The sequence below is a fragment of the Alligator mississippiensis genome, chromosome 2, assembly GCF_030867095.1.
Source record: "Alligator mississippiensis isolate rAllMis1 chromosome 2, rAllMis1, whole genome shotgun sequence".
Lineage (NCBI taxonomy): Eukaryota > Metazoa > Chordata > Crocodylia > Alligatoridae > Alligator > Alligator mississippiensis.
In genome coordinates, this window is record NC_081825.1 from 40,076,933 (window position 1) to 40,198,828 (window position 121,896).

The 121,896-nt window shown below is 44.2% G+C and overlaps 1 protein-coding gene across 2 annotated transcripts; it reads left to right on the forward strand.

Annotated features, from left to right (window-relative positions):
- Positions 1–6,336: 6,336 nt before the first annotated feature.
- TBC1D19 (TBC1 domain family member 19) lies at positions 6,337–114,201 on the forward strand. 2 transcript variants are annotated; one of them, XM_006260437.4, is made up of 21 exons: positions 6,337–6,526; positions 27,329–27,401; positions 30,693–30,738; positions 33,151–33,226; positions 44,308–44,382; positions 45,561–45,624; positions 46,768–46,814; positions 53,086–53,196; positions 55,850–55,922; positions 61,321–61,359; positions 64,885–64,997; positions 86,322–86,396; positions 86,927–86,989; positions 92,780–92,864; positions 96,069–96,113; positions 99,046–99,078; positions 100,855–100,964; positions 102,595–102,686; positions 104,239–104,354; positions 112,680–112,750; positions 113,792–114,201. In XM_006260437.4, exons 1-21 carry the CDS (start codon positions 6,425–6,427, stop codon positions 113,864–113,866), a joined length of 1,584 nt encoding a protein of 527 aa, XP_006260499.1. In that variant the 5' UTR covers positions 6,337–6,424; the 3' UTR covers positions 113,867–114,201. The 2 variants fall into 2 exon arrangements, with proteins under 2 accessions (XP_006260499.1, XP_059577601.1); XM_059721618.1 differs by lacking the exon at positions 6,337–6,526 and adding an exon at positions 23,497–23,574.
- The last annotated feature ends 7,695 nt before the right edge of the window (positions 114,202–121,896 follow it).

Genomic DNA, 121,896 nt, shown 5'->3' on the forward strand with positions numbered 1-121,896 from the left:
GGTAGCCCCCTCTGAGGGCATAAAGCATGCCAAGTTTCAAGAAGATAGGTGCAGGGGGTTCAGAGAAACTGTACCCCACAATTTTGAGAGCCAAACTCATGTCATGTGTACGTGTTAAGCCACAGCAGGGTCAAAACTAAAGTCATGCTAGCCCCTGCTGAGGCCACAAAGCCTACCAAGTCTCAAGGAGATAAATACAGGGCTTTGGGGGAAACTGCACCTCAAGCTGTGGACAAGCAAAACTCGTGACATGGGTGACAATGTGCGTGTTAAGGCACAGCAGGTGAAGGCTGCAGGGATGGTAGCCCCTGCTGCAGCCATAAAGCCTGCCAGCTGTCAACAAGATGGGTACAGGGGTTCTGGGGCCTTGCACCTCTGGCTGCTGACAGGCAAAACTCATGTCATGGGTGCTTGTGCAACTGTGTCTGTGTTGGGGCACAGGGGAGGGGAAACTGAAGTCACCACCTCCACTTCTTTAAAGTGACATTGTTGGAAAATCCTGCTGTGCCAAAATGCTGCCCTACAGGGCAGCGGAGTCCAGCAAGCTGATATTCTAGCACCTAGACATGTAAAACAAAGCCCTGTTCCCTGCAAGATGCCATGAAGTCATACACCACTATTTCCTAGAGGCCAGCAAAATGGAGATGGTCAGCCAGGACTGTTGAGCTACATAGACAAGTGATGGAATGAAACAGAACAGCCGTTTCAACTCAAAACAGAAGTCTAAATGAAACACTGTTCTGTCAAAATGCTGGTTCAAATGAAATGCTTCTGTTTCACACAGCCCTAGGTTCTAGGTATTATACTCAGTGTGAACTAATAGAGGCTGTTGGGATGGGGAAAGGAAATTGAGTAATTGAGAAAGGGGTAACTGAGGATGAAGAAGGGTGAGCAATGGGAGGGGTGGTGAGGTAAGTGGAGAACTTTTGGCAAGAAAAGGAAGAGAAGAGATGAGCAGGATCAGAAGAGGGAAGAAGTATAGAAATCACTTGTCTATGTAGCTCAACATAGAGGGAGAGTATCACCTCTCTGGACAGGCTTGAGATGCACCTTTGGATGCATGAAAAGGTATGGCTGGCCTTGCTGGCTGAGGTCTGGCATTGGCGACTCCTGTTCATCAATAATGACTGCAAGATCCCTTTCCGCCTCTGTGCTTTCAAGAAGGAAACTCCCCAGCCTGTATGTATGCTGTGGATTCCTTCTCCTAAGGTGCAGCACCCTGCATTTATCTACGTTGAACCCCATTCTATTCTCGTCTGCCCACTTTTGTAGTCTGTCTAAATCTAGTTGCAGCCTCTCTCTCCCTTCAAGTGTGTCCACCTTGCCCCACATCTTAGTGTCATCAGCAAACTTGGACAGCGTGCTTTCCACCCCCTCGTCCAAGTAGCTGATGAAGATGTTAAACAGTGCAGGCCCGAGGACCGAGCCCTGGAGTTCCCCACTGCTCACATCTCGCCAGGTTGAGTACAACCCGTCCACCACTACACTTTGGGTGCACCCCATCAGCCAATTTTTTACCCATCCAACTGTGCAGGCATCAATACCACAGTCACTTAATTTATTGATGAGGATGGGGTGAGAGACAGTGTCAAAGGCCTTCTTAAAGTCTAGAAAGACTATGTCCACAGTGACACCATCATCCAAGGATTTAGTTACTTGGTCGTAAAAGGCAATCAGGTTGGTCAGGCAGGACCTGTCTTTGGTGAAGCCATGCTGATTGCCCCTGAGCATGATCTCCCCAGCAGGCCCCCCATAGATATGCTCCTTGATGATCCTCTCCAAGAGCTTCCTGAGCATGGAGGTGAGGCTTACAGGCCTATAATTACTTGGGTCCTCCTTCCTCCCCTTCTTAAAAATAGGGACCACATTAGCCAGTTTCCAATCCCCTGGCACCTGGCCAGATGATCACGAATGCTCATACAGCTGGGTCAAGGGCTCTGCGATGACCCCTGCCAGCTCCCTCAACACCCTTGGGTGGAGGGCATCTGGACCTGTCTAGCCCTTCCAGAAGATCCCTAACTACATCTGCACTAACTGAAGGCTTGATAGAACTATCCCCAAGATTGTCCCTACCTCTGGTAGGTGGGATATCCCGATCCATGTTCAGGAAAACAGAGGCAAAGAAACTTAAAAATATCAGCTTTCTTGTCTGGCGTGGCCACCAGATTACCGTTTTTGTCTTGCAGGGGCCCTACATTGCCTGGTGCCCTCTTCTTGCTCCCAATGTACTTGAAAAAGTACATTCAGTTAGTCAGATGTTTCATTTACTCCCCAATGCACATTATTAAATGTCTTTCCTTCTCTATTTATGTACACAACTGCCATATATGTTTATCTGATGCATAGTTGACTCTTATTAAGAGCAATTTGACATTAAGTGTTCTATTAAATCCCCTATTGGCGCCCTTCACATCCAGCCATTACTGTGAGTTATTTTACTGTTTCAGAAGTTATTAACATATAAACTTGGAGCTGAAGCCATAACCCAGATAAAATATTTAATCCCAGTCACTTGTTTCTGGTATTAGGTTCCTCCATGAAGGTACATAGTTATGTTCTAAATGGACATAAACTTGGTGTAAAGCAAAAGAGGTACTTGGCATCATCAGGCTATTAAAAAAACAACTTTCTGCTTGTGGCTTCGCTTTTGGATCTTTCTCACCTACCCTGACACAGAAATGGGACAAAAACCTCATAAAATGTTTGTATCATTGCTGCCTGACAAGTTTCTTACTTTTTATAAGGGTACCTCTCTTAAATTTTGACAAATCATTGTCTAATTATGTAGTGTCCCCTGAGTATTCTTTTTCTCACATGCTGCTTGAATGATAGTTTTTGTTAATTTTTTCAGAATAACTAAATGAATGTTGAAGGGGTAGAATTTTATGTCAGTTTAGGATGCAGGGATCTAGGTGTCCTTTCTAAATTAAATTAGTATCGTCTGGTGGCTAAGCACTTCTGCAAGGAGTCGCACATTCTAGCGTAGTGGTCTCCAACCATTTTATGGTGAAGATCACATTTTGGAAGTAAAGGGTATTCCAGGATCTATCCCACCCCTGCCCCCTGCTGCATGCATCCCTGGACTGCGGAGTGCTCCAGACCCAGCTGGGCTGGGCTGGGCCAGGGCCCTATCCCACTTCTGTGCTGCAGCTGTACTGAGTTGTGCCTGCCTGGCGGCCAGACTAACATGGCATCGTGCCCTGGTCTGGCCAGGTCTGGGACTCTCCGTGATCCAGGTGCGCATGGGGAGTGTGGGGGTGGGCTCCTGCTGCTGGGAACAGCCTGGAGGAGGTCCCAGGGACCCATGCCCCCCGACCTGTGCTTGGGACAAGATGGCTGCTGCTGGGGGCAGCCTGCTCTGCCCCGAGCACGGATGGGGGGCACAGGCCTCTGCCAGGCTGCACTTAGCAGCAGGAGCCCCCTCATTTACCCCTGGATGATCAGATCTTCCCAGACCCACCTGGGCAGGGGCCGTCCTCACATGAGTTCCCACTGCTGAGCTGAGCTGCGCCCATATGTGGCCAGCTGCAGCTGCCTCTGCCCCTGCAGAGATGGGGAGGGAGCGCCCTCTCCTCCCCATGCCCGTGGAGAAGCCTCTGGGCTCCAATCCTTCCACCACCCAGCCGGGCTGTGGCCCTACTTACCTTCCCCTCCTTCTGGCTGTGCCGTAGGCCAGTCACTCACTGTGGGAGCCTTGATCTGGCCCCCTCCCCTTCCCACTCCCATAGATTGACCTGCTGGGGCTGGGGGAGGCGGGTGGGTGCATGTGCATGTGTCCAGCTGTCCCCCTAGTCCAGGATCTACCAAAAAAGACTCTGGGATCTACCTATCAATTGGGATTCCTGGGTTGGTGACTATTGTTCTAGCATTTTATCTTCTCTGTTTATTCAGCTATCCACTACAATTCTTAGGTAATTGCTATATCCTACCCCTTCCAGTTCAGACAACACACAATATCTCTCTGAAGTTTCAGTGCATCTGGGCAGGAAATGCTTGGACCTGATCCTTCTCTGTTGATCTCCTCCCTTCAGCTTCACTCACCCTGTCTGAAATTCCCTTTAATGGAAGGGGGACAGTCAGCTGAATAATGACTGTTGATTTCTACTGTCTGCATCTACTTTTTCTAGCAGGGCCTCATAAACACAGTGATCTGGTTGGTTGTTGGTTGTTTGGTTTTCCTTGTCTTTTGGCTACTTGCAGAAGCTTCAGCAGCCGGACAGTTGCCCACTGCTATTTAACACATGATAAGGCATAGGTATTCCTTTGGTTGAGGAGAAATCAGCCCTGAATCGTGAGTACTGAGTGGAAGTGGGTATTAGTGGATGGTTGTTTTTGCCTTAGGCTACTTCTTCAGGATTGTGGTTATTGCTGCTTCTTGGTTTCCAAAGCCAAATTAATCCCTATGTTCCCGATTCCTTCTCTGGTGGGCCCATTGGTCAGTTTGAGGCTGGAGCCTGTGTCACAGAAAGGTTAAGTGTCTTAGCCAAGCACTAGGGTTGCCAGTTCTGTTTGAATCTATTCCGGGACGGTTCACCACCTGACGTAATGACATTAATCACTTGACATCAGGAAGGCAAATGCACATTACTATTACATTTAAAAAACCCACTGGACAATGGTATAAATCAGATTCAACATTCAATATTTATTTTAATGAATGCCCTATCATTTATCTCCCAGGTGACTCTCAGCAGTCTCCTGGAAATTTCTCTCTAACTAGCCAATTGCCTGTCAAGAATAATGGGTGGGTGGGGGAGCGGGCAGGGACGGAGCCCTGGCCCCCGCCCCCCATCCCGGCCTGCTCCCCCTTCCCTCCTGGTGTTTGGGGTCTGGCCCTGCTCCCTGCCTCCCTGCTGCAGTGGTGGGGGGATGGGAGGAGTGGGCTTGGGGCCAATGCGGGGGAGCACCGGGGGGGAGGGGAGGAGTGGGAGTCAGAGTGGGCCCAGGCCTGATGGGGGGAGGAGGCTGGCTCCTTCCCTTCCCCCTGCAGCTGCTGTGTTGGGCTGGGCCGGGCCCGCTGTCTCCACCCCCTGCTGCAGCTGGACGGCTTTTCCCCTGGCTCGGACTTGCTCCCCCAGCCCCACATCAGGCCTGGGCCCACCCCTGGTCCCACCATCACCACCGACACCGCAGCACGCCCGTTCCTCCCCGCCCATGTCAGGCCTGCTTGGGGTTGATGCTGGGGAGGGGGTGGTGGAGGAGTGGGCCCAGGCCCAAGGCAGCCAGCTCCTTCCCTCCCCCAGCTGCTGCTGCTGCGGCCATGTTGGCCCAGGCCAGCTGTTCTCTCCTCCCCCTCCACGGTTGGCCGGCTTTTCCCCCCTCAGGTCCGCTCCCCCCTCCATGCATTGGGCCCGGACATGCTCCCCTTCCACCCGCGTTGGGCCTAGACCCACTCCATGTTACCCGCAGAGAGCAGGGCAGGGGCGCGAGGCTAGCTGTGCTCACCTCTGCCCCGCTCTGTCCCGTGTCCCCACCATTGTGGTAGTGGGCTGCTTTCTGTCAGAATGTTTCTTCGCATGCTGAGCGACTGTTTAGCAGCCAATCAGAGCGTGAATAAAGAGTTATGGACGGACAGACAGACGGACAGATTTAGGCTTTAATATTAGACTAGCCAATTGCCCCTCAGGAATGATGTAGGGGAGCGGCCTGGGATGGTGAGCTGCCGCCGCACCCTCCTGTTCTGCCTCTTGTAGGGGCCCGGCGTGGGGGCTCCAGGCGGCCTCAGCTCCCGGCCCTCCGTTCAGCTTTGGAATCACGGTGCACTCCCTCATGCTTGGAGCACTCTGGCTGACGGAAACAACCACTCAGAGTGTAAATAACGCATTAGGGACAGCCAGCCAGCCAGCCCTTGGCTTTTATAATATAAGAATACTCCTGGAGACGCCGGGGCCATCCCAGAGGGTTGGCAACCTTACCAAGGATGTGGGTGGCTCTGGGAAAGCCAGGAGTAGAGCCTAGGGCTCCTGATTTGCACATGCTTGCTTCAGTCACTGGCATTAAGCTAAAGTGCGTCTGCCATATGAAGACGGCGCTGTGCCAGCCTAGGATGCCGGAGTGCTGCCCCAGGGACGTGTGACAGGACGGATAGGAATGGCGCCTAAGGCCCTGTGACAGCGCAGCGCCTGGGGGCTGGCTGGGGTGAGGCCTCGGGCCCTGGCTGGGGCCCTACTGCTCGGAGCAGCGGCAGGGAGGCAGAGCAGGCCCGCGGGCGAGACCCCGGCCTCGGGCCACAGCCGCTCTCCCGGCTCAGCAGGGCCGGGGGGCGGAGCCTGGCGCGCGGGCGGGGCAGACGCGCCGGAACTCTTCGGCGGGGAGGCGGGATCCGGCCGGAGCCGCCCGCGCCCGGACCTGCGCCCGCGGTCGCTAGGAGACGAGGGAGCGAGCGGTGCCCCCGTGAAAGCGGCCCGGGCGGCCGCGCGCGGCGATGATGCTGGACCAGGACAGCGGGCTCTCCCTCGCCATCGCGCACATCGTGCAGAGGCTCAAGGGCTCCAGTCTCCACTCCCAGCTGGAGCGACAGGCGCGGGTGAGCCCCCGCCCGATGCAGGCGGGGCTCGGGGGGACCCCGGTCGCGTCCTGGTGCAGGGGCCGCCGCGGCTGGGCCCGTCTCGCTCGGGGCAGCCTCGGCAGGCGCGTGACGCGAGGCCTCCGCTGCCTGCTGCGGGGTCAGGGTCCAGCGCCCCTGCTGGTCCCCGGGGTCTGGGGTGGGGGTGAGATCCTATAGTATCTGCCCCGTTGTTAATAACCGATTGTTCTGCTTCCCAATGGCTGCTTTCTCGCCTCTTCGCCATCAGTTTTCTTTAAACACGGCCTCATTTTTGAGTAGGGCGTTGGACTAGGCCTGTCCAGGGTCCCTTCCCACCTTCAACTGGTTGGGTACTTGCCTAAAGGGCAGGGGCAGGAAAAAAAAGGGAGCTACATGTGAATTCTTGCTGCCCATCCTGCTCCTGTTCGGTTTCTACGCAGTGTTTTCACTCGTGGGTTTTGCTGAAGGGGCTAGCACTAAGGCCCTGTGTAAGAGGTGGACACTAGGGCACGTCTGGTTGGGTCTTGGAGTCGCTGGGTTCTGAGCTCAGTTTATTTTCAATTTGGATTTGCTTCTGTTTTAAATTCAGTTTTGGATTTAATTGAATTGTATTTGGGATATGTAGGCTATTGGCATTATGCCCTTTCTGACTTGAATATAGGAGTACAGGTTGTAGCCATGTTGGTATAAGGACATAAGCAGACAAGGTTGTTTGGGTAAATCTTATATATTTTATTAGACCAACTCAAATAGTTGGAAAACATTTTCTTAGCAAGCTTTTAGGTTTAAAAACCCTTCATCAGGCTGAGGAAGCATCTGCAGTTGGTGTGTGTGCTCTTCCTGGATGGAAGGAATGGTAAAGGAGCCAGAGGCTTGTATGCAGGCAAGATGGGCAGTGAATGAAGATGGGTTTAAATCTGCAGTTGGTGCATGGGTGACTGGTGCCTCCTAATACTGGGGGGGCACCAGTGGATGATCGCTGACCGGGAGATGGGGGATCCCCCAGCGGCTGATCGCAGATAGGGGAGCTGGGGGCAGAGGGGGAAAAAAAAATCTTTGTGCAGGGCAAGGGAGGCCTGCAGCTGTGAGACAAGCTGGGCTCTGCCTGCTCTGTGCTTCCATGCCTCACTGCAGCCTTTGAAAGTGGTGCAGCACAGCGCCTTGTGCCTTGCTTCCCAGCCCATACAGCAGCGGGACACACATGGTGCCATGCTGCTTTCAAAGGCTGCAGCAAGGTGCAGGAGCCACTAGGCTCCAATTGCCCCACGACCCAGCCTCGCCAGGACCCCGTTCATGGTGAAAGGGGTCCTGGCTGGGCCGGGTTGTAAGACAGTCCCCGCAGTGCAGCAGGGAGCAGGGCAGGGGCAGGGGCAAATTATTCATCCCTGTCCCTATCTTTATCCCGCTCCCTCCTATACTGTGGGGGTCTTGATTTCCACCTCCCCTGCTTCCAAAGAAAAAACCTTACCTACTTGCCTGTGCTTGCTGTGCTGGGCTGGCTGCAAGGCCAGCTGCAAGCCCGGCGTGCCCCTCCCCCTGCTTTAGAAGCCTGTGTCCGGGTTGCCTGGCATCAAACCCGGAAGTGCTGCTGGCATTTTTCTCAGGCGGGGCATAGCCAGTCTTGGGGTGCATTTGCACCTGTGTATACTCACTATGCGCCACCAGTGAGTTGGTGCATGCTTTTCCTGCGTGGAGTGAATAGGGAAAAAGCCAGAGGCTGGGCTGGTATATTTGCAAGACAGTCAGTGAAGATGTAAGTTGAGGAGTCAGTGGGTGAGAGACAGGCTGGGGATTAGGGGGGAATTAATGTAGCTGGTAAATAGCAGAGAGGTACTGGGGAGTCAGATGTTAGGCATGTTATAATGTTTCATAAATCCAGTGTTTATATTTAGTCCATGATTTTTTATATCCAGTAGGTTGATGAAGTGAAGTTCATAGGCTTGTCTGTGAAAAGTGTTTTGTAAATTGTAAATGAGGATTAGAGCTGAGAGCTTGGAGAGGAGAGTGGTTTTCTTGTGAGAAATGTGCCCCCTCGCAGGTAGTTGGGTATTCTTGTCTTTGATAATGAATGGACACCGGAAATCTATCATAAACAAGACTACCCAACTACCTGTGAGGGGTATTAGACCAGTTCTAAAGTTATTATACATTTTCTAGCTCTGACTTCATAGCTGGGTGGACATTTTTACAGCATGATAGATACTTTGCAGGTGTAGCTGGTCTAAATTAATTGTACAGTTAACTCATTAATTGTGTAATACATGTGATGTGTTGAAAGGGCTTTAGTTCTTGGTTTTAGATGTAGCACAGTAATGTGGGGTTTTTTTCCCCTTAAGTTTTCTCTTTTGAAACACTTGATAACATTATGGAGATGTTGCTTTTGGCCTTGGTTTTCACAGAATTTGAATTGTGAACCAAATGAAATGTGGTCCAGTACACATGATCTTCTAGAGCAGCATTTCTTAACTGGTGAGTTGTAACCCAAAAGTGGTCGCAAGAATATTTTAAAGGGTTGCGAGCAGGTTCCCAGAAAAACCCATGAAAGTACAGGTTTTCTCTTGCGGGCTGGCAGCATTCCAGCCTGCAAGCTGCTGCTTGGGGTAATCGGAGGCAGCGGGCGCATGTGCATCTGTGCGGGGAGTTGCACATGGCCAGCATAGAGCAAGGCCTGGTCATGGGAACAGCCCCAGCTGCTGGACACAGGTAAGTATGGGGAGTGAGGGGGTGGACATCCAGAGGACTCTGTGGAGTCGGGGGGGACACGTGTGTGTGTGTGTGTGTGTGTGTGTGTGTGTGTGTGTGTGTGGATGGTGGCCTGGCACAGGGCTGCGCCAGGGTAGGGGGAGTGGCGGGAGAAGATGCTTGGCCCTTCAAGGGGGGAAGGAGGTGGGGATGGTCCTTTGCAGTGGGGAGCTGCTTGCCTGGGCCAGCAGCATGGGGCCAGAAGGCATACAAGCAGGGGCCTCAACTCACTGCTTGCACTCTGGCCCAAACAGGATGGGAGCAGGTGGGGGCTCCCTCTGGCAGGGCTGGGGGGGAAGGGACTATGGATCGGGAGTGAGGTACACCAACATGGCCCTGGGGGCCAGGGAATTGTGGCTTGGGGGTGAGGGGCACCAATAGGGTTGGGGGGGCCAGCAAGGCCAGGGGGCTGTGGCTTGGGGTTGAGGGGCACCAACAGGGTCCCGGGGGGCGGGGGAGAGGACTGTGGGTCGGGCACCGGCAGTGCCAGCATGGTGTGAGTTGGGACAAGCCATTGATCTTGGCAAATGGGTCCTGGTATGAGAAAAGTTGAGAATCCCTGTTCTAGAGGATAGAACAAATGGTTTGGTAATTTGCCTTACTGTTGTAAGCCGTATGTTGGATAACAGGACTGGCAGTTAGGTATGCAAGTCTCTTTGTGAGTATAGTTCAGGGGTGGGCAGTTATTTTGGCCGGAGGGCCACTTAGGGAGTTTTAGAGAGCTGTCACAGGCCAGGTCAACACTCCCCACACCCACCATGCTGGGTCAGCACCCCTTCACCCTCAACAGCTCACTAAAACTTCCTAAGCGGCCCCATGCTTGGCTGGGCGGATGGGATGGGGCTGTGGGCAGGGAATGGTATCTGGGAGCAGGATGGGTAGGCGGGACCAGAGCTGGGATTGGGATCATGGGGCTGGAGCTGGAGCCTGGGGCAGAGTCATGATCCAGTCTCTATGTTTCTGCGGTGGGCACTGTTTCTGTGGGCAGGGGCTTGTGGGGAGCAGACCACAACTCTGTGCCGGGCCCCAGTCCCCCGCTGTCACTACCCTGTAATCCCAGCCCCACCCCACCTGTCCTGATCCTGGATTCTGCTCCCTGCCTGCCTGTGCCCCATCCCATCTGCTTAGTCACATACCCTGCCCATGAGGGTCCCAGATGGTCTCCATGGAGACCCTGCCCACCTCCTCTGTTCAGCGCCTCTGGTGGTGGGTGCTGGGGGGACAGGCTGGAATGCCCAGGCAGCAGGACCAGGTCCAGCAGCCAGAAGGAGCCGCTGCTGCAGGGGCTGCTGGGAAATGGAGTCTGGTCTGTCTGCCACACCATCCCAGCCCCATGCGCCATGACCTGAGCTGCCCCTTACACCTGGTCTGGGTGGGGCTAAGGATCCCATCTCAGGCCCCCCCAAATGCCTTGTCAGGTTGGACCTGGCCCGTGCCTTATTTTGCCCACCCCTGATTGGGAAAGGTTTTAAAATGTAAAAGTACAAGTATAAAGCAGTCATAATAACTGAATGTAATGCAGTGTCACAGCCCGGTCAGTCTTGAAAGCATCATGGAGTATGTGAATTTGAGAAGTTTCTTGAAGCTTGTAAGTCTATTTATATGGAGTAGTATGGGCAGAGATGACAAAATAGGGGGAATAAGAAGGGATCTTTGTCAGAGGGTGGCCTTGGAGGGTTTGGATTAGCCTGGAGTTGTGCAAAGCTTCAGGTACAGAGAGCAAGAGTATTTTGAAATGTGAAGTGATATTTCTTGGTTCTAATGCTCTGGTTCCATCATTTGCTATTGCTTTTAAAAGGTTATGTTTGGATCCTGTTTCTTTTTTCAGGGATCTGTGCATTCTCTTTGGTCATGAGTTTATACACTTCAGGCGAGAGGCAAGGATTTCTTAGGGTGATATCTTTTATTGGACCAACTGTGTATGCACTTCACATACATTACCCTCTTCTTACAAACAACAGATCTGTCTTGTTTTACTTTTAATACTTCTGATTTTTTAACCTTTCTTCCTGCCAGAACTCTGGCTCCTATTGGGTCATCCCGGTGCTGGCCAATTGTAGCAGTACTTTGAGGAGTTGCTGCTTTCTCTCCTGTTTGCTTTATGACCTATATTGTGCAAAATGAAGCTTGAATTTTGTTGTTGTTTGTCTCAAATTGCTGCTTAATTCAGGCCTTTATGTTGGCTAGCTTTGAAGTTGCAAATTGTATACAAAATCTTGCTATTGTTATGCAAGTCAACTCCGCTCCGGTTTATCTGTAGAACACAGTCTGTTTTCTGTCTGTTACGTTCAGTTTCTGACCTGAGTCTTATGGTATAATCTGTGTCACTTGCAGTATGGAGCATCTCTACACCTGACCTTATTTTGGTCAATTCTCAGTTATTTTGAAGTCTGTGGCTGAGGTTTTTAGTGCTTAAAGCTTAAATTTTTAGCTCGTCCTTGTTTTTACTGTGTATATTGCTCTACAATGCATAATCTTGAAAGAATTTTGTCAGTTATATAGGTGAATGTCAGGTTTCTCCAAATCCACTCTTGAAAAATGTGTGTTTACATGACATCTGTTGAATTCACGTAGGTCAGGAGTCGTGTGTGCACACAATGCCCCCTTACAATTACTGGTGTAATGGTTGCCACGCAGTTGGTGATTAAAGCCGATTCATGTATTACAGCAAGAAGTTTATTAATTCCCTAATTAATATATTTTACTTTTGTTTAAATGCTGGCGGGCAAAGCTTAGAAGGAACAGGTTCCCTTGTTGGTTAGTTTACAGAACTTTGAGGGGAGAAACTGGATTTCTTAAGAGTATTAATGAACGTTGATGAAAAACTCTGGCTAGGCTTAGGTGTATGAGGGAAATGAGATTTGTAAAGAAGAGATAGGAGATTTCCCTTTAGTATTATTTTCATATGCATTATATTGCTCTTAGTATCATTTTTAATAATCAGCTTCTCAAGCACAGAGAGGAAAGAGCAATACCTTTCCAAGACCTCAAGGCCCCTCTGCTTCAGCTCAGTGGTACTTCGTAGAACTCAGCAAAGAGACTCTGTTCTGTCACTCTTGTCACAGACCAAATGGGTTGTCTTAGCTCCTGTCCAGTAGTATAAAAGGTTTGAGTGCATCACTGAGACGCATTGTATTAGGGGCTGAGTTCTGAGGCTATGCCAATAGGAGTTTCAGGTTAACATTAAAGGTTAACCGAATGAAGTGTCAGTATGCCTTAGTTTTAAAATTTTAAAGTAACCCATATCTGTTACCAAGGACCAGATATTAGACTGTGGTGTTCCATGAAAAACTATGTGCGCTAAAAAAAAAATAGTGAGGCCGGTTTTATGGATTATAGAACTGAAAATGGACATCTGGTTTTACTGTCTAGTTCAGCTATAGGTGTGTGGTTGGATAGTTTGCTAATATATATCCTTTCTTTGCTCCACATTTTGAGCTTCTTTCCCTCTGTTATGTTGTAATGATAAAAAATAGGGTTAGATGGGAGACCTACAGTGGAACCTTTGTCATTCAGAACATGCATTGCCATGAAATCGCAGTGCTTAGTGCAAATTGTGTTGATCTTGTGAAAATATTTTGGAGAAAAATAGACAGTTCTGACAAGGTTAAATTAGATTGTCTTATTTTGACATTTTTTTGAAAGAATGTTTTGAAATTTATTTTCTGTTTCATAAACAACCAAAAGGGTAAATGAAACACTTGAGTTAATCCAAAGCCTTTTTAAACAGAATCTTTGTAGAGACTTTAAAAATTTTTAGAATTCATTCATTCTGTTTTAAAATGAACCAATATTTCAGAATACTTAACCTTTCACAAAATGTAATTTCTATCCTCTGCATAGCTCTAATAAAAAATCTGCTAATAATGGTGGGTCACTTGAATCCTATGGTGACAAGAATAGTGTTAATCCTCATCGATATGAAATAGATGAAGCAAAAAATAAACAGAATTGGCCCTAATGATTATGGGTAAAGCTATTAAAGCTGCTGCTTCTGGCTTAACATAAGGGCAAGGGAAAAAGAAAGAGAAAAAATAAAGCAGGTGGGTTTTTTTTTTTAAAGACCTAAATAAACAAGAGAGGACATTGGTGGTAGCAGTCCATGCCAAGCCATTTTCATGTTGCAGTTTAATATAGACATCTTTGTAGAGGTGGGTGTTGAGGAAAGATTTGAAGGAAAACAAAGATTTGAAGGCTGTACAGACAGGTTTGGAAATCCCTTTCCAAACCTTCAACATTGGACCTTACTTAGAAGTCCAACACTGACAAACATACACATGTGCTATAGAAAAATAGACTGGTAGGCGATAGAGCCCAGTAAGAGTGGGGTACGCAGAGTGTGGTTTGATCGCTAGACAAGATCTTGAGGGAACTTAAAGGTTAGGACATGAGGTTTATTTAATGGAAAAGAGGGACCTGCTTGAGGGAATCTAAAAGGGAGAAGTAGCATGATTAGAGTGCCTGCCTAGGAGTTGGAGTCAGTCATTGGAGTTGACCTGAGATGGAGATTGGTAAAGTCTGAGGAGAATCTTCCATTTGCTATTTACCATTGACAGAATGGCCTGGATGAGAGTTTTGAAGATGTGGGTAGAGAGTGAAGTCTGTTTTTTGAAGATGCTATGAACTAGCAACTGACAAGATTTGGGTGTGTGATCCTGAAGAGAAGCAGTGAGGCATTGTATAATAGCTAGATAGGGTAGACAGATTGCAAGGTAACTGAGGAAGTCATTGGATTACATTTTTCTTTGATATTAAAGAATTACTGATGCTGAACCTTACTGGTATCAAAGATCAAATACAGACATGGATCACCTCTCTGAAATGCAACATTTGTATAACAAAACCTGTCAAATAATGGTAGATTCAAGATTCATCATAATAATTATTAAATTCCTTTTCATGAATCATATTTAACGAACATCTTACTGAGACTTTCTAATATAAATAGAGCTTGTAATCTTGTGTAAATGGTTCAGCAGTAACATTTGCAATACGAGGAGTCTTCAATTGAACACAGTTATGAATATGTTAAGGAGATTAAGGAGTTCAGAAGAAACAGGATTGCACAAAATCTTTATCAGTAGTATGGATTATATATGAATTACTCTGCAATCCTGTTAAAACACATTCTTAACCATTTCTTTTTCTGACAAAGTAAATATGAAGTCCAAACAAATGTGCACTCTTAAGATTTTTTTATCATATAAATTACTTGTGCAAATAACCCTGCCTGGCTCCTCCTGGATCTGCAGCCAGGGGGAGCTAGAGCCTGGGGCCAGCACCTGTGCTGGGGCCAGCAATGTAAAAACCTGCCCTGGCGAGCAGCTCAGGGCTACTTGCCCTCAGGAACTTCTGAGGCCCAGGCACTTGGTATCTGGGGACACTAGCCCCTGGTGTCAGCCAGACTGCTGAAGCAACATCCCAAATTCACTTTTTAAAATACCCAAAATCAACATTCTTTCACAATTAGAACAAAAGGGGGGGATTGATCAGATGGTTGATGTTTTATTGTTATATTTACAATGTTAAAGAAATTTGGAAGCCTACCACTGTCTCTAGCATCACAATAAAATAAATCCTAAATAACTATATGTTTTAATGTTTGCTTTTGGTTTTCTTATCACATGGTGGGTGCGTGATGGGGGGATGTGGGGTTTGCAGAAGAGGTGGGAAGGGGGCTGGGGGGATGTGGGTGGCGGGGATGCAAGTCAGTGCGTGGGTAGGTGTGGGAGAACTGTGGGTGTGCATGCTGCTTAGGAAGTATGGGTCCCCTGTATGAATCCCATGTGGCCCCGGTGGCTGGGGGGGTCATGGCAGTGTTGGTGGTGGTGGGAGTATGGCGGCAGCAGTAAGCGGGGAGCTCTTGCAGATGCTGCCAGCACTTTTGACGGTGGGGGGAGGGGTGGTGAGCACTGACCAGGGGTTGGCAACCATCCGCAGACGCCCCTGGCAGTGACAGCAGTGGCCAGTGGCAATCGCTGACTGCCCGCAGATGACAACACCGGCGGGGGGGGCGCCAAGTGGCAACTACCCACAGGTGCTGCTATCAGTGTTGATGGCGCCTTTTCTGAAGGGGTGTGCCACTACACTCGGGGGGTGCATGTGCACCCATGTGCACCCTCTACACACCGCTAATGGTCCCCTGCCTCCCACAGGGCAGAACGCCCCCACACAGCAGACTACCCTGCCTACAGGGTCCCAGCTCCCCCCCAGGCCCCTTGTTGGTCTCCAGCCCCCTGCTCATTCCCCTGCTCCTCTCCAGCCTCCAGAGCCTAGAGAGGAGCAGGAGAACAAGCAGGAGGCTGGAGAGAATAGGAGAATGAGCAGGAGGCTCATTCCCCCTCATCCCCACCCCCATTCATTCCCCCTGCTCCCTGTTTGTCCCCCCAGCTCCCTGCTTGCTCTCCCAGGCTCCCCACACTCACCAGTGGCAGCAGAGAAGGAGCAGGAGGTTGGAGAGAGCAGGGGAATGTCTCCAACTCATTTCCAGGGGCTTATCTCCAGCCTCCTGGTCTCTCCAGCCCCCTGCTTGTTCTCCTGCTTGTCTCCAGTCTTGGGAGGCTGGAGAGAACAGGGGAATGAGCAGGAGCCTGGATACAACAGGGGAATGTCTCCAGCTTGTCTCCAGGGGCTCCTCTCTACCCTCCTGCTCATTCTCCTGCTCATCTCCAGCCTCCTGAGGTTGGAGACAAGCAGGAGAATGAACAGGGGCTGGAGACCAGCAGGAGGCTGGAGACAAGCCCCTGGAAATGAGCTGGAGACATTCCCTTGCTCTCTCCAGCCTCCTGCTCCTTCTCTGATGCTGCTGGTGAGTGCGGGGGCTGGGAGAGCAGGTGGGGGAGCAAAAGGGGAGTTAGGGAAAGAACCGGGTGGGGCCTCCCCCTAGGTCCCCTACCCCTCCTCCAGCACCCCCCCCCCCTCTACTTACCTGGCAGAAGCTGGTTCCAGGTCTGTGCAGCTTGTACCACTGCCTGCCCTGCACATGCAGGCAGCATGCTTCAGGACTGGGGAAAGGGCCAACCACAGAGATGCTCTCATAGGCTACCAGAGCTTCTTTGTGGAGGACCGAGCCTCTGGTTGCCTCAGGGCATGTTCCGGGACTGTGCCCTGGCCCGGTTTTTCCCCCCAGGGTATAGTTTGACCATATCCAGGGGTTTAACTTTGCTCCCCCCCTGCAAATTTGCAGCATGGGGAACGTTTTTTTGTTCCCACACATGCCTCTTGCAGTGTCTCAAAGGATTTTGAGACTCTGTAAGAGGCACGTGCGGGCTCATCTGGACGGTACCCTGTGACTGCAGTGTACCATAGACATAGCTAAGTTAACGTTAAACAAACTTGGGCACAGGTAACAGTCCAATTGTAGCAGCACAAAGCTCAATGTAGGCTGCAAAGCATCAGGGTAAGCATTTGGGCAATTAGCCCTCATGGAGATCTATGAAAGTTCATTCTGGAGCATGATTGTTTAGTTTGACCTACATAGTTTCCATGAGGGTTGGTGCCATGGATGAGGTATATCCCATTCTGTGATAGGCTTGGGTAGCTTCCATGGATTCCGATGGTTTTATTGTTTTTGCTGCGTCTGTGATGCAATTCCAGGGCACTCTCTCAAAAAAATTTATAAAGGACAGAAATACAGTCACGGGTGAGAATGCATTTTTTCCACAGAAGAGCTATTTCATCTCTGATCTCACAATCCTTGTCCTCAAGTGAAAACTTCACAGTACCTCAAAAGACAGGCCTGGGAACAAACATTCATAATTTTACTGGGCATTAAATCAATGGATGTAATTCAGACAATAGTATTATGGCTTGTTTTAATTTAGCTGTTCCTCCTTCTTACTTCTCTGCACCTCACTGATTTATAACAATTCTTTCATTTTGAAGATAAGGTCTTATTCTTTTACATCATTAACCCTATTTCAGTTTCCTTTAACTAATTCTGTAGCTACCTTTGATCACTTCTCTTTGTTCCACTGATCTACCAACCTCTCTCACTTCTTTAAGTGGGGTTAGACAGCAGAAATTGTTCTTCCTCTTGTTTAACTTAGACTGCATCTGCTTCCTTCCCAGATCAGAAGCAGACCATTTTCCCCCTATCTTTTTAGTAAAAGATACCACCAAACAAATCTTGTTTCTAATACTTTTTCATGGAAGTTTGAGAATCTGTCACAATTAGGGGAATAACAGCAACTAGAACTTAACAATTTTGGTGCATGTGTAAAACTAATTAAATCTAATACATTAATATGCTAATAATAGTGTGAAACTAATATTCAAGTCCTGGCACTTATCTAAGAAGAAAAGTTTTTGAATAGAAACAATGGTAGACTTGTTTTCAAAGATACTTAGTGGTTGACATTTTATGGACTTGTCCATAGAGGCCATTTACATTGGTGAAAACCTGGTTACATTATGTGAAAAGAGCAGTGTCCATATCATGCATTTTCTTCCACTGATGTATCTATCAAGCTCTTCCAGAATTACAATGCCTAATAGAATTGTGAGTGATTTCATGTTGAGTAGGTTCATTGCATTAGTTTCTGTATGGATAGGTGTGCTCATCCTCCAGCCTTTTCACAGCACAGTGTCTTTTTTAAACTGTTCAACTGTTTACCCCCTATGACATCTACTGCATTGGGGTCACAGTGACTGGATATCACCTAGTTGAAATCTGGCATCTTGCTGGGTACTGTTATTGTACGCTTGCTCTAGAAATCAGTGTGCCTGACAAAGTCACCTAGCTATCTTCTCTAGATAGCCATGTGTCACTGTTTTTTTTTTTTTTTTCCATTTTAAATGTATGCAGGCTAAAGTTTTCAGTCGCCTTGTCCTGTTGGAGGGGTTGCCAAAGGATGGCATGTAGTGCTGTATCAAAAGTAAGGCTTTGAAGCTGTATCCAAAAGGGTTCAAGGCAAAAATGGGACCTCTGGTAGTGTTCCAGTCACCTATTCACAATACCAAGTGTTAGGCAGGATTTTGAAATGGGATGTCAATATAGACCTGCACTTTTTCTTGTATATGGCCAGCGAGTGAGGATATCAAGGAGTGCAGAAGCCACTTCCACAAAGATGCACCTGAAAACAAGCAACTCTTTGATACACAGGACCTGAACCAAGACGCCACCTTCTAGTCACTCAAGTTCTAACTCTCTGTTTCCTGGTACCCTCTCCTATCCTCCTGGTAGAGTCAGTTGTCTCCCGCTCCCCACCCCAGTTCTTGCTGTGTTCTCAACACAGAAATCTCACTATACGGCAACTCCACCACTGTTGATTTCTCAGCCGGCTGCTCCTCCTGACCAGCTCTCGGTACACTGCCTTCCTTTCCACCATGATGTGCACTCACTTGCCAGATACGACAGATTCAGAACAGAACACCTTCTCATGAAAATGCCTTTTATTGAGAACTGTGTTCTACGGCTTGATTATAAAGTACATGCTGCTTTTTGATCGTACAGGAAATTAATTCAGTTCATCAGCGCATATCTGCTACCAGCACAAATCTCATTAAGCTTTTTTTCTCCTTAGGAGAACATCCATCAGGGAGGCTTTTTTCATTAGCATAAATCTTAGAAATACTTTTCTGTATCAGTAATATCTTTAACGTGTGTTTTCCAATCTGCTGAAACATAGCAATATGTAAACAACATGCAGGTAACATCCTCACAAAGTGCAGTTTACAATGCCCCAACAATGTTTCCAGAATGCCAAATACTCATTGCATAACAGCATTAGTAGTGCAGCAAACTTTAACCATGTCCCCAGGCAATATCAAATAGAATTTTACATAAAAAAGTCTTGTCCTTTTTTGCTAGGGAATATTGCTTCCTTCTGGTTTCTGAAGATGGGTTATGTCCTTCCAATCTGCTAAATCAGGCTTGTCCAACATGTGGCCCACTGAGGCATTTTCTGCGGCCCGCAGTTCTGCTTTCGTTCCCACCCCTTCCTAATGGCTGCTGAAGGGCTGGGGAAGGGACAAGGTTCTCACACGCGCCACATCAGCTTGATGTTGCTGACGCAGTGCATATGGGAAGAGGAGTAGCCCTGTGCCTCTTGGGACAGGATGATCTTGGCCGGAGCAGCAGGGCTCAGCTGCACTTTCCCCCTACCTGCACTGGTCAGTCCCGAGCGGCACACAGCTCCGCCACTGCCTCTGCTGGCTGGTGCTGACCCGGGCAGGTCTGTCCCATCCGGAGCAGCATGCAGCTGGGGACAGGAGTAGGCCAGCCAGGTCGGCACCAGCCAGCAGAAGTGGTGGCGGAGCCATGTGCCACCCGGGACTGACCGGTGCAGGCAGGGGGAAAATGCAGCTGAGACCCTGCCGCTCTGGCTGGGCTCATCCTGTCCCAAGCAGCACACGGCTCCACTGCTTCTGCTGACTGGTGCAGACCTGGCCGGGCTCCTCCTGTCCCCAGTAGCTCGTGGGAAGCTGGTTTCAGCTGCATGCTGCTCCAGATGGGACGGACCCAGCCGGGTCAGCACTGGCCAGGAAAAGCGGCATGCAGCTGAAACTGGCTTCCCACATGCTGCTGGGGACGGGAGGAGCCCGGCTGGGTCTGCACTGGCCAGCAGAAGCGGCGGTGGAGTCGTGCGCCACTTGGGACAGGACGAGCCCGGCCGGAACGGCAGGGGATCAGCTGCATTTTCCCCCTGCCTGCACCGGTCAGTCCCGAGTGGCACACGGCTCTGCTGCCGCTTCTGCTGGCTGTTGCCGACCTGGCTGGCCTCCTCCCGTCCCCAGCAGCACGTGGGAAGCTGGCTTCAGCTGCATGCTGCTTTTCCTGGCTGGTGCTGACCTGGCTGGGCAGGGCAGCATGTGGCTGAAGCTGGCTTCCCACGTGCTGCTGGGGATGCCTGGCTGGGTCGGCACTGGCCAGCAGAAGCGGTGGTGAAGCCTCCTGCCTTTTGGGACCACCTGGCAAGGGTAAGGGGAAAGTGCAGCAGCACGTGGGGAAGCCACTGCTTGATAGGGGAGGGATGGGCTGGCCGGGCTGCACCAGGGAGGGAAAGCTGTGGCTGAGCCCCCTGCAGCTGTGCTGTTTGCTCCTTTGAGACTGAACAATATGCTCAAGAATAGACCATGAATGATCTGGGCTCCAAGGTAAATTTGGAGCAGGTAAAAATCTTTGTAAAAATACTGTCCAGTGTTTGGATTGTGTTTGCTTCTGTTTCTCTTTGTGCGGGATTGGGGGTTCAACTTGTTACTAGTTGCTAAAGATGTGTCACTAACAAGTTGTTAATTCAATAAAAGTAAATCTTCTTGAAGATTATTCTCAAAAATGCTCATATTTTGTTGCTTTGATTAGTTTCTACTCTGGCTGATATCTTTTCCACATTTGATCTGTTGACTTGCATTACGCTTCTTTCATTCATTGAGAAGTGAGCAGAAGCAAAAGTGTTTATTTTAGCCAAGTGTTTGGTATTATTTCATTCTTGCTTTTATATTGTTTTTATTTTGGATTTTAAACCCCATTTCCAGACCCATTTTATTGTCGCTTCCTGCAACTTCGTTGGTGTCAAAGGTCATGTGACATCACTTCCTGATGCTAAACCACTTCCTGTGAGGTCTTTGAATATGGCTTGCCGGCTCACTGGGTGATGAAAAGTTCATGATCTGGCCCCACATTCAAAAAGGTTGGACACCCCTGTGCTAAATAGTTGCAAATGTGTATCTTCCTGTGTTCCACCTTAGCCTTCAGTAATATGCATCTTCTTTGCTGTTTTATTGCGTAAATTTGGAGGGTCTGTTATGTTAGTGACTGCCTTACTCTTCTGCAAGCACTCCTAGGTCAAGCTCAGCAGGATCACTATATTACTGCCTTCCTTACAATATTTGAATCGTGCTGCTATTTTAAACCTTGTCTCATCAGCACTTCCCTGTTTAGCCTCCCTTGTTAACGAGAGTAGCAATCAGCCAGATGCCCTTTGGTAATAATCTCTCTCTGGCTCACTGAGGTTCTATAAAGTCTGCTTCCAAAGCATATGGGAGGGAAGGTAGAAAAAAGGACTTAGCCTCCTGAGTCTCCTAATACTGATCAGAAAGTGGCATCACACAATTATTAAGTAAAAAAACCCCAACCTTTGCCAACATGGAAAGTGAACAGTATCTGCTTGTTCTGCTTGATATCTTTCTCACTTTACAGGTTTAGTGCCTCTGACCTCCAAACCTTCAAGGAGCTGGCCAATATCTATCAAATTTGAGAGTTAATAGGGGGTGGGAATGAAGGAGCTTATTCATTTTTATTTAATATGAATTTTTTGTGTTAATTTTTGCCCAGCAGCCAAAGTCTTCTAATTCATAAAATTCATACACATCTAAAAAGATTACAAGATATATGCAGCAAGCCACACAAATAGTCAGTGAACCTTCAGCTAGATGTATAGGTCCAGGCACCCAAAATAGCCATACATGTAAAACACAAGTTGAATGATATTTAAAATAACACAACAACAACAACAAAACAACCACCCAAAGTACAAACTCTTTATAGAAGTAACTAACCGGCTTAGGCTGATGCATTCACATTGGACATTCACTTAAAGCAAAAGGTTCACGATGTTCAAAATTGAAAGCAGACAAAACATGAACAAGACTTCCTGCAAGCAGCACCCCAGTTGATTGGCATACATCATTCTATTTAAAACCACAACAGCATGCAGGGGATGCAAAACCACTGTCTTATAGGAGAAACATTCCTGATGCAGCCCATTGGTGCCACCAGGAATGCATGTCCAAGCCATTCCCTTTCCTCAGAATTAGGTGTGAAGGGCATCCCTGATAAGGTGATGTTTGCTATTTGGTGGCATCTTGTAGGCAGCTTAAAGCATCCTGAAAGTCTGAATCTCCAGCTCCCAGGCCTCAGGTAGGCTGTCTCATGCTCTCACAGCTGTTGTATAGAACAATGCTTCTCAAAGTGGTGGTCTGCAGACTGGTGCCAGTCTGCGAGCCACTGGTCACCGGTCTGCAGCGAGTTGCCAGGAAAGAAAGAAATATATTTTCAGAAGCATAACACTGATATGTCATAGCGCCACAGTTCATATGTTCCAACACTCCCGGTGACGTCACGTCGTGCGAGGTGAGGAAAGAGAAAGAAACAGCTGGTCGTGCATTTGTGTAGCGCTGTTGCACACAGTTGCTGCCACCGGCTGAACCAGGCACCGGTTCCTGGCCCACTGGAAAAAAAAATTGCCGGTCCACCACATCAGATAGTTTGAGAAGCACTGGTGTAGAACACAGCATGCAACTATATTTTAAAGCAGCTGTTTCTTGGTTGCCTGAAGCCATTCTGTTAATGCCAGCCATCTACTTTTCAGTCTTTCAACATACTCCATTGTCATTGTGAAGCTGTTCCAAGGAGTTCTTTTCTGTAATGCAAATGTCCAGTATAAGGCTTCATCAGCCATGGTAGAAGAATGTATCAGAGGCTCCAAGAATGAGAGAGATTTCTGACAAATCATCTTTTTATCATTAAGGAAAATGGGTAAGAGTTCCTGATAATTCTTGCATTGTCAATTTTCTTGTATCCACCTTTACTGATGTTAGTGAATCCGCTGCAGTGACTGACCATCACTTAAAACACAACAGATAATATCATTACTGAGGAATTTAGAAGCTGGAGTGTGTGCTGGATGGAAAACTGAGGTCTGATAAGTCTTTCAGTATGCATTAGCAGGGTCACAAGGCCTTCTGTGGGGCACCCCTAGGCCCCACATTTCTCCCCATTGTCCCACTGCTCATTTCAAGGAGCAGACAAAGATTTGTCTGGGGACAGCTCCTTGTCCCTGCAAGCTCTATTCCACTTCCTTTTCACCAGGCCTTACAGCTACCCCACAGCTGTAGCAGAGAAATCTTTGTCAGTTCCAGGTTGTCTTTTTGGGTTGTGGAAAGATTTTGGGTCTGTTCCCCTGCATAGAAGGTGCTTGCCTAGAAACCATTCTCTCTGAGACCACACTTTATCATAGGCAATCAGTAAGGCAACAGAACAGCAAAAGTATTTATATAGAAGAAAAGAATTGTATGTTGTGGCAGGGCACTAAGGTACCTGCTTCTTTAAGGGCAGAAACTGCCTTGAGAGAGGGCCCTAGCAGCCAAGCAGAAACCCCACTGGTGCAGGTTACTGTGGCAGCAGGCTAATGAGGGAATTAGCCTGCACCTGTACCTGGTCAGCTGACCAGAAAAAGGCAGGGCCCTGGGCATATATAAACCCCAGGGCTGGGACTAGTGGGTTAGTTCTCTGGCAGCAACCAAGGGGGAAGAAGCTTTCGTAGAGGGAGCTACTTGGAGATGCTTGACGGCTGATTCTGATTATGGTAGGATTAAGTGGGTATAGGAGCTCACAAGTGCTGGTGGGGAGGAGGCCCATTAAATTGAGAGAGAAGCTTGCCGCCTTAAAAGGGATACAGCGTGGACCCTATGTTATTCCTGTGTTGTAGCCCAGGGTCTTGTGCTTTCTGTTGTTATCTAAACTGGTGGACCAGACTGAGATGATTGGGGAGGAGGAGGCCTCATTGGGGCACACTACAGTGTGGAGACCCCAGCACCAGGGGGTGCAGTGACGTGGGGGCGAGCGGACCCCAGCACCAGGGGGTACAGTGATGTGGGGAGGGGGGGTGAGCAGACCCCAGTGCTAGGGGGCACAGTGACTGAGGCCAGATTAAACTGGGGCCTCAACACAAGAAGACAACATCTACATACCATCTGCAAGGCATGGGGCATGATAAAGGGACGGTTTTGGAGTCATGCATCTAGCTCATAAGGCTTGGGCGTGTCATAAGCCACCTCCTGACTATGGGACCGAATAAAGGGGTCCAGCAACCCACAGGGTTTAGAGGAGTCTGTCAGGACTGTGACTAAGCAGCAACTTGAGGACAGCCTCCCAATTCATCATTTATACCAGCAAGCTGTGGCGGGAAAGATTAGCAGGTGCCCATAGGGCAGAGCCGGCATGCTCATGGTGCCCTAGGGATATCTTGGACATCCCTGGGGAGGCCAAATTGTGACATATGAAAAGTTGACCAGATAGTTTGAGGAAAGAGTATGGAAAAAAACAAACAGATAACATTTCTCATCCTCATTCCTGACTACAGCAGAGTCCTTCAGAGAGTCCTGTCAGAATTCCCAGACTTCAGCCTTCCTGGTAGGTCTGTCAGCCTTGACCCCTGAGGACTAGGAGTCCTCCAAAGCATGGGAAAATCCCAAGACCACCACTACCTGACAGATAGCTCTTAAATACCTTAAAGTCAACACTCCCTGTCCCAGCATTGTTCTATTTCCTGATGAGTCTACAAATCTTACAGAAAGTTGGTTCCTGCCCAAGGAATCTAGCATTTTCCTCGTTAATTATCCGTGTCCCTGAAATGTACTTGTTATTTTGTGGATGATGTTTCTTATTACAGGCAGATGATACCCACAATATTTTGTGTGCCCATCCCAACCATAGCTCTTTCTGCCATGTGTTTCAGAGTGGCTATTATTTTTGTCCTTATAAAACAATTAGCCAGTGATATGATGTTGACAATAGAGATGACCAAGACAGTGATGATGGTTATAATGCTGAGTGAAAGGACTGGGAAATCAGGAAGGGGAGTTGGGAAGGAGGTAGTGGGAGGGGGGATGGAAGGTGATGCGGAGGCAGCCCTTTGCATGATTGCGATGGCTAAAAGTGGTAACAGGCATATGGACACGTGGGCATGTGAGAGCATGGTATGGTCATTGTAACAGGGATGAGGATGATGTAACAGTAAAGGTGAGTGTTGGACTGTCAAGTTAATCATAGTGGTCACAAGGCAGGTCTGTAGAAATATAGGTAAGGGTGTATGTGTGTGTGTGAATTTATGACAAACATTTTTCAGGAAAAAAAAACTTGTACTCCCTAAGTAGGTACTTAAAAGTGCAGCAGGGAGACAGGAGTACGAGGAGCAGTAAGACAGGAGGAGGGAAGGGGCTGCACTCTGACATCGCTGGGGGGCAAGGTACCCACAAAGAGGATGCCAAAACCCTACAACACCTACCAGTGACAGGGGGGCAGAGGGGTTATCTGATCCCCCAGATTTATTTTCCCAAGATAAAACCTCCAATAATTAGATTCTATATCTGGAAACTTGTATCAAATTTATGAGTTTTTCATATATAGTATCTAATTACTGAGGGATATCTTGTATTTAGGATTGTCTTATATTTGAGTAAATATGGTAATTTGGATTACAGTAATTTGGTGATTTGAATATGGTAATTTGGAACTTTTTAAATTCAAAATGATATGAGCTAGGCTTAGTTTGAGACCTATTTCATCCTGTGACAGGAGGCTTGGTGTTCCTGCCACTTTGAGAGCAGACAGGCTATGGCTGCAGCAGCCTGCAGGTATGGTCTGAGCTGATTGAGACAACTGTCCCAGGAGGAGGGCTGAGCTTATGAAGGATATAAGCCCAGGGAAGCCCTGGAGCAGCCTCCTTTAAATAATAACAATTGTCATCAAGCATGGCAGGCAACAGAAGTAAGGGCTGCAGGGAGTCCAAGGGCTTCATGGCTGCCCCTGGAGGTGGTACCTGTTAGGGCTGTGTGAAATTTCGGCAGCCATTTCATTTTGGAGGTGTTTTGGGCCGTTTTGGGACCTTAGACACCGAATCCAAATCAAAATGGAAGGTTCTGAAACAGCTCCGAAACAAATCAGAAGGCTCCGAAACATTCCAGAAATGTTTTGGAGAATTTCAGCGTTTTGAAGATTGGGTTGCAAGGAAATAAAAACTAAGAAGGATGGGGGCAGAGAGGAAGGACTGCTCTGATATTGACATCTAGCTCCTGGTTCAATTCCCCAGCTCTTTGATTGCTTCCTCCAGCTCTGTGATCATTTTCTCAGCTCTTCCTGGGGGGTACGGGCCCCTGATCTGCGCACGGGGTTTCAGCAGGCTGCTGCTGCAGGCAGGGGTCAGTAGCAGCCACTCGGTGCAGCCTGTGCCAGGAAGACTGCAGTGATGCTGCTGGCCCCAGCCTGCAGTGGCAGCCTGCTGAAACCCGGCCTGTGCCTCCCCGGGAAGAGCTGGGGGAATTGAACTGGTGGCTGAGGAATCAAATCAGGTGCTGGGCTCCGCAGGGAGCAGAAATCCTCACTGGGGTCTCCTCGCCACTGCCCGCCCTGTGCAGCCCTGGATCTGTGCTCACTGCAGAGCCAGGTCACATGGCAGGGACCAGCACTGCTTTGCCATGTGACCTGGCTCCACAGGGAGCAGATATCTGTGCCGGGATCTCCTTCTTGCCACTGCGTGCCCCGTGCAGCCCGTATCTCTGCTCCCTGTGGAGCCGAGTCACACGGCAGGGATTAGAAGGCTTGCTTCCTGCTCTGCGGTGCTTCTCTGACCTGCGACCCAGCATGACAGTGATTAGAGATCCGCGCAGGGGTCTTTTCACCTGCCCAGAGTACAGCGGCCTTCCTTCTCCTGCTCCCCGCTGGGGCCCTGCAAACTAATCACTGTCCTCCGAAACAGCCAAATGTGAAACCGAATCAAAATGCACCCATATCACGCAGCCCTAGTACTTGTTACACATCCTTGAGACTGGTGGGTTGTACTGTAATTTATGGTGCCTGGAGTAAAACTGATAAGGTCAGACAAGCCCTGGTAGAAGGCTGCACTTGCTCCTAACAGTCTGTTTAGCCTGGGCAAGGGCCTGTTCTAACTTCTTTTTTTTCTGTTTGGAAGTTCTATTTTCATGAAATTGCCATTGAAGATATTATACATTAAGCTGTTCCATTTCCAGGTTAAATCTGTTTTTCTCCCTCATATTTTCAGTGCTTGTGAGTCTCCTTATTCCTTTTTTCCTTTTTATTGTAACCGAGTTAACAATTAACGTGTTAAATGTCTGTAAAACAAGGTCTCTTATTACCATTTAAATTCAGAGATATGGCTGAGATTTTATTTCCCTTAAATCTATAAAATATATGGAAAGGATTCCTGAAACAGTTACAATTGGCTTCTGTTGTGGATCTGTCTCTGTGTGTATACTAAGCATGTTTTGCACTAACAATTATAATTGCTTATTTCCCTCTTTGCTTTTGTTCTGCTTTGTTAGGTTAGTCTACACAAGCCAGAAATTAAACTTGAATCACTAAAAGAAGATATTAAGGAATTTCTGAAAGAATCAGGTTTGTAATAATTGTTTTTTAATTGAAAAATAAAAAATAGAGATGCAATATTCTGTAATTCCAGAAAATGACAATTCAGTGCTTGAAAATCTTAGATTGGTCTTCTTTCTATTAAGTTATTTTAATTAAATGCACAAAAACAAAACGAGACATTTTTTTAAATTTTAAGTTCAGCTGTTTCATTAATTCAATCAGAAGGTGGCCAAGAGTGAAGTCATGCATACGTAAACTTAAATCATCATCCCCTAAGTATTAAATGCAGTATAAATCGCAGATTGCAGTGCCTTTTTCTAATAATTTGTGTATGTGAGGAGGGAGGAGCATACATCACACACCTAACTACTCATATTATTGTTGATCTGTAACTTCTGTTACATTACCTTCCACTTACTATTTAGATGGCACGATGCAGTGCTATGGAGAGATACCCAGGGAGAAACATTTAGCTGTGCTAGCATGGTGCTGCTTCTCAGCAGATTATGGTTGAAAGAAGTGTTTAATGATATTTTAAAGGCCATACAATTTAATAATTAGAGAAAGTTAGTAGCTATAGTTCAGGGCAGTTTAAGGATTGTCACAAAGAAAATAATATAACAATTTAAGGCATGGGTGGGCAAATATTTGGGCTGTAGGGCCACTTAGGGAGATTTGGTGACATGTTGTGGGCTGATGTGGGAGCAAGGGAGTGCTGACCTGGCGGGGTGGAAGGGTAGTTGATCATATCAGGCCTCGGGCCTGTCTCCCCCATGCCTGCTCCTGGGGGCACTGGACAGAGTGGGTAGGCATGTGCGGTCTCTGTGGAGACCAGCCCAGGACCCCTGTGGGCAGGGTGCACTCAGCTGGGCAGATGGGAAGGGGCTGCAGGTGGTTGAGGGGTGGTGCCTAGGAGTGGAACAGACCGACAGGGGCCAAAATCATGGGGTGGGTGACAGCTCGGGACTGGGGCAGAACTGCAATCTGCTCCCTAATTGTGCGGGGGCTGTGTCCTGTGCCCTAGGCCTGTGTTGTCATCATCTTGCGATCCTGGCCCCCGCCCCACTGTCCCACTGCCAGGCCCTGCTGCCTCACGGCCCCATCCCATCCTGCTGGCTGAAGGTGACCTGCCTGCAAAGGTCTCGGGCTGATCTCCATGGAGACCCTTCTCACCCACTCCATCCAATGCCTCTGGCGGGCAGTGAGGGGTGGATGGGCCAGGGTGCCTGGGCAACAAGGCTGGGTCCTGCAGTCGCAGAGATGCTGGCAATGGTAGGCAGTAGGGGTGCACTGACAAAGATTTTTTTTTTTTTTTTTTTTTTTGACTGATACCGATGGCCAATTATTAACCAGCCGTATCAGCCAATACCGAGCTGATAGGCGATATGCAGCCCAGCAGCTTGGAGAGCAGTGTCTGGCTGGTAAATTTGTTGGGGGTTAAGGAGCATAGGGCAGCAGATAGACATCCCCACAGCGAGGGAAGTAATGAGGCTGGGGCAGGGGAGGAGCTGCCCAGCTGGGGCAAGATGGGGTGTGGGATGGAGCCACGGGCAGGTCATCCACAGGATGTGGGGGAGTGAGAAGGGGGAGTGGCTCCCTGCTGCTATGCGCACCATTGGAGGAGGCATGGGGGGCATGTGGCCCCCCCGGTTTTGTGTGTGGGGCGAGGGCAGGCTGCCCTGCAGGCTCAGACCCAGGGACTGAGCCAGCTTCTTCTCAGTGGGGGTGCTGAGCCAGGGCTGCTCTCAGGGCAGGGTGGACAGCAGTGGCACTGGGAGCGGGGCTATGGGGGTAAGCTACAGCAACCCCAAAATTCTCCATAGTCCCCCATAGCCACCCCTCCCAGTGCTACTGCCCATCCTGTCCCCACCCACCTTGAGCACAGCCCCAGCCTAGCCCTCCCACTGGGAAGGGGCCAGTGCAGCCTCTGGCTCCAATCCCACAGCAGGCAGCCTGCCCTCGCCCCATGCACAAATCGGGGGGCATGTGGCCCCCATGTCTTCTCCAGGGGGGTTGCGCAGCAGTGGGGAGTCACCCCGCCCTGCCCTGACTGGGCAATGCCTGCTCTGGCCTCAGCCCCACTCCCTCCCTCATCATGAGGGCCTCGATCTGCCCCACCCATGCTCCTTCTTTCCCACACAGACTTACCAACCAAACGCTGCTTTCCAAGCTGCTGGGCTGCATTCCTAGCCACGTGCATGCTGTGACTGCGTGCGTGTATGCGGCATTTTTTGGTGACGTTATTGGCTACATCAGCCAAAAGAAGCTGATTGCTGATAATGTCAATTTTCATTTTATCGATGCTGATCCAATATAGACTGATATATTGGTGCACCTTTAGTAGCCAGGCAGAGTGAGCTGCCCTCACCTCACTGCATACATAGGTGTGCATATGTGCGTATATGTATATGTGTATGTGTATAAAGAGAGAGAAAGAGAGACCCTTGCATTTCCTCAAAAAATAGATGATTTGTTTCTCAGCATGGCTAGTTAGCCTGGGCAGAATTCTGCACTAAATAAATTGCTGTTGTTACCTCAGCTGTCTTCAAAGCTATCTTAGATATGTCTCTATGACATTGCAGTATCTCATCTAGATGCACCGTATTTGTACACAGTTGTCCAGCCCTTGCCCAGTCTTGTCATTCATGCTAGATAGTGCAAAGAGGTTATCAGAGCCACAAAGTGTAAGAATGTGGTCTGGTGCCTGGGCAGCTGCTGTATACAAGGGTAACAGCAAAAGCTGTTTTTTGTTTTTGTCCCCTGTCCCTGTTGGCATCCAGGACGGTTACCTTTTTCACCCCATCTTAATTATGCCACTGCAAACCAAATCCCAGTGGCGTAATTAAGACTCCCAGGAGATGTAAAGATCCAACTTTTGAGGCATTATTAGGTCCGTGTTCCCAAATTCATGCAAAGTACCTTAGCATGTGCTGAACTGGAAATAGACCTAATCCTATGCCTGTCAGCATTGGTTCCAATGATGTATAGTCAAGATACAACAGTATCTTGTAATATTTAAGGTTAAGATAAAAAGAGTGTGTAGTGTTGTTTGGGAGCATATGATTTTTGTGGGCGCAACCTTTAACTTTGGTCTTTACTCTTTCAGCAGTCTCCAAATGTAGTTTTTCTTTCACTTATGACTTTGGCATAGCTTGAAAAAGATGGAGAAAACTTAAGTAGATGTTAATTTGAAAGAAGCACGACAAACTTAAGTGGTTTTTAAAACACCCCCTTCATTCATGTTTTATGTAACAAGGTCAAAATTTTGTTTCAGGAGTGAACACTAACATGATTTTATAATTATTATTATTTTAACAGGATGGGAAAAGAAGCTTCAGAATGCTGTTTACAGTGAACTCAATGTGTGAGTTTTCTATTCATTATTTTTATAATAAAGGTTTTATGCGTAAAGTTTCATTTTGAATCATGTGTTCTTATCTGAGTGTAGTATGTTGGTGTTATCCATTAATGTGCCTGTCATGTGAGGAGTGTCTAATGTGTTTCTGATCCACAGTTTCTTTTTCAGTTCATTTAAAAAAAAAAAAAAGAGCCAAGAACAGCAAATAAACATTTTAAAACATCTCATGAAATAAACTTAAAAAAATTAGTTATTTATTAACATTTTCAATCTGTTTTATTGGTTCATAGCCTGGGGCTTAAGGCAGTTTTCCGGGAAGTGGAATTATGGGTTCAAATCCTGGTGGGGGTGGGAAGTGTTTTTAATCCAGGCCTCCCATTTCCCAGGCAAATGCCCTATTTAATAAAGTCCTGGGCAAAAGGAGAATGGGGTCTTCTCTTCTTTCCTAAGATGGTGTTTTACAAAAGTAGGTTCGGTGACTGTGAAATAAGGTAATGCTTGGAGACCTAGTCATTTAGAAGTCATCTCAGTGCCACTTCGGGTATGAACACACATAACACTTAGACTAGCTTCAGTGCAGTTTAAATCTGAAATGGCCATGCATAGAAGCCTGTTTAACTGGTTTAAAGCTGCCTGGAATGATTAAAAAAAAATACCTGGAAAACCAGGTACTCTTTTGAACTGGTTCACAGAGTTTGTGCTACCTGTTGACACCAAGCTTACCATGTTGTAGGTCTGGTTGTTTCTCCAAGCATCCCACACTGTATTGTTCCACAGCCAGAATTCTGCTGCCACCTTGTTTTACGTTTTGTTGGCACTTTTTATCAATGAGCTCCCTTTCTACTGCTTCTTCTTTAAAAGCTGTCTTTCTAACCACCAGCTGTGTCCTCATGCACCTCACTCACTCACCTACTTCATCTCACCCTTTCAAACATGGGTGCAAGCACTCCCCACCATCACTCACTCCAAGGTATGCTGGACTGGGTCCTTATCCCTGCTCCCTGGTGCCAGAGCCACAGCACTTCAAGACCTAAAAGGTGACTGTTCTACCTGGTATGCGTGGACAGTGGACATCTCTTATCCTCAGCAGTTGTGAATTCGTTCCCAACCAATGTCATTCTGTAGCATCTTGAAACCCTGTCTTGTTTCAGCTGTCAAGGCACTATGGTAATACAGATAAGGGACACAGAAGTAGAAACATGACTTGAGTCCTAGAACTTCAATGTTCTTGCCTCCATTGAAGTCATGATAAAAGCTATAGTACATTTGTAGGTATTTCTCTATGGGGACAACACTAGTTTCTTATTCAATGTTTTTTGCTTGCATTTCATTAGAATATACCTTGCATTCTGTTCAGCTGATTTAGTATTATCACTTGAATTTTTCCCAGTTTTATTGAGTTATTTTTTGGGCTATTTTTCTCATCTTTTAGATAGCATTTCATAGAATTGTCTAGAAGTAGGGCTGTAACGGGCCTCCAGAGGTCATCTAGTCCAGCCTCCTGCCTATGGCAGGATCATCCCTATCCAAACCCAAATTCTTTAATGCCTTTACATTTTAACTTTTTATTACTTTAGTAATGCATTTGCAGGATTTGATTGTTTATCGTATTTCTTCAGTATGTTCCTTGGTATTTGTAACTTATATTTTGTATTCTTTATTCCAACCAGATGCTCTTCTTTCAGCTTTTGTGTTTTACTGTTATGCATTTCATAGCTGAAGATTCCAGATCAGTTAGATAAATGCCCTGAAGCTTTACTGGCTACTTGTATATATGTTCAATAATGATTTGAAGTGTAAACTTATTAATTTAATGAATGACTTTATTGAAGAAATATTATTTCCTGAAAGGGAAAAAATTCCAAATGGCTATAAAGATTAATTCTAAAGTGATTTTAATGATAAAGTTGTTTGATTTGTTTTAAATACTTGAAATGTGGCAACTTCTTTTAAACTTTCAATTTTATATTCACATTCTTGGCTAAAGCTTTGAATATTTATTTTGCATTTTTATTATACATCTGCAGTACTTCAGAGGATGAGAAGAATATGTTTTTTATGTGATGCTTTCCCGTTCTTCAAGTTTGTATTACTATACACAACATTATTATTCATGGTCCTCTCTGAAAAACAAAAAGTAGGCATATTTCAGCCATGTCTGAGATCTATAATGCTGTTAAGTGTTTTTTTTTCTGAATTAAGAGTATGCAGATAAATTATGAGCGTTTGCTAATCGATAACATTTTTTTAAGTTTAAAGTCTGATCAGGGGTTTAAAATGACTGCTGTATATGTTGTTGTACTGTTTCTAAACATGATTAAAAATGAGGAGAAAAATAATGTTTAGACTTCCCTGAAGAGCAAGAGACATTTAATGAATTCAAATAATAATTTGAACATTTAAAACTTTTCTTTCAAGGTTCCCTTCTCCCTGTCATCCAGCAGCTCCCCCTGAGCAAATGAAGGAACCGTTAGCTTATATGAGGAAGGCACAGGTTGGTTGTTATCAATTTGACTGTTTTTTCATAAGAGTGTCCTAAGTTTATTAGGGAGATTTCTGTGGGACAATTTCATTATTTAGATTTGTATACACTCTAAAAAATAACTTAAAATTTTAGTTACTTACAGTCTAATACAAATACATATGTATGGTATTTCATAATGGCAGCATTTGCAGATATTGTTGAACCAGGGTGGGATACAGTACAGTGGCTATTAGAAGTTGCAAAATAGAGACTTATGGGAAACAGAATGTCTCACTGAGTAAGATTTGTTGTATCCTGAGAAGAAGTTTAGGAATATATATTGCTAATGAGGTGGGGGTTTGAAGAGAGGCATTGAGATCGTCACAGATAGTGGGGTCTAGAAAAGAAGGACAAATTATCTGGTATTGAGAAATGAAAAAAGGAGTTTGACAGGTGTGAGTAGAAGTCTAGAATTGGAGGAGCTAAGGAAGCATGTAGGGGAGAGAGAATTGGTCGTAGACAGATAAATCTTGACTATTGAGAGAAGGAGAGAGAATATGTGACTTCAGTTGTTTATTGGGCTGTCACCAGTAAATTCAATTGGAAAAATAGTCCACTCTAAAGAATATGCAAAGGCATCACTCTCCTCCCAAATCACTCTCCTGTTGAGCTAAGAATACTAGTGTACTTGACTCAGGCCTGCCTTAGAGTGTATTATGACCAGGTTTGTCATAGACCTTGCCTTAGAGTGTATTAGGACCTTGGCCTGGTTTTTTCTGATAAAAAAATCCAAAATTATCTGATTAAAACCCCTCCAAAATCCACATTGTTCTGCGGTTAAAATGCAGGACCACTATATAGGTATCAGTTGAACACAATGTTTTATTGATATATTTACAATTTTAAAGCAAATTGAAAGCCTACCAGTGCCTCAGTCATTACTAATAAACTAAATTCTAAATACCTATACGTTTTGACATTTGATTTTGGGTTTATCATGGAAAATCAGAGCTCCCCCTGCCCCCCTTGCTCATCAGGATGCAGGTCCAGCTGCATCTGTCCCTTTCTCTGCTTTGTGGTGCTGAGCAGCCCTGTTATGCCAGTGCCACTGCCCCTGCCCCTGACATTGCCCTTTACTCCCAAGCCACAGCATCCAGTCCTGTCGGTGCCCCTCACTCCTGACCCTGTCCGTCCCCCCAGTCATTCCAATGTCCCTCACTTCTGGCCTGCAGCTCCCTGGCCCTGCTGGTGCCCCTCACTCCCAACCCACAGCCCCTTGTCCCACCCAGCCCAGCTGGAGGAGGCCCCCAGCTGCCTCCAGGCCCCCAGTGTGTGGGGAAGTATAGGTATGTCTGTGAGGCAGGGGATATGTGGGCATAGGTCATACCATTGGTAACACATCATGGGGATTTTTGGGGGGGCTGTGTACCCCCAGATATCTCTGCTGACAGTGGGGCATGGGGCTGCAGCCCAGTGGGCAAGACCCAACTCAGAAGCAGGGGAGTGGGAAGACTCAGTACTGCCACCACCAGGAGCCCCATGCCAGCCAAGTTGCCATGACTGGCATGGTGAAGAGCCTTCTGTCTGCCGCTGTTGCAGCCCTAATGCTGCCCCCACAATCCCTGCTGTGCCACTGCCCTCCAGGAATGCCCTGGGGCTGCACTCATCATGCGAGGGGCTGGCAGCAACCCCTCAGACCCAGCGCTGCCCATTCCAGCTGCTCTGGTGCTTCCTCAGGCTCAGCTAACCACATGCTGAGCCTTGTCTTAGGGCTGAGCCAGGCCCGGAGTGCCCCAGTGCCATGTGTGAGAGGGGTAAGGACGCAGCATACTGGGAGGAGGTTGCCTTGCTAGAACCAGATCCCTTTCTCCCAGGATGAGCTGGGGAAGGCCTGGCCCAGCAGCAGGGAGGAGCCAGCCAGGTTCAGGCTGCAGTGGCAGAAAAGTGGTGGGAAGCTCAGGGAGCCAGTCACCCTGCCTGAACTGCTGCAGTGGGGTCAGGCAGATCCACTGCATGGATGGGAGTCGTGGTGCTGTGACTAGAAGGACTTGCCTGATTGCTCAGGGGGCCTGGCACCTCCTCCCCTTCCTCCCTTCCTATGGGATCAGGATCTGGGCACAAGAGAGAGCCCCAGACTCAGCCCCAGCCCCTGTTGGTGGAGGCAAAGGGAAGCCACAGCTCCATAGCTGGGCAGTGCCCCACAGTGTCTTGGCCATGCCTTCCTGCTGCCCCCTGCCCATGGCTTGCTTCTTACCAGCAGTTTCCCACTTTAAAGGGGAAAATCCAGGTTTTTCTTCACCAAACAGAAAACCCAGATTCCTGACTATAACTTTATTTCAGAAGTTATTAAGGAACTTGTTCTATCTATTTTGTCAAATTCTTGCTTATTCCAGTGCTGGTTCTTGCTTATCTTACTTTACTGCCCTTTGTTTTAGGTTGATAGTACAATGGAGCAGCTATTCTTAATGCTTTTGTCTCATACAACACCAAACCAGCATTTAAGAAAAATAATGTTTGGTCAGCCCATTTACTAATAGTGAAATTAATATTGTTTTTCTGATATCTGCTGAATACTATGTATATAGACTTAAATTGATGTGTACTGATTTCATACTTTTGAAAGTGTGTATAAGAAGTCTTGCAAAACTCTAGAACTCTTGGTTCATTGGTGAACAACAAGAAAGATGTCTACACCGCCCTGCCTTTCTGCTATCTGACACCACCAGGGAAGGAATACCGCCTGATCTGCACAGCAAAGAGCAACTCACAAAGACACTCTCGTGGACCCAGAGAGACAGATATCCATCTTCAGCTTCCTATGTGCAAAAATGAAGTTTATTTCCTACCTATGCAGACTTTTTACCATCTTTAATTTTCCCTGAGCCTGATGAAGGGTGTGTGAGCCCAAAAGCTTGCAGAAAAAGAATTTTTTTGTGTGATTTCTTAGTTGGTCTAATAAAAGGTATCATCTCTGAACCAAGAGTTCTAGAGTTTTGCATTTCTTTTTGTCTCAGGCCAACACCAGCTACCAAATGCATCCCTATAAGAAATTTTAATATTTTTGTCAGGGCTGAAGGGCTGTGGCCAGCAGCCTGGGCATGTGGGCCGGGGAAAGTCGGCTCGGCGAACTAGAATTAGGCACTGACGCGTAGAGGTTGATTAAAGATTATTTTACTTACACCGTAGATGGTCGCGGTGCAGGCAGGAAAACTTGCTTGCGTTGCAGTCACAGACAAACACAAGTGGAGTTTGCTAGGCTCCACCGAAGACGCACGAGCGGAGTTTGCTAGGCTCCGCAAAACAAACACGATGAGAGCTCTCTGAACCGATACAAGAGTCTGAGCTGTGACTCTCAACAAGCACACAGGGCAGGGGTACGTCAAGGATCGTCCGGTGATGGGGAGAGATTCTTGATGGGTGATCAAACCACCATTCGGTCCGAGATATACGTAGAAATCCACGAGGTAATCGTGGACTCCTTGCCGGAATTCTCTTGGATTTCTCCTGGAATTCTTGGAATCGGGGTTCTCAGGATCCTCCTGAGATTCTCGGAGATCTCGGACTTGGGCGGAAACTGCTCAAGCCTCTTATATGGCTAGCAAGCCAATCGCTAGCCGCCACGTGGGAATAATTTAGAAACAGCCAATAATGGGGAACAAATTTACATGCGAGTGGCGGGAACTCCTTTGCACCGGGGTTTTCTCTCTGCAGCTGAGAATTGCACCGTGCAAAGAAAGGTCCATGTGGCGGGAAATAATTCTTCAGTGCCGAAGCGCACACACAATCATTGGGTAATGACAATTTTATGTTTTTTAGCTCTGCTTAAAAAATGTGATAGCTACTTGACTGCAGTGAGCATTGATGAGAAGCTTATACCAGTTTTGAAAAGACTGAAAAAACCTGAGGAAAGATTCAGTTAAATGCATTATTTAAGAATTTTTCCTGATACTAAACATTTACTAGTTCAAATAGTTTCTGTCCCCAACACTGTTTCATTCTCTGGTTATTATGCAGTAAGCTGTAGTTTCCATAGTGTATTGGAAAAGGAAAACTACTTCTCAGGAATGGAAAGCAGGCTTAAGGGAAGGGAAGTGTGTGATGTGAATAATTTCTGAGACTCTTTTTACCAGTTTGTTTCTCAGCTGGAGAATAATAGTTGCTTCCCAGTGTCACAACCCAAAGTTGTGATTTTTTGTTTGTGTGTGCTTCGGCACTGCTAAATTATTTTCCCGCTAAATTGCAGCTTCTTTGCACGGTGGAGTTTTCTGCTGCAGAAGAGAACCCCGGTGCAACAGAGAATTTCCCGCCAATTTGAAGCTTTCTTTGCATAGTGCATTTCTTTTGCATTTAAGAAATGCATGGTGCAAAGGAGTTCCTGCCATTTGTATGAGGATTCGTGCCACGTTACTGGCCGATTCTAATATATGCACACGTGACGGCTAGCGATTGGCTTGCTAGCCGTATGAAGAGCTTGAGTGGTTTCCGCCCAAGTTGGAGGACTCCATGAACACCAGGAGAGAGAGAGAGAAAACCTTCGCCTCGCGTGAAGATCTCTAAGCGCTGCAGATCCTTACGGACCCAACGCATTTCATAAAAGGCAATGGAGGCCTGAACAGCCTCTAGCCTCTCCCCGTCGCCGTTAAATTCCTAGACGTATCCCTTCCTGTACGAGAAACTACCAAACCCGCGGAGCTTCAACAACTCCGGGGAAAAGAACGAATTTGTCGTAGTCCTCTAACGAGGATTTAAGCGGAGCTGAATCTGGAAATTGTCCAGACTACACCATGACAATCTTTGGTGTAAGTAAACAATCTTTAAATCAACCACTACGCGTCCATGACTAATTCTAGCTCGCCCCCAGCCTTCTCCGACTCCGCGTGCCCGGGCTGCTGGCCACAGCCCGCGTGCGCAAAGACAGGCCCGGATCGCTCCTGGCCCGCACACCCAGTGTGTGTGTCTGTATCTGGTAAATAAGACTTTTTCCTGTCAGTGACTTGAGGTATATTGTTGAGCAAGTTATTCAGCTGCAAAATACTTCCTGTCTGAGCAAGTTGTATTCATTACCATAAATTCAGAATTCACACCTGCTTTCGAATGGCTGGTGTAGATACAGAACAGCAACTATAATTTTAGACGCTGATGGTTGAGCCAGACAGTTGCATCAAGAGCAACAGAGTGTATTGCTGTGATACCTCCTTCATATTTGTGGCTCTGGCATTGAGTCACTATATGTTCCATGATCTGGCCTGTTCACTGAAAGACAGCAGGTAATACGTGTGAAATATGAGTTAAAATGAATTTCTGTATCCTAAGCTATAGCACATTTCCGTTTGCTTTTATCAGGTGAAGAACACTTCTCTTCTGGCAATTGACCAAGTCTTCTGATCTACTTAAACTCTAGAATTATAACTTACATTTGTGACTCCGGAGTTAACGGTGAAGAGTTTGTTTCTAGATTTATTTAACAGTGACAACTGATTTTTTTCCTAATTTGCTCCTTTCTTTTTGGTACCTGCCTGTCAGAGCCTCCTTCGTAATAAAACATTCCAAATCTTAACTTTGGGTATTTATCTGTATCTTTCAATGATGCCCAAGAATTTGTACAATCCTTATCAGTTAATTCTTTGCCTCAGACTTCAGAGGTACACAGGGGCAGGCAGGGAGGGAGGGGTGTGCGCAAGTATCAGCATTCTGGTGGATTCAGGTACTTTATTAATTTTTAAAATGCTTTTTCTTATCTATTAATTACCAATTTCATTGCTTTATTCCTGTGAAAAATAATATAAGCAATTTTGCTGCCATCTGGGGAGTTGAATAAATACATTAATTATCACGGAGTCAGGCATGCTCGTGAAGAGTTCTAGGGCTTCCTGAAGTAATTGGTTCTTGTAAGCCCAATTTTGCTATTTCTGTTGAAGTGGCTTAATAGCTTCTTTTGGGGACTCTTCTTTCACACTGATCCATTTTCTATGTTGGGAAATTAATGTTCACTGAATTAGCCTCCTGAGCAGCCCTTTTCAGGATCTGAGTCCTAAAGGAATAATTTTTCCTGCCTACAGAAATCTTTGATGCAGGTGCTGGTGTCCTGTGTTGGTCTCAGTCTGTCCCTGTTACTGCTTGGGATCCTTCCTGGTTAGCAGTTAAGAGCAGGTGTGATGCATACGGGGTGCACGTGGGTGTATGTGCACCCCCTGAGCGTGGCACAGAGCACCCCCTACAAAAAGGCAGTCGCCGCTCACCACCCTGTCTCCGACACCGCCAGTGGCATCTGCGGGCGGTCCACAATCCCTGCTGGATGCTGCCAATGCTGCTGGCGGCATCTGTGGGTGGTTGCCGATCCCTGGTTGACATTTGTCACCCCTCCACCCCCCGCCGCCAACCGCGCTGGCAGTATCTGCGGGAGCTCCCCCACTTACCACTGCCGGGCCCCCACCACTGCTGCCACACTCCTGCTGCCACCGTGCCCCCTCTAGCTCCCCGGGCACACATCGTTCATGGTTAAAAGCACCTTGCTATCTAAGAGCACCTTGTGTTCATGGTTAAGAGCACCCAGCTTTCTAAAATTTTTTTTTTTTGTACTGTTGTGCCTTTCCTAGAATTATTTTTGAATTTGCTTTCAATAACGGCACTTTTTCATCTAAAGGAAAGGAATGTTTAACTGCAGTTTGTCTTGTGGGCCATCTTATTCCTTTTAGTTTATAGCTGCATAGGTCCTTCTTTGTTCTTCTCATGTCTTTCACTTCACACTTTTTCTTATTCTCATGTGTCTCAATTTTAAATCAGTCAATACTTAAACACCAGATTTGATTGGAAAAATGGATTAGATTTTTACTAATTACCCTGTCTCCTTGCTGATTAATCTGAATTCAGACCAGGTTCCCAATATACTAGGTCAGGGGTTGTCAACTGGGGGTACACATATCCCCAGGGGTGTTTAGAAAGGTCTTCAGGGGTATGCGCAGGCGGGTGGAGATGGAGCACACCCTGAGGCGAGGCGGCATTTCCCCTGGCACTTCGCCTGTTACCCGGGGGAGGTGCGTGCTGGGTCCTGCCAGCCCCACACGGCACATTATGGCACTTCCCTGCCCCCCACTCCAGCTCACTCTCCTGATTGGCTGCTGGGCTGCTGCCCTCAGCCAATAGCCGGTGGCAGTGCCAGCTGCCATGTGCAAGGTCTCCCTCAGTTTGGCCCCCCTTCCCAGTGCTGCTGCTATGCGCACACCTGGGAGGGCATGATGGCACATGCGCCCAGATCTGCACGTAGGGTGAGCTGGGGCTGCACTGGGCTGTTCCCAGAGGGTGGGGCTGGGCCATGCTGTGCTCAGGGCAAGTGGCAGCAGTACTGGAAGGGTGGTAGGGGGGCTACAGCGAATTCTGGATGGGTTGCAACTATCCTGTAACTCTCTCCCAGTGCCATCGCTGGGGCTTGGCCCAGTCCCTGCTGGGAAGAGCCCAGCACCGGCCCAGCCCCAGCCCACCCCGCACGCAGATATGGGTGTGTGCGCCTCCCTGGGTGCGTGTGGCTTGGTCCCAGAATAGCCTTTTTGTTTACCCCTCCCTCCTGCCTCTGCACCCACTTGTCAACTCTCCTTTCCCATTTCTCCCCCTTTCCCTGCAGCTGCTGCTCCTACCTCTTACTCTCCAGCTCTGGCTCTGGTAGGACTCCAAAATGGTAGTGCCAGTGCCAGCAGCAAAGTTGCAGGCTTTGGCCTGAGTTGCTGTGACTGCAACAGCTGTTACTGGACTGGAGTCACCACATGCTCTGTGCCCTAGGCTGGAGCTGGAGGGTAAATGACTGGGGAGGGAGAGGGTCTGGTGGGGCAGGCAGATGAGGGTGCAGCCACATGGCCCTCTGCCAGCTTGTATTCAAATCGAAGATAAGGGGATTTTCTCCCCATGGTATATGGATTGGCTTTATTCAAGTAAATATGGTATAATGCAGACTATAAACTAGAGATTTTACTCCTAAAATTGTCCAGAGCCATCTGTATTCTTCATATTCCTCCTCAGCTTTAGGGGATGACTTTCATTCTCCTCTACAATAGCACAGAAGGAAACAGAAGCTCTTATGTACAAATGCAAGAGCTGTATTTTATGGGTTCGCTCTTCTGATTTGGGGGCCATCGTTACAAATGACATAATGTTATGTGCTTTATTAATAATTCAGAAAGGTTACTTTTTTAGAGTTTTATGAAACTATTATCCTTAAAGGACTTTGTTTTTAAGCTTTTTTAAAATTACCTGAAGTAGTCAAAACCTTAAGGAACTTGTTTCAAATCAGAGTCCTTGCACTGCATGATTTGGCCCCCATTTCATTGTTCCAGTTGTAGGAAGCCCTGTTGGTCAGTCCTGTATATGTTGCCTTTGTGCCTGATCTATGAAGGATATAAACTAGTGTTAGTCTCTGAGGGTTTCTAACTGAGCTCAAGCTGTAGTTTCAGCAGTAGCTTCAGAGGTCATTGGTTCAGTCAGTAATGTTGGCTAACATAATGTCTGCCACAATAAACTTAGCGCATTCTGTGCTTCTGGCATGTGACACTTCCTGTGTGGAAGGAGATCTTCTCTGCAAAAAATCTCTTGAAAGGCTGTAGGGAAAGGCTTTTCTTCTAGTACAAATGTAACACCTGTCCACGGCCTCTATTGGTTTGGTCTATTCAAGTGAAGATGAAGAGGTAACCGGATTGTAGTCTGTAAGTCCCTGTGGTGAAGAGATTTCTAAGAGTGGATTTGTAATCTAGCAAAAAAAGTCATAAAGAGAACTGATAGTTGGAAAGAAGTTTGTCAAATTCAAATCTGGAAATAAGGTACACATTTTATCATTGAGGGTCATAACCATTGAACAAAACATTTCCAAGGCATGTGGTTGTTTATCTAAACTTGATGTTTTAAAATCAAGACTAGGTGTCTTTCTAAATGAGATCAATAGCTCAGACAGAAGTTATAGGCTTGATACAGAAACTGCTGAAGGTTTATGACCTTCACTAGATGGGAAGTCAGACTTGATGATTATAATTAACCTTTATGGCTATGAGTCTATGAATTTGTGACTTGACTTATGAGAGAGGTATCTTATTCTTTATGAATGTGTTTTTTCCAGTGCTTGGAGTAGTTTGTTACTGTATAAGGGAATCAATTATATAACAGCATATGCCTACAAGAAACTAGCTAATGAATGCAAGCTGGACTGTAGATTTAAAACAAAAACAAAGTTGATTATATCAGTGTTATTTAGTTCTCCCACCCTTTATCCATTGTTCAGCAGCTTAAACTGCAGTAGTTTTCATCAGAAACTTTTCTTTGTTTTTAAGATCATGGACAACAGCTAGCTCACAGTGGAGGTTAGAGCATACAAATAATAAAAATATGAACTGTATTCAAAATTGAAGTAAGGGGCTTCAGCTAAAGCCTAAGGAAGTCTGTAGGAATCTTTTCATTCATTGGATGGGGTTTGAATAGACTTCCAAGACAATGTAGAGAACATTAAAACTATTGGTGAAGTTTCTCCCATAAAATTATCAAGACTATGGGTGCTTACAAGCATTGCAATTCTGTTGATATAATCGTAGTTTCTTTGGTAGAAACCCGAGGTGTAGGAACATTTACACAGCTTCTACTGTACCAACAATAGTGCACATAGTAGAAAAATCTGCTACCTACGGTAAGGTAGAAGCATCCCACTGTAGTGTTTTTACTGGGGAAACAAATGCTTGTACACTGAATCTACTGATAGGAGCAGCTGTGTCACCGTCTGGCTTCCCAGCATGCATTGCTTAACCGTCTCCTTTTCCCCCTTCCCCTCCCCTTCCCTTCCTCCATGGAGACAGTGTATGGCTCAGGGTGCACTCCACCGCTCCAGATGAGGACCTGGCAAACCCCTCCCCCTGACTGCTTTGGGACTAAGTCAGGGGCCCAGTCCTTTTCTCCAGTCCCATGCTGTGCTCCAGAGCTGCAGGGAGGTGCAGTGGAGTAGAAGCAGCTGTATTCCCTTCACATGACCCAGAACTGCAAACCTAAAGACTAACTCTCAAAGATACTTAGACCCCCCCAAGACTCATACCCATATCCAAAGACTCCCCTGTACCATTACTGATGTGACCAGGTCTAAGCAAAGCTCTGCTCTTGCTTCAACTGGTTGCAGTGTTTTGTGTTGGGGGAGGAGGATGACAGACTGGTTCAGACCTGGGGCAGTTCAGGGCTTGCGTGGATGTGTCCAGGCCAGTTTGGGCTGGCAGGAAGGTGACCTGAGGCAATTAGGACTTGGATGGGTATGGCCAGCCTAGTTTGGGCAGACAGGGAGGTGACCCAGGTAAGTTTGTATGGACCCCAAATGACTAACAGTGCATAAAAAATATAACAAGAAAGAGAAATGAGAGAAAATAAGTTTCCATAGGATTGTAGGCTAGAGTCCCAGATGATGTATATTGGCACAACTTCATTGACTTTAGCTGGACCAGATCCACGGTTGGGAAATAATTTATCATAAAAAATTGAAAGTCTCTTATATTTGTTACAGAAATTTGATTGCTCTTCTTGTTCTCTTCTTTATTGAGGGTACTGTCTACTTTTATTTTTATCTCTCATATAAAAACTTTTCTGAGCAGTACTTTAGATCCAATACTGCCAAATCCCTAGAGCTGCTTAGTCTTTAAGAATTGGAGTTTCCTGAAATATTGTTAGAGAAGGGAGATTTTCTTGCAGTCTGTATGTATCACAAAGGCTGAATTGAGACATTTATTTATACAGTTCACTTCCCTGAGAGAAAGCAGTATTTCTGAAAAAAGTAATGAGGTATCAGTAGGAAAAAGGCTGCATAGAAGTATCTGTGAAGTACTTTTTGGAGGACTTATGATAAACAACCTAATTTTTTGGTACATTGTTACTTTACTGTGTAGAGAAGTTTCACATTGTATAATGGAAAGAACTACTGTGTTCACAAACCATGTAAATAATTGTGCAAACCTGCAGAACTTTTGGCAGATATAAAGTATTTTAGTCATATTTATACAAGTGCCTTAATAAAGTGTTTGATTAGGCTGTTATAGGTTTAAAATAGAAATTGGTTAGGGGGAAGGAGCTGTTTTGTGTTTGATTTAAGTGGTCATCTCTTTCAGGGAAGCTGGGAGAAGCGAATTCTGAAGAGCCTGAATAGCATGTGCACAGAACTCAGTATCCCATTAGCACGGAAGGTACTGTGTCTTGAACTTCTTTTTTAATGTGAATTTACTATTTGTGAAAAGTTTCATCTTGTTATATTTGGAAACATAGTTTCCTGATTATGCCAGTATTTTTCATACGCTTACCTTTGCACATCTAACTATGTCCCATGGATACGTTTACCTTTGCACATCTAACTATGTCCCATGAATAACGGGATTTGCAAGATGGATCATAGTATCTTCTAGGGGAAAGCAGATTGCACAGGTAGAGTTGAGATTTGTCTTCATCCATATGTTTCAGCTATGCTCTGAAGGTGCCAGCACCAACATAAAGTTCTAGGTTCATCTTTCTCCTTTGGTATTTGACCTGCATTCATTATAGTTAGCTGTACAAAGCAGGGACTATCAACGGTAAGTCTTCAACAGATTGATAAAAAGTACAAATTAAGGTTAGTAAACCAAATCTTGTTTTTCATGATGTACAAAGATTGTGACTCATTTGGCATAGATCATTGAGAACTGGTAGATAACCATGGCATCCTGTCATGGCCAATGAGGGCCAGAGTTAGTTGGGCAACCCAGGAGCAAAAGGCTAGATATACATTTATTTATGGTATCCCTTTGTTATTTATGTTTCATTGTTTTGTTTTTTTGTATGCATTTACAGAGATTTTATATCTAAATACACTAAAATAAGTGCATATGTGTTATGGGGCAAATAATCTCTTCCTTTCTCCCCTGGAAGTCCTTATGAGTAGCAGAACTGCTGTGGTTCATTGTACAAGACAATAGAGAAGGTTGTGGGGAGGAATAGGTATATTTCTGCATTATTCTGTATGTGCAAACTGAGCTAACACTTCAGATTCTTTCTACGTGCTGCCAGAACTCTGGTATTTGGGCGGAGAAGTTCAAAGGAGTGGTCAGTAAATCCTCAACACAAGGAACTGACAGCCAAACAACCCTAAGATACTGCATAGCTGCAGAGTGCCTGCACATAGAATTACTCCATGTCCATTGTTGGGGATTTCATCTATGCCTTGGTTGTAGTTGTGGCAGTAGAGAGAATAGATCCTCAGGCCAGTGTGAACTTACAAACTGAGAAATAAAAAGGTCTCTAATGCATGTTTGTTTTTCATTCAGGTTTGACCTGGCATATTTCAGATTTTTGGTTAATTCATATTGCCATTTTATGTTCTTATGACTTACAGCGACCCATAAGTGAGCAAAAAGAACTTCTTAATAAATGGAATGAAATGGGAACTGATGAGCCAGGTACATTATATTAACTTTATGTGCATTTTTGCATGTTAACAAAACAATTACATATCTATCTCCATAATTAACAGTCAGAGATTATAGTAATGTCTATTTTAAAGGAAATTAATACTTGTCTTTTTCTAACCTTCAATTTCAGTAATTCACAAATATGTATTCACTGCATTATTGGTTTATTTGAAGAATTATTGAGCTTTTTTATATGAATATACATCTCCAGCCTATGATTTTTTGTTTGACACTAGTATTTGAGAGGTTTATGCTGATAGTTAAATTAATAATGGGAGTTGGGCACTTATTGAGTGTTGTTTCAATTTCAAGTTGAAAGTTATTCCAAGTTATATTACTTTTGTGTGCATGTTAAACAATTCTTTTCTCATAATGTATTTTCCTAACTGCAAAAAGGGACAGCTAATTACTAAATAAAAATGACAATTTCATGGTTTGCTAGTAAGTGATTCTTTTAGGACCAAACAGGACTTGAAGCAAACAACAAATCCTAAATATATGTGCTCTCCATTTTTTGTATAAGATGAATAGTGACTTTAAAGCATTTTTATGATCTGAACTGCCATTTCCTGGCACAGTAACTTACTGCGCTACTCAGAAAGTAAAGGGATGGTTAATCTTTACTTTACAATCACTGGGAATCTGTTTTACAGTGCTATACTTTAAGTATGTTAAAAGTAAGGTATGTTAAATCTGTTAAAAGTATAGTACAATGTTATCCAAACTCTTAAAATAAAATATCAGTGTCGATGACTGTACCAGTTTGTCTTTTAATAATTGTTTGATAAGAAGATAGCATTTTTATCAAATAATTTAGAAATCTGATTGCTATGCATGACATCGGGTAATAATTCTGTTATATTGATGTGAATTTTTAAAATATAACTGCCAATAAATATGTCATTGTCATGTACATTGAGGGCTGCATGACAGGCAGCCAGGGGCAGATAAATATTAATTTTCTAAATTTTTTAGGGGCCCCATGGGTCAGATATAATGGCTTGGCAGGCTGCATCTGGCCCGCGGGCCACATTTTGCCCACCCCTGCATTACATCATAATTGGAAAAAAGTAATATGTATAGTCAAACTTTAAACAATTTTAATTTAAATTGTCATCTTGTTAATTTCAGATCTAAGTCTTTTCCGACCAGTATACGCACCTAAAGATTTTCTTGAGGTAAGCGCTCATGCAACAATTAACCGACTATTCATTGTATTCATTATCGCCAGTTATGTGAAGTAGGAAGTATGAATGGCAAGTCTTCAACTGATTGAAACACTGTAACAGGGAGCTAGAGGCTTCTGTTACTTTAGGAGAGAAACTTGCTCCCCAGAACTATCTGCGTGGCCTGCAGGTGCAAATAATTGCCTGTCCAGGTGGTTGAAGGCAGCTGAACTTTGGATAGCTGCAGGAGAAGCCAGGGGTAAGCCAGGTGTGGGCAATTATTTGGACCCATGGACCGCATAGGCAGTTCTGAGGAGCTGTCACAGGCCGGTCAGTACCCCCTTCCTCCTGCAATAGCCCGGAGCCCATGCACCCTGCAGCTTCTCCCCACCACCACCAACAAACAGCGCAGTGCCCCAGCCCTGACCGTGGCGCACACCCACTTCAGACTTACCTCGACCGGAGAGGACCAGCCGGAACTTGTGCACATATCTCCAGTCTGGCTTGTCCTGCGCCTGCTCCAGACCACCTGCCTACACTGAGCAGTGGCAGTAGCCAGGCAGAAGCTGCTGCTGGGCATGGGGGAAAAGTGGCCCCTCCTCCCTTACCACAGCCAGGCTGTTCTTGCTACAGCTGCCCAGAGCCTGTGCCTGGCCTTCCCTGCAGCTCCTCTCCACTGCCATTACCACCACCTCCGGGCCACCTAGTGGGGCAGCGGTGGCAGTGCAGAGGAGCTGCAGGGGAGCCCAGGCTTCAGGTGGCTGCTGCAAGAAGGGCTTGGCAGTGACAAAGGGGAGGGGCTGCTTTTCTCCCATGCCACCTCTGCTCTTCAGTGTAGGAGGGCAAGTCTGGAGTAGGTGCGGGGTGGGGCAGGTTTGGAGTTGCATTTGTGGTTCCCTGCCAGTACCACAGGGCTGGAGGCAGTGTCAGCTAGAAGGAGCCACTAGTGCTTGGGCTGCCTAGAAAGGCAGTCCAGCTGCAGAGCCACCCCAGCCCTGCTGTGTGCCCAGGGAGTGGTGGGACATGCTGTGGGCTGGACAGTGGCTGGGCCAAGCAGAACTGAGGGACCTGCTGCAGGCTGGACAGAGTCCCTCCGTGGGTTGGATCTGGGCTGTGGGATGCATCTTGCTCACCCCTGCTGTAAGCACTTACTGTGTAGCTAGCTGCCTAGCAATATAACAGTAGGGCAGAGCCCCAGGTAGGGAGAAGGGGAATAGCTGCAGCTTAGCCTGAGAAACAGCAGTAAACTGCTCATTAAGTCAAGGGGATACACCTGTGGCTGCTCAGGGAAACACCTGACTGATAGGTGTTGTCCAAGGGATACAAGTCTGGATTCCTGAGGCAGAGGGCAGTACTTCCCTGAACTCTGCCAGCCCTGAACTTTGTCAGAAGAGCTCCTGGCAGCCTTGACCAGCAAGGAGCAGAAGCTGCTGGCCAGGTCAGATACTCCCAAGGGCTAAGAGAGCCAGTGAGTGGGGACAGGTCATTGGTAGCTGTATGGTGACCCCCAGGAGGGCTTTGAGTCTTTTAGTTTGAAATGATGGTTTTTATTTCTGTTTTAATTTTAAAATAGAGAACCAAGTTATGACTTTAGGGGAGGATTGGAAGCCATGTACCAAGTTACCTGGGATGCCCAGGGTTTGAAGCCCTGAAAAGGGTGAGGGAGAGTGTGAGCGAGACAGGGGCAGGGTAGAGCTGAGAGGGCCAGAGCCTGTGCCCCAAGAGTGAGAGATGGGGCAGGCTGAGCCAAGAGGGCCGGAGCCTGTGCTCTGAGAGGCACAGCAGAGGAGAGGTTGAGACTCAGAAGCTGGACCAGAGGAAGTGGGCCTAGACTAGAAGTATACAGCCAGAGCAACCAGTGGGCTAAGGCCAAGGGGGCTGAAGCCTGTACAGGTTGGGAAAGAGACATAGATGTGACTATGGGAAAGGGATCTTGGAGTCCTAGTGGACTTCAAGATGAACATGAGCCGGCAGTGTGACGAAGCCATCAGAAAAGCCAATGGCACTTTATCGTGCATCAACAGATGCATGACGAATAGGTCCAGGGAGGTGATACTTCCCCTCTATAGGGCGCTGGTCAGACCGCAGTTGGAGTACTGCGTGCAATTCTGGACGCCACACTTCAAGAAGGATGCGGATAACCTGGAGAGGGTCCAGAGAAGGGCAACTCGTATGGTCAAGGGCCTGCAGACCAAGCCCTATGAGGAGAGACTAGAGAAACTGGACCTTTTCAGCCTCCGCAAGAGAAGGTTGAGAGGCGACCTTGTGGCTGCCTTTAAGTTCATCACGGGGGCACAGAAGGGAATTGGTGAGTATTTATTCACCAAGGCGCCCCCGGGGGTTACAAGAAACAATGGCCACAAGCTAGCAGAGATCAGATTTAGATTGGACATTAGGAAGAACTTCTTCACAGTTAGAGTGACCAAGGTCTGGAACGGGCTCCCAAGGGAGGTGGTGCTCTCCCCTACCCTGGGGGTCTTCAAGAGGAGGTTAGATGAGTATCTAGCTGGGATCATCTAGACCCAGCACTCTTTCCTGCTTATGCAGGGGGTCGGACTCGATGATCTATTGAGGTCCCTTCCGACCCTAACATCTATGAATCTATGGGAGAGGTTAGAGGTCATGATTAAGAACTCTAAGGCTTAATTAGGTCCAGTAGAGCCACAGGGGGTGACCGGTGGCTCCAAGTAGTGCCAGCTGGACACCACTGGTAGATCTGTCGGGGCACAAGAAACAACCGCAGAGCACTGTGGAGTTTTGATTAGTGGGCAGAGGGCATAGAGGCCACGAGAGGTCAGTTTGGTTGGTTAGACACTGGAGAGCACTCGGGACTCGGGCAGCTTCCCAATCAATATCAAAAGAGCATCAAGGTATGGCAGGGAAGATAAATTGGGTAAGTTATACAGACTACCAGGAGTGCAGGCAAGATTAGGGTGGCCCCTAGGTAGCACCATGGCCACTGCAGGGCCCATCCCGTCACAAACGCAAATTAAGGTTTTTTGAAAAAGGATAAAGCAAGAGTGTAGACCAGGGTTCATCAACCTTTTACAAGCTTCATACTAGAACAGTCCAGCTCTGGTGGGCTTGGCTGGCATTGGTGCATCAGCAATGGGGAGCTTTCCCTATGCTTATTTTGGGGATAGGCATCAGAGCTGTGCCTCCACCACTACTGTTTCTCTCAGCCCCTGGTTCCCTGTCTCTCATGGGGGGTTGCCACTGCTTCTCCCTGCTCCTGCATACACACACCAGTTGACCAGCACTGCTCAAAGCTCCCTGGCCCTGGTGCAGCTCCCCACAGGCTAGAAGCTAATCCCATGATGAGGAATGGGAGTCAGGGGAAGTGTTGGCAGTGCTGGCACAGCTCCTAGCAGTTTGTCTTCAGCCCGGGTACAGGCAAAACTCTCCGGCGCTGCTACACGGCTGAAACAACCCAGCCTGCATTGGACCAAAACTGGGAGGGAAGAAGTGGTAGCAGCATGGGCGCAACTGGAAGCTATCCAGCCCCAGCACAGATCCTCACTGCCTGACCCTGGCAAAGCCCTTCAGCTCCATGGGCTGGATCCAGGTTGTGAGCTATATGTTGCCAGCTCCTACTATAGATAGCTGTATCAAATGTATTGCTATCAAAAGATAGTAGAATAAGATGTTGTAATGCAAGCTGTAGTACAGCTACAGCTTGAACCCTGTTACGTTCAAGGTCAATGTTAGGGTGTTTTAGCCAATTTATATATAACTACAGAACTGTGCAGACAGAACAGTTTGATACAACTGATGTTCATTCCCAAGCTGTAGCTTCCCCTCCCATTTTAAGGTGGTTAAAAGGTGCATTTGTCTGTATCCTGGCTTAGCAGAAATTGTTGACTATTAAGGGATGACATAAAGAACTTTCTTTAAAAGAATAGATAGTCCCTTTTGGATAAATTTCCCAAATCCTTAAGTAAATGTCTAAACTAATGAACTGGTAAGAATAAACTTTTAAATGTATTAAATTTAACCTCCTGTTATTTATTGAATGTTCCTAACCTTTGAAGTCTATAAAGTTCCTTTTGAACAAAAAGAGTTCTATGTTTAGAAAAATGTCAGCTCAAAATGTGATGTTAGCTTTTACTAATCAAGGATTGGATGCTGTCTAGGGTGAGATGTAATTTCAGGTGTCTCCAAGTTATAATAAAGAAATTTATATAGAGCCAAAAAAGGAACACAGGTTATCCCCTAATGGCTGGAAATATTTAAGCCCTTTTTATATGACTAAAACAACAAAACTGAAAGTAAAAATAAAAATACAGTACTACTGAGTCTTTGAGGCCAGGGTTTTGTTGTTGTTTTGAATGGTTCACAATATTGAATGCCTTAGTGTAACCAAAAATGGAACTCCAGGTATAATCCGCAGTCTGTTGTGAAATGCAAATTGCTGGTGATTTGTTAATGATATAACAAAAAAACAGTTTCTGTGTAATACTCTGTCTTTTGGTTCTAGAAAGGCTTGCTTCATCTTTTGACAGTGCAGGACTGTAGAATTAGTCTAGTCTAATTCCAAATGACAAGTCTAATGACACATAAATTACAATTAGTAAATTCAGTATTTTGACCTCATTCAATATGAATTTATTGAAAAGAAGTCATTTTATAGTCATATGTAAGATATGTAACTTTTCCTTGAATGGATGGGAACTATTTTAGGTTTTCAAATCATAACTGCATGCTGTGAAATTAAAAGTGAAGTATTCTAATTTGTATATATGAGATTAATTAAACACACAACCCAGCTTCTCTTGTTCATATAACTGATTATACAAACTGTATTTTTTTTTAAATTTTAATGATTCTAGATGCCATAATTGTTCAAAGTATTACACTATAAACATACTATTTATATGCAGTTTAGACCAAGTAAATCTGACTTGCATTTTAACCTTATAAAATAAGCACTGAAATTGTGTTTACTTTCTTCTTGGCTTCTCTTGTTCTCTTGTGTCTCCCATTTCCCACGGTCTTTGTCATTTCCCATGCTAAACATTTTAACTTAGAGTCTGGCAAAGTGACTAGTCCCATGGGAGTCAAGAACTGTTCACATATATTTATGTTATTTGCTTAAATTATGTGGATGTTGGGAAGTTTTGAAGAAATCTCCCTAGGACTTGAACCTTATTTATTTGTCTTTTTAAAATTCATATATGTTTTTTTTCAAGTCAAGTGAATTCATGAAAGATCTTGGTAAGATCCAAGGGCTCCTTGACAGTTGGCCATTAAAATACCAAAATCTATGGCCATTCAAAAATACAAGGGATGTATAAAATTGTTCCTAAAGCTATGGTTCTAATGCTTTCTGGTTTGCTCTTGTTTTTATTTTCAGTATTAGAATCACGGCTATAAGGTCTATAAATGTGTGTAGAGGGTTTTTTGTGGGGAGTTTTTTTTTTAAATTATTTTATTTTTAATTGAAAGGAAAGGTACTGTGTTTATTCACAAAACACACACCTTTTTTTCTAGAAATCAGCTCTCCAAAATGAAGTTACAGGTCTCAAGCTGATTGGGTTTTTTTCTGGATTAGAAGCATGAAGACACTGTTACAAAATGGCTGTCAGCTTCTTTCTCAACAAGCAAGGAGGAGGGGTAGAGTCCACTGCTAACCCTTCCACAGTTGTTCTCAGCTTGCTTGCTGAGAGAGGCTGGCAGTTTTTGGGCAACAAACCTCCCCATGGGAAAAAAAAAAAAATCTCTACGTCATGACTTTGGGAAAAATCTTATATTTTTCTTTGCATTGTCTTTCAAAAACAAGGTGCACGTCTTACTGGGGGTGTGTGGTATGTAAGAAAATACAGGCACTGTGGCATAGTTTTTTGGCAAGTGGCAGATGTGTTAGCAGTGCAGTTTTGGAATTTATGCAACCCTAGGTATAAAAATACAAATTTCAACGTTGTACTTTCAACATTGAATTCAGAGCACTAAAAAGGGTGCTGTTGGCTTTCATGTAGTTTATGAGAGGGAACTTAGGGTTAATCGGTGCATATAGTATGACCTAAATTTGCAAAAATGATTTGTGATGTCTATTGCCTAAATTTTGGGCCTAGAGACTCAAAGTGAAAGGTTTTCTGAAACTCAAGATGTTTTATGATTTTTGTAACTACCTTCACAAAGTTATCAGAAATAATTCTGAAAATGTAAATGTACATCTGGCAACTACAGTCATTGATGCTTTTATACCTAATGGACAGTTTGTGATGTTATCTTAGTCACGTTGTAAATTTAGGTATCATATACAAGGAATTTCATATTTTTAAAGGTGCTGATGAACCTCCGCAATCCAAATTATGAAAATGGGGATCAACCTAGTTCTAGAAATCACCTAGGTCTAATTCAAGTACCTTTGAAAGTTAAAGATATTCCTGAACTGGTAAGTACCAATTTTATAAAATAAGTTTCTTAAACTGACTAATCAATAAGCTAATAGACAATAGGAAGGAATCATAATAAAGTAATATATTTTTAACATAAAGATGAATAAAGAAATAGCTTGGTAAATAGAATACTGGATCTGAAAAAGACTTATGAAAGGAATTAGTTAATTAAAAAGAAGTCCTGATTAAAAATTGAATATTTTGCCTATAAGGGAAATTTTTGTCTGTCCAGCACAATTGGTGATATGTTTATGTTTGGAGATGTTGGTATTTTTTTTTTTCAAATGCAACTTCCTTAATAATATAGAGAATATTTAGATTATATACATGAATAATTTATCCTTTTTGGATCTTATTTATGTCTTAGTCTCAATTAAGGCTTGTACTAATTGCTTCCAAGCATTTATAACACATTGTGTTTAAAAGAAACAAAGACTCTCCTTCAATGGATGTCCCTTTCCCTTTATACTGGGAGGTGCTGTAAGTAGGTATCACTTTGTGGTGATGACTTTGAACCAAATTTTCTGATGCCCGTTTGGGCTACGCAAGTATTCAGGGTGAAAAATATCATTGCAGACCCCAAATATGGCCAGTAGAGAATTTTCCGTGTGTAGTAGAAAACTGCTACCATGTCTACACAAGGTGGTAGAGCCAGGGGTGGGCAAAGTCCAGCCCGTGATGGACTCCATTTCCCAGCAGCCCCTGGCTGTGTCACTGCAGCCAACTTTCATGTAGACCCAAGGAGTGGTGGCTCTCTAACAGTGTGGGGCCTGGGTTTCCATGGAGACTGGCCTCAGCAATGCTGGCAGGGCATGTAGCAGGGGTGGGTAGCTGGTCCAGGTCTGGGATCTTGTGACAGTGCCAGTGTGGTCCAGAGCCAGGGCAGAGCTGCAATCCGCTGCCTGCATGCCCCTGGCAGGGGTGTGCAGGCAGCAGATTGCAGTTCTGCCCCAGCTCTAGACCAAGCTGTCACCACTGCAAGATCCCAGGCCCAGCCCTGGAGCAGCTCCCTGCTTCCTCCCTGCTGCTGGGGCCGGTCTCCATGGAAACCCTGGCCCCACATTGTCATGGTGCTGCTGCTACTGGGGTCTCCAGCATTCTGGTCAGATCTGCCATTTTGCCCACTCCTGAGGTAGAGGATAATGCAGGGGCAGGGGAAATATGGCCTGCGGGCCAAATCCGGCTTGCCAGGGCATTCTATCCAGCTTGGATAAAAACATTTAGAAAATTAATATTTATCTGCTTCTGGCTGCCTGTCAAAGATGACAGTAGCCAGGGGCAGTAGGACTCAGTGGGAGCTGGCAGGAGCCAGCAACAAGGCCAGCCCAGCCCAGCCCAGCCCTGCCCCACCCCTAACCCCCTCTCACTCCCGACCCCCCAACTGGAAGCCTTTCCCTGCCATGGCTTTCACTGCTTCTCTGCATGGCCGCTGGCCACCAGCACCATGTGGCCCCTGGTTGCATTGCTAAACTGCAGGAACATGGGGCCTGCGCTGGTACCCTGGGGCCAGGAGTGGGAGGTGCGTGCGTGTGTGTGTGTGTGTGTATTCATAGGGTGAATTCCACACACACACCCCATCATACACATGTCCCAGACCCCCTCACACACCCTAGCCACTCTCCCCTCACACACAACCTCCCACAAACCTCATACCCACCCACACCCCACATATCCAAACATATACCCACATGTTCCCACACCCCCACATGCCCAGTTCCCCACAAACCTGCACTCACCCCCCACCCCCCCACAGTATACAAGAGTAAGACTTCATTTTAAGCTATTGTGCAATCACCTCTATGTGCAGTACACAAATGCATGTAAATCAGGGCAAAAATATTTTTTGAAATCAAATCAATGAATGTTGTAGATGTTTGTTTGATTTTATTTATTTATTTATTTATTTTTTTTTTTTAAATAATATTATTTGGTATTTTTCTGGTTCTGAGATGGCAAAACCACTTGCTGAAAGGAGTACTCCTGGGGGCAGGGGGAGGGAATTCTGGTGGCAAAGGTTGGGGGTTAAGGGGTGGGACTTCCAGTCCCAAGATGGCGACCAGGGGGTGGGGCACCTGTCAGGGTCTGGGGCTACCATGTGGCCCTTGACAGCTTGCCAAAACTCGGTAAGCAGCCCTCTACCGAAAATCCCAGCCCTCCCCTGGGATGATGTGTTATGGCATTTGAAGGACACAATGTGTACCAGAGAAGGAAGGAAAGGGGCATGTTTGACCAGAACAGTATTAAGCTGGAGTAGAGCACTGCCATCAGATCCCTGAGAGACTTGATGCTTATAGAGTAACTTGCCTCTGTGATTGGGGGCAGAAATGAACTAGAGGTTCATAACCCTCTCTTCAGGGACACTATTCTCTACTACATCCAAGTATAGCTCAGATGTAAATTGAGAATCAGGGAGTATAACCTAAAAGGTTTTTCTTTGTTTGACTAGGATTTACTCCAAGACATTTGTCTTTCTTTTAAAAACACTATATTTTTTTTTATGTATCTAAAGATGTAGTTGGATTGGGGATGGTAAAATGTTGCATTTAGTTTATTTTTAATTTTTTTTGCAGTAAACCTTTAAAGAAGGGAATCACTCTTATGTCTTGTTAGTGATCTGTGTTTTAATTCTTTAGTTGTACTTTTTTCCAGAAAGAATATTTTGGTGAACTTGGCTTGAATACAGGACAGCTGGGCATTGATGATTCTGCACAAGTACCGCCCGGTTAGTGTGCTTTAGCAATTTAAGATCAAAACGGAATATTAAAGTATTTGCTTTTCTGAAATCCTGAATTTCCTGAAAAATACTAAAACTTGAGTAATACTCAAGCCATTTTTATAATTTTTCCATTATAAACATAATCATGTCAGTGTGAAACAAATAGTTATCTAATAGGCTAAGGCAGGGATGTCAAAAATGGGACCTGTTGGTGGAATCAGGCTCTTGAGACTCCTGGAGGAACCAGAAATTTGGCAATTGGGTGAATGGGGATGAGGCATGCTGCTGAAATCAGGGGTATGAAGACCCTTGGGGGATGTGTTTTGGCAGTGGTGGGGACACCAACGGCTGTGTTAACCCCTGTGTCTCTTTGACAGTGCTTGTCCAGCTGCTGGAGGTAAATCCAGATCCAGCGTACAAGGTTCCTTGCTTACTGAATCCTGCCCAGAGAGGCAAAGTGGATTTCACACCCCTGGTCCAAGGGTATAGACAGATATGTTAATTGTATCACTATCAAAAGACCTGTGCAGGGAGAGCCATTCTAACATTAACCTTGCTTTATTTAAGGTCTGAGTTAAAGCAGTTTAGCTGACTTGTTTTGCTATATGATCATGCAGATAACAGTTACAACATAACAGCTGCTTCATGGTCCAGAGTAGCAGCTCTCCTCCCCTTCTAAAGCAGCGAAAATTTGTGTTTGTCCTTACCCTAAGACTGTTGAATTAAAAATGGATAGCGTTGTGGAATGTACAATCAGATGTGAAGAAATTGAGACGAATGATGATGAGCACCTGCAATTCCTATCAATTTCTGATAGTTTCAGGATTAAGTTTAGAGTACAAAACTGCGTGCCTCAAAAACCTTCAGAAACCTGCTGTGGGTAAGCTGTTCACTCAAAAGCTGTGATGCCACAGGACAGATGGGTAAGGCCCCAGAAATCTTTGTAATTTCTCTCTTTGCAAAAGCGTTATAGAAAAACCTTACATCCTCACTGAGGCATTGGGCAGTCAGCAGCACCTCTAATCTGTTGCTCTCTGGCAGAAGCTACAGTCCACTGAACCTCTGGACTTGGTTTGGCCTTTGGACTCGGTCTCAGTGGTCTGAAGCGGGGATGGTAGATTTAGGGCAGCCTCCCCTCCTCCGTATTAGGCGTATGTGTTGAAAGTCTTTGTGTGAAGGTCACATGACTTTTTAATGGGGGTAAAGAACCTGAGGCATCTACCAAGATTTACAAGCAGCCTTATTGAGGAAGGTCCTAGGAAAGGTGGGCCAAAAAAGCCATGCCCCAACTTATTCTATCCTGGCCAAAGTGAAATAAAATGACTTGCTTGTTGGAACGTTCAGACTCTGAACCCTGGATTCTGTTTGGACTCTGATTTATGGAACATGGCACTGCTAAACTATGAATTGGTTAGACTTGGAATTGAAATTGCTGCTTATCAGAAACGTGGCTCTCAGATACAGGTTCTACCTAAGAGAATGACTGCACTGTATGCTGGCATAGTGAGCTACCAGGAGAAAGGAGAGAGCATGGAGTGGCCTTTGCAGTTAGAAACAGCTTAACTTCCTGTGAAAGCCCCATTGCTGTATCTGGTTGACTCATGATGCTTAGTGCATGCAGAAAATGGCTTCATCTCATTGTTTAGTGTCATTGTGCCTACCCTTCAAGATAGAAATGAAGACAAGAATGTTTTCTATCAACAACTTGAAGAGATTAGGAAAACTCACAGAAATGAGACCATTATAATACTTGGTGACTTCAATGCAAGAGTTGGATGTAGTTTTTAGAACTGGCTTGGTGTTCTGGGTAAACATGGAATTGGTAATATGAATGAAAATGGTCAGTGAATGGTACAACTCTGTGCAAGTCAAAATCTGTGTGTTACCAACACCTATTTCCCTGGGAAACTTACAAGAAAGATATCATGGGAACATCCAAGATCAGGACACTGACACCGATTAGATTTTGTACTGACCAGTTGAAACCACCTGAAATAAATCCTGCACATGAGATATTATCACAATGCTGACTTTGACACTGACCATGCCTTAGTCCGCTGCAAAGTCAGAGTTAAAGCCAAAAAGATCCACCATAACAAAACTAACAGTCTTCCTCAGATCAACCTCAGCCAAACTAAAGACAGATTCGGACTATTTAATTAAGAAGTTGTGAAAGCAAGTTTACCTAACAACTCAGCCACCAAGGCTTGGGAAAGCTTAAAAGTTAACATGTACAATGCTGCTGTAACAATGCTTGGCAAAAAATGTGAGAAATGGAGTCTGGTTTGAAGAGTGCTCTGAAACCCTTCTACCACTGGTTGAGAACAAAAGGACAGCATTAACCATCTACAAAAAATCTCCCAGCATCGTGACCCTGGAAAATCTGAGAGAGGCTCAAGAGAAGAGCAAAAAAAAGCCAAGAGGTGCACCCAAGATTTTTGGCTGAAACTGTGGTGATGTTCAAAAAGGCAGCTGATACAAGTGATAGCTGTGGAATGTACAAAAGCATCAAATGAGCAATTGGTCCAGTCAAGAAGGAAACAGCTCTGCTGAAAGACTTAAACAGAAATGTCATTGCTGATAAACAAAAACAACTTGAATGTTGGATTGAACACTATGGAATTGTATATTCCAGGGAGACTGAAATCAAACACACAGAGCTCAAAGGATCACCATAGTTCTAAGTTATGATGGATTTAGACAATGAGTCTACACTAGAATTGCAGAAAGCCATTAAATTGATCCCTGGGAACAAGGCATCCGGCAATGACTGCTTGCCTGCTGAAATCTACAAATTTGTTGAAGTACTTTGAAAGCTCCATAAAAAAACTAGAATTCTTGGTTCCAAAATGATACCTTTTATTGGACCAAATGGAAAATGTTAAGAAAATTGTCCTTTTCTGCAAGCTTTCGGGATCAAAGTCTTTTTGTCAGGCTCTGGGAAAAGTGTAGATGGTACAAGATGGTAAAAAGTCCCCATAGGTAGGAAATACACTTCATTTTTGCACAGAGAGAGCTGAAGATGGAAGTCTGTCCCTCTGGGTCCAGGAGAGTGTCTTTGTGAGCTGTGTTGAGTAGCTCTTTGATGTGTTGATCAGGTAGAATTCCTTCCCTGAAGGTGTCAGATGGGAGGCAGGGAGGTAAAAAAAACTTCCTTGTAGTTCTGCAGTGAAGTTTAAAATCCAAAATCAGCTGAAATTCAGCATCTTCCATGTTTCAGGGGTGTACTTGGTAGCCATGTTGGTCTGAGACCAACATACCATGTTGGTATGTCTTTTTGTCTCAGACCAACACGGCTACCAAGTACACCCTTGAAAGCTCCATGAAGTTTTACTGCTCTGTTGGAAAGAGGAAGTGGTACTGCAAGATTTCAAAGACACTCAGTTTGTACAATTATACAAAAACAAAGGGGATAGAAGTGACTGTAACAACTGTAGAAGCTTTTCCCTGTTGAACATCATTGGAAAAGTTGGCACTCGCATTATGATCTCTAGGCTGCAATCTCTAGGTGAAAGATTATTTTCCTGAAAGTCAGTGCAGTTTTTGCTCAGGACACTCTACCATTGATACGATGATTTTGGTCAAGCAACTGCAAGAGAACTATAGAGAAAAACCAATACCACTGTACCTACCTTTCATCAATATGAAGGCCTTTGATACAGTCAACAGACAGGTCCTTATTACTGTTCTGAAGAAAATGCGTTGTCCCCCCAAACTGTTGAACATCATTCGCTCACTGTATCAAGGTATGGAGGCAACTATAATGTATGAAAACAAAGAATCAAATGCCTTTGACATCATCAACAGAATGAAATGGGTGCATGTGTTTCAGCCCCTGTGCTTTTAACATCTATTTTTCATTCCTGCTTCTTCATGCATTCAGGGACAGCAATGATGGCATTTATCTTCAAACCAGAGTAGATGGAAGCTTGTTCAACATTACAAGCTTTTAGAGTGAGAACTAAGGGGGAAGAGCTGGTTCTGAAACTTTCTGTGTGCAGATGTCCCGGCCTTGGTTGCCCACAGTGAATCTCCCTTGCAAACTCTCTTGGGCAGATTTTTCTTAGTCATGCAAGATCTTCAGGTTGACAGTTAGTCTCAGGAAGACTGTGATCATGCACCAGGTAGTGGAAGAACCAGTACCTGACATCACTTCGGAGGATAAATCTCTCGGCAGCGTCAGCAGCTTTTGTTACTTGGGTTTTATGATCAGCAGGAATCTTGACCTTCAGGCTGAGCTGCCTGGCAGAATCAGAAGAGAAGTTAAGAATTTTGGGCTATTACAGATACACACTTGGAATAACAGCAAATTATCAACTAAGGTAAAGATGGAAATCTACTAGTCTTGCATGCTGTCATCCCTGCTTTATGGCTTAGAAATGTAGATATATACTAGGCAGTTCAAGAGATTGAACAGCTTCTCCTTGAGATGCCTGCTTAAGATGCTGGAAATAAAGTGGGAAGACAAAATACCAAACACAGAGGTGCTGGAGTGTGCAGAACTGACACTCTTAGAAACTTCTGTCAAGAAGAGGAGGTTGCAATGGCTTGACCATGTCAGGAGAATGGGAGGAGACCATATCCCCAAGAGTATTTTGTACAGTGACACTCAAGATGGCTCAGGAAAGCAGGGTTCACTTTTATGGCTGTACCAAGATGTAGAAAAATCGTATGAAGTCATTTAGTGTAAATCTATAAAGCTTAGAAGAGCGCGTAGAATCCCTTCCAATCTGAAGGGAGTATCTGGCACTGGATGCAGCACATGAAGCTGCTTTGATCCAGAGGATGGAAGCAAAGTGATAAAGAAGAGAGCAGCATGCTGTAAACTTGGAGTGCAACTCAGATGACACGTGGATCTGTGAAATGTATAACAGCTGTGTTGCTGTCCAGTTGGGCTTGTCAGCCATGAGTGGATTCATCAAGCACCTGACTAAACTTCTTACGCATACACTGAATCAGAGGATTGACAGTTGCCTTTATTTATAGAAAAAACCTTATGCGTGTGTTACTTTTCAGAAGCTTAATATATAAAGGGTGTTTTCTAATTTCTTTTCTCAAAACAATTAATTTTGAAGGAAGAATCTCTAAATAGTCACAGATAGAATAAATGTAAAATAATAGTGATCTTTTTCAAAGGAAAGCTAATCTAAACAAAGTTGTTCAGGTGCTTACAGTGTACAGCCCATTTGTCATTTCTACTTTCACTCTACATTGCGAAGAATATTGCTGCTTTAATTCTGGTAACATTAATGGTAAAAATTAGTGGTGCTATGGTATATACTGGTCTACAAATATTTTTTGAAGGCATCTGTTAATTAAAAATACATGTATACTAGTAGCTGCAATATTTGTTTTTCCTTTTTTTTTTTTTTTAACTTTTCACTGACATTTGTTTATTTTTTAGAGCTCTTTGAAAATGAGCATTTACGTATTGGGCAAAAAGGTAAGAATTTGATCTCAATTACAGTAAAATATGAAGAATTAAGAATACCTTAAAGAATTCTCTCTCTCAAATATTCAGTCCTGAGAACTTTTAACAATTCTGCCATGATAACACAAATGGGTAATGCTGAAAATGTAGATACAGAATAGAAAAAGCTAGTGTTTGACATCTATCTGTAGATGCCAGATGAAATGTTCCATAGCTGGTTCACTAAAAGCAAAATAGGAAACATAGACACATACCTTTTTGGCAATAACTTAACCCATGCTACTTCTGAATTTTATTTAAAAATCAAAGGAGTCTGTTCTCCCTTCTGTGCACACACAGTTCTCATTAATCTTAATGGGATTTATGCCCATGCATCAGAAGAGAATATAACCCTAATTCTTTTTTTGATGATAATTCATGATTGCCGAATTTGATTAATATGGCTACACTGTACCGTTATGGAGAATTTTCACACTTTATTCTGTGTGTATTTCTTTTGAAGTATTTATACTTTACATCTGTAGGTTGAAAAGTTATCCTGAATTTTAAGAAAAAAATCTTTTGTAGCGCAAACCTGCTTAGAATAGAAGTGTGTAGTCTTGTCTGACCTTAAAGATACAATATCTGCACATTATTTTTTATCGTTGTTCTCCCTGACCATCATTTTCAATGGGTAGATGCCAAGTCAGATATGGCTTCAGAAATGCCATCAGGAAGCTGGTAGACTCTCTTTTTTGGGTAGAATAAAAGCAGCATTTTTCACTTCTCTCTTTTTATGAGATCCTTCCTTTATCTTCCTTCCTCTGTTGTCTGTCCCCAGTCCCTGGCTGATTGTACAACCCACCCGCCAAGGTATCATCTCTCTCTTTTTCCCCTTTCTCAGGGTTCACTTCAGCAAATTTCTGCCCCCCACCAAAATGGACTTTGTGAGCCAACCATTTAACTCCCTTCAGGTCATTTAGGACTATATCCACATCCTTCATTTGGTCTTCACAGGAGGGTGTAGGTGATGCAAACTCAAAAAACAGCCTTGAACTGATACAAAGAGGAGTCTGGGCCATTCATCTGCTTGTTTTTGAGAGGCAATTGTGAAACTGACTTGTGAAAGTTGAAACCTTGATATGGTACCATATAAAAACCATAATATGGTAGCTTGCCAGAAAAATTTGAATTGCATGTGCAGAATTGAAGGATTAGAGGAATATGCTTCTAATCAGAAGATGGAGATTAGTAGCTCAACTACATTTATAGTGTGTGTGTGTGTGTGTGTGTGTGTGTAGTTGAGCTGACTAATCTCCATCTTCTGATGGGGGGGGGAGTGTGTGCATGTGCATGCGCACGCACATGCGCATGCCTTAAACAAGTTGCTCTTTTTCACATCTTTTCAGTCACCAAGAAGTCTTTGAGTATTCGATTCTGAGCCACTTCAAAGACAGTCCCTATCCTTTGGTTTAGTTATGGTTCTGCATACTATTAACAAACTTGTAATGATTTTGGTGGTAGAAATTTAGTAAAGTATTTGTTTGGATCATCAGTATGAATTGCACAGAGATCTTACAGGAGTCAATTAATTTTCTTCTGTGTATGGAGTCTGTGATTAATAATAAAAAAAAAAAAATCTTAATTCTGTTGTGGACCCTGGCCCATTTTGGCCTGGTAATGTATTTACAATTTAGTCAAAGTCTGGTTAAGTTGAGACGGCCTAGCAACGCAAGTTATTTGTCAATACAGTTGCTAATTTTGAGGTTGAGTTTTGCAGAATGTGATGCTATCCAAAGGTTGTTTAGCAAAATGGCTTGTCATAAAGGCTCTTCATTAGCCATTTTTCTCATGGTAGATATTTCTGGATTGCTGGATGAGCATGTAGCTATTCTCATATTATCAGTAGGGAAAAATAATCTTAAAGGAGGCTTAAACATGGCCTGTGGGCTGGATCTGGCCTGTGGGTCTTGGACCAACCCAATATACTGCATGTACTTGTGGAGCCAGTCTAGTATGTGGGCTGGGTCCAGTGCTGTGGGTGCCCCTTGTAGCATAAGGGGTCAGTCTGGGGTGAGTACTGCATGCCTGCTGGCCTGGCCCTATGCACTGGTGTGGCCTGATCTGTCTCACAGACCAGCTTAGGAGATCCTCATCTTATAGCTTGTTAATTTATGCCAAATGCCCTCTGAGTACCTTAAAGCTACACCACTTAAGTCAAGGGTTAACTCTGGACCATGCTACTTTGTGTTTGGGTAACTTCAGTCTGCTCCATGGAAATAAAATGAGCAATTTGCAGTCCTCCAGCATCCCAGGATGTACCACTCCCAGCTTACTTTCCCCCTGAGCAGGGATAAAGCCCAGGTTCCCTGGCTCCTAGCCAAGCCCTCTAGTGGCAGAGAAGACCTGTACACACAGGCAAGGAACAGTATTAACCCTTAATGTGCGTACCTGCTTCCATCAGTTTTTAACTTTAACACTGCTTAACATGCCACAGATTTTAGTATGGTTTAAGTGTAACATGTAACTTCAGCCTTAAATGCTTCCTTTATTATGGTGAAAGCAGAGCAGGAAGGGGCCCTCATTACCTTGCTTGCTAATATCAACTACCTAGCCTGTGACATAGATTATGAATACCCAATGAGAACTGCCTTCTTAGAGGTGCTGTCCCATTAGCTAAGTGTTGCAAAAGGGTGACCCAGGATGTGAACGCAGCTCCTCAGTCCTAACCCTGCGGTCTCATCTCTTCCCCAGCACCCTATAACCCCAAGTAAATAGCAGCAGTGCTAGTTCAGCTGTTTCCACTCAAATTGAGTTCTGGTTGACTTCTAAAAAGATGAGCAGGGAATTTCAGTTACCTGGAATCAGTCTCCCTTACTCAGCTTATTCACTGTGGCTTAGGGGTAGAAAGTAGTAACTGATATGCTGAACAAGTAGTCACCCATTGATTTAGGTTAGAGGGTTGCTGTGGCCTAGGGAGATAGACAGTAAGGTGCATGAGGTGCCGTGGCTTTGGACGGTACAAAACGCTCTGGGTAAAATCCTTTGCACATTAATGTCAGTATGACAAGTTCTGTGTAAGTTCTGACTAAGTAGCACAGTCTGTTTTACAGTCTTCTTGATTTTATTTTCTGTTCAATTAAAATAATTCAGTGGTTTTGTTGTTGTTTTTATAACAAACTGCCCCAAGCTTATTATTGGTGACCAATTGCATATGAGCCTTCTTGCAATAAGAATCTACTTCACTTGCTTGAGTAGGGAAGAGAAAAGATAAAAAAAAAAAAAAAGTAGATGTCAGATCCAATAACTATTTAATCTGAAAGTGTTTAACAGTATTTTCAAACTATACAGAAAGGCTAGCATTATCAGTTGATGGAGATCAACATATGGAAAATGCAGTGTTCAAGTCTTTTAAATGCAGAGAGATAGCCTAGGTTAGAGTGGTTGTCTTCCTCTATCATTTTCAGTGTATAAAAAGCATGGGTTAAATTTAAAAAAATAATGTTTTACAGAAGCATATGAATTGTTGTCAGAAATTCATGGCATGTCCTCTTGTAGTTTTAACAGAACAAGACAGTGCTGCAGCTCAACAGTACGTTCGCCAGGGGTGTCCAACAGCACTCAGAGCCGAATTGTGGGCGCTCATTCTCAATATTTCAAATCAACCTGAGGTAAGGAGTAAAGTTTGATTTAAATATAAATGGCTGTTGAAACTGCACATGTGTATTTGCTAGTATTCTTTTTTTCCAATAGCAGGAATATATTGCCTGGTCACAGAAGCAAACTTTTACAAAATACCATACTGATTTCCAGGTACGCAAGCTTGAAAAGCTGTTTGCTATTTTATAGGAAATATACAAAGGGCCAAGAAAAACTCAGGGCCACCTCCATATCTCTTATTCCTCGTCTCCTTGCAAAGTTCTGTTGGCAGTTGTAACACTCTGTACATGACAGATCTTGCCAGTAAAGCTACTTAGCTTGGCTGCAGCTCCGTAGGCAGATTAAGATTTCTTCAGCTGTGGCAGCTGGTGTACCTGGTAGCATAAAAAACTCTTTTTATCAGCAGACCTGCATTTACATGTGGGGACCTGGCTACTGCAGTGAAGATGGCAGCAACTCCATCCTGTAGACTAAGCCGTGGGCTGTTCCCTTGTGGTACCTTTTATTAACTTTAACATAAAATAGCTATTCATCTGACTGAAACAGGTGGTAAGCCTCAGCTGCGTTTTCCTTTCTGACTATCCCCTTGTGATGAGGGCAACTTCCAGGCCTGGTGCTAGTATGGCCCTGTCCCTGTCTCCAGGCAAACCACCTGCCTCTTTCACTTGCCATGCCTTGGTGTCATATTATTCTGATGTTATTAGATGGGAGGCTGCCCTTCAATCTTCCCTGGTGTCAAGGGCCAAATGTACATGCTCCAGCCACCCCTACACATGCCTCACAGATGTCATGCTATAAACTTAAACAGCTTCAGCTTGCAGCTGGGTCAAATATAGCCCCTTGTAAGGCCAGTCACATATGCCCCACTTGGGCCTCTCTCTTACTGTCCCCTTCTCACAAGCGCCTCTCACATTCCACCCCTCACTTGCAAGGGCCTCTTACATACCGCCAGCAGAGGCCACGCTCCCACTGCCCTGCTCTGAAGAGATCCTCAGGCTTGTCCACTCATACCTCAGACAGACCTGGCCCAGCCTTTTGGGACTCTCCTGTGATCCTCATCAGGGCAGTGACTCCCGATTTATCCGCTTACTCTCTTCAGCTAGCCCTGGCCCAGCCTTTTGGGTCTTCTGTGACCCTCGTCTGGGTGGTGACCGCTGATTCACCTCACTCCAGGCTCTCTCAGCTCTAGCCCCTCATCGGGCCATTCCTTACTCCTGCCCCCTTGGACAAACACACCACCCCTCCTACTGAGGCCTAGGGTCATACACCCCCTTGGTACTCAGCCGCTCCTCTCTGAGCTTAACTGGCTCTGCTTCTCTGCCCAGCCACTCTCAGGGCCCAGGGTCTTGCACCCCTACAGGCTCAGGTGCTTCACATAGTGTGCCTGCCTCCCCCACAACTCTCCTAGTGACCCACCCAAAGGTGGGGACTGGGGTTTAGGTGCCCTGATCCGCCTTATACTGAGGAGGTGATTGGTCCTGGTATTTAAGTGGGGCTGCTGTGCCACTGGCAGTCCCACCAGGCCTCCCTATCCCGGCAGGATGCACTTTTAGGTTATGCCCAGGACCAGAGAGGCCACTTCCTTCCCCATAGCCTCACCCTTACTTCTGAGATATTCCTGGAGCAGGAGCTCCGCCAGGCAATGTTACTCCCTCTTGACTGATCTCATCCTGCTCTGCCCTTATAACAGAGCTCTCCAAAATGGCTATTTTCATCAGCCACCTGGCAGCTCCCTGCTCCAGCCCTTGAAGTGACAAACACCCAAAGAGGTGTTCTGTCACACCCCTCTTTGGAAAGAGGACTCACCCTTCCATTTAAACTACTGCTAAATCATTTGACAAGAAGGTGGCCCTTAACTCTTTCCTCACTGTGCCACCTTCCCCAATATGCACATATATATAATTATGAATTAATATGTTTATTTATATACTGGACATGTATTAATTTTTTATTTTAAATACAGAAAGGGATTAATGGGATATGCACTATTCTCTGAGTTACTTTTCATGGCTTTTCCTATGTTTGTTCAATTTAACTTAGGCTCTGATTCCAGGAGAGTTATGCATGTACTTTAATCTTATGCCATGTGAGTAGTTACATTGAAGTCTATAGGGCTATTTGTACTACATAAGGTTAAGCAAATACATAATCAGCAATCGCTGGGAAAAACTTAGCTTGTAAACTCTTTGGGTCAGGGAGTTTTATTGTTATCACAAAAACTATGTATATTTATGATTTCAGAGGTATACCTGGGCACTTCTATGCCATGGGTGGCGGTGGTGCACTGGGCAGCTTCAGTGATTGTCCTGCTTCTGCTAGCAGCAATGGCCAGGCAGATATCACTGTGGCTGGTGGTCCCCCATTTAGTTAGCTGTCCTATTGTATGACTTTATATATATAAGTGTTAATGCAGCATTTGTGTCTCTTTGAAGATAATGATTCCATTATAATGTAGGGGCATTGATAACTGGCTATTTAAAGGGTTACTATATTGTTTGGATCTTTCTGATAGTAAAGAAAATCTAGACATATATCTCTTTCCAGGCACTGTGAGTTTTGCATTAGCTCTGGAATCCTAATACTGAGAGACAGTTTTGACAAAGAGATTTGATTAAGTGTTGTGTGGCCCAGTGATAGAAATCTTCATATACTATTTATAAATAAATAAATATTATCAGGCATTTGTTTATAGTAATAGATTTTTTTTTAAATCAAAAGCACTGCTGAAGTAGTAATGAAAATATAGTATAAGCTTACTCATGATGTTCAATGCTGGATTTAAGTTATTTTAAATGATCAGGACAGTTGAAGTCTCAAAGGTTTTTCTCTTTATGATGGCAAACAGGTTAGAAGTATGAAATACATTTTGTTGGCTTCATTGCACATGTTTATACATCCTGAGGATTTCATGTTTTAAAGACATGGTTTTTTTAGTATGCAAAGTAAAATTACTGACTTAAAGGTCAGATAATCTGTTTTGAGGAATAAAGGTAAAAGCAATTATGAAAAAAATAAATTGTAAAGTTTAATTTTTCTATTTAAATATCAAATGAAAAACTGAAAACTGCTTTCTTAGAAAACAAGTTACCAGAAACTCATTGGACACAGTTTAAAATGTTACTTTTTTGAAGAGGAGAGAGTTACTTTGCTATCATTTTTGAAAGCCACGCTGTTATTTTTGTCAAAAGCTGGGCTTTGTTACTTTTTGTTTCACTTGGTTCTTTCTAACAGCTTTCATAAAGTGTTGAGTTCTTTTAAACATTCTGGAAAGACTGGTCTTTTCCCTAAGGTAGTCACAATCTACTCGGTGAAATGTGCCATGGTGGAAGTATGGGGGGTCCCCAACCCCAGCCTCCCTCACACACCCACACCCTTCCCTCACAACCCCCCACATATACACAACCCACATATACACAGGCCCCCCACACACGGCCACCCCTTACAAGCCCCCCCACCAAAAAAACGCCCCCACACCCTCTCCACACCCCACAATAAACGCTCACCATACACACACATTCACACCCAACCATACACCTCCCCCCAACAATATACAAAACTAAGAATTTATTTTTGAGTTATTATGCACTCAACTCTGTATACAATATGCAAACACAAATCATGACAAAATATTTTTTGTAATAAAATATATTATAGTACATGTTTAACTTTTAGTGTATGATTTGTTTTTTTTCTGGTTCTAAGATGGCAACCCACCCCCAAAAGTATTTCTGGGGAGCCAAAATGAGGGACTTTCAGTGGCAAAGGTCAGGGGTTAGGGGTGGGACTTCCAGTCCGAAGATGGCAACAAGGGGGTGGGGCAACTGTCAAAGGGTGGGACTACCCATGTGGCCCTTGACAGTTCACCAAAACTTATTAAGCAGCCCTTCACCCAAAATAATTGCCTGTCCCTGATTTAGAGTAAGGAGAGCAACTTGCAATGTATACACAGGGTAACTTGTTTCACTGTCTTTGGTATGGAAGAATTTTGGTTTCACTACTGGTAAATTGCAGTTTGTCTTGTGGTACATGTAATGTTTGACAAATATAATGTTTGTCAGGCACCTAAGAGTTACTTGAAAGCTGGAGAGAACTGAGACTCTGACTGGGCTCCAGGAGGTCATATTCATACAGATGGCATTTAGAAGATACTGGTGATTTGTATTAAAAAAAAGAAAAAGGTGAATCAGACAGGGAACACTAATGGAATGGAGTGCAAAGGGTGCTGACAGCACCAGAGGAAGAGAACAAGTAAAAATAGATAGAATTATGCAGGTCTTAAAGGTTAAAGTTGCAATGAAGGAGAGGGTAGCCAATGACAATTTGAAGACAGGATTCAAGTGATCAAATTGGTGAAAAAGAAAGATTGCTTGAGTGTTCCTCTTATACGTCTGGGCTAGGGACAGACATTCAAAAAACCTGAGCCTGAATTGATTCAATCTTTGCAGGTTAGCTTATCCTGCAAACCTTGAACCAGTTTTGGAGGTGGATAGATATTCGCATTACAAAAATGCTGGCACATGCAGCCCTCCCTTTCCTTCAACAGTGCTGAATGCGGTCAGGGATGTGTAGCCAGGCTCCAGAAAGATGTTCTGATAAGGGAAGGGTTTAAACCCCCACACTGACCTGCACCGTCTCAGGCTTTTTCCCTACTCACTGCTCAAGAGGCAGGAGTGTTGCCAGATCCCAGCCCTGGGCTAGCACTCTGAGGCAAAGCCAGGGCATGCAATGCAATGCATATATTTTTTGATGATACTAAGATTTTCAATCTCCCTTCTCCCTGTCTGCAAACCTGACAGGGCTGCAAACCGGCAGGGGCACTGATAAAACCATAGTGTTTATCAGCCTATCAGCAAAACAAAAGCTTCTCTTAGTAGTTCAAGCTCTTCTTAAACAGCTTTTTCCAAGGAAGAAATGGAGGGACATTACTACCTGACCTGTTGATTAGCTCCAAAAGCCATAAGCGGATGCTGTCCTGTCTGCCTTTGTCCTGTTCCAGTGAAATTGGACACTCGCACATACACTTCTCATGCCGGCTGGGGTCTTTGCTACGGGAGTGGGGGAGGGGGGATTCCTTGCTTGAGCAATGAGAGAAACCAGGCAGACCCTGCTGAGCCTGCAGTTTCCCTGGAGCTCTGGCTAGGGACTAGAGGGGTGGGCCCAGTCTATTCTCTGCAGCAGATACCCCAGCCCAGGGCTGCAAAGCATCTGGGATGCTGGGGGACTCTGGTTTAAGTTAAACCAGGAAGGAGTCTGGGACATAGTTTCATAGTAGCTAGGATCAGGAGGGACCTGAACAGATCATCTAGCCTGACCCCCTGCCACAGACAGGAATGAATGCTGGGTTCACAAGACCCCAGACAGGTGATCATCCAACCTCCTCTTGAATTTGCCCAAGATAGGGGCGAGAACCACTTCCCTGGGAAGTTGGTTGCAGATTTTGGCCACCCTAACTGTAAAATATTGCCTTCTGATCTCTAACCTAAACCTATTCTCCATCAGCTTATTACCATTTTTCCTTGTCACCCCAGGTGGTGCTGGGGAGAAAAGGGCTCTACCTATTCGCTGTTGATCTCCCCTGATGAGTTTGTAGGCAGCCACCAGGTCCCCCCTCAGCCTCCTCTTGCTGAGGCTGAACAGGTTCAGGTCTCTCAGTCTCTCCTTGTAGGGCCTGTCCTGCTGCCATCTCACCAAGCGGGTGGCCCTCCTCTGAACCCTCTCCAGGCTGACCACATCCCTTTTGAAGTGCAGTGCCCAGAACTGAATGTAGTACTCCAACTGCGGCCTGACCAAAGTCGCATAGAGGGGGAGTATCACCTCTCTGGACCGGCTTGAGATGCATTTTTGGATGCATGACAAGGTATGGCTGGCCTTGCTGGCTGCGGTCTGGGATTGGTGGTTCATGTTCCTCTTGGAGTCAGTAATGACTCCGAGATCACTTTCCGCCTCTGTGCTTTCAAGAAGGGAACTCCCCAGCCTGTATATATGCTGTGGATTCCTTCTCCTAAGGTGCAGCACCCTGCATTTATCTATGTTTAACGCCATCCTAGTCTCATCTGCCCACTTTTGTAATCTGTCTAAATCTATTTGCAGTCTCTCTCTCCCTTCAAGTGTGTCCACCTCGCCCCACATCTTAGTGTCATCAGCAAACTTGGACAGCGTGCTTTCCACCCCCTCATCCAAGTTGCTGATGAAGATGTTAAACAGTGTGGGCCCGAGGACCGAGCCCTGGGGGACCCCACTACTTGCATCTCACCAGGTTGCGTACAACCCGTCCACCACCACTCTTTGGGTGCGCCCTATCAGCCAATTTTTTACCCATCCAACTGTGTAGGCATCAATGCCAGAGTCACTTAATTTATTGATGAGGATGGGGTGAGAGACAGTGTCAAAGGCCTTCTTAAAGTCTAGAAAGACTACGTCCATGGCGACACCATCATCCAAGGATTTAGTTACTTGGTCATAAAAGGCAATCAGGTTGGTCAGGCAGGACCTGGCTTTGATGAACCCATGCAGATTGCCCCTCAGCATGATCTCCCCTGCAGGCCCCCCACAGATGTGCTCCTTGATGATTCTCTCCAAGATCTTCCCGAGCACCGAGGTGAGGCTTACAGGCCTATAGTTGCTTGGGTCCTCCTTCCTCCCTTTCTTGAAAATTGGGACCATTAGCCGGTTTCCAATCCCCTGGCACCTGGCCAGATGACCACGAATGCTCATACAGCCGGGCCAAGGGCTCTGCAATGACCCCTGCCAGCTCCCTCAACACCCTTGGGTGGAGGGCATCTGGACCTGCAGATTTAAATATGTCTTGCCCTTCCAGAAGATCCCTAACTACGTCTGCACTGACTGAAGGCCTGATAGAGCTATCCCCAAGATTGTCCGGGTCCCTGTTCAAGAAAAAAGAGGCAAAGAAACTGTTAAAAATATCAGCTTTCTTGTCTGTCATAGCCACAAGATTACCGTTTGTGTCTTACAGGGGGCCTACATTGCCTGGTGCCCTCTTCTAGCTCCCAACGTACTTGAAAAAGGACTTTTTGTTGTCCTTAATCCTGGACGCTAGCCTGAGTTCCATCTCTGCCTTGGCCTTCCTAATCACCCTCCTACACTCACGGGCCGAGGAGGAGTACTCCTCCTTGGTGATAACTCCTCCCTTCCACTGGTTGTACGCCCCCCTTTTAGTCCTCAGGCATTGCTGAATGCCCTTGCTGAGCCAAGGGGGTTTCTGAGCACTCTTACCCGCCTTGCTTCTCTCAGGGACTGTTATCCTTTGGGCCTGGAGGATCACCCCCTTAACGTATGACCATCCCTGGTGGACTCCCATCTCTACCTTCTGGGCCCTCAGTGCCTCCCCCAGTAGTCTTCTAAGCTCATTGAAGTTGGCCCTTCTGACATTGCATAAACCGGTTTGACACAAATCAGTTAAGTCTGATATTACATTCAACCAGGTTTATCTTAAACCAGTTTCAGCCATTTTGAAACTGGTTTATGTGCCCTGAACTTATGTTCTGTTACAGGTTTAAACCAGTTTCTGATCCCTTAACCGGTTTATGTGTAATGTCTGTCACTAGCCTTGGTGTTAAGCTGTGTACATTACAAATCATTCCTTTCTACAATTGTCTAATTACATAGCTTTCTTGAGGTTATTTTGTTGTGTATAACATGTATTTTTGTGTAGTTGTGTGATAGCTTTCATCCTTTCTACTCACCAGGGTATGCGAGTGCGACTTTGAGACCTGAAACCATAGATTTATATAATTCGAGCCCAAGGGTGCTTGTACATGTGACAAAATTGGCCTTTCAAGCAGCTTAATTGCTCTTTTGCACAATTTTAATGGCATCACTGTTTACACCTGTGGTGGTATATTTCATTTTAAATTACCTTGTTATGTAGCCAGGTAAAACCCATCCAATGTATTTTAGTTTGCTACATAAATTGCAATGGTGCATAGGGTGCTGGAAGCCCAGACTTGCTCAGGGAAGCTTGAGCTTGGCAGGCTTCCAGCACCCTGTGCACTGTGCCCACTGTCTTTTCTCGCTGCTAGCACACCTAGCTGCCCCTTGTCGCACTGCCCCAGGGGCAAACCAGCCCATTCCTGGGTGATCCCAGGTAGTGGGAAGGCAGCAGGGATGGTGCACAGGGTACTGGAGCCTACCTGCCTCTTCTGCAGCCGGGGTGCAAGCTGCAAACAGGCCAAATGACCCCTGAGCTGCGGGGGACCCTAGAGCTTCCCTCCATGGCAGTGGTGCCCCCCTGGCGATACCCACCCACTACCTGCCTGGGCGGTCCCAGGGGGTGCCACCACTGTGGAAGGAAGCACCGGGCCAGCTCAGGGGCTGTGCAACTCAGCAGCAGCTCATGCAGGCAGGCTCCACTGAAGGGGGAAGAAAAAAAATCAGTGGCGAAAAACAGTGGCTAGGGGCCTGATTATTTTATTTATTTATTTATTTATTTTAACTCCTGGAGCCTGCTTGCCTCTCCGGCAGCCAGGAAGTGAGTTGCTGGCAGGCCGTGAGCTGCGGGGGCAGCCCAGTCCTTCCCTCTGCAATGGCAGAACCCCCTTGGGCAGTACCCACCCTCTAGCAGCCCACCTGGGCGGTCCCGGGAGTGCTGCTGTCGTGGAGGGAAGAACCAGGCCCCCCTGAAGCTTAGGTACCACTCAGCCCTCTGGCAGCTCGTTCCCCAGGCGTGGGAGATTCTGGCAGGCTCTGGGGGAAAAACAAGGATCGGTGCCCTCTCTGCTTTTTTCTTTTCTTTTTTTCCTGGTGGAGCCTGCCTGCAGCAGTGTGGGCAAGGGGAGGCGGGTGAGCTGATGGGGGGCCATCATTGTGATGTGACAGAAGTCCCTAAATTGAAATGGTGGGTTTTTGATTGACACAATTAAAAATGCACCATTTCAAATCAGGGAGAACTAAATCCCTATCACATGCACAAGTACCCCAAGAGTCAGGTTTTCAATCTGAGCACTGTAACAGAGAATATGGCTATAGCATGCGGTAGGTAAATAGAGGTGAATTTTTAGCACAAAGAGCAACACACAAACAAAAGCTGACATGTTAGTACAACAGGACAGTGTTATAAACTCGGTGTCCATAAACTTTTTAAATGTCATTGTTGATTAGCACTTTATATAACTGCTTCATGGGTAGATCTAGGATTTATTGATTTTTTTTTTTTTTTTAGCACAATGCGCATTTTTCTCCAGGTAAAAAGAAACTAGAAGCCTTACTAGTATGCTAGGAACCTAAGGCTACCAGTCAGTTTAAGATCAAAGCAAAAACAAACGTAAATTTATTGAAGTGTGCATTTATTCGTTATTTCATGCATTGTGTGTTAAAAAAACACAATGCATTAAGCAAAAATACTCAAAAAACATTGTTACTTTAGTTCTGTAGTCATTAAAATTAAACGTACATCTCTTATAAAACAATATCAGTTCTTCTTGATCATCTTGAATGTGCATCTACTATTTCACTGAAAGTTATTTCCAAACCTGAGTTGATGTTCACTTAAGTTAATGTTTTTACACCTGAGTTAATATTTGTAGGCAGAGTTAAAAACTGTCTGCAGGGTTGTGAAGTAGGAGTGCCTAGGTTACCAGGAGCACCTAACAGACAGCAGCATTGCAGAAGAAATAAATGGCTTGGCTAGTGGAACCTTAAGACCATTAAAAAAGCAGAGAGGGTCATTAATACCTGTGGAATGGAGAGGTTAGAACAGAGGGGACAAAATATGGCCAGTGGCAGCTCCTGCTTTTGATCTTGCCCCTGCTTTGCTGCACCACACCACACTACATAAGGCAAGCTGTTTCAGCTGGGCGGCTCCTACCCCAGTGCGTGAGGGTCCAGCTGCAGCTCCTGGCCGCCTCCAGTGGAAAGCAGCCAGATCTCTTGAGATGGAGCCCTGTGCATCTGCATGGAGCAGCGCAGCACAGTAAAGCAGGAGCAAGAGGAGATGCTGCTGCTGGGGGGATGTAGAGCAACATCTGGCCAGCCGCAGCCTCATGGGGGACAGCCTGCTGGAAGCTGCTCCTGCTCCTCCCCCTGCCCCAGCCCCTGCTGCAGTGCTCTGTGCTGTACCACACCATTGTGGGTGGGCAGGTGAGCAGCTTCAGCTGAGTGGCTTCTGCTCCAGTGCTGGGGTTCCAGTTTCAGCTTCCAGTCACCTTCCTGGGAGCTGGAGCTGGAGCCCTGTTTTTCTGGGGCAGGAGCCTGGTCAGCTTCCAGTCAGTGTTCCCAGAATTGCTGCAGCCAGCTGGGTGCTGCTCAGCGTCCCCTGCCTCCAGCAGCAGCTCCTCCTGTTGCTTCTGCTGCATTGTGCTGTAGCACTCCGGGCAGGCACATGGGGCTCTCGCTCCAGATTCTGGAACTGGAGGCGGGGGGGTGTAGGGAAATACCCAGCCAGGCTGCAGGCACTGGCAGGAGCGAAGCGTAGGATGCCCTGGCTTGAGTGGGTGGGGCTTGACCTTGTGTGGAGTGCCATGGGGCAGCATGGATCACACTGTCCAGGGCATCTCTGCTGTATATGGCCCCCTCCCTCCTATTACCCACAGCAGGCTTCCAGGACCTAGCACCCAGGCAGGCCCCCCCCCCCCCCCCCCACTCCACACACATCTGTATCTATATCAATATCTCTATATATGCACGCGCATGTCCCCCTTCCCACCCCAAGGGGCAGGCACATGTGATTTCAGTCTCTCCTGCCCCTCCCACTCCACTCTTGAACACTGCTCATGCCTGCCCACAGACCCATAGAGAGTTTTGGTGTGTTGTTATAGGGTGGGGGGAGGTTGCTGACCCTGCCCATAACAGCTGATCAAAATTCTCTATGGTCCTCAGGCCCCAAATAATTGCCCATCCCTGGTTTAGAAGGAATCTGGTAGATTATAATGACCTGTGAGGTCAGTTGACTCCCTCACTGGTGCCTGCATAGAAATGTTGCTCCCAGGCCAGGAAGTAAAGGGGGAGGAGGGGGGAAGCAGGTGTGACTGCACCACTTCACCCCCTGGATCCATCCCTGAACTGCCTGTAATAATCTAGGGATTTCTACAGCAAGAAACATTCATGTTATACTACATTTCTGTGCCTACCAATTGGCATGTGTTTTACAAAAATGAAATAAGGTTTTTAGTAAAACTATACAATTGTTAAATCATAGCAGCAGATCATAAAACAGCAATCTATGTATCTTTCAGTCTTTTGTGGTTTATCTAACACTTTCTCATTCTGGAGCATTGAACTGCATGGTTGCACACTTTTTCTCCTTTAATGTGTTCTGTGTTCTGTTTACAGCTGAATAAACCTGTAAATATACTACATGGGACTGTAAATTTCCACTGTTAGAGGGATAACAGATAGATATTAGAATGATACTGGTGTGTGTGTGTGTGTGTGTGTGTGTGTGTGTGTGTGTGTGTAAGCATCAAAATATTGTAGTTGAAGAGATTTTGTTCAATAAAACTCAGGTATAAAACTAAACTGCTGTAAAGTACAAGATGTTACTTGTAGTGTGATTACATGATGGCACAGTATAATAAATTGAAAGCTCTCTGCTCCAGAATTGTTTTAAGGAGTATTTTAAATTCATTATCTGGAATTTAATTCTTTACTAGTCTTCATTTATTGTAGGTATTAACATGCAAAAATATTTAGAAGAATTTTAAGGTCACAAAGCCAAGCACGCACTAGTTAGGAAATGCCGCAGTTAAGGTTCCCCGTTGAAGAACTCAACCTCTTTGTTTGTGTGATAGTCTTGAAATATCCCAATTTTTTTTCTGGAGGACTTCTACTTCATTTAGTCTATAGAATGGATGCTTCACTTACTGAGCAGCTTTTCGGTGTTTTGTTTTCAGTTTCTTCAGCATGCAGGCTCCATAATTTATTTACTACAAATTCTGGTCTGGAGGCAGAATGATTCTCTCATCTACTTTTTTCTGTTATGCCTATCACTGTAGTATCTGAGTTTTTCACAAGTATTAGTGAATTGATTTTCACGGCCCCCTTTTGTGATGAGAGAGCATTGTCATTCCAGTTTTGCAAATGGGGCACTTAAGCCCCTGGTATATTACTCATAAGATGTGATAAACAAGTTAATCGCATCTTAAGTTGTTGCCTGGCCACATGTTTATGCAATTAATAACATGATAATACAAAGAATGTATATTAACTTTGTAGATTATTCCTATCACACCATTAATTGAATATGTAGCCAGGCTGGGGGACACACAACATTAAGGTAAAAAATATGCTACTATTTTGCATTCCCAATTTGAAACATCTAGTATTTGATTTTTTAGTCCTTAGCATTATGTATTACTATATATATTCCAAGCACAATGTGCAATGCATTCAGTTGACCTGTGAGTCTCTAAGTACTTCTACAAATCAGACCATGTAGTTTTAAGACCAGTGCCTAGAAAATGGGGAATCCAGCTATTGGCTGAGGGCTACGGCCAATCGGGAGAACTGTGTGGGGCCAGCAGCGCTTGGCGCACATGTCTTCCTCTTCCTTCTCCCCCAGGTAAGAGCTGAAGTGTGGGAACACACTGGGGGGAGACGCCGCCGCTGTGCCTCGGGGTGCTCTCTGTCCCTGCCCGCCCACCCACATATACCCCATACGAGGTTTCTAAGTACATCTAGGGGTACACGTACCCCCAGTTGACAACCCCGGATATAAGCTATATAAAAAAAAAAATGAAAGAGTATTAACAGAAGGGATACTCTTATGGTTGTAAGATCAAGCCTGAAATATATGTGTGCGGGCCGGGAGCGGTCCGGGCCCGTTTTGCGCATGCAGGCTGTGGCCAGCAGCCCGGACACGCGGGGTCGGAGAAAACCGGTGGCAAGCTAGAATTAGTCACGGACGCTTAGTGGTTAATTTAAGATTATTTTACTTACACCGAAGATGGTTGCGGTGTAGACTGGAAAACTTGCTTGAGTTGCAGTTACAGATAGAAAAGAGAGGCGGACTAGAGTTCCTTCCCGTGAACTCTCTTCTAGCCCATCCGGTTGGAGGCTCTAAACCGCGAGCCCGTCGCGCCAACCGAAGAAAGTACTCGAAACAAAGAGCTCTGAATACACTCACATGAAGTTTGTTAGGCTCCGTGGAACTTTTGCGCGCAGGGAGGGATACGTCTAGGAATCAGTCGGCGACGGGGAGAGGCTAGAGGCTGATCAGACCTCTGTTGCCTGCTTGAAATACGCTGGGTCCGATAGGCTCCGCAGCGCTTAGAGATCTTCACACAGTGTGAAGTCTCCTCCTCCTGGTGTTCGTGGAGTCCTCCAACTTGGGCGGAAACCACTCGAGCTCTTTATACGGCTAGCAAGCCAATCGCTAGCCGCCACGTATGCATAATTTAATGTGAACCAATAATGTGGCTCGAATTTCAATACAAATGGCGGGAACTCTTTGCACCGAGCATTTCCTAGATGCAAAAAGAAATGCACCATGCAAAGAAAGCTACAAATTGGCGGGAAATTCTCCGTTGCACCGGGGTTCTCTTCTGCAGCAGAAAACTCCACCGTGCAAAGAAGCTGCAATTTAGCGGGAACAATTTAGCAGTGCCGAAGCACTCACAAAACAAAAATCACACCCTTGGGTTGTGACAATATGTATATTGTTTAGTGTTAAATGTTGAATTTAATGTTTGCCAAGTTCTTAGAAAAAATTGAATGAAAGATGATATAGAACAAATTAGACTAAAATATGATATGCCAATGAATTAGTGTTTTTTACAAAGTAAGCTGGACCTATGTTTTAATTTAGGAGTTTAATGATTTAGAAGTTTAATAATTTCTTAAATTAATGTTTTTAATCCATTACAGTGATTTTTTTTAAAATTTAATTTTAGTGTTTAATAATGTACATATTCAGTCCTAGACATTTAATACAATTTTTCATTAAATTTTCTTTTCTCAAAGAACATTTTAAAGTGGTCTCTTCTTTGGTTTTGAATCTTGGATAAAATGACTAAATTAAGAAAATATATTCCTTCCCAGAATGTATCTCAAAAGTTTCCTTTTTCTATTTTTAAGCTGGCCTGATTAATTTTTTTTGAGTTTAAACAAATAAAAAACATATAAAAGTTGTATTAAAGGGGTATGTCATGCTTAATGCTGAAAAATACCTGATAATTAATTTAGGTGAAACTTCAATTTAGATTATTTTATTTTCACAGCTTTCTGTTTAGGCACCATGAAGGATTCCTTTCAAAGGCTATCTTAAACTGCAATTTATTTATAATCAAAATTACCATGCTGCTTCATCTTTAAATTAATATAAGTTGGCCTTGAAATCTAGAGTTGGGAAGTTAATAAATAGTTTAAAAAAAAAATCATTCACATGCCAATTGTGGTGCAGTATGATGTCATAAACAGCACTACTACTCTACCAGGTCAGCTCTGTCAGGCCACACACTTGAACCTGGGGCCATAACCTGACCAACACAGCTGTTCATCCTGGTCTCCTATGCTGTAGCTGTTGTGCGGATTGGCCCAGAGCCTTCAGCAGGGCCAAACCTACTGCCTGCTTCCTGTCACCAGATTAGTTGGTCAGGACAAGCTGATCCTCAACTTCTGCTATATAAACCTTTGCAGAGACTGTTTCGCCATTCCTTTTGGCTTACACTCTGATTTTGCTGTCAGCTAGATTGCCAAACATCTCAATCTGGCTTGCTTTCTGATTTCATCGTCTGCCTGATCTCCTGGCTTCATGACCTGGCTTATTCCTAGACTCCATTCTGGGATTGACCTGACTTCCTGACCTGACTTGTCTCTAGATTTTGCTTGCCAGGCTCTTCCCATGGGGTGCATGACCCCGGATCTGCACACTGGACAAGAGCGGGCTGCTGCACGTTCCGAGCACCAGGAAGAGCCCAGTGCCGCCACCAGCACCGGCCTGCAGCAGCAGCCTTCTCTCATCTTGCACGCAGACCCGGGGACACACAGCCCCTGGGAATAGCCTGGCATAGCCCCCCAGCCCGTAGCCCTCTTGGGGTGCACATAGCAGCAACAGCTGTGCCTCCCCCTGCCCTGCATCCACTGACATTCCCTCCGCTCTGCTCCCTGCTGCAGCCCTGGGAGCGGCTGACAGACTGCACCACACCCCTCACCCCGCCCCTTCCATAGTCCCAACCTTATTCCCTCCCTCCCTCACTGCCACGGGAATGTATTATTATTTTCCCTGATTTAAACTATTTTTTTTTCTTTTCTTTCTTTTATCCTGCTTTCAACCTGGTTTTTTGTTTGGAAAAGAAACCCTGAAAAATTCCTGGATTAAAAAAAAAAAATTAAAACTGAAAACGTGAAACATTGATGATAGGTTTGCATAATATGGTTTAGATAGGAATGATCCTGCCTCTGGTGGAGGAGTTGGACTAGGTGACATCTGGAGGTCCTTTACAGTTGTACTTGTCTGTGATTCAGAGTATTGACTGTGACATCTTGATTGGTTTGAAATACTGTACGTAGTCTTGAGACTTAAACATTGGAAGACCACTGGGCAAATTTATTGATACAGAGTGATAACAAAAAAGAAAAAATACAATCAAGCAATTCTGTACATTTACGAAATCCTAGGGCTGTCATCAGAGTCAAAGTACATCGGGCCAGGATGCAGGCTTCACTCTGAGGCTTTCTCTTAATGTCAGCATGTTAGCAGCCTGGAAGTGGGATGCCGAAACCCATACTCTCCTGGTAGGGTGAATGAAGCAGGCTGGTGGTGTGCCCTCTGTCCGTGGTGACATTGGGAATCCTTCCCGGGTGACAGGGACCCCTCTCGGGAAGGAGGAGGGACGACGAGGTTGGGGAGGGACCCTTTGTTACTCCCAAGTTTTTGCTTTTGTATTCTCCTTACCTCCTGATGACTCTTGATGACTCTTCATTCATGGCTATTGCTGGTTGTTTTCTCTCTCTGGTTGTCATATGTCCAGGTAGCTCATCACATTCACACATGCTAATTTGGTTTTTCCGGCTCTTCTCCTAATTTGGTCTGTTCCCCAAAAACCGGGACTCGGACCCCTCTCCCTCTGGGACCTTGCTAGCTGGTGCCACCTTTATCTTGTGTTATGCAACAGTATGGTACATGGTATCTTTACACTTGGAAGAGGTACTTGACACCCAAATGGATTAGTCTGCCTTTCCACTACAGGAAGTCTGCCTTTCCACTACAGGAAGTCGTCGGACTTGCAACACAATTGGTTTCTGAAAACCACATCTTGAGTCAAAATGTTGCAACTCGGAACCAATTTTCCCATAGGAAACAAGGTTATAAAAGGGAGATTGGTTGAACCAAGGCCCGGTACCCTAATTTCACCAAAAATAACCCAGAATTTTATACTCAATCAATTATAGACAAGTAATATAGCTACATTAATGTATTTATAATGTAAATAGCAATCATATTGACGTATTTTGCCCACCCCTGCTTCAGGCCATGTGTTTTTATGCTTCTTGTTTAAACTCATTCTTGACTATGGTTTGTAAACTAGTTGATAACTTGGCTGAGTGTCTGACTCTAGCATTTCCACTTCCTTGCTGCCTTCTCACTTAACTACGTGTGTTTTCATGTAACTTATGTTGTTTCTAGGCAATTTTAAAGTTCCAGGTTCCTTCCTATTCTCTCTCAACCCCACCTCTTTCTCCAGCTCTCATTTCAGTGTTCTGACCTGCCGTTCCTGCCTCTATCTCTAACCTCAATGTGTATATAATCTTTACTCTTCCAAAAGAAGAAAACATACCCCATCTTTTGTCTGACTTCTAAAAGTTCATCCTTCTCCATCTCCTACAAGTTAAGTAAAGAACAGGCTTTCCTCTGTGCTTCATCAACCTCCCGGCTCCTCTGATATACTTCCTGAATGGAGTCCAGGTCTTGAGACTATGTCCAACATTTCTCTGTGGTTGTCTTGTTTGCTTATGAACAAAAAAATAAGTATATATGGAGATACTGTTTTTTTTAACTAAAGCATTTCACAAAACTGATGCTCCAGTTACGATGCATATGTCTTTACATAGACCCTTTTACCAGCAATGTTTGAGTCAAAAACACTAAGTATGGTTTTTTTATTTTAAGTACTGTCAAAAAAAATTGGGAAGTCCATATCTTGATATAACTCTAGCTAATGCTGTCTGAATATACTCTCAAGTATCTTTTTCTAATTGTATATTTACATGGTCTCTGTATATTTTACCACTCAAATATTTGTGCTTTAAATTATTTAGTTCTTGTTCATTCAAATAAACTGTGGCCATATGTTTCTCTTTCTTTGCTGTTGATTCATTGTGTTTAAACATCTAGCCATTCTTTGGGGCTTAATATCTGTAGTTCATGATCATCTTAAAATTATAAAATGGAAAAAGCTGCCTACATTCCCTAAAGCATTATAAACAAAGACTATAATATTTATATTTTACAGTGATTTAATTTTAGACGTAGTTTCAAACCTGTGTTTGAATAGTATCAAGGAATTGATTCTTTTTGTTCCTAATGCAAAAATATTTACAGTGACCTCCTACAGATTATTCCTGATTTGCATGATATTTGGATTTCAAGTCATTAATTGTATTTTTCCAGCTATGACAGCTGTACAAGCTGTTTCTGGCTCTAAAACTACCATTAAGTTTCTCTTGGATAGGGTTTAGTTTAATCTAAGGGTGCTTAAACAAGTTACATTTTCCACATGATTGGGAAATGAAAGTGATCTACAGCCATGACATAACACACTTGCATGGCTGCAGTGCAGTTTTAAAAAGGCCAGTCTTACAAAAAATTAACTCTTGTTAAACGAGGTATTAGGTGAAGGTGCTAGAGCACCTTGGGGAACTTATGTTCCCTCGAGGGTTAATTTTGTGTGGGGAGGGAGGGGTGGGGAGCAGCACAGCTACTGCCTGGGTTGGCCTGACCAGAGCTGGGAAGGGGAAGTGGGGTAGAATGGAGCTCCCTCGCCTTGCGGGGTCCCTCCCCCAGCTACCCTGTCTGGAGTACAGAGGGAGCCAAGTCGAGCCGAGCTGGGCCGTCCTACGAGGCAAGGGGGCTCTGTTTCATCCCCCCTCCTGCTGCTCCAGCCAGGCCAAGCTGACCCGGCTGCTGCTGCCACTCCTGCTAAGAGGCCCGGGAAAAGAGCCCCACTTGCTTCACAGGACTGGCCCGGCTTGGCTCCCCCCCAGTATCCCAACCAAGGTAGGTGAGGGAGACTCATGAGGCAAAGGGCCTCATTCCACCTTGTCTCTCCAGATCTGGCCAGGCCAAGCCCAGCTGGCAGCTCTGTACTGCTCCCCGTCCCTCCCCTGCTGGCAGCCCCAGAGCTGAGTGGGGATGGGGGCAGGGGCGGTTTGCCAGTCTCGGAGGCTGCTGGAGCGCTCCCTCCTGCTGTCCAGGGCGAACATGTGCTGGATCGGGCGGGCTCTAACTCATGTAAAGCACTATGAATTTGAATGGGGCCCTACACATCTATAGGCACCCTAAATTTCATTTTAAACTTGCCGTGCATGTTGGGTGTTTGGGTGTCCTCATAAATTCTTAAGGGCCAAGTGCTGTGTTTAATTATGTAGAAGGTAATTGCTTCTCTGTGGTGTTGGAGAAAAACAGAGAAAAAACACTTTCCTACTGTTGTGCCGCACGCTTTTCAATACTGAGGTCCTTAACCCTCCTTTTCAGTTTCTTAAACAGCGATTATTTTGCCAAGTAGATTTTTTTAGAACACCTCTCTCAATGGTAGCTGCACATATGCCAGATAATTAACATCAGTTTATTAATGCCATGTTCCCACATTGTCCTACTTTTTGGATTGAGAAAGATATGGCCAAGTAGCTAACTTTAAAAAAAACAAAAAAAAACTTTTTTAATGATGAATGTACCTTGCAACTCTTTGTAAGCATGCTTATGTTCACATTTAAGAATATCCAAAAAAAATTTTTGGTGCTTTGCAACACAATGTAAACAGTAATACATAATAATATAGACCTATCAGTATGGTGAATCTGCACTGATTCACCCTGAGCAGGAAACCTCAAGTGTGAATATGACTGTGTGTTTATGTGAGGGAGATGTTGTTGCCGTCTGGTGAGACAAGAAACGTGATGCGCCTTATTGCACAGTACAGTGACCTCCAGAGTTCCTGTTCATCTTTCCTGCTCCTCTTCTCATCTCTGCCAGTTGTATACCAGTGCTCCTTGAGTTCTGGTGTGAAGGAAATTGCTGCAAAGGCAGCCTGAGTAGAGGAAAGGGTTCTAGTTAGGAAGGTCCTTAGAAAAAGGTGCTGTCTTTTTTGTTTCTTTATCAGTTGTTTCCTATGAAAATCAGTGTTGCCTTAGTTCTCTCATACCTTGCTATGTTGCAAGCATAGATTTAATTGTTGAGCGGCCAGCATTGAAGTTCTGCTGTTGATGTGGCAGTCCCTGTATTGTTGTCTTCCCTTTCTTTTTTAATTATAAAGGGGGCGGGTGGTGTAGAGTAGATATTGGAGTTGTCGTGACAGCTAGCTTAGCAGAAGGTATCCATTGAAGGTGCTGTTGATGGGGAAAAAAAATAGTAATAGCATAATGGTCTTTCTAGAATACAACTGTTCTAGTTTCCATCATTAGGAGACCAGCCCAATATAGCTATAAGCAAGTTGGATAACTACAGGTAAACAGCAAATAAAATGTTAATGTGAACTACTGGCTTTCCAGGTTCCTGAGGTACACACCACACTAATTAAATTCTGCTGGGTTGTCTAATTGTATTTCTCTGCTGGATACAGTAAGTTACAGGATGTGCTTCCTTAAATACTATATAAAAAATCTGGAAATATACTATCCTGTGGCACAATTTTAAGATTGCAGATTATGCTGACTACAAAAGTGTTTAATTCTTTAGTATTTGAACTTGGATCAAAAGGTATCCTCCGCATGTTTAATTTATTGAGAAAATTCTGTGATCCATAATATCAATGTTTTAAAATAAGTCTTAAAATGCAGTGTTGTGTGGTATCATCTGAAAAGGTATACTTGTCTATTGACTGCTACATTTCAAATGGTTATGTGGAGAAACCAATGAAGAGTAGTTTTTATTTTTCTTTTTAGCATAGTGCTGATAAAACTGTGGCTTTAGGTAGGTCTTTCAAAAGTTTCATATACAGTACAATTGCTACTTTTATTGTTATTTATGTCTCTATATTTTGCTTGCCACCAAACAACTTTGAGGTAAACAGGCTATTTCAACTTTTCTCTGAGCCTAATCTGCATAAAATGAACTGTTCCAACCAAGAGATTTTACCACACCTTCAACTTTCCTATGAAATATGAACTTTAATTTCTACCTAGGAGAACTTTTCTAATATTTTCTCCTATGCCTCAAGAAGGGTGCTTGTGCTCAAAAGCTTGCAGTGAAAGAATTTTTTTGGCAAATATCTAGTTAGTCTAATAAGATATCACCTCTATCACAAGTTCTGATTTCCACATGCGCTTTGCCTTTATCCTGGTGATGTGAATGCTGCTTTAGAAGGGAAGAAGTGCATTTGAATCCCTTCTGGCTGAGCTTGTAGGCATCTACCCTCAAGGGAGGATTCTGGCTCTGTATTTTAAGGAGGTTTAAGACCTTGGGAGCGTAGGTGCCTAACTCTGGGTTTTATATTTCACTCCAGGGCTTAGATGCCCAAGTGGCCTACCCATGATTAAATATTAAATGGATAAAAACACAAAGATTATTCTTATCAGAAACTCCCTCCTTGGTTTACACTTATGCCTGCTCCACCAAGCCTTGAGGAATAATCAGGTGATTTAAGATTAAAAGAGAAAAATTTGAGCTCTTCTTCAATGTACTCCTTATGCAATGTCCTTTGGAGTTTTTATAATTTAGGCAGACTTTTTCTGTGTTTGAATAGCCAGACATTCAAATGCCTAACCTATTCAGTGCTAATTACATGCTAATAGCAGCTTTGCTAATATTAAGCAATACTTGACAGAACCCATATATTCAGAAATGCAGAAAAATAGCAGGTACCAAATAGGGAAATCAGAATGATTCTAAAGTTTCAAGGGGAACTGGTTCCAGAGAGAGTGCGAGTGCAAAGGTTTTGGAAGTTCTTGGTATAACTATTTTGTCTGAACTATTTCCCTTGTTTTCAATTCTTTTGAGTTATCAAGTATATTACTAAGCAAGAGATGTTGTAGTAAGTCGAACATAACTGCCTCAGTTATTAATTTTTATATAGGGAAAATATGACCAATAACACACAGTCTTTGATAACCAGGAGGAGGATATTAAAAAAAATATAGGTAATATAGGTCCTGTCTTATAATTTTTCTCCTTTTAATTCACTATTTATTTTACTTCAGACCAAAGAGGATTTTTTTTTCTGTTTTAGGATATTTTGTATTATGAGCAGCTTAAGTCAAATGTGATTCAGCATGACCTTTTAGTGGACAGCCTGATTTACAAGGTGAGTAATTTATTAAATAGTGTGTATTTGCTGATCAAAGCAACACCTGCTTCAAAAAACTTTGGCTACCTAGAGTGTGGGAATACTAGTTAATGTGAATTCTTATTTTGGACCCTAGTCCTATATGCAAAAATCCCCCCTCCTTCCTCGCTACCAAAGAAAAAACCACAGAGGGCTTTTTGAATACAGGGTTGAGCCTTAAACTGCTCCTACACATTTTGTGAGCTGGTGATAATTTGAAGGTGTTTATTACAATAACTGGTCTTGAGATAAAAAAAATTGTCAAAATTAGAACTTTGGGTTTTTAAGTTCTAGTCCAGAATATATAATTAAACTGATGTTGTTTTGGAATTAGAAGTATGACGTCTGAGTCTGACTTTATCTGATAAATGAAAGGAAACTATATTACTGTTGAAACCATGTTCTTAACCATCGTGCTGTGCTTAGATTCTACAGGAGTCTCCCTGCAGGAGTCTCCCGAGTGGAAATGCTGTCTTTCAGCTTTAAATTGCAGTAATTTCTAATTGTAGGATGTAAAGCTGACAGCAAGCAATGATGACTACTACTTTGTATTTGAGGATTATCTATATCAGGTATGTAACTAGCCCTCGGAAATTATACTTTTCTTACGCTTTAAATCTTTGAAGTAAATGTTGCTTTTTTGTTTTACGTTTGTACAGTGTCTAGCATTATCAGGTCACTGGTTAAGGCCCCTACATCCTACTGCATTACACATAATACTGATTTTTTTTTTTCTTTCTGAAAGTAAATAATGTTAATTAACTCTGATCTTGTAGAAAGAGCAAGCAGACTTTCTCACCTGTGGAAATCTCCTTTCCTGGTTGAAGTTCATTGTGTTACTATCAAATACAATTTATATTTGAATCTGAACAAGATAAAATGAGAAGCTGATTGTGAATCTAGGATGGGTGTGTGCAAGGAAGTTTTGACTTGTTTGGAGTCTCCGAACTGCAAAAGACACTAGCTGTTTTTTTAGGGCAGTAACACAAATGGATGAAGCTACTCTGCTAACCTTTTCAAGTTTTTAGTCATAAATTGTCACACAATAATACTAATTCTTGAGGAGAATATTTAAAATTTTAATTTAGATACCAAATTTGTTGTTTGGTCATGGTCTACTGGAGTCGATAATGGAGTAGTATTTTAAAATTAAAAACCAAGAATTGATCATTTAATATGAGGGTAGTATTATGGTTGCTGTGATATTTTTGTTAGAGTGATCAAACTAGCATTTTTACTAGCAAATGGGAAGCAGGCTAATTTAGATAGAATAATCTACATTACTTATCTTTTAAATCTGTCTAAATGGATGGCGATTATATTTGTGAATTTCTTAATGTGTATTTGATTGCAATGTCAACATAAATGTCATGGGGGAAACATAATTTTCACAGTGCTTTCAGCTTGATTAGTCACAGCTGTTAGGGTGGGCTTGTTTAATTTTGCTCCTCAAAGCTGCATGAAACTAGAGTTTCTTTTAAAAGGCAGTATGACCTAGGTAAGGTTGTTTGTAGTCTGGAAAAAAATAAACAAGAAGCAGTTCATAATGTTACCATGTGTAGATTATATGTATTTAAATATAGTTATTCAACCATTTCTACATAATATTAAAATGTGTATTTATATATAATGAAATATACATTTAATATTAACAAGAATATGCAATGTAACGTGTATAAACTATTCAGTGTAAATTATGTACTTATTTCACCTCAGAAGTATGATTCCAATTTTAAATTAAAAGTATATCTTAAGGAAAGTATTATCTTAGTTTGGGATCTGAAAATCAAGTTAGGTTTGATCCATCATAAACATCTGTAAATATTTAGTAATAGTTATTAAATATGTCATCATAAACAGGGACCTAATTAATTCATGGTGGGACGAAAGGAATTTTCACGGCTTGGTCACAGCACAGAGAGCCAGTTTTGCAGGTATTTCCTGGTGGCCCTTCCCCTTGCTGCTGATTGGTGGAGAGCTCCTGGAGGGGAGGGAGGAATGAGGGGCCGGCTGCCATCTTGGCTGCTGGCTGCCCTTCGTGCAACCCTGCTCCTCACTGCTGATTGGCGGAGAGGCCCCAGAGAGACGGAGGGATGAAGAGGCACCTGCTGTCTTGGCTGCTGGTAGCCCTTTATGCTGCCCGGTCAGCCAGTGCCTTCCTGCCCTGGGCTGGCTGTGAGGCAGTGAGGACTGCCGGCTCTCACTGGGGAGCCAGCATTTTACTTTTATTAAATTTCTTTTAAGTTTATTTTGTGGACAGTCGCAGATTTTGTGCTTTTTGCAAAATCACAAATTGAATCGGTCCCTAATCATAAATGAAAGGAAATGATCCAGTCTGCTCTTAGTGTTTCTTATTGGTTTCTGCAAAAATGTTTCCATTTCTGTCATTGCAGTCACTTCTCAATACATAGTCACGCTTAAAGGTATATCCTTTTCAGCATGTAGACATTGAATAATACAAACTAACCTGATTGTTGGCATTCTGTGAAAAATACATTAACAAGTGGTTGTGCATTAGCCACACATTCCTCACAAGCTTCATGGAGACTCACCTACTTATTTCAGTGCAACACTCTAAAAAGAAATATAGGAGTGCATTTTATTCAAGTGTTAAAAGACCAAACCTTTAGTCACTAATTGATCCTTTACATTTCATTTAATTATTTATTGCAATTTGCAGCCTGCTTTGTAACCCTCATCATCATCTTTCCTAGCCTACCATATTTACTTGAATATAAGATGAAAGTAAAACAGCCCCCCCAATAATTTGATTTTATATGTGAAAAATGTATAAATTTATTATAATTTTCCAGGTATAGAATCTAAGTATTGGAGGGTTGTTTTGAATCCCCTCCCCTCTGCCACATTACCACAGGGAAATCAGTGGCTGGAGGAGGGGTCAGGTAGCCCCCTTGCCCTCTGCCCCACCCACTTCTTCCCCATGCTGCTCTTCATGGAATACAGGACTTAGAAGCCCAGTCCTTGCCTGGCTGTGCGGCAATGTCAGCGCTGCTGATTGGCCAGGCAGACGAAGGAGTTTCCATGTGCTCCATGCTCAGAGGGACTGCAGCCCCAGCTGGAGCCAAGCTGTACCTGACAGTAAGGGGTGGGTGGGAGGGGCAGAAGCTGCAGAAAGAAAGCAGAGGGCAGAGCAGGAGGCTTCTGTGGGTCTAACTCTGGCTCCGACCTGGGATCTATAGTCAGTGAAACCACCGCCTGTCCCCCGCCCCCTGCGTCGTATGCGGATACAAGAGGAGGGGCTTCCCCCCTCCCCTCCCACTACTGTCTGGAAAAAAACCTCATCTTATATTCTACTAAATACAGTGATTTGCAACTGCATAATTTATGCATCATTTTGTTATATGGGCTGCAGAATTAGTCTGCTACAACATTGTTCCTTGATTCCATATAATAAGTGAGGAACAATGATGTTCAAGGAAAAGAATTTTCTAAAATTTAAATAATGATACTTAAAGTTAAAAAGTAAATGTAAAAACTTCACTGTCTTTGCAAAACTGTTTATTACTGAGATGACAGCCTTTCTGAGGATAGCTCTTGACTACTGGTGCTTTTACAGTACCTCTGTACTTGACCAGGACATCTGGGCCTAAAAGGATATGAAGATTAAATAATAATAGAAGTGAGCTGCACTATTGGGACCTCATTTAGGAATAAGTAATCCTTTTGGAAAGGATGCTGCGAGATGAAATTGCTAGTCATTTGCTTTAATGTGATTTCTAAGTTGTATAATCATCCATTTATAAGACTCTGCTAGTTGAGTCTCTCTTCTATGCAGCCATCACATCCTAATTTAGCTCCCCTAAAATGTATTCTAAAATACCTCTTTCTGATGTATGCTGTGATTTTTATTGCATCAGTTTGGCTTTTGAAAATAGTGGTTTTACAATTAATCTAAAATTAAATGGCCTATTAGTTTGTAAAATATTTAGCCATTTCCAAATAGCTTGTGTATCATGGATTTTTTGTGGTGTTACTTTTGTATACGAGGTATAGAATTTATAGGCCAGAAGAGGCAGTTTTAATAATTAGGTTGACCACCTGCATAAAATATACCACGCATCCTAACCTAGTAATTTCTGTATCAAGCCATAATTTCTGCTTGAGCTATAGCAAAGGTTTTAGAAAGATGGGCATTCTGGATTTAAAGACTTCCAGACATAAGAACTAGACATAATATTCCTAAAAAAGGGGCTGCAGATTAAGGTTACATTCTTTCTCCTACTGGAGAACATAGTTATTTCCTTTTTAGATTAGTCTTCCTTTCTCTCAGCTCAGTTAACATATACATAATATTAACTTTGCCTGTGTATTGTTACTGTATCTTGTGTATTGTATTTTGGCAGTTTGAAGTTGATTGTGAGTTGTTTAAAAATAATATTTAATTTAGATAGCGTTTAAGCATGGGCAGCACCTACTTATAGTTTTTAGATATAGTTTGAGATTCAATCAGATTGTAGCACAAAAAAAGAATATTATGTTTCCAAAGGAAGTACAAGCGGTTTCCAAAAGTAAGATTTTTACATGTTTACTTTGACAAATGATGTTATCTAAAAATGGCTTACAGTTCAAATCTGGAAATAACAAATTGAATATTCAACCTTAACTCTGCCACCTTGTGTACATTCATAATAGTGCAATCTTCCATTGAAGGAATTTTTATTTTTAATACAGCACAGCTTAGCATAAAATGCTTTTCTCTGACAACTTTAGATATGTGCATAGCATCTTTTACTATTGTTTACTTTTCAAGGCCTGCTTGCAGTATACTTTTACACAATTATGCTCTATTTTCTTTATTATAAACTATTAAACTCTAAATATGCATTTAGCACAGGCTGAAGCAACATCATCTTCCCGTTCTGTTTTTTCCAGTTGTGTTGCTTCAGTATGAATGGAATGTTGAGACTATAACAGGAGGATCTTCTAAAGGTTCTCTGACTGAGAGAGAATATGAGGGACAAGCATTTTGCACATGCAAAAATGCAGATAATTTTATTTATTTATTTTACTTGGTACAGTTGCCATTGGTCATTGTAACTGCATATGTAAATGGCCTGTTACAGGGCTGTCTAACTTTAGTGCCTGGGGACTGGATCAGTGGCAACAATGGGTTTCTTGGGTGCTCCACACATGGGCACTCTCTACCCCACTCTGCACCAGGCATGCAACCACTTCCCTCCCCTCCTCAGCACTGTGTGTGGGTTCAGGTGCCCCGGTCCCATCTCCCTGGGCACAGGCTCCTCCACTGCTCCTCCATGCCATGGGCTTCCCAGGCAGCATGGGCTGTGTTGTGCTGTTCCACCTTGCCCCCTGGAGTGAGGCAGACACACAAACCAGAGGGAAAAGGAGTCTGGACACTGCTGCTGCAGCCAGTGATGTGGGGAGTGGTGGTTAGGTGGGATCCCAAGGGCTGCAAACTAAATGCCCTCGCCTGTTAGATATCTGTGTGGTCCATTGTGTGCAGTTACCATAACTACTTGTACAGATGGTTTATGTGCATACAAAGGTCTAAAAATATAAACCCCAAAGTCTGGTAACTAATGCCTAAGAATGTCTTGCATTCAAAAACTTGTCTTACTCTATCCCAACTGCTCAGTTGCTCCAATAAAAGATATCACTCTAAGAAATCCTTACCTCTCAAAAAAATTAAAATAATTTCAAGGTGCCAACCCTTCTGCTGACCATGGGAGATCAGTGTGATACCACATGATGATACAGACCACCACTAGAGGAGAACAGGTTACTTTGCCATTGTGTTCCACAGGTATTTGCTGACAGCAGAGAATGGAGGGATGCAAGAAGCATAAGTTATATGCCTAGGTCTGAAGGAGGGTTGAATGAACTTTGTAAAGATGTTTCTGCCCTATTACCATGTTTATTTAATTCTAAGATCTGGTCCCCCGCTTAACATATCTTAGAATTGAGTATGAGGGCAGGTGGCTGCTGTGGCTTGGGCTCCAGTTCCTACCTGGGATCCAGCCATAGCCACAGCCACTGCCTGTCCTACCCTTTTTGCCTCTGTACCCCACCATCTTCCTACTGCAGCCTCTTCTTCCTGTTTCCCCCTATACCCACAGGCTCTACTTCCTTATCTGCCTCTCTCCTGCTTCCCCCCGCACTTTGCCTTGCTCCATGTTCCACCGCAGCCTGGGGCAATGAGTATGGTCCCAGCTCAGCCCCATAAATAGATAAATATCCAAGTCTTGTCAAGTAAATATGGTAGTTATGTTGTATAGGTGCAGAAAATTTTTAAATGAATCAGTTGCCAATTGTATACTTCTGCATATGACATTGCTGTGTTGATGTAGCAGTTCTCTGATGGTTTGTCTTGTTTTCTTCAGGTATTATTCTGCTTTTCTCGTGATACATCAGTACTGGAGCACTTTACTTACAGCAGTGCTACCCCACCCAAGTCATACATACGAGGTAAAGGAAGAACATTTTAAGTGAAGATTTCTAGTCATTCTACCATAGACTGTATCATATTAACATATATTATACATATTGCATATTTCTTAAAATACCCTACAAAGAACATTATTACAAAGAACATTATTACAGTTGTGATCTTTTACTGTAGTTTTGTATGTATATTTACCTGTTTTTAAAAAAGGAGACAAAAAAATAGAAATCCCATGATGTGACATCAGACTGACTCATATAATCATTAGCAGAATTGGAAACTTTAGATCCACTGCAAAGGTCTCTGTCTCTTGTGCAGTTTGAATAACTGAAAGCAGTAGTAAATTGTCATCCTTTCTATAACGGTGCTGAGAAGGATATCTGACCCTTTGAGTTTCAAAGATATTTGCTAACAGCAGAGGCGAGCAGAGATTTGAGAATCTTGGTTTGCATTCTGGGCTTTAGAGAGGAGTTCGCTTTGTTTCCTGCAGGCTTGGCCTTTTTTTGTTCCTTTCATTCATTTCTGTTCCTCCCCACTCTGTCAGTCCTTACCTTGCTCCCACTGTCCTCACCTCATCGCTTTCTTCCTCTTTCTCACTTTGCTTCCTGACTCGTGGTCCAGTCACTACCCAACCCGTCACAATCCGGTTGCATCTCCCACTCCAACTCCCATCTCAGTTTCTGTCTTTCCTCCAGCCCATCCTCCACTCCCAGTCCCTCCTACCCCAAGGATCTTTTTCCTAATTTGCTCCTTCCTTTTCATCCCCTACTACAGCATTGTTGATCCAGCCTTCAGTTCCTTCTGCATTTGAATCAAGCGGCTTCCTTATCTACCCTGTTTCATACTTTGTGGTCTTTATTGTCTAGTCACCTACTCACAAACTGCTGATCTGTTTTGGTTAAAGTTTTCTGAAAACGTCAATGTCAGGAAGACAATGAGAGTGGAAAAGTTATGCCTGAAACAGATAAAAAAAGGTTGGCAATATTTTAGGAATGTTTTAGCTTATATGGTGTTTCATATGCCTTTGTGGGTTTTTGTTTTCATTTTGTTGTTGTTGTTTCTAAGTCAAGCAGCAAAATCATGATTGGTGAAAACATGCATCGACTGAAGTCACTATTAAAATTGCCATTGACTTCAGTGAAGCCAGGATCTCTAAACTAGGAATCCAGCTGTACAGTCCTTGAAAGAAGGAAAAATCTAATGCATTTTTAGAACATATACCTGTGTCATTTTAGCCCAGTGTTTTGGGATCACCAAGTCATATGTATATATGCATATGTATATACGTGTGTGTGTGTCTGTGTACAAGTTTCCCTCGCTTTATGCTGTACATGCATTCCTGGAAAATGGCGCATAACTTGAAAGGGAACCCGCTTTACAATGTAGCAAATAGGGATAGGTTCCAAGACCTCAACTGTACTGACCCGCAGACCCATTTCTACCACTTTTACAAGAGAATTTTGGTACTCACCAACAGCAGACAATATACACAAGCACAAGTTGCTATAATAACAGGGATGGCAACTACAGAAACACGTGTTGCAGACAACAAGTGAAGAGACAGATCCACACAGGAAACTATATTTTGGTGTGCGTCACTACCAAAATGCACCGCACAAAGTAGCTGACTGCAGGCTTCCACTACACTGATTGCGTAAGAGTGAATTTACCTTGCGTATAATGACTTTTTGGTTTAAAAACGGTTATCGCATAAGAGCAAATTCAGACATACAGAACCTGCATAAAGCAAGGGAAACCTGTGTGTGTGTGTGTGTGTGTGTGTGTGTGTGTGTGTGTGTGTGTGTGTGTGTGTGTGTAATATAATCTGCTAGAATGTATCCTCCCATTGCAAGGCTGATCATGAAATAATATATTTTAGTACTGCCATTGGTATGAGACCAAATGAACATCCAGTGTAATTTTAATGGGAAATTCCAGAATGTCACAGAGAAGGAAACACCTCTAGTTTAGATAAGAGTTTTAAAAAATGAGATCTTTTTAAACCTACTTAGAAATCTGAGACAAATCGTGGTTCAAATGAATTAGCGGGCAGAAAATACAAGGTAATACATGTTCAACCTTTGTTTATTACTATTTTAGAGGTTGTATTTTTGCTTGAAAACCATTGCATTCACACTGAATTCACACTGAATTCCACTGAATTCAAATAATGAGATTTAAATCTATTTATAGTGAATATATATATAATATATATAGAGGCAACAAATAAAAATTGATTAGTGGTCTTAGCCATTTAATTCTATTGATTCCTTAGTACAATAAATGTATATACTTTAAGTCTAGGTATTTTAAATTTCCTTCTGAGTTTGACAAAAAATCTTTTCCTCTTTTTGCAGGAGATTCTGTTGTATAGAATTTACACAATACAATGATCAATTGATAAAAAGTTCTGTGATTCACAGATCCTTGTGTTATCACAAATGGTAATTTTTTGAGGCTTTAAAAAACATTGCTGTTAATAACTAGCAACAGTCGTCCCTGTTCTAGTTTAATATTCTTGCTTATCCTAAAACTATAGAAAGAAATTGAGAACATCTTTTAAAATCAGTTCAGTTGTGTTTAAAAATGTGTATATAAAGTAAATAAACTGTAAGACTTGAAATCACAGAGATCATTTAAAATTCCAATTGGGTCGTGCTTCTATTTTTACTTCGTCCACTGTTTCAATAATGCCAGCCTTAATGCATCATCTGTCTGTTTCTCCCTCTAACTTTTTTGCATTTTCTTAAGCGCTACTTCTATCTTAGAACACTTTTCTGCATCTGGCCTACTTCAGCATGCCCATCTTCATGATTTATCCCTTGAAGATGCCAACTGTGTTCGCAGTGTCCACACAGAGAGTGGATCAATAATATACTTGTTATCTAAAAATCCCCAAACTACAGAATCACTTAAGATGTATGCCTGCATGTGTCCACAGTCTATGTTCAGTGGTGTTATTGCTGAAGTACTATTGCTTCCGATCCTCTGTGCTGTTTATTACTTTTCCTTGCTGTGTAACATTTTCATTTTATGCTGGAGGAAAACAAATATCAGTTTTCTGTTTCTTATGAAATGCCTTGCACATTTTGGGGTGAAATAAAATGAAAAGATATTCCATTATTTATGAAGTTTGTGATTATGTTCCTGAAAAACAAAGTTCACATTTTGAAAGAGAGGTTTTTTACCATTAAATCATATTTAAACACTTCTCTGCTTATTTACAGGAAAACTTGGAATGGAAGAATATGCTGTTTTTTACCCACCAAGTGGTAAGTATTATACTGTAGCCTCCTCCAGTGGGAGATTAGGAGTATTGCAGCTTCTTACAACAATAAAATATTGGTACTGTTTTCTTTTTTAAATTATGTTTGACTGGTTCTGACAGCTTTGTTAATTTAAGACTGTACTATAATGAGCTCGGGCATTGGGCTGCATCTTCAGAAAGGCTAAAGCACATGTACATTAAATCTGGCTTCAGTACCTACATGAGGACTGGGGAATCTTATGGTGGCCTAAAAGCATGTGTGGATGCTCATATTCCACTTCTTGATCCTGGTTTCAATTAAGTAAGAAATGAGATGGGTTCCCTCTCCGATCACCAGCTGTCTTGCACTTCTAGAAACTATGGCATAAAGGTACCAAACTGTATACTAACCAAGGATTTTTTGTAATGTCTTTAATTGGACCAACTGTATAGTTAGGATAGAAGTTTGACAAGCTTTCACAGCAGTATGTGCCTGAAAGCTAATCAAACTTCTATACCAGTTGGTCTAGTAAAAGATATTACAAAAACCTCTTGCCTGCCATATATTTTCTGGACCATCATGACTACAACACTCCAAGTCTCTCACTAAGCATGTTATTACTTTATTTTTATTTAGAGGTAAATCTATGCATATAATTTTCAACTTAATGGTATTGATGTTGCTGTTACTGCAGTGGTTGATCTATCTTCTTAGCAGGAAAGCTCCCCAGCACTGAGTCCTTTTATTGTCTGTTTACTGAATTTTATATCATGTTTAAGCTCCTTAGTCCTTGATTTCAAGATCCTACGTCATTGATCTTTTGTCTGTATCTCTGACCTTGTCTTCTTCTGTGTCTTCTCTGTTCTGGCAATGTTGCCAGTCCCAGCACATACTCTTGGTCCTCTTCTTCCACTTCTGTATTGTTCCATGCAGCCATCTAAGCATGAAGCATCCTCCTTAATCTCATTTGCTAAAACAGCTATTTCCCTTCGTTAAAATCCCTTAAATCATTCCTCTGTCATCTAAGGGAACTAAGATGATTTGGAAAGGAGTGGAAAACTGACATGATGCAACTACAAAGGTGTCCATGAACTCATTATTGAAAATTGTCTCTTTCTCCTACTGCTGCCTCATTGTTAGTGTGTCACCTCATCCTGATTTATGTTAGATGTGATTGCTAGAAAGTATGTGCTTAAGAACTTTGAATCAGGCCATTACTCTGATCTTGGAGTGTTGGAATGTTAAGTATAGCTTTAACATTTAAGCAAATAAGTAATTTCACTGAAGCAACTAGGACTGCTCCCATGCTCAAATAAAGCATGTGAGTTTTAAATTAGTTGCATAGATAACTAAATGTGTCTAAATGGGACCTAGAATAATTAATTGTTTACATTTTGGACTGCAGAGTCCACTAGGTGTCTACCATAGGAAATCTGAGCATGTTCAAAAGAAATCTAGTTGCAGCACTTAAAACCACCTAAGCTCTGTTGAAGTTCATATTCTTGCTGGGGTGTACCTAAACTCTGCCCAAGTCCCTGGAGAGGTACGGTATAGTAGGTGTACATGCAGCACATCTAACATACATCAATAGCATTGACTTCAGCTAAAAAAATGAGGAGCCTGCCCAGTGGTCAGGTTCAAGAGGAGAAGATAAAGGTGGTCATGTCCACCTTTTTATCTGTTATAAGTTATAGTAGTAGTTATATATCACTCACCTAGGGAGTGAGAAATCTGGATTCTAGGCCCTCCTCGCCCTGAGTGAATTTTAACCCAGGTTAATAGAATAGATTCTCCACCCCTCCTGGCAAGCCTAGCTGTTAGTCAGCTAAGAGCAACAGGCCAGAAGGAGAGCAAACAAGAGAGTACATGCCTGTTTAATTTGGTGCTTACATCATTGCTCTGGGAGAAGAAATCCTAGGGTCCTGTACTTGCTGCCAAGGCTCTGTGCATTGTATATTTAAATGGCGGTCTGGTCATTGTTTAAAAAACACATAATTTTATGACCAGTGTCCAGAACCCATGTTGCTGCCACTCAGTCTGTTAGGTGCTTGTCCACCGAAGTTGAGCTAGGTATTAAGTGCCTAATGGCAGCAAGTCATGCATCTAAGCTCTTAAGAGGATGGGAATTCAAATGCATCCCTGTATGGTAACATTTTCCCTGAGTTACCCTTTGCAGATGCCTCCTTATCCCCATTCTTGGTTCAAAGCACCTAGTCATGTAACCATGGGTGCATCTACCCATACTATTAGCACAGACCAATAAACTCTGGTACTGGCACAGTATCACACCAAAGTTTATTGCTCCCAGGTGCAGTGTCTTCATGTGATCTTGGGACTAGCACATAGAGCTGGGTCAGAGCAGCCCTGGCTGGCAGGAGGCCCAGCTGCCAGCATGGGGCTGCTCCAATGTGGCTTAACATGCTGCAGAGGGGCTGGCTGGGGTATGAGGGTGCTCTAGTGCAGGGCTAGCCAGCATGCAGCTCTACACTGAAGCAGCCTCGTGCCTCAGCCAGTCCTGTTAGCGTCTACACATACATTGCTGCACATTTAAAAAACGCTGCCGCACATTTAAAAAACTAAACCGCGGCGAAGTTAATTCATTTCCTGTGGCCTAATAGAGTCACATATGTAGATGCTGAGACTTTACTGCAGAGCTAATTAGACCATGAAAAAAACCCGTGAGTTGGCTTTTTGGAGGTGCTTGTGTCTTCCCATTTACTGTCTAGGTAGGGATCCTAAGTGCCACTACCTGGCCAAGTTGAATAACCTTCTGGCAGTGTAAGTGCAGGTGCGTGTTAGATTCAGTTTAAATTTTGTCTGCAATATTTAGAGGTGGCAATATGCCTTGAGTTGTTCCCATTAAACACCAAGTACACGTTGGGAACTGGAAAAAACTGTTTTATGGATGAATAGAGATAAGAAAATAAAAGATAAAATAAGCTTCCTTGTTTTGTAGGTGTAATTCCTTTTCATGGCTTTTCAATGTATGGTAAGTGTGATTTAAATATTAATACTTTAAGTACTTTAAGTATCCCCAGCCCAGCCCCTGGCTTCTTTACTTTACTTTTCATTCCATCCAGGAAGAGCACACACCAACTGCTGAAACTTCCTTAGCCTGACAAAGGTTTTTGAACTCGAAAGCTTGCTTAATAACTATTTTCCAACTATTTGGGTTGGTCTAATAAAAGATATCAAATTCACCCAAGGAACCTTGTCTGTCAATACTTTAAGTAGTTATTCAGGATGTTTTTTCCATAAATAGCAGTGTATTTTGTGTCTTTATACATATATTGTATAAACTACTCTATCAATTTTTAAAATTTGACTATTTAGTTCAAGTAACTCTGTGTGTGTGTGTGTGTGTGTGTGTGTGTGCGTGCGTGCGTGCGTGCGTGCGTGCACGCACACATGTGTGATTATGAAAATTCCAAGACTGATCTCTTTTCTAATATTATAACTCATTGGTATGTAGGGGATCTCTTTTCAGGAACAATTATTTGAGCGTTGGTCTCCAGCTTCACTCATAGCAATTGAGGTTCAAGATACATGAATGGAGGGAGAAGGTTTCATAAGAGAATGTGATCTCACTGTGCATTGTCGCTTCTGGGCAAACAAGAACAATGTGAAGAATGTTTTCTCATAAAAGTGTCTTGTGCAAAAAGTGGCATACATATATGGCTGGTGAGGGACATCATATTGAGGAATACTTAGGACTAAATTGCAAAGAGGAAAATTAAAAGAATGAATTTTGTGAATGTAATGAGTAATTAATGTACTTTTAAGAGCCTCTTCATACTAGCTGTTTTGAGTTCTCTCCCATTACCGCATTAGTGCATCTTGTGTGGAAATCCAGATTATCAAAAGCATTAAGATTAAAAGAATGTGTTCTATATACAAGTATTCTAGAAAAGAAGGATTTTTATATTTTTGTGGAAAAAAGCCATCACTGTTCAGTCATGGCAAGGCAGTTGGTATATGTGTGTTCAAATGACAGGGGCCTTTATTTCTGATCTAGTGCAGTTTCTGGAGGTTTTCTTACTGATGAGTAAATAATTTTTTTGTTTCAAAGAGGATAAGTAAATTGGGTTATTGTATGGCAAGAAAACTTCAAGGAGTACTACTGCTGTTTAGTAAATTGTATTTCCGTACCCTTAATAAAACCCTTTGTAAATTCACTGTTTGATCAGCAAAATAGGGAATCCGAAGTTGGATGTGAGGATCTGGGTCTTTTAATTAAAGTACTGCTTGGATGATTCTCTTTCTAGCATCCTCATAGTGACAATGTGTTTCTGAGTAATTCAGTCTTCAATATATATATTAATCCTTGCTATGTCCCTTTCCAGTAGGTAAGTACTATAGACTCCAGCTTACAGAGAAACTGAGACAGAGTGTGTGACTTGCCAAAGATTACATAGTTAGTTGAATCCAGACTTCTTGAGTCCGAAGCTAATGTCCTCGCTGCTAGAAAATCATATTTTTGATGCTCATGAATCCAGAGCTGTAGAATAAGCAGGCTCCAGTTATTTTTACCTGTATGGCATATATGGAGTTGTCTTATGGTATACAAATCCACCTCTTCTTATTTTTTTTAAATGATAGAATCAAATATAAAAATAAACATGCCTTTCTAAATAATTCAGAACTAATGTACATATTATACTGTTATAAATATTATTGACCTATTTTCCTCATACTTCATGCACTTATTATTGAATATTTTAGCAGTTTGCCGTGTTGAGTCAATTAATTTTTTTTATCCTTTCAGTTGCTCCACTTTGTTTTCTGTACCATGAACCTTCCAAATTGTATCAGATATTCCGTGAGATGTATGTGCGTTTTTTCTTCAGACTCCATTCCATCTCTTCTCATCCCTCTGTAAGTTCATTAGGAAATAAGATCAAATCAGACTTTATTTTTAGTTGCTATGGAATAATGTATGTTAACATGATCTGTTTTTCTTAAGCGTGCATTAATGAGAAATATCCTATTTTAAATGTGATAAAAAAAATTTAAGCAAGCCTCAAGTACATTCTGTAGCTTTATTCAGATGTCTCTATAATAAATTCTCTGACAGATATAACTTAATAATGCTAATGCTTTAAGATTTTTGGGGAGCTGTTTCTTTTATGTAATAAAGTCCTGAACTCAGGACACATTCTTAAGATTCATATAGAAGTCAGAGACTTATTTACTACTGCAGTGCTTTCTGATCCATTTAGGTGCATGAGATATAGAGAGGTAGTGAAAGATCGACTTCAGTTTCAGTTATTTTGTGTTTGTGATTACAATACTTTAATAATGAAGAGCCTTCTAGGAATTGACCACAGTAGTTTACATATCAGATTTTCAATGATGCCTCAATTTAGCCTCTTCTTTAACCAGTGCATCTTTGTGTGCTTGCATACACTTCTTTTTAGTGCTTCTACATGAAGGGAAATGTATGTAGATTTCGTTACTGACCTGTGTGTTTTGTGTTCAGACATTCAGAAGCAACTTGTGAAAGTTTTTTAGTTGCTGCATACTTAATAGTTAATATTATACACACTACAGAAAGTATAATAGTTTTCTTTTCCCTTTCACAAAAAAGTTTTCTTAGTTTTTGATAACATATCTTCACCTTAAAAACATTAAATTTTTTAAGCATTGAAATTTGAAAAGACTGCTGATAATGGGTTGTTCTTACCTGTATAAACTGCCAAGCAAAGCGTTTAAGACCAACAAGCTTCTCCAGATCATGACATGTGGTATGCAAATGAATATGGTAGTTAATAAAGTTGATCATTAATAGATAGTTAATAAACATAGTTAGATAGATAGTACATAATTTGCTGAAAAGTCAGTTAGGACCTAAACCTGCAAACTTACACTTGGGCATAAAAGTGAAGGCAAAGTATATTGAGAGACAAATGATAGCTAACTTATCCTATCCTAGTGATAGCTATTCTGCCTAATGGCAAGTTTTGCCAGATTGGGCCTCTATTTTGGGACTTTATAGTATTGCCGTATTCATGCTAATAAGGAAATTTTCATAATAGAAAATAATGACCTACTTTCTCTTTTAAAAATGTCTTGCCTGTTTTGCTGATTATCAAAGATAATGCACAGAATTCCTATTTTTGTCAATGTCTTTCTGAATAAGATCAAGTGTAGCAACTAGCACAAGTATTTTATCAAAATAAAAATACTTCATTGTAGGTCATTACTACACTTAGACCATGACCATATAAACCTTCTTTGCAAGTAACTCGGAGAGAAATGGAACTGTTTATGTATATGATAAAGTTATTCACATATGGAACTGCTTTTATAGGATCAAGGCCTCAACAATTGAACATATCATGATCTGTCTACTTTAGTTGTGAAATTATGACATTAATATCGTGTCTTGCTGCTTAAATTAATACGCATTTATATTTATACTCAGATATACTTTTATCAAATTTTACAATGGAAAAACTATTAGTGAAAAATGTGTTTTCAGGATGTGATGGTGTTGTTTTGCTAGGGAATTGTGTCATTATGTTTGCTGTTTGAGACCCTTCTTCAAACCCATCTACCACAACTCTTTTATCATCTTCGAGAAATTGGGGCACAACCGTAAGTACTTGCTTCTAATGTGAACCTTGGCTCATGACATTCAGTCAACTTGTATTGTTCTGGAAATGAGGTTCTTTGGTATTTTAATCTAATAGTTATGGTTACAGTAAAAGCACAAATATCAGGTAGGTTTCCCAGTTTCCAATGAAAATCAATTGGAGTTGGGTGTTTAACTTTATTACGTGCTTTCAAGTCTCCCCCTTGATATATATCTATACATTATAAAATAAAACAGAAAGCTATTCTTCCAGTCTGCAGGAATTACTGTATTTTCCAGCCATTCATTACTTAGTAATTCTGCCAGATCTGCTAGAGAGAACTAGATGTATTTCCTGGGATTCAGATGATTTCTTTACATTGCAATGTGGGATTTGTCCTACAATGTTTAGGTTGATAAAGACTATCAGTTCTTACAATAGTTAGACAGCACCTAGCATAATCAGATCCCAGTATAGTTGATCTTTAGATGCCACTAATATTGATGATGATGATCTGTTTGCTAGAAACTTAAGGGAATAGACAAAGTTTTAAAAAAATGATACAGTGCCCTATAATGCAAGATGATGAGCATCTACAGACCTTGATTAGAGCCGGTGAGAAATACTGCAGGAGAAATCTTAAAAAACAAACAAACATGAAGAACCTTGCAGCTTATAGAATTTTAAAGTAGTCTACTTTAAATTATTGTATTATGAGAGGGTATTGGATGAAGTATTCTGAGATTGTGGTGTTTATCTTTAAGAATTCATGGCTTATGGGTGAGGTTCCAAGGACTGGGAAAGCAAATATAGCTCTTGCTGTCTGTTAGAGGGGGAAGGAAGAGGACCAACAGGAACATACACACCCAAAAAGCTTACTTCAGTTTCTGGAAAGATACTGGGAGAAATAATAATTCAACATAGACTGGTTTAAAGCAAATAGGGTTAAACCAGCTTGATATCTTTTTATGACCTAATATCTGCCATTATGGATAAAGAAGGATCAGATGATGCACTATATTTCACCTTTTAGTGATTTTTTTGGCATGGTCTCCCATAACTTCCTTATCAGAACTATGGTGTATAGCAATGGTGGTCAAACTGCAGCTCATGAGCCACATGCGGCTTGCCAGCATGGTTCTTGTGGCTCTCCGGGGCTTCTCCCCCAAAGTCCCACCCACTTCTCCCCAAGGCGGCCCCTGCAGCCTTGCTAGGTTGTTCAGCACCTCTCCCTGCCACTCCTGCTCTGCAGCCATGCCAGGTTGCTCAGCGCACACTCTTTCCCCTCCCTCCCCCCCACTCTCCGGCTTTGGAGATGTGGCTCCCAGGGTGAGTAACTTAACTCTGGCCACCCCTGGTCTAGAGGAAGCTATGTCAAGGTGGGTACACAACTGGATTGTGGAACCTTTCCCATTGAGGGATTTTAAGAATAGGTTGGACAAATCTCTCTCAAGAATCGTTTTGATATAATTAGTCCTGCCTTGGGATCAAGAGATATACTAGATGACCTCTTGAGGTCCATTCCAACTCTGTTTTCTAAGATTGTGTAATTTTTACTTGTCTTCCAATTACAGACTACGAATATCATTTAAATGGATGGTACGAGCGTTTTCTGGTTATTTAGCAACAGACCAACTCCTGCTTTTATGGGACAGAATCCTAGGATACAACTCACTAGAAATTCTTGCTGGTAATGAAAATCTTATTTATAAATAGTGTTAATTTGCATGTAGAATTTAAAAATAATTAAAACTTATCTTACCAAGAGTGGGAAATTCTTTTCCTCTCATGATTACTGAGAACAGAATACAAACTATTATTAAGTCAAAAAACATAATTGTTACATAGGGAAAACAGTAATATATAAATATCCCAGTTCTTATAGAAGTTGTCAGTTAATGAAATACTTAACATTAGGGCATCTCTAACAAGTGGGCGTCCTGGGGCCAGTCTAAATGTAAGCCTACCCACTTGTCTTGGGGCCAGCCACCTGCCTGCTCACCTGCCATGCCTTGATGTTACTAATTATCTGATGTTAATCAGGTAGGAGGCTGTCCACTTATCTGCCCTGATGACAAGGGCTTATGTATATGACTCCGACCTCCCCTTATCATATCCTGTGCCTCACTGATGTTTCCTTCAGTGGCCCGAACTGGGACCCGAGCTCCGGAGTCTCACTGGGACTCTCACTCCCCACTGGAGCTCGTGGTTCCAGCACCTTCACCCTGGGTTCTCTCTTTACACATGTACACATACACTGGAGCCCAAGTCCGCGCACACTTTCAGGGCTCCAGCCCCAGACCTTGGGAATCAGGGCTCTGAGCCCTGTCCTCAATCCCTCCCTGGGCTATCCCCTTATCCCTGGCCCTGGGAGTTTCCTTAATAGCTCCCTAAGGCTCAAGCTCCCCCCCCCCCGGAGCTTCACCCTGGCTCCTATATGCAGCCTCTGACCTCCACCGAGAGTCTGGGTGCTGCCACAGGTCCCTCCACTAACCTAGGCCCTGCCTCAGTACTCAGTGAGTCTGGGCTCCCCCTGCTTGATCTCACCCACCAGGGATGTGTGGGGCTGGGGTTAGGAGGCTCCTCATACTCGCCTTTCACTGGGGCAGTAACTGACCTGGCATTTCTGGTGGACTGTCCCGCCACAGACAGTCCCACCATACCACCTGTCCATGGCAGGGTGCAGTTTCTGGTCATGCCCAGAGCCATGGGGATTCCTCCTTCCCCATAACCCCAGCCCCTACTTTACCTCCAAGATGTTGCTCTGAGTGGCAGCCCAGCCAGGTGGTGTTTTTCCCTGCTGCTGGCAGCCTACTGCTGCCTCTTTGCAGTTCAGGGCTCAGCTCTTACAGAGTACAGCTGGGCCCTGCTGCCCAATCAGGCCACTCTGCCTAATTGGCATTGCAGGCAGCTGCAGGCTGCCTAGCTGCTACTTAAGCCCCTGCTAGTAACAGAGCACTGTGCGTGTGTGCGTGCGTGCGTGCGCACAGGCACGGGCAGTGTGTGTGTGTGCATGTGTGCGCACAGGCACGCGCAGTGTGTGTGCGCGCACAGGCACGCGCAGTGTGTGTGCGCGCGTGTAGGCACAGGCAGTGTGTGTGTGCGTGCGCAGGCACAGGCATTCTGTGTGTATGTGTGCGCACACACGTGCGTGCAGGTACAGGGTGTGGGTGTGTGTGTCAGTGTGCGCATGCAGGCACGGGAACTGTGTGTGTGCGTGCACGCGCAGGCACGGGAACTGTGTGTGTGCGTGCACGCGCAGGCACGGGAACTGTGTTTGTGTGTGTGCGTGCGCGCGCGCAGGCACGGGAACTGTGTTTGTGTGTGTGCGTGCGCGCGCGCAGGCAGGGGAACTGTGTGTGTGTGTGTGTGCACGCGTGCAGGCATGGGAACTGTGTGTGTGTGTGCGCGCGCGCAGGCATGGGAACTGTGTGTGTGTGTGTGTGTGCGCGTGCACGCAGGCACGGGAATGGTGTGTGTGTGTGCACGCGCACGCAGGCACGGGGTGTGTGTGTGCGCGCATGCGCGCAGGCATGGGAGCTCTGTGTGTGCGTGCGCGTAGGCACGGGAACTGTGTGTGTGTGTGTGTGCATGTGCGCACGCAGGCACGGGAACTGTGTGTGTGTGTGTGCGCGTGCACGCGCAGGCACGGGAACTGTGTGTGTGTGCACGCATGCGCGCAGGCACGGAAACTTTGTGAGTGTGTGTGTGTGTCTGTGCATGCACGCAGGCACGGGAACTGTGTGTGTGCGCGCGCGCAAACACGGGAACGGGGTGTATGTGTGTGTGCATGGGCAGCGCGCGTGTGTGTGCATGCGTGTGCAGGCACAGGCAGCGCGCGTGTGTGCGCATGCGTGTGCAGGCACGGGCAGCGCGCGCGTGTGTATGTGCGTGCGCAGGCACGGGCAGCGTGAGTGTGTGTGTGTGTGTGCACGCGCACACGCGCAGGCACGGGCAGTGTGTGTGTGTATGTGTGTGCAGGCACGGGCAGTGTGTGTGTGTGTGTGTGTGTGCGCGCAGGCACGGGCAGTGTGTGTGTGTGTGTGTGTGCGCGCAGGCACGGGCAGTGTGTGTGTGTGTGTGTGTGCGCGCAGGCACGGGCAGTGTGTGTGTGTGCATGCGTGCGCAGGCACGGGCAGTGTGTGTGTGTATGTGCGCGCGTGCAGGCACGGGCAGCATGTGTGTGCGTGTGCACACGCGCAGGCATGGAAAGTGTGTGTGCGCGCGCGCAGGCATGGAAAGTGTGTGTGCGCGCATGCAGGCATGGGCAGCGTGTGTGTGCGCGCGTGTGCAGGCGCGGGTAGCGTGTGTGCGTGCGCAGGCGCGGGCAGCATATGTGCACGCGTGAAGGCACGGGCAGTGTGGGTGTGTGCGCGCGTGCAGGCACGGGCAGCGTGTGTGTTTGTGTGTGCAGGCATGCACAGTGTGTGTGTGTGTGCAGGCACGGGAATTGTGTGTGTGTGTGTGTGTGTGTGCATGCGTATAGGCACGAGCAGTGTGTCTGGGTGTGTGCGCTTGCAGGCACGGGCAGTGTGTGTGTGGGTGTTGGTGCACATGCAGGCATGGGTAGTGTGTGTGTGTGGGTGTGTGTGTGCATGCAGGCATGGGCAGTGTGTGCGTGCGCGTGTGCAGGCAGAGGCAATGTGTGTGTGTGTGTGCGCGCACGCAGGCACAGGCAGTGTGTGTGTGTGTGTGCAGGCATGGGCAGACTTCATGTGTGTACATGTAGGCACAGGCAGTGTGTGCGTGTAGCCATGGGCAGTGTGTGTGTGTGTGAGCGCACAGGCACGGGTAGCGTGTGTGAGCGCACAGGCACGGGCAGTGTGTGTGTGTGTGTGCGCGCGCGCGTGCGCAGGCACGGACAGTGTGTGTGTTTGCGCGTGCAGGCACGGGCTGTGTGTGTGTGTGTGCGCGCGCGCGCGTGTGCAGGCACGGGCAGTGTGTGTGTGCCCGTGCACAGGCACGGACTCTGTGTGTGTGTGTGTGTGTGTGTGTGTGTTTGCGCATGCAGTCACAGGCAGTGTGTGTGTGTGCGCGCGTGCGTGCAGGCACAGGTAGCGTGTGTGTGTGTATGTGTGCATGTGCGCAGGCACGGGCGGTGTGTGTGGGTGTGTGCGTGCGTACAGGCATGGGCAGTTTGGGAGGGTGTGAGTGTGCAGGCACAGGCAGTGTGCTTGTGTATGCGCGTAGAGGCACGGGCAGTGTGTGTGTGTGTGCGCGCGCGCGCAGGCACGGGCAGTGTGCCTGTGTGTGTGTGTGTGTGTGCGTGTGTGTGTGCGCGCGCGTGCAGGCACGGGCTGTGTGTGTGTGTGTTCATGTTCATAGGGTTAGTCCCACAAGCATACCCCACCATACACACGCACCCACACCCCCCCTTGCACTGCCATGCACAAACCCCAGCCACCCTCCCCCCACACACTGCCACTCATAAACCTCACACCCACCCACATCCCACATATCCACGCACTCCCCCACACGCTCCCCCACCTCACATACCCACACACCCACAGCTCCCCACAAGCCTACACCCACCCCCATGCCTCTTACACTCCCACAGTTTACAAGAGTAAGACTTCATTTTAAGCTATCGTGCAATCACCTCTATGTGCAGTACACAAATGCATGTGACTCAGGACAAACATATTTTTTTAAATCCAAATAATGAATGTTGTAGATGTTTGCTGTTTAGAATATAATTTGGTATTTTTCTGGTTCCGAGATGGCAAAAGCCCTTGCTGAAAGGAGTACTTCCAGGGGTAGGGGGAAGGACTTTTGGTGGCAAAGGTAATGGGTTTGGGGGCAGGACTTCCGGTCACAAGATGGTGACCAGGGGGCAAGGCATCTGTCAGGGGGTGGGGCTACCCATGCGACCCTTGACAACTTGCCAAAGCTCGGCAAGTGGCCCTCCGCCCGAAATAATTGCCCACCCCTGCCCTACGCTGTGTATTTTCTGGTTTCTTCAGGAGAGTGGAGGCTGAGATGAATGTGGGGACTCCTGCTTTTCAGCCAGTGGGCTGGGGAGAAGGATTCTTTGTATGCCTCTTGGCCTCCTTGGGTCCCTGAGGATAGCGGAGCACATAGGAAAGCATGCACTGACTTCCTACTCTGGCTGGAGAGGTGCATAGAGCAGAGCACCGAGCTATGCTGGAGGACCAGAAGTCAGGTTTCCCCATGGGGCAGCTCAAATAAATGCTGCAAATTTGCATCTGTCCCAGCAATTTATTCCTATCTTCCTGCACCCTGTTTCAAGTAGGTGGCCAATCCGTCCTGTACATCTTGATGTTGCTGGGGGTTGTGGCTATGCACGAGTGGCTCAGGTGGTTCTGACTACTGCACAAATTTAATGACTGCCACCACCAAACCTTCACTGTGGCTTCCAACTCTGTTCTCTTCAGAATGCTGCAGAATGTTGTAAATTATTAAACTCCTGGCAATGTGTACCTGACTTTGAGCAGTTCAAAATGAGTTCTGGTGTTGTCCTGAAGCTATTTAGCTAGTAGTTAAACAGTTCTGTCCTGTGATATAGATTGTCAGCACACAATTTCTTGATCCAGGGCAGCAACACATAGGCAGGGCCTCTGCATATTAGTGGGAGGATGATGATACCTTTGATATCTGTGTGGGGAAATGGTGCTGGTGTTTCCAATTGAGCGATTGTTGTCTTATCAAAAAAACAAGGTAGAGTTGTAGATAGCTCTTGCATGCTAGTTACCTTATTCTCCAGCACTGACTTGTGTTGGCCTCCTACAGTTGTCTATAGTGCCTACAGCACACAGGGAAAAAGGGTTTTTTCCATTGATAGAAGGTTAAAGCATTGAAATATGTTCCATCAATTGCCCAGATATGGTTGGGGAACCTGTACATACATAACTGTCAGTACCCTGGGGGTCCAAACGTGGAAGGAAGTGTGAGATGAGCATCTAATTGGCTCTGCTCAATTCATTCATGGCAACATGAACAGTAAGTAGATTTGCCCACACCAAATGGGTGCCCTACACAGATGCAACCATTGAAGTGGTCTATGTTTGGAAGTGCTCCAAACAGCAAGTGTTTGGATGTTCATGGCCAAATAATTGCTTCAGAAGTGATCCTCAAAAAACTGTGGAGCAGCTTTAAAACACTTCTTTTTAAAGTGCCTCCTGAAATGTATGTATGCTCCATGGAGCACAGTTGGGGGGGATGGGGAGAGGGGGGTTGCTTAGCCCTTTAGCATCACCTCTGTTCTGTTCCACCCAGCTGTGAGGGAAGAGGGCCTAGACCAGGGCAGAGTCAATGGATGTTCCTGTATGCCTAGCTCTCTTTGAGGCCCTTCAGAAACCAAGAGACATACAAGGAATCTATCTTTACAGCCCCCTGGTTGAACAGGGTTCTGCTCTCTTTTATCTCTTTCAGAGACTGGAGGCCAAGACTCATGCAGGGACTCCAGCTCTTCAGCAAGGGGGCTAGAGAGAAGTTTCCTTGTAGGTCTCTTACCCTCCTTAGGTCCCTGAGGATAGCCAGGCACACAGAAAGGTGTTCACTGGCTACCCACCCTTGGGGGCATGGGGATAGGGCATAGCATTGAGGGTGCTGTATCATCATACACCCTGGCTGGGGAGCATTGCTGTTGCATGACATTGTGGCACTGTTGAAGCACTCCAGGGAGGCAGGGAGAAGGAATGCAGTTGGTGGCCACATCCTTATAGCACTGAAGTTCTCACTTGGAGCAGAATTTGGATTGTCAAAGGGTTTCTTATGTTATTTATCTACCTACACAGTTGTGGGGTTGACTCACTGTAGAGTTTGAGGTATGTGACCTTCTGAAAGTTCTCATAGTTTCCTAGTTGGTAGGGTCGGAAGGGACCTGAGTAGATCATCAAGTCTGACCCCCTGCCATGGGCAGGAATGAATGGTGGGGTCAAACGACCCCAGTTACGTGATTATCTAGCCTCCTTTTGAAGACCCCCAGGGTAGGAGTGAGCACCACTTCCCTTGGAAGTTGGTTCCAGCTCCTAGCCACCCTGGCTGTGAAGTAGTGCCTCCTGGTATCTAGCCTAAATCTACTCTCAGTCAACTTATGGCTGTTATTCCTCGTTACTTCCGGTAGTGCTTGGGGGAACAGGGACTCTCCCATTGCCTGCTGGTCCCCGTTGGCCAGTTTATAGACAGCCACCAGATCCCCTCTCAGCCTTCTCTTGTGGAGGCTGAACAGGTTCAGGTCCTGTAGCCTCTCTTTATAGCGCCTGCCCTGCTGCCGCCTGATCCCTCTCTTCATGCTCAGCCATTTCCCAGGACCTATCACCCTGGCAGGCCCCCACCCATGCACACATGCCCCCCACAGTACAGGGGAAACCCCACAACCCTCCCTGAGATCCTGGCGTTGCCAGCCCTCGCTTGTGAACACTGCTTCTTGCCTGCCCAAGGGCCCCTCTGACATTGGGAGTTTTGGTGAGATGTTATGGGGGTTGGAGGGGTGGGGGCTGATCTGGCCTGCGACAACTCATCAAAACTCTGTGTGGCCCCCAGGCCCAAATAATTGCCCACCCCTGTCTTAAAGCCTACTAATATACATAGGACTGGAAGGGACCTCCTGTGTTGTCATTTCTAGTCCTTTACTAGCACAGGCAGCTACATTGTGTAATTTTTTCATAAACTTATGAAGCTTCCTCTTGAAACTAATTAGGTTTTGCCCCTACTGTTCTTAGAAAGCTGTTTCAGAACCGCTTATGTTTAGAAATTTCCTCTTTTGTTAAAATTGTCCGTAGTTTAACTAGGTTTTTTCCCTCCCTAATGTTTACTAGTGTATTTATAGAGAGCAATCACATTTCTCCAGCCTTTCATCATAGTTTCATAGTAGCTAGGGTCAGGAGGGACCTGAACAGATCATCTAGCCTGACCCCCTGTCACAGGCAGGAATGAATGCTGGGTTCACAAGACCCCAGACAGGTGATTCCAACCTCCTCTTGAATTTGCCCAAGGTAGGGGCGAGGACCACTTACCTGGGAAGTTGGTTGCAGATTTTGGCCACCCTAACTGTAAAATATTGCCTTCTGATCTCTAACCTAAACCTATTCTCCATCAGCTTATTACCATTGTTCCTTATCACCCCAGGTGGTGCTGGGAAGAATAGGGCTCTACCTATTTGCTGTTTATCTCCCCTGATGAGTGACTCATTTTGTCATAATCTAAGTCACAGTTATCCAACTCCTGGCCCATGGGCTGCATGCAACCGAAGGGGTTAATTTGAGGCCCCTGGGCTCCCACACTGATGCTGCTTCTCTATTGCACTGGCCACAGAAGCAACTGAGAGCTCCAGGCTCCCTTCCACTTCGCTTTCTGTCTCCCCCCTCTGCCCCACAGGTGGTGCAGGCCATGGCAGTGCAGCTGCAGTTCAGGGAACTGGGAGGGGATCAGAGGCCCATGCAGGCAGCATTGTGCAGAGGGAGTACTCACACATGGCACGGTTCGGTGCAGCACAGTGTGGGGAGTGTCTCTGCATAGTTCAGTGCAGCACAGTTGGGAAGAGGGTAATATCCACACGAAGCACTGTGCAGAATAACGGGGAGAGGCGGGGAGTGCCCGCAGAGGGGGGCAGTGCACCCAAGCAGCATGTGGCCCCAGGGGCACCTGGCCCACACTGGTGCAGCCCCTGTGGTTTGCAACACCCTTACAAATTGGACAGCCCTGATTTAAGTTAGTGTGTCTTTACACTCATCTCTTAGCACCTGAGTGAACACTATTTTATCCCAATTTAAGTATATGGCGAAACCATTGCAGGACACTATCCACATTAGTCCATATCCTTAATCTCAAGTGCAGATTTATTCTACTTGTCCAAGGAATATAGTTACATCCTTATGGATCTTTTAGGAAAGAGTAGCCAAATGACAAGAATTAGAATGCTAGAATACATTTTGTATTATGCTTCAAAAACAAAATAATGACTGCAAAAAGAAAGTTAATGCTTTAGATCCTGAATTAATTCCAACAGCTAATTAGTAGGTCAATAGTTTATACGTCATGCATTCTTTTTCAGTCCTGGCAGCTGCTGTGTTTGCTTTCCGAGCAGTGAACCTGATGGAGGTGACATCACTGGCTGCAGCTGAAGTAAGGATATGTTTCACTTACAGGAGATTGAAATAGTTTCTGATGTGTTGCCAGCTGCAGTAATTTAAGCTTCAGATGGATGTGCTATGCAATGCGCAGCTTTATGCTTCAATTCATATGTTCAGGAAAAATGGAAAGGAAATTGAGTAAAATTCCTTTTCTGGCACATGCAAAATAATATCTTTGTTATCAATAATATAGTATAGCTGAGTTATTTGGTCAGATGTGAATTACCCACCTACTTTTATCTGTTTTATATTCATATCCCCGATTGTATTAAAATATACTTTAAAAATGTAGTGGAGCATTATACAGTCATCTTTTTTAAAAAAATTAAAAGGGTAGCTGCTTCTATGCCTTTTTGATATTACATGGCTTTTAAAAGGTTGTTTTTTATCAAATATTGACATAGAAATTTCATCTTTGTATGTGTCATCATGTTGTATATGTGAAAACCCATTAGAATGAAGCTTGTTATTTGTACTAACTAGTATTTTGTTAAAAATATTTTTTCCTTTTTTAAAAAAAAAGCCAATACAAATCATGTTGTTTATCTTATAGAAAGTTTTTGTTAATGACCAAGTTAATTCTTAAAAGCAAACTCCAATCAGAAAAGGATGACTCACTTTAAGTCATCATTAAAGTCATAGACTTGCTTCACAAGTACAACTCAAGACACAGGATAAGGATTCATAATGTGCAATTATTTTTAGAAGCAAGTTGAAATGTTAGATGTCTTATATACCCATGATACCACATATATTTGAAGTAAGTCTAACAACTAAAATCAAGTTACGGTTTATTCTCTGCCTATAATTATGGTAATTTTTATTGAAATGTTAGACTGAAAAATCTGACAAAAAGGAATCTCTACAGACTGATATAAATTAGCATGTTTTTAGGCAAATCTGAAAAAGCTAATTACTGTCAGTATCATTCTTTGCAAGTTTGGTGCAACTTTTTCTGATTTCTTAGAAACTCCATAAGAGAAATGTGATTCAGGTGTCAAGTTTAACAAACCTTTTTTGTTCTTTACTCCAGGCTGTACTTGCTGACCTTTCGACCCTGAAGGTTATGCCTCTTCTTCAAATCTTCCTGTTTGCCACTGTCACTTGATCTACTTCAAGGCCAGTGACACCACATACATCTCTGGTCTTTCACTAGAAACTAATAATGAACTATGCAATGTCTGCATAAAACCAAAATTAACCGTATGTATGAAAGTCATTTTACAGATCATGTTTCTCATACAGATAAATCCAAGGTTTCTCATGGATAAAACCATGACTTTGAACTCCTATCCCGTGCATGCTGCTGAGTTTCATCACAACAGCAATAGATGCAAGTGTTTTGATGGAGGTGGTTACTTGTTCACATAAATAATACAAACTAGTACGTAAAATGCATGTAATATCAAATGGAAAAATAAAGGTAACATAATTATCAATCTACTGTGGGTGCTGTGACGGTTCCATTAATGCAAGTTCAGAAAAAGTTGTCTTCCTTCTGAAACCCCATACTAGTAAGGTTGCTAACTCAACAGTGCAGTAAGACTTCAAAAAAGGAAGTTTCACTTTGAGAACTTTTATCTCTTTCCTAGAATAATATAACAACATGCTTCTTATTCATTTTTTTCTGTTTTATTTTTTTGCACATAGGAATTATCTCCCTTTAATTTCCCATTTCCCTCCTTTCTGTTTTGTTTATCTACGGCTTTTCTGTATCCATTACAAAGTATGAGAGTTTTAAAAGTGCCTCATTTCCCTTCAACTTTCAGTTTGGTCCTCAACTTTCTTAGGTACCTTTTGAAAGTCCTACCCATCAGAGGTCCCGTGTTGCAGGAACTGTTCCTCTTGTGAAAAAGTTTGGTCTTGGCTTCCTTTAAGACAGTGGTGGCCAGCCTGTGGCATGCATGTGTAGTGGCATGGGTAGCCCCTGTGTGTGGCACATGGCAGGCTGGAGATTGAATAGGCAGATTAGGGCAGGGAGAAGAAAGCAGAGTGGCAGATTTGAGCAGAGGGCAGGAAGTAGGAAACAATGCAGCTGATTGGGCAGGGGAAGGGGGGATCAGAATGGCACTTGGGAAAAGTGTGGGGTTTACTTGTGGCTTAGCTGCCAAAAAGGGTAGCTGCCACTGCTTTAAAACTTGGAGTCTGTCACTCTCTCCTCTCACGTGGTTTCTTTGGGAGCTTTATGTAGTGCATTTTCCAGTTTTTCCGCTGTTACTAGTGCAGCAGCTCAAGCTTCAACTCAGGATCAAATCCAAACTCATCCCTGTGTAACCAGGCATTGCATTTTTTTGTTAATCTGCCAGATCTGTTATTTCTTTTAATGATGTCGTCTAATTTTTCTACAGGTTCTGTAATTGCAAAGTAAGCCATTAACAGGAATTAAGGCAAGGGTGTTAACATAAAGCCCAACAGCTTGATACAGCCCGCAGAGTCTCCCTCTCTCTCTCTCTCTCTCTCTGTCCTGCTAGGTTGCCAGTGGATTATTGGAAGTTGGAGGGCATGGCCTGCTGCAGAACACAGGGCTGAAGACTTGTTTTACCTCTGGACCAGTCCACTAGATCCATTCTGCAAGGAGCCCCATGGTCTGGATCTGGCCGACCCCTCTTTAGGTTAATGATATCTTAATACGTGCAAATAATCACAGTCAAAACTAAGTAATGTGTATAACAATACTGTACATAATATAGCCCTTCCATTTGCTATAACTCTTCATTCAGAGTAAATATTTACCTTCAGATAAAAATAAATATATGCAAATCTCATTGGGCAGGACAGAACTTGGCCTTTCTATTTTAAGAGAGATCCTGTACATGCTTTCATTAGCACAAGACCTACATTACCTAGCACATTACCTACATTACTCATGAACATCATTAAAAACTTATTTTTTGAGGCTCAGAGGAATCATTCCTATACCTGGCATCTAAATTGGGCATTCTAAATGATGACAGACTTGGACGACTCCTAGTTAATTTTGACCATGTTTAGACCACAGACCTACAGCAATAGATATAAAATTTACTGTAACTTGTAGCACTGTTTCTCTTCTGAGAGGAATCAGGGTGGACTAATTAGCGCTGCTGAGTGATAGTGCCAATTAGCCATTTAGCCCACTTGTGCTGTGGCCTCAGCTATGCTGTCTCCAACTGGCAGATAGAATATTATACACTAAGCATCTTGTGTGTATGATTGTTGTGTGTATGAATGTATGATTCACTTCTGTCGACTACCAACCACTCTCTGGCTCTGAGGTTGGACCCAGAGAGTAGTAGTCGATGAAAGTGAATCCTCATAACGCTTCATGACCGGTGGTGTCTCCCAAGGCTCCATTCTTGGACCTGTACTCTTTAATGTCTTTATTAAAGATGCCAGACACTGGTGTCAGAGGCAGACTAGCCAAGTTCGCTGATGAACCAAACCAAACTTTGGGGTAGAGTGTCCACATGTGAGGATAGACTGGGGATCCTGGCTGACCTTGATAGGCTTAGAAAGTGGGTGGATAAAATCCTGATGACATTCAATACAGAAAAATGCAAGGTACTCCACCTCAGAGGAAGAAAAACCTGCATCACGCTTATAGGATCAGCAGTGCTATGTTTGCTAGCACCACGGCCGAAAGGGACTTGTGGGTTAGGATTGACCACAAGATGAACATGAGCCACCAATGCAATGTCACAGTTGGTAAAGCGAACAAAACCCTGGCTTGCATCCAGAGCTGCTTCTCAAGCACATCTCAGGATATCATCCTCCTGCTGTACTCAGCCTTGGTGAGGCTGCAGCTGGAGTACTGCATCCAATTCTGGGCTCTACAATTCAAGAAGGATGTGGAGAAGCTTGAGAGAGTCCAGAGGAGAGCCATGCACATGATCAGAGGGCAAGTGAAACAGGCCTTATGAAGAGAGGCTGAGAGCCATGGGACTCTTCATCCTGGAAAAGCGTAGGCTTAGGGGTGACCTGGTGGCAGCCTATAAGTATATAAAGGGTGTGCATCAGGATCTGGGGGAGCGCCTGTTCACCAGAGCGCTCCATGGGATGACAAGGTCCAACGGCCACAAACTCCTCCAAGACTGTTTTAGGCTGGACATAAGGAAAAACTTCTTTACTGTCTGAGGCCCCAAGGCCTGGAATAGACTCCCTGCAGAGGTGGTGCAAGCACCTACTCTGGACTCTTAAGAAAGGTTTGGATGCTTATCTTGCTGGGATCCTTTGACCCTAGCTGATTTTCTGCTCCTGGGGCAGGGGGCTGGACTTGATGATTTTCTGAGGTCTGTTCCAGCCTAATGTCTATGAAATCTATTACATGTATTCTGTAGGGAAAGAGTACTACACCAGTTTTACATATGGCAATTGAAGGCACAGAGAAAGTAAGTGCCTGACCAGAGAGTATGCTGGACTTCCTTTGAAGAGAAGAGAACTCAGATGGTCATAGTTCCTGTTTGTGTTCAGGATCATACTTCCTCTATTTAGTCATTTTAAAGGACTTCTAAACTCTATGTTCCTTCTAAAAATACAACAGTTTATATGTTTCTAAATCTGCCAGATCAGGTATGGAAGAGTAATACCATTTTAGGAGTGGTTACAATTATAACCTTCTCTTACGGGATTTTAAGAGTTAGGATTCTTTGTTCTCTTCTTCAGAAGATTTCCAAATATATGAAATAGAGCAGAAAATGCAAAGTACAGTGCATAGGCAAAGAACTAAAGATTGTTAACTGAGTTGAATAAAATAACTGCCCTGGACATTGACTTAAATTTCAGTTAAATACAGGTAGAACTTTTCTGAGAATTGAAACACAAAACCATGGCTAACATTTTTCTTATTTGGTGTTTTTAATGTCCCTTTTCACTTGCTCATTTTAGTCTTAATGGGATATCATATTTCAAGGGTCAACCCAAAATCCCTTTTCCTAAAGAACTCTTTCCAATCGTCTTGGTTCCATGATATGTTTCAAACATCTTTTAAAAATAAAATTACTGATTTTTCCTTTTAAGGAACTAACTAGTTTACAAGCTGAAAAATGCACTTGAATTTCTGGGCAGCATCAGATTCTTCTAGCAATTGATCAAATTGTTCCTTCATTAGCATTCTTTATGAAGTTCTGCGGCAGGGTATAGTCCAAAACTGTTAAAAACAATAACTTTTGCAGACTTCCAGGTTCCTAATTTTACATTAATTCTGTTTAAAAACAATGGGCCACATTTTTCTGAGATCTTGGCTATAGAATAGTAAAAATACATAAACAGCTACATGTGGACTTTTGTTTTTGTCTTCAGTGGGAATTATGAGCATAAATTGGAAAGGCCATTTAGTCCAATATAACTTATCCAGTATCAGTTATTTTTCTTGTTCAGTGCTTGTTTGAAAATAACAGAAACAAATGTTTCAGTTTCTGATTGTTTTAATTTTTTTTTTTTTTTTTTTTTTTTTGCTGCTGCCTGCTCTGGATGACCAGATATAGACTATTTGTATTATTGTCTACTCCTAAAAATAAAATAATACAATCTGGCAAGTGCATTCTGTGTGTCAAATAGTTTAAGAATGCAAAATAAAAGAGTTTTAAAAAAACTTATCTGTAGCCAATACTTACAAATATATATAATATTATGTATACATATATTGCTTATGTAATCTACATGGCTAGATAAGGGACCAAAAGAATAACTAGAACAGAATTTCTGTCAACTTAATTTTTAAGGGAAATTTTGGTCACAGTAGCAAATTTCATTTCCAGAAACGGAGAACATGGAGAAAAAGTTTCTTAATATGAAACATCTAAGGAAAGGAAGAGATTGAATTTCAAAGACAATTTTTCACACATCACCAAAAGATGTTCTAAAAAAATTGCAAGGACCTATAACACTTTCAATAAAATTAAGAGCTTAATCTTTTATCTTTTATTCTTTCCTTAGGTTAAATTGATACTGATTTTTAATTTTATTTGATAAGAGGTTACAGGCTCAGATTCTAGTGTGTGTGTGTGTGTGTGTGTGTGTGTGTGTGTGTGTGTGTGTGTGTGTATGTATATGTGTATGTGTGTGTATATATGTGTATTTATATATGAATATATAATAAATAAATAAATAAATGTGTGTATGGATGTATGATTCACTTCTGTCGACTACCACTCCGAGGTTGGACCCAGAGAGTGGTAGTCGTCAGAAATGAATCATCATGGCGCTTCATAACCAGTGGTGTCCTCCAAGGCTCCGTCCTTGGACCTGTACTCTTTAACGTCTTTACTAACCATTTGGACACTGGTGTCAGAGGTGGACTGGCCAAGTTTGCCGATGACGCCAAACTTTGGGGTACAGTGCCCACACCTGCTCTATAGAGAGCTCCTTATTTAGGCATATTACAAATTTCTAGGACAAATGTTCCCTCTGGGATGTCATGAAAAATAAATGTTTGCCCTATGTTGTTTCAGTAAGTTAATTACCTATTTCAGAGAATGTGTGTAAAATAGTCTGTTGGGTGAATTTGATATCTTTTATTAGACCAACCCAAATGGTTGGAGAATAGTTATTAAGCAAGCTTTCGGGTTCAAAAACCCTGCGTCAGGCTAAGGAAGCTTCAGCAGTTGGTGTGTGCTCTTCCTGGATCCAGGAAGCTGAAGCTTCCTTAGCCTGACGAAGGGTTTTTGAACCCAAAAGCTTGCTTAATAACTATTCTCCAACCATTTGGGTTGGTCTAATAAAAGATATCAAATTCACCCAAGGCACCTTGTCTGCCTATGTCCTTAGACCAACACGGCTGCAACCTAAACCCCTGTAAAATAGTCTGTCACTTTAAAGGAAAATGGTTGCTGTGTTGGAATATTTTATATTAAATGATAAAGTGCATCTTAAGATGCCTAATCAGGGTTTGGTTCTTTTTCTCGCATTTTACCAAAAGTTCTTTAAATTCTTACACACTCATAGGAGTTGTAAAAAGTATCACCTCATTTCTTACTTATCCCAGATGCAATGATTAGGGAACGTACATAAAGCTTATAAATTCTAGTTAATTATATGAAATTACTGTGACATTGTATAATTCATGTGTGTAGTGTGCCATCCATGGCCTGGTAGTATCTTGAACCCCACTCTAAGGAAAGAAGCTACAAATCAACAACAAAAAGGTATTAAACTCCTTGTGACTGGGCTCTCACTGAACACAACGAGGGCTTTGTTTCACATTGTACTTTGAGCCACACAAATGTTGATTGACTTAGTGCTAGCTTGGAGTTTTGAGCAGTCACATCTTTAGTCTGGAAACCTTCTCTGGCTGTCCCCCACCTGCACAAATATGACTTTGCCACTAGAGGTCTGTGAGCAAAGAGGTCCCTTCTAGCCCTATTTTTCTGATTCCCTCTGTTTCGCCCCTCCTTTGCCCGCCACAGCAGCAGCGTTCTAGACTGGGGTGGGGAGGGAGGCACTGGGATCCCTCAACTGCAAGGCTGATAGACTCAGCGGGAGGCTGTGCAGAGAGGTTGCTGCCAGCCCAGCTTCTGACCCCCAGCACCCACATGCTGTCTTGCTGTTACACGCATCTGAGCACATGTCCCAGTCACACGCATACCTTTGGGCTGTTCCCAGTGCCCAGGCAGCTTCAGCTTCCCTTCCCCCCCAGCCCCTCCAGAGGCCTGCCCTTCATCCACCCCACCTCTCCTTGGTGCCTCTGGGCTGGGAGTCACAGCTCGAAGTGGCTGTGGGAAGCCAGAGGTGGCGGCAGCGATGGACGTGCAGCTGAAGCCAGGGCTGGGGGTGGCGCTGGCAGCTGGTACAGTTGGATCTTCCCCAAGCTGGCTTCACTCTGCAGATGGGAGTGGAGTCTGCCTGCAGCTGGTTTCTGCATCCATACAGGCAGTGGCAAAGCCCCATGCCTGCAGCTCAAATCTACCTGCAGCTGTCCCACCCTGCCCCAAAGCAGTGGTTTCCCTGGCAGCAGGCAGTCCCTCACCCCACAGCAGCTGCTGCCAGCTCTTGCCACACTGCACGTAGATTCAGTGCATAGAGCAAGGCACTGCTGGAGCTGCTGAGCTGGAGCCTGGCTGCTCTCAGGGTTGGCCATGCTCTCCTCCACTCCTCAGGACTTGGGGAGGGGGAGGGGACACAGGGTCCAGCAGTAGCCACCCACCTGGACAGACTCAGGGGTGGTGAGGAAAGGTGCCCTGGGCTGCTGTTCCTGCACCTGGAGGCTGGGGGAATTAGGAAAGCTGTGGCTTTAGTCCCTGGGCTGCTCCACTAAGCAGTTGGGGGTGTGAAAGCCCACAGAACATGAGGGTGGGGAAGAGGCCACGGCATGCTGGGATACTGGAAGACTTCAGCTTGAGCAGCACGTCTGTGGGGAGTGGCCACACGCTAATGGAAGAGGGGCTGGGTTGTGCAGATCAGAGAGAATCCTGTCCAGGAGTGGTGTAACCTTGGGCCACAAAAAGAGTGCTTTAAGTCACTTAAAGGTGTTACCATGTGAAGTCACTTAAAGGTGTTACCATGTGGAGAGTCCAGGGGTCAACAGCTCCAGGAGCCACCCAGAATTCACATGTAACAAGGTCCTGAGTGTAAGGAGGATGTCTGAAAACTGGGAGAACCAGTTGTGCCCTGAGGGGGTTTGGAAAACTGAAAATCTTCTAACCTGAAAACAAAGAAACTCAGCTACAGCATTTTTCTTTCAAAACGCAGAGGAATTTAGAGGCAAAGGAAACTTGGGTGGGTTGGGGAAACAGATGGGCGTGGTTTAGTAGCAGAGGGTGTCTTTTTTAACTGTGGCAGCAGTGGAAGGGGAAGGAAGCTGAAGGTTAAGAGACTGATTCAAAGAAGTCTTGGTCAGAGAGGGCAGCAGGAACTGCTCTGATATAAGCCCAAAGAATGTCCAACAATTGTGAGGAAATTTAGGGAAATGGTTGTAGGTATTTTATTTGTTCAGTTCCATATATTTCTTGTGCTAGCTAAAGTAACAAGTAATTAGATTTGGATCCCTTTGCAAAGCCTGTGTATCTGTTTACTTCCACTGTTATATATTTCATAAAATGAGACCTGTAGGTCAGAGCATCGGTAAAGCAAAACTCTGGAGTAGATTGTACTTAAGCAAGTGATGAGTTGGAGACAGGGTGGAAGGGGATCAGCACTAGTCTTGCAGGCTTCCAGTAGCTGGAC

Bases quoted from the DNA above. Each gene is read 5' to 3' on its own strand.
- TBC1D19 (XM_006260437.4), top strand. From the start codon at position 6,425: ATGATGCTGGACCAGGACAGCGGGCTCTCCCTCGCCATCGCGCACATC. The intron at 86,397-86,926 runs GTGAGTAATTTA...TTCTAATTGTAG, and splicing joins TGGACAGCCTGATTTACAAG to GATGTAAAGCTGACAGCAAG. The intron at 86,990-92,779 runs GTATGTAACTAG...TGTTTTCTTCAG, and splicing joins TTGAGGATTATCTATATCAG to GTATTATTCTGCTTTTCTCG.